Source organism: Triturus cristatus, chromosome 6 (genome assembly GCF_964204655.1).
Source record: "Triturus cristatus chromosome 6, aTriCri1.1, whole genome shotgun sequence".
Taxonomy (NCBI): Eukaryota; Metazoa; Chordata; class Amphibia; order Caudata; family Salamandridae; genus Triturus; species Triturus cristatus.
The window spans coordinates 1,102,871,946-1,103,016,124 of NC_140589.1; positions in this window are offsets into that span (position 1 = coordinate 1,102,871,946).

A 144,179-nucleotide genomic window follows, 5' to 3' on the forward strand; every position below is an offset into this window, starting at 1 on the left:
TAAGGTCTTAACTCTTACTCTGGCCTAATAGCTAAGGTCTTAGACTCGTACTCTGGCCTAATAGCTAAGGTCTTAACTCTTACTCTGGCCTAATAGCTAAGGTCTTAACTCTTACTCTAGCCTAATAGCTAAGGTCTTAGACTCGTACTCTGGCCTAATAGCTAAGGTCTTAGACTCGTACTCTGGCCTAATAGCTAAGGTCTTAACTCTTACTCTGGCCTAATAGCTAAGGTCTTAACTCTTACTCTGGCCTAATAGCTAAGGTCTTAGACTCGTACTCTGGCCTAATAGCTAAGGTCTTAGACTCGTACTCTGGCCTAATGGTTAAGGTCTCTACTCTTACACTGGCCTACTGGTTAAGGTCTTAACTCTTACTCTGGCCTAATAGCTAAGGTCTTAGACTCGTACTCTGGCCTAATAGCTAAGGTCTTAGACTCGTACTCTGGCCTAATGGTTAAGGTCTTAACTCTTACACTGGCCTACTGGTTAAGGTCTTAACTCTTACTCTGGCCTAATAGCTAAGGTCTTAGACTCGTACTCTGGCCTAATAGCTAAGGTCTTAACTCTTACTCTGGCCTAATAGCTAAGGTCCTAACTCTTACTCTAGCCTAATAGCTAAGGTCTTAGACTCGTACTCTGGCCTAATAGCTAAGGTCTTAGACTCGTACTCTGGCCTAATAGCTAAGGTCTTAACTCTTACTCTGGCCTAATAGCTAAGGTCTTAGACTCGTACTCTGGCCTAATAGCTAAGGTCTTAGACTCGTACTCTGGCCTAATGGTTAAGGTCTTAACACTTACACTGGCCTACTGGTTAAGGTCTTAACTCTTACTCTGGCCTAATAGCTAAGGTCTTAGACTCGTACTCTGGCCTAATAGCTAAGGTCTTAACTCTTACTCTTGCCTAATAGCTAAGGTCTTAACTCTTACTCTGGCCTAATAGCTAAGGTCTTAACTCTTACTCTGGCCTAATAGCTAAGGTCTTAGACTCGTACTCTGGCCTAATAGCTAAGGTCTTAGACTCGTACTCTGGCCTTATGGTTAAGGTCTTACCTCTTACACTGGCCTACTGGTTAAGGTCTTAACTCTTACTCTGGCCTAATAGCTAAGGTCTTAGACTCGTACTCTGGCCTAATGGTTAAGGTCTTAACTCTTACACTGGCCTACTGGTTAAGGTCTTAACTCTTACTCTGGCCTAATAGCTAAGGTCTTAGACTCGTACTCTGGCCTAATGGTTAAGGTCTTAACTCTTACTCTGGCCTACTGGTTAAGGTCTTAACTTTTACTATGGCCTAATAGCTAAGGTCTTAACTCTTACGCTGGCCTAATAGCTAAGGTCTTAGACTCGTACTTTGGCCTAATGGTTAAGGTCTTAACTCTTACTCTGGCCTAATAGCTAAGGTCTTAACTCTCACTCTGGCCTAATAGCTAAGGTCTTAGACTCGTACTATAGCCTACAGGTTAAGTTCTTAACTCTTACTCTGGCCTACTGGTTAAGGTCTTAACTCTTACTCTGGCCTAATAGCTAAGGTCTTAGACTCGTACTCTGGCCTAATGGTGAAGGTCTTAACTCTTTCTCTGGCCTACTGGTTAAGGTCTTAACTCTTACTCTGGCCTAATAGCTAAGGTCTTAACTCTTACTCTGGCCTAATAGCTAAGGTCTTAGACTCGTACTCTTGCCTAATGGTTAAGGTCTTAACTCTTACTCTGGCCTAATGGTTAAGGTCTTAACTCTTACTCTGGCCTAATAGCTAAGGTCTTAGACTCATATTCTGGCCTAATGGTTAAGGTCTTAACTCTTACTCTGGCCTAATAGCTAAGGTCTTAACTCTTACTCTGGCCTGATAGCTAAGGTCTTAGACTCGTACTCTGGCCTGATAGCTAAGGTCTTAGACTCGTACTCTGGCCTAATAGCTAAGGTCTTAACTCTTACTCTGGCCTAATAGCTAAGGTCTTAACTCTTACTCTGGCCTAATAGCTAAGGTTTCAGACTCGTACTCTGGCCTAATAGCTAAGGTCTTAGACTCGTACTCTGGCCTAATGGTTAAGGTCTTAACTCTTACACTGGCCTACTGGTTAAGGTCTTAACTCTTACTCTGGCCTAATAGCTAAGGTCTTAGACTCGTACTCTGGCCTAATGGTTAAGGTCTTAACTCTTACTCTGGCCTACTGGTTAAAGTCTTAACTTTTACTCTGGCCTAATAGCTAAGGTCCTAACTCTTAATCTGGCCTAATAGCTAAGGTCTTAGACTCGTACTTTGGCCTAATGGTTAAGGTCTTAACTCTTACTCTGGTCTAATTGCTAAGGTCTTAACTCTTACTCTGGCCTAATAGCTAAGGTCTTAGACTCGTACTATGGCCTAAAGGTTAAGTTCTTAACTCTTACTCTGGCCTACTGGTTAAGGTCTTAACTCTTACTCTGGCCTAATAGCTAAGGTCTTAGACTCGTACTATGGCCTACTGGTTAAGGTCTTAACTCTTACTCTGCCCTAATAACTAAGGTCTTAACTCTTACTCTGGCCTAATAGCTAAGGTCTTAGACTCGTACTCTGGCCTAATGGTTAAGGTCTTAACTCTTACTCTGGCCTAATGGTTAAGGTCTTAACTCTTACTCTGGCCTAATAGCTAAGGTCTTAGACTTGTACTCTGGCCTAATGGTTAAGGTCTTAACTCTTACTCAGGCCTAATAGCTAAGGTCTTAACTCTTACTCTGGCCTAATAGCTAAGGTCTTAGACTCGTACTATTGCCTACAGGTTAAGGTCTTAACTCTTACTCTGGCTTACTGGTTAAGGTCTTAACTCTTACTCTGGCCTAATAGCTAAGGTCTTAGACTCATACTCTGGCCTAATGGTTAAGGTCTTAACTCTTACTCTGGCCTAATAGCTAAGGTAATAGACTCGTACTCTGGCCTAATGGTTAAGGTCTTAACTCTTACTCTGGCCTAATAGCTAAGGTCTTAGACTCGTACTCTGGCCTGATGGTTAAGGTCTTAACTCTTAGTCTGGCCTAATAGCTAAGGTCTTAGACTCTTACTCTGACATAATGGTTAAGGTCTTAGACTCTTACTCTGGCCTAATGGTTAAGGTCTTAACTCTTACTCTGGCCAAATGGTTAAGGTCTTAGGGCCTCATGTAGGTAGCCAAATACCGGTAGGTAACGGCCGAAATTCGGTAGAAAACCCGTTACCGACCGGTATTTAGATAGTTGAGATGTAGGAGGCCAAAAACCCATATTCGGTAAATATGAATCGGTAAATACCGATTCAAATTTACCGACTGCAAAAATACCGCTTCAAATTTACCGAATACATATTTTCCGAATCGGTAAATATGAAGTGGTAAATATGAAGTGGTAATACGGAAAAATGATATGTATGTAAATTCGGTAATTAAGAAATCCTTCAAAATCGGTAAATAAGAGTCGGTAATTAACACTGATAGAAAGCAGGTGGTAATTTTCAACAGTGCATTTAAGCAATCCCAAAATGCAACAGCATGGACAACATGGCCGCTCTGTATGTCATTGCAAGGCGGCTACGTCTACAGGCTGCAGGACTGAGGATATGGAGACGGGAGGAACGCATCTACAGACAGCGCATCACACTCTTCCAACTGACTGACACAGAGATACATGAAAGGTACAGGCTACACCCCCAAACCATCATGGACCTGATAAGGGACCTGCACCCACTCCTGGACCAGCCAACAAGAAGGGCGCATGCCATACCCCACCACATGTGCAGGTGCTCTGCAGCCTACACCTACTTGCATCTGGCAGTTACCAGGGGGTGATAGCTGCGGTGGGCGGTGTATCCCAGAGTTGCCTGTCCCGTTTCTTCAGGAAGTTCCTGGATGCCATGATGCAGAGAATGCACCACTACATCAGCTTTCCAAACACACAGGCTGAACTGCAGAAAACTAAAACTGACTTTTATCACATGGCACAGTTCCCCCATGTCATTGGCTGTATAGATGGCACACACATCCCAATCTGCCCACCAGCTGCCACTGAGCACATCTACAGAAACAGAAAGTCCACCCACTCCATCAATGTGCAGGTAATCTGCGATGCAGGGAACATCATCACTGATATCGTTGCCAAATTCCCTGGGAGCACCCATGACTCCTACATCTTCCAGAACAGTGGGATCTACACACGACTACTTGTGGGAGAATTTGGAGAAGGATATCTGTTAGGTAAGTAACAGTGACGCTACATAGTACTCAGTGCAAATCATAGTGTATTGAGGCATGTGACTGATGTCTCCCTTTTACTCACCTAGGGGACAGTGCATATGCCGTGCGGTCATTCATCCTCACTCCCTACCTACACCCATCAACCCAGAGTGAGAGACGATATAATGTGGCACACAAATCTACTCGCAATGTGGTGGAGCGCACGTTTGGACTACTGAAGAGCAGGTTTCGCTGCCTCCATAAGAGTGGAGGTGCACGCCAGTACACACCCATCCTCTGCTGCAAGATTATTGCCACTTGTGCAATGCTGCACAACCTTGCCACAAAGAGAGGCACAGAGGTCGAAATTACATATACTGAGGACACTGATGATGAGTCTGCACATGCAGAGGCCAACGCAGCAGGAGTACAAACAGCAACAGATGGAAGAGTGAGACGGGCAGAGATCACATGCAACTATTTCTGAATGAGTAAGGGGACAAAGCCTGTAGTTGGATGCCATAACGTAGTTTAATCAGGCAGCACTACGCCACAACACAAAGGAAATTGTATTCCAACAACAATGAAAAAGTAAAATTTTTTGAGTTAAGGGTTACTTCACCCAAATGTGTCATTGTTTCTCATGACGCATTAATGTTTGCGCCCACGCGCAGCAGTGCGGGATGGAATTGAGGGGGCGTCCTCACTGGCTGGGGTACCAGTGGCACCACGTTGATGCCTTTTGCTCCGACGAGTGTCTGGGACAGGGGGGGTTATGCTGCTCCTGCTGGTCGTGTCTTCTGTGTCGCCAGCATCCAAAGCGCCAGCTGCTGCAGACTGGCTGGTGAGCAGCACTTCTAGTGCACTTGTGACCCTAACCATCCCCCTGGACACATCTGTGCTGCACTGTGCAAGGCCCTCCTGCATCGCCACAGAGCGCCTGCAGATCAGCGATGTGGCAGTCGCCAGCCGGTTCACTGCCCTCGAGGTCTGATCCTTCCTCTGATGTCCCCTGCGCCGTGTGGCCCTGTCCTCATCGAACTTCGAGCACAGCTGCATGATGGATTGGGACATGTCCCGCATGCCCGCTGCCATATCAGCAATGCCCCCTGCCATGGTGGTGATGCCCTTTTCAATGTTACCAAAGGTGTTGTTGAGGCCACGCATCTGTCGCTGTACGGACACCATTGCCCTTGCCTGGACGCGTTGTATCTTCACCATGGTGCCCTCAAGACCTGAGAACACTCCATGGCCCTGCCCAAGGGGAGGTGGACTCTGCGGCCGAGCCCTGCGGCGCCGTCTGCCAACTGTGTGTTCTCCCTCAGACTCGGAAGGCACACTGGCATGGGTTACATTCTGGGGTACAGTGGACGTTTCCGGGCCCCTCGACTCCTCAGATGATGAGTCGGTCACATCCAACCTGGCTGCAGGACGCCTCCTCAACCTGTGTAATGCAGGAGGTGAAGATGGTGGTGAAACCTGCAGGACTGGGGATGCTGGCAGGAGCGGCGATGCTGGCTGGGGTGGTGTAACTGCCTGTGGTGCCGTTCCCTGGGCGGAACTGGTGGTGGCCTTCTCTGTGCTGGGTGTGTGGTGTGCCCTCTCTCCCTTCTCATGGCCAGTTCTGTGCGCAGTAGTGCCTGTGGACAGAAAAGCGACAGCAGCTAAATGTACCTGAAGCTTTTTCTAGAATGACATGACAATACAATTTCTAGACAGTATCTCAATGTCCTCGTCTCATGTTTGGCCTTTCAGGGACTACATCTCCCATGATGCATTGCAGGCATGCACTAATACCTGTACTGGAGTGGGATTCTCATGGCACATTTTGGGAGTTGGGGTAGGGGGGGCACATTGCTGTGCAAGCGTCTTACCTTGTTTGGAGGTGCCTCTGGCGGAGCTGTCAGCGTCCCCAATCCCCACGATGCTTTCTGGCTCAATCGTTGTCTCCACTAGCTCCTCCAGTTCTGTCAGGGCTGGTGCTCTGTTGCGCCCACCTCCTGTCTGGCTGGCCTCTTTTTTTAAATCTGCCACCTTCCTCTTTGTGATGATGCGGATGTCATACCACCGCTTCTTCAGGACATCGATGTCCCGGGGGGTCACTCCCACGGCATTCACCTGTGCCTGGATTCCAAGCCAGATCTTTCTTTTTTCTGACTCAGGCACTTGCTGTGACAGTTTTCCAAATAGTTTCTGGTGCTGCTTCACGACCTCCTCCACCAGAACTTGCAGCTCCTTTGGGCTGAATTTGAGCTTTCGCTTCCTCTCCCCTCCTTCCCTCTCTGTGTCCTGGCTGGCCATTCTTGCAGTCTCCAGGTCTGAATCTGGCAGTTGCTCTCTTCCTCTCCTCAGCACTCCCAGCCTCTCCAGAGTCTGCTAATTGTGTGCACCTGCCTGGGTGTGGCCACTCCCTGGTTGGGTGGGGTTGAGGTTGCACAGGATTGGCTGCTTGCAGTCATGTGTTTTTGAACTGCCGATTCGGTATTTACCGAATCGGTATTTACCGAATCGGAATATACCACGTTGGTATTTACCGAATCGGAAAATACCACTTCGGTATTTACCGAATCGGTAAATTCCGATTCATGTTTACCGAATTTTACCGATTCGGTAATGTTTACCGATTGTTGACCTACATATAACTTACCGATTCTTAAATACCGATTCGGTAAAATTCGGTATTTAAGAATCGGTAAAAATAATTTACCTACATATGGCCCATAGACTCTTAATCTGGCCTAATGGTAAAGGTCTTAACTCTTACTCTGGCCAGACTCTTACTCTGGCCTGATGGTTAAGGTCTTAACTCTTACTCTGGCCTAATGGTTAAGGTCTTAGACTCTTACTCTGGCCTAATGGTTAAGGTCTTAGCTCTTACTCCGGCCTAATGGTTAAGGTCTTAGACTCTTTCTCTGGCCTAATGTTTAAGGTCTTTATTCTTACTCTGGCTTAATGGTTAAAGTCTTAACTCTTACTCTGGCCTAATAGCTAAGGTCTTAACTCTTACTCTGGCCTAATAGCTAAGGTCTTAGACTCGTACTCTGGCCTAATGGTTAAGGTCTTAGCTCTTACTCTGGCCTAATAGCTAAGCTCTTAGACTCATACTCTGGCCTAATAGCTATGATCTTAACTCTTACTCTGGCCTAATAGCTAAGGTCTTAGACTTGTACTCTGGCCTACTGGTTAAGGTCTTAACTCTTACTCTGGCCTACTGGTTAAGGTCTTAACTCTTACTCTGGCCTAATAGCTAAGGTCTTAGACTCGTACTCTGGCCTAATGGTTAAGGTCTTAACTCTTACTCTGGCCTAATAGCTAAGGTCTTAGACTCGTACCCTGGCCTAATAGCTAAGGTCTTAACTCTTACTCTGGCCTAATAGCTAAGGTCTTAACTCTTACTCTGGCCTAATAGCTAAGGTCTTAGACTCGTACTCTGGCCTAATAGCTAAGGTCTTAGACTCGTACTCTGGCCTAATGGTTAAGGTCTTAACTCATACTCTGGCCTATTGGTTAAGGTCTTAACTCTTACTCTGGCCTAATAGCTAAGGTCTTAGAATTGTACTATGGCCTACAGGTTAAGGTCTTAACTCTTACTCTGGCCTACTGGTTAAGGTCTTAATTCTTACTCTGGCCTAATAGCTAAGGTCTTAACTCTTACTCTGGCCTAATAGCTAAGGTCTAAGACTCGTACTATGGCCTACAGGTTAAGGTCTTAACTCTTACTCTAGCCTACAGGTTAAGGTCTTAACTCTTACTCTGGCCTACTGGTTAAGGTCTTAATTCTTACTCTGGCCTAATAGCTAAGGTCTTAACTCTTACTCTGGCCTAATAGCTAAGGTCATACAGGTTAGGTCTTAACTCTTACTCTGGCCTACTGTTTAAGGTCTTAACTCTTACTCTGGCCTAATAGCTAAGGTCTTAGACTCATACTCTGGCCTAATAGCTAAGGTCTTAACTCTTAGTCTGGCCTAATAGCTAAGGTCTTAGACTCGTACTCTGGCCTAATGTTTAAGGTCTTAACTCTTACTCTGGCCTAATAGCTAAGGTGTTAGACTCGTACTCTGGCCTAATGGTTAAGGTGTTAACTCTTACTCTGGCCTAATAGCTAAGGTCTTAACTCTTACTCTGGCCTAATAGCTAAGGTCTTAGACTGGTACTCTGGCCTAATGGTTAAGGTCTTAACACTTACTCTGGCCTAATAGCTAAGGTCTTAGACTCGTACTCTGGCCTAATAGCTAAGGTCTTAGACTCGTACTCTGGCCTAATGGTTAAGGTCTTAACTCTTACACTGGCCTACGGGTTAAGGTCTTAACTCTTACTCTGGCCTAATAGCTAAGGTCTTAGACTCGTACTCTGGCCTAATAGCTAAGGTCTTAACTCTTACTCTGGCCTAATAGCTAAGGTCTTAACTCTTACTCTAGCCTAATAGCTAAGGTCTTAGACTCGTACTCTGGCCTAATAGCTAAGGTCTTAGACTCGTACTCTGGCCTAATAGCTAAGGTCTTAACTCTTACTCTGGCCTAATAGCTAAGGTCTTAACTCTTACTCTGGCCTAATAGCTAAGGTCTTAGACTCGTACTCTGGCCTAATAGCTAAGGTCTTAGACTCGTACTCTGGCCTAATGGTTAAGGTCTTAACTCTTACACTGGCCTACTGGTTAAGGTCTTAACTCTTACTCTGGCCTAATAGCTAAGGTCTTAGACTCGTACTCTGGCCTAATAGCTAAGGTCTTAGACTCGTACTCTGGCCTAATGGTTAAGGTCTTAACTCTTACACTGGCCTACTGGTTAAGGTCTTAACTCTTACTCTGGCCTAATAGCTAAGGTCTTAGACTCGTACTCTGGCCTAATAGCTAAGGTCTTAACTCTTACTCTGGCCTAATAGCTAAGGTCTTAACTCTTACTCTGGCCTAATAGCTAAGGTCTTAGACTCGTACTCTGGCCTAATAGCTAAGGTCTTAGACTCGTACTCTGGCCTAATGGTTAAGGTCTTAACACTTACACTGGCCTACTGGTTAAGGTCTTAACTCTTACTCTGGCCTAAAAGCTAAGGTCTTAGACTTACTCTGGCCTAATAGCTAAGGTCTTAACTCTTACTCTGGCCTAATAGCTAAGGTCTTAGACTCGTACTCTGGCCTAATAGCTAAGGTCTTAGACTCGTACTCTGGCCTTATGGTTAAGGTCTTACCTCTTACACTGGCCTACTGGTTAAGGTCTTAACTCTTACTCTGGCCTAATAGCTAAGGTCTTAGACTCGTACTCTGGCCTAATGGTTAAGGTCTTAACTCTTACACTGGCCTACTGGTTAAGGTCTTAACTCTTACTCTGGCCTAATAGCTAAGGTCTTAGACTCGTACTCTGGCCTAATGGTTAAGGTCTTAACTCTTAATCTGGCCTACTGGTTAAGGTCTTAACTTTTACTATGGCCTAATAGCTAAGGTCTTAACTCTTACGCTGGCCTAATAGCTAAGGTATTAGACTCGTACTTTGGCCTAATGGTTAAGGTCTTAACTCTTACTCTGGCCTAATAGCTAAGGTCTTAACTCTTACTCTGGCCTAATAGCTAAGGTCTTAGACTCGTACTATGGCCTACAGGTTAAGTTCTTAACTCTTACTCTGGCCTACTGGTTAAGGTCTTAACTCTTACTCTGGCCTAATAGCTAAGGTCTTAGACTCGTACTCTGGCCTAATGGTTAAGGTCTTAACTCTTACTCTGGCCTAATAGCTAAGGTCTTAGACTCATATTCTGGCCTAATGGTTAAGGTCTTAACTCTTACTCTGGCCTAATAGCTAAGGTCTTAACTCTTACTCTGGCCTAATAGCTAAGGTCTTAGACTCGTACTCTGGCCTGATAGCTAAGGTCTTAGACTCGTACTCTGGCCTAATAGCTAAGGTCTTAACTCTTACTCTGGCCTAATAGCTAAGGTCTTAACTCTTTCTCTGGCCTAATAGCTAAGGTTTCAGACTCGTACTCTGGCCTAATGGTTAAGGTCTTAACTCTTATACTGGCCTACTGGTTAAGGTCTTAACTCTTACTCTGGCCTAATAGCTAAGGTCTTAGACTCGTACTCTGGCCTAATGGTTAAGGTCTTAACTTTTACTCTGGCCTAATAGCTAAGGTCCTAACTCTTACTCTGGCCTAATAGCTAAGGTCTTAGACTCGTACTTTGGCCTAATGGTTAAGGTCTTAACTCTTACTCTGGCCTAATAGCTAAGGTCTTAACTCTTACTCTGGCCTAATAGCTAAGGTCTTAGACTCGTACTATGGCCTAAAGGTTAAGTTCTTAACTCTTACTCTGGCCTACTGGTTAAGGTCTTAACTCTTACTCTGGCCTAATAGCTAATGTCTTAGACTCGTACTATGGCCTACTGGTTAAGGTCTTAACTCTTACTCTGGCCTAATAGCTAAAGTCTTAACTCTTACTCTGGCCTAATAGCTAAGGTCTTAGACTCGTACTCTGGCCTAATGGTTAAGGTCTTAACTCTTACTCTGGCCTAATGGTTAAGGTCTTAACTCTTACTCTGGCCTAATAGCTAAGGTCTTAGACTCGTACTCTGGCCTAATGGTTAAGGTCTTAACTCTTACTCAGGCCTAATAGCTAAGGTCTTAACTCTTACTCTGGCCTAATAGCTAAGGTCTTAGACTCGTACTATGGCCTACAGGTTAAGGTCTTAACTCTTACTCTGGCCTACTGGTTAAGGTCTTAACTCTTACTCTGGCCTAATAGCTAAGGTCTTAGACTCATACTCTGGCCTAATGGTTAAGGTCTTAACTCTTACTCTGGCCTAATAGCTAAGGTGTTAGACTCGTACTCTGGCCTAATGGTTAAGGTCTTAACTCTTACTCTGGCCTAATAGCTAAGGTCTTAGACTCGTACTCTGGCCTGATGGTTAAGGTCTTAACTCTTAGTCTGGCCTAATAGCTAAGGTCTTAGACTCTTACTCTGACATAATGGTTAAGGTCTTAGACTCTTACTCTGGCCTAATGGTTAAGGTCTTAACTCTTACTCTGGCCTAATGGTTAAGGTCTTAACTCTTACTCTGGCCTAATAGCTAAGGTCTTAGACTCGTACTCTGGCCTGATGGTTAAGGTCTTAACTCTTAGTCTGGTCTAATAGCTAAGGTCTTAGACTCTTACTCTGACATAATGGTTAAGGTCTTAGACTCTTACTCTGGCCTAATGGTTAAGGTCTTAACTCTTACTCTGGCCTAATGGTTAAGGTCTTAGGGCCTCATGTAGGTAGCCAAATACCGGTCGGTAACGGCCGAAATTCGGTAAAAAACCCGTTACCGACCGGTATTTAGATAGTTGAGATGTAGGAGGCCAAAAACCCATATTCGGTAAATATGAATCGGTAAATACCGATTCAAATTTACCGACTGCAAAAATACCGCTTCAAATTTACCGAATACATATTTTCCGAATCGGTAAATATGAAGTGGTAAATATGAAGTGGTAATATGGAAAAATGATATGTATGTAAATTCGGTAATTAAGAAATCCTTCAAAATCGGTAAATAAGAGTCGGTAATTAACACTGATAGAAAGCAGGTGGTCATTTTCAACAGTGCATAAGCAATCCCAATATGCAACAGCATGGACAACATGGCCGCTCTGTATGTCATTGCAAGGCAGCTACGTCTACAGGCTGCAGGACTGAGGATATGGAGACAGGAGGAACGCATCTACAGACAGCGCATCACACTCTTCCAACTGACTGACGCAGAGATACCTGAAAGGTACAGGCTACACCCCCAAACCATCATGGACCTGATAAGGGACCTGCACCCACTCCTGGACCAGCCAACAAGAAGGGCGCATGCCATACCACCACATGTGCAGGTGCTCTGCAGCCTACACCTACTTGCATCTGGCAGTTACCAGGGGGTGATAGCTGCGGTGGGCGGTGTATCCCAGAGTTGCCTGTCCCGTTTCTTCAGGAAGTTCCTGGATGCCATGATGCAGAGAATGCACCACTACATCAGCTTTCCAAACACACAGGCTGAACTGCAGAAAACTAAAACTGACTTTTATCACATGGCACAGTTCCCCCATGTCATTGGCTGTATAGATGGCACACACATCCCAATCTGCCCACCAGCTGCCACTGAGCACATCTACAGAAACAGAAAGTCCACCCACTCCATCAATGTGCAGGTAATCTGCGATGCAGGGAACATCATCACTGATATCGTTGCCAAATTCCCTGGGAGCACCCATGACTCCTACATCTTCCAGAACAGTGGGATCTACACACGACTGCTTGCGGGAGAATTTGGAGAAGGATATCTGTTAGGTAAGTAACAGTGACGCTACATAGTACTCAGTGCAAATCATAGTGTATTGAGGCATGTGACTGATGTCTCCCTTTTACTCACCTAGGGGACAGTGCATATGCCGTGCGGTCATTCATCCTCACTCCCTACCTACACCCATCAACCCAGAGTGAGAGACGATATAATGTGGCACACAAATCTACTCGCAATGTGGTGGAGCGCACGTTTGGACTACTGAAGAGCAGGTTTCGCTGCCTCCATAAGAGTGGAGGTGCACGCCAGTACACACCCATCCTCTGCTGCAAGATTATTGCCACTTGTGCAATGCTGCACAACCTTGCCACAAAGAGAGGCACAGATTTCGAAATTACATATACTGAGGACACTGATGATGAGTCTGCACATGCAGAGGCCAACGCAGCAGGAGTACAAACAGCAACAGATGGAAGAGTGAGACGGGCAGAGATCACATGCAACTATTTCTGAATGAGTAAGGGGACACAGCCTGTAGTTGGATGCCATAAAGTAGTTTAATCAGGCAGCACTACGCCACAACACAAAGGAAATTGTATTCCAACAACAATGAAAAAGTAAAATTTTTTGAGTTAAGGGTTACTTCACCCAAATGTGTCATTGTTTCTCATGACGCATTAATGTTTGCGCCCACGCGCAGCAGTGCGGGATGGAATTGAGGGGGCGTCCTCACTGGCTGGGGTACCAGTGGCACCACGGGAAAAGTGGGTAGTAGTGTCCCTGAGAACAGGGAAAGACGGCACACCAAAATGCAAAGTAATATAATCAATGAGTTTCAGGCGTCAACAATATGTAGATACAAGTAAAAGGCTGTAGGGTGCTTAAAGCTTCAATTGATGTCCACTACCTACGGACACCATCCAAAGCGCCAGCTGCTGCAGACTGGCTGGTGAGCAGCACTTCTAGTGCACTTGTGACCCTAACCATCCCCCTGGACACATCTGTGCTGCACTGTGCAAGGCCCTCCTGCATCGCCACAGAGCGCCTGCAGATCAGCGATGTGTCAGTCGCCAGCCGGTTAACTGCCCTCGAGGTCTGATCCTTCCTCTGATGTCCCCTGCGCCGTGTGGCCCTGTCCTCATCGAACTTCCAGCACAGCAGCATGATGGATTGGGACATGTCCCGCATGCCCGCTGCCATATCAGCAATGCCCCCTGCCATGGTGGTGATGCCCTTTTCAATGTTACCAAAGGTGTTGTTGAGGCCACGCATCTGTTGCTGTACGGACACCATTGCCCTTGCCTGGACGCGTTGTATCTTCACCATGGTGCCCTCAAGACCTGAGAACACTCCATGGCCCTGCCCAAGGGGAGGTGGACTCTGCGGCCGAGCCCTGCGGCGCCGTCTGCCAACTGTGTGTTCTCCCTCAGACTCGGAAGGCACACTGGCATGGGTTACATTCTGGGGTACAGTGGACGTTTCTGGGCCCCTCGACTCCTCGGATGATGAGTCGGTCACACCCAACCTGGCTGCAGGACGCCTCCTCAACCTGTGTAATGCAGGAGGTGAAGATGGTGGTGAAACCTGCAGGACTGGGGATGCTGGCAGGAGCGGCGATGCTGGCTGGGGTGGTGTAACTGCCTGTGGTGCCGTTCCCTGGTCGGAACTGGTGGTGGCCTTCTCTGTGCTGGGTGTGTGGTGTGCCCTCTCTCCCTTCTCATGGCCAGTTCTGGGCGCAGTAGTGCCTGTGGACAGAAAAGCGACAGCAGCTAAATGTACCTGAAGCTGTTTCTAGAATGACATGACAATAAAATTTCTAGACAGTATCTCAATGTCCTCGTCTCATGTTTGGCCTTTCAGGGACTACATCTCCCATGATGCATTGCAGGCATGCACTAATACCTGTACTGGAGTGGGATTCTCATGGCACATTTTGGGAGTTGGGATAGGGGTAGGGGGGGGCACATTGCTGTGCAAGCGTCTTACCTTGTTTGGAGGTGCCTCTGGCGGAGCTGTCAGCGTCCCCAATCCCCACGATGCTTTCTGGCTCAATCGTTGTCTCCACTAGCTCCTCCAGTTCTGTCAGGGCTGGTGCTCTGTTGCGTCCACCTCCTGTCTGGCTGGCCTCTTTTTTTAAATCTGCCACCTTCCTCTTTGTGATGATGCGGATGTCATACCACCGCTTCTTCAGGACATCGATGTCCCGGGGGGTCACTCCCACGGCATTCACCTGTGCCTGGATTCCAAGCCAGATCTTTCTTTTTTCTGACTCAGGCACTTGCTGTGACAGTTTTCCAAATAGTTTCTGGTGCTGCTACACGACCTCCTCCACCAGAACTTGCAGCTCCTTTGGGCTGAATTTGAGCTTTCGCTTCCTCTCCCCTCCTTCCCTCTCTGTGTCCTGGCTGGCCATTCTTGCAGTCTCCAGGTCTGAATCTGGCAGTTGCTCTCTTCCTCTCCTCAGCACTCCCAGCCTCTCCAGAGTCTGCTAATTGTGTGCACCTGCCTGGGTGTGGCCACTCCCTGGTTGGGTGGGGTTGAGGTTGCACAGGATTGGCTGCTTGCAGTCATGTGTTTTTGAACTGCCGATTCGGTATTTACCGAATCGGTATTTACCGAATCGGAATATACCACGTCGGTATTTACCGAATCGGAAAATACCGCTTCGGTATTTACCGATTCGGAAAATACCGCTTCGGTATTTACCGAATCGGTAAATTCCGATTCATGTTTACCGAATTTTACCGATTCTGTAATGTTTACCGATTGTTGACCTACATATAACTTACCGATTCTTAAATACCGATTCGGTAAAATTCGGTATTTAAGAATCGGTAAAAATAATTTACCTACGTATGGCCCATAGACTCTTAATCTGGCCTAATGGTAAAGGTCTTAACTCTTACTCTGGCCAGACTCTTACTCTGGCCTAATGGCTAAGGTCTTAACTCTTACTCTGGCCTAATGGTTAAGGTCTTAGACTCTTACTCTGGCCTAATGGTTAAGGTCTTAGCTCTTACTCCGGCCTAATGGTTAAGGTCTTAGACTCTTTCTCTGGCCTAATGTTTAAGGTCTTTATTCTTACTCTGGCTTAATGGTTAAAGTCTTAACTCTTACTCTGGCCTAATAGCTAAGGTCTTAACTCTTACTCTGGCCTAATAGCTAAGGTCTTAGACTCGTACTCTGGCCTAATGGTTAAGGTCTTAGCTCTTACTCTGGCCTAATAGCTAAGCTCTTAGACTCATACTCTGGCCTAATAGCTATGGTCTTAACTCTTAGTCTGGCCTAATAGCTAAGGTCTTAGACTCGTACTCTGGTCTAATGGTTAGGATCTTAACTCTTACTCTGGCCTAATAGCTAAGGTCTTAGACTTGTACTCTGGCCTACTGGTTGAGGTCTTAACTCTTACTCTGGCCTACTGGTTAATGTCTTAACTCTTACTCTGGCCTAATAGCTAAGGTCTTAGACTCGTACTCTGGCCTAATGGTTAAGGTCTTAACTCTTACTCTGGCCTAATAGCTAAGGTCTTCGACTCGTACTCTGGCCTAATGGTTAAGGTCTTAACTCTTACTCTGGCCTAATAGCTAAGGTCTTAGACTTGTACTCTGGCCTACTGGTTAAGGTCTTAACTCTTACTCTGGCCTACTGGTTAAGGTCTTAACTCTTACTCTGGCCTAATAGCTAAGGTCTTAGACTCGTACTCTGGCCTAATGGTTAACGTCTTAACTCTTACTCTGGCCTAATAGCTAAGGTCTTAGACTCGTACTCTGGCCTAATGGTTAAGGTCTTAACTCTTACTCAGGCCTAATAGCTAAGGTCTTAACTCTTACTCTGGCCTAATAGCTAAGATCTTAGACTCGTACTATGGCCTACAGGTTAAGGTCTTAACTCTTACTCTGGCCTACTGGTTAAGGTCTTAACTCTTACTCTGGCCTAATAGCTAAGGTCTTAGATTCATACTCTGGCCTAATGGTTAAGGTCTTAACTCCTACTCTGGCCTAATAGCTAAGGTGTTAGACTCGTACTCTGGCCTAATGGTTAAGGTCTTAACTCTTACTCTGGCCTAATAGCTAAGGTCTTAGACTCGTACTCTGGCCTGATGGTTAAGGTCTTAACTCTTAGTCTGGCCTAATAGCTAAGGTCTTAGACTCTTACTCTGACATAATGGTTAAGGTCTTAGACTCTTACTCTGGCCTAATGGTTAAGGTCTTAACTCTTACTCTGGCCTAATGGTTAAGGTCTTAGACTCTTAATCTGGCCTAATGGTAAAGGTCTTAACTCTTACTCTGGCCAGACTCTTACTCTGGCCTAATGGTTAAGGTCTTAACTCTTACTCTGGCCTAATGGTTAAGGTCTTAGACTCTTACTCTGGCCTAATGGTTAAGGTCTTAGCTCTTACTTCGGCCTAATGGTTAAGGTCTTAGACTCTTTCTCTGGCCTAATGTTTAAGGTCTTTATTCTTACTCTGGCTTAATGGTTAAAGTCTTAACTCTTACTCTGGCCTAATAGCTAAGGTCTTAACTCTTACTCTGGCCTAATAGCAAAGGTCTTAGACTCCTACTCTGGCCTAATGGTTAAGGTCTTAGCTCTTACTCTGGCCTAATAGCTAAGTTCTTAGACTCATACTCTGGCCTAATAGCTATGATCTTAACTCTTACTCTGGCCTAATAGCTAAGGTCTTAGACTTGTACTCTGGCCTACTGGTTAAGGTCTTAACTCTTACTCTGGCCTACTGGTTAAGGTCTTAACTCTTACTCTGGCCTAATAGCTAAGGTCTTAGACTCGTACTCTGGCCTAATGGTTAAGGTCTTAACTCTTACTCTGGCCTAATAGCTAAGGTCTTAGACTCGTACTCTGGCCTAATAGCTAAGGTCTTAACTCTTACTCTGGCCTAATAGCTATGGTCTTAACTCTTACTCTGGCCTAATAGCTAAGGTCTTAGACTCGTACTCTGGCCTAATAGCTAAGGTCTTAGACTCGTACTCTGGCCTAATGGTTAAGGTCTTAACTCATACTCTGGCCTATTGGTTAAGGTCTTAACTCTTACTCTGGCCTAATAGCTAAGGTCTTAGACTCGTACTATGGCCTACAGGTTAAGGTCTTAACTCTTACTCTGGCCTACTGGTTAAGGTCTTAATTCTTACTCTGGCCTAATAGCTAAGGTCTTAACTCTTACTCTGGCCTAATAGCTAGGGTCTAAGACTCGTACTATGGCCTACAGGTTAAGGTCTTTACTCTTACTCTAGCCTACAGGTTAAGGTCTTAACTCTTACTCTGGCCTAATAGCTAAGGTCTTAGACTCGTATTCTGGCCTAATGGTTAAGTTCTTAACTCTTACTCTGGCCTAATAGCTATGGTGTAAGACTCGTACTATGGCCTGATAGCTAAGGTCTTTGACTCATACTCTGGCCTAATAGCTAAGGTCTTAACTCTTACTCTGGCCTAATAGCTAAGGTCTTAACTCTTACTCTGGCCTAATAGCTAAGGTCTTAGACTCGTACTCTGGCCTAATGGTTAAGGTCTTAACTCATACTCTGGCCTATTGGTTAAGGTCTTAACTCTTACTCTGGCCTAATAGCTAAGGTCTTAGACTCGTACAATGGCATACAGGTTAGGTCTTAACTCTTACTCTGGCCTACTGGTTAAGGTCTTAACTCTTACTCTGGCCTAAAAGCTAAGGTCTTAGACTCGTACTCTGGCCTAATAGCTAAGGTCTTAACTCTTAGTCTGGCCTAATAGCTAAGGTCTTAGACTCGTACTCTGGCCTAATGGTTAAGGTCTTAACTCTTACTCTGGCCTAATAGCTAAGGTCTTAGACTCGTACTATGGCCTACAGGTTAAGGTCCTAACTCTTACTCTGGCCTACTGGTTAAGGTCTTAACTCTTACTCTGGCCTAATAGCTAAGGTCTTAGACTCGTACTCTGGCCTACTGGTTAAGGTCTTAACTCTTACTCTGGCCTAATAGCTAAAGTCTTAGACTCGTACTCTGGCCTAATGGTTAAGGTCTTAACTCTTACTCTGGCCTAATAGCTAAGGTCTTAGACTCGTATTCTGGCCTAATATCTAAGGTCTTAGACTCGTACTATGGCCTTCAGGTTAAGGTCTTAACTCTTACTCTGGCCTACTGGTTAAGGTCTTAACTCTTACTCTGGCCTAATAGCTAAGGTCTTAACTCTTACTCTGGCCTAATGGTTAAGGTCTTAACTCTTACTCTGGCCTGGTAGCTAAGTTCTTAACTCTTACTCTGGCCTAATAGCTAAGGTCTTATACTCGTACTATGGCCTACAGGTTAAGGTCTTAACTCTTACTCTGGCCTAATAGCTAAGGTCTTAGACTCGTACTCTGGCCTAATGGTTAAGGTCTTAACTCTTACTCTGGCCCAATAGCTAAGGTCTTAACACTTACTCTGGCCTAATAGCTAAGGTCTTAGACTCGTACTCTGGACTAATGGTTAAGGTCTTAACTCTTACTCTGGCCTACTGGTTAAGGTCTTAACTCTTACTCTGGCCTAATAGCTAACGTCTTAGACTCGTACTCTGGCCTAATGGTTAAGGTCTTAACTCTTACTCTGGCCTAATAGCTAAGGTCTTAACTCTTACTCTGGCTAAATAGCTAAGGTCTTAGACGCGTACTCTGGCTTAATGGTTAAGGTCTTAACTCGTACTCTGGCCTAATAGCTAAGGTCTTAACTCTTACTCTGGCCTAATAGCTAAGGTCTTAGACTCGTACTATGGCTTACAGGTTAAGGTCTTAACTCTTACTCTGGCCTACAGGTTAAGTTCTTAACTCTTACTCTGGCCTACTGGTTAAGGTCTTAACTTTTACTCTGGCCTAATAGCTAAGGTCTTAGACTCGTACTATGGCCTACAGGTTAAGGTCTTAACTCTTACTCTGGCCTACTGCTTAAGGTCTTAGACTCGTACTCTGGCCTAATAGCTAAGGTCTTAACTCTTACTCTGGCCTAATAGCTAAGGTTTTAACTCTTACTCTGGCCTACTGGATAAGGTCTTAACTCTTACCCTGGCCTAATAGTTAAGGTCTTAGACTCGTACTCTGGCCTACAGGTTAAGGTCTTAACTCTTACTCTGGCCTACTGGTTAAGGTCTTAACTCTTACTCTGGCCTAATAGCTAAGGTCTTAGACTTGTACTATGGCCTACAGTTTAAGGTCTTAACTCTTACTCTGGCCTACTGGTTAAGGTCTTAACTCTTACTCTGGCCTAACAGCTAAGGTCTTAGACTCGTACTCTGGCCTATAGGTTAAGGTCTTAACTCTTACTCTGGCCTAATAGCTAAGGTCTTAGACTCATACTCTGGCCTTATGGTTAAGGTCTTAACTCTTACTCTGGCCTAATGGTTAAGGTATTAACTCTTACTCTGGCCTAATGGTTAAGGTCTTAACTCTTACTCTGGCCTAATAGCCAAGGTCTTAACTCTTACTCTGGCCTAATAGCTAAGGTCTTAGACTCATACTATGGCCTACAGGTTAATGTCTTAACTCTCACTCTCGCCTACTGGTTAAGGTCTTAACTCTTACTCTGGCCTAATAGCTAAGGTCTTAACTCTTACTCTGGCCTAATAGCTTCGGTCTTAGACTCGTATTCTGGCCTAATGGTTAAGGTCTTAACTCTTACTCTGGCCTAATAGCTAAGGTCTTAACTCTTAGTCTGGCCTAATAGCTAAGGTCTTAGACTCGTACTCTGGCCTACAGGTTAAGGTTTTAACTCTTACTCTGGCCTACTGGTTAAGGACTTAACTCTTACTCTGGCCTAATAGCTAAGGTTTTAGACTCGTACTATGGCCTACAGGTTAAGGTCTTAACTCTTACTCTGGCCTACTGGTTAAGGTCTTAGCTCTTACTCTGGCCTAATAGCTAAGGTCTTAACTCTTACTCTGGCCTAGTAGCTAAGGTCTTAGACTCATAGTATGGCCCACAGGTTTAGGTCTTAACTCCTACTCTGGCCTACAGGTTAAGGTCTTAACTCTTACTCTGGCCTACTGGTTAAGGTCTTAACTCATACTCTGGCCTAATAGCTAAGGTCTTAACTCTTACTCAGGCCTAATAGCTAAGGTCTTAATTCTTACTCTGGCCTAATAGCTAAGGTCTTAGACTCGTACTCTGGCCTAATGGTTAAGGTCTTAACTCTTACTCTGGCCTAATAGCTAAGGTCTTAGACTCATACTCTGGCCTAATGGTTAAGGTCTTCACTCTTACTCTGGCCCAATAGCTAAGGTCTTAACTCTTTCTCTTGCCTAATAGCTAAGGTCTTAGACTCGTACTCTGGACTAATGGTTAAGGTCTTAACTCTTACTCTGGCCTACTGGTTAAGGTCTTAACTCTTACCCTGGCCTAATAGCTAAGGTCTTAGACTCATACTCTGGCCTAATGGTTAAGGTCTTAACTCGTACTCTGGCCTACTGGTTAAGGTCTTAACTCTTACTCTGGCCTAATGGTTAAGGTATTAACTCTTACTCTGGCCTACTGGTTAAGGTCTTAACTCTTACTCTGGCCTAATAGCCAAGGTCTTAACTCTTAATCTGGCCTAATAGCTAAGGTTTTAGACTCGTACTATGGCCTACAGGTTAAGGTCTTAACTCTTACTCTGGCCTACTGGTTAAGGTCTTAGCTCTTACTCTGGCCTAATAGCTAAGGTCTTAACTCTTACTCTGGCCTAGTAGCTAAGGTCTTAGACTCATAGTATGGCCTACAGGTTTAGGTCTTAACTCCTACTCTGGCCTACAGGTTAAGGTCTTAACTCTTACTCTGGCCTACTGGTTAAGGTCTTAACTCGTACTCTGGCCTAATAGCTAAGGTCTTAACTCTTACTCAGGCCTAATAGCTAAGGTCTTAATTCTTACTCTGGCCTAATAGCTAAGGTCTTAGACTCGTACTCTGGCCTAATGGTTAAGGTCTTAACTCTTACTCTGGCCTAATAGCTAAGGTCTTAGACTCGTACTCTGGCCTAATGGTTAATGTCTTCACTCTTACTCTGGCCCAATAGCTAAGGTCTTAACTCTTACTCTGGCCTAATGGTTAAGGTCTTAACTCTTACTCTGGCCTAATGGTTAAGGTCTTAGCTCTTACTCCGGCCTAATGGTTAAGGTCTTAGACTCTTTCTCTGGCCTAATGTTTTAGGTCTTTATTCTTACTCTGGCTTAATGGTTAACATCTTAACTCTTACTCATGGCCTAATAGCTAAGGTCTTAACTCTTACTCTGGCCTAATAGGTAAGGTCTTAGACTCGTACTCTGGACTAATGGTTAAGGTCTTAACTCTTACTCTGGCCTACTGGTTAAGGTCTTAACTCTTACTCTGGCCTAATAGCTAAGGTCTTAGACTCGTACTATGGCCTACAGGTTAAGGTCTTAACTCTTACTCTGGCCTACTGGTTAAGGTCTTAATTCTTACTCTGGCCTAATAGCTAAGGTCTTAACTCTTACTCTGGCCTAATAGCTAGGGTCTAAGACTCGTACTATGGCCTACAGGTTAAGGTCTTAACTCTTACTCTAGCCTACAGGTTAAGGTCTTAACTCTTACTCTGGCCTAATAGCTAAGGTCTTAGACTCGTATTCTGGCCTAATGGTTAAGTTCTTAACTCTTACTCTGGCCTAATAGCTAAGGTCTTAGACTCGTACTCTGGCCTAATGGTTAAGGTCTTAACTCATACTCTGGCCTAATAGCTAAGGTCTTAGACTCGTACAATGGCATACAGGTTAGGTCTTAACTCTTACTCTGGCCTACTGGTTAAGGTCTTAACTCTTACTCTGGCCTAATATCTAAGGTCTTAGACTCGTACTCTGGCCTAATAGCTAAGGTCTTAACTCTTAGTCTGGCCTAATAGCTAAGGTCTTAGACTCGTACTCTGGCCTAATGGTTAAGGTCTTAACTCTTACTCTGGCCTAATAGCTAAGGTCTTAGACTCGTACTATGGCCTACAGGTTAAGGTCTTAACTCTTACTCTGGCCTACTGGTTAAGGTCTTAACTCTTACTCTGGCCTATTAGCTAAGGTCTTAGACTCGTACTCTGGCCTAATAGCTAAGGTCTTAACTCATACTCTGGCCTATTGGTTAAGGTCTTAACTCTTACTCTGGCCTAATAGCTAAGGTCTTAGACTCGTACTATGGCCTACAGGTTAAGGTCTTAACTCTTACTCTGGCCTACTGGTTAAGGTCTAAATTCTTACTCTGGCCTAATAGCTAAGGTCTTAACTCTTACTCTGGCCTAATAGCTAGGGTCTAAGACTCGTACTATGGCCTACAGGTTAAGGTCTTAACTCTTACTCTGGCCTAATAGCTAAGGTCTTAACTCTTAGTCTGGCCTAATAGCTAAGGTCTTAGACTCGTACTCTGGCCTACAGGTTAAGGTTTTAACTCTTACTCTGACCTACTGGTTAAGGACTTAACTCTTACTCTGGCCTAATAGCTAAGGTTTTAGACTCTTACTCTGGCCTAATGGTTAAGGTCTTAGCTCTTACTTCGGCCTAATGGTTAAGGTCTTAGACTCTTTCTCTGGCCTAATGTTTAAGGTCTTTATTCTTACTCTGGCTTAATGGTTAAAGTCTTAACTCTTACTCTGGCCTAATAGCTAAGGTCTTAACTCTTACTCTGGCCTAATAGCAAAGGTCTTAGACTCCTACTCTGGCCTAATGGTTAAGGTCTTAGCTCTTACTCTGGCCTAATAGCTAAGTTCTTAGACTCATACTCTGGCCTAATAGCTATGATCTTAACTCTTACTCTGGCCTAATAGCTAAGGTCTTAGACTTGTACTCTGGCCTACTGGTTAAGGTCTTAACTCTTACTCTGGCCTACTGGTTAAGGTCTTAACTCTTACTCTGGCCTAATAGCTAAGGTCTTAGACTCGTACTCTGGCCTAATGGTTAAGGTCTTAACTCTTACTCTGGCCTAATAGCTAAGGTCTTAGACTCGTACTCTGGCCTAATAGCTAAGGTCTTAACTCTTACTCTGGCCTAATAGCTATGGTCTTAACTCTTACTCTGGCCTAATAGCTAAGGTCTTAGACTCGTACTCTGGCCTAATAGCTAAGGTCTTAGACTCGTACTCTGGCCTAATGGTTAAGGTCTTAACTCATACTCTGGCCTATTGGTTAAGGTCTTAACTCTTACTCTGGCCTAATAGCTAAGGTCTTAGACTCGTACTATGGCCTACAGGTTAAGGTCTTAACTCTTACTCTGGCCTACTGGTTAAGGTCTTAATTCTTACTCTGGCCTAATAGCTAAGGTCTTAACTCTTACTCTGGCCTAATAGCTAGGGTCTAAGACTCGTACTATGGCCTACAGGTTAAGGTCTTAACTCTTACTCTAGCCTACAGGTTAAGGTCTTAACTCTTACTCTGGCCTAATAGCTAAGGTCTTAGACTCGTATTCTGGCCTAATGGTTAAGTTCTTAACTCTTACTCTGGCCTAATAGCTATGGTGTAAGACTCGTACTATGGCCTGATAGCTAAGGTCTTTGACTCATACTCTGGCCTAATAGCTAAGGTCTTAACTCTTACTCTGGCCTAATAGCTAAGGTCTTAACTCTTACTCTGGCCTAATAGCTAAGGTCTTAGACTCGTACTCTGGCCTAATGGTTAAGGTCTTAACTCATACTCTGGCCTATTGGTTAAGGTCTTAACTCTTACTCTGGCCTAATAGCTAAGGTCTTAGACTCGTACAATGGCATACAGGTTAGGTCTTAACTCTTACTCTGGCCTACTGGTTAAGGTCTTAACTCTTACTCTGGCCTAAAAGCTAAGGTCTTAGACTCGTACTCTGGCCTAATAGCTAAGGTCTTAACTCTTAGTCTGGCCTAATAGCTAAGGTCTTAGACTCGTACTCTGGCCTAATGGTTAAGGTCTTAACTCTTACTCTGGCCTAATAGCTAAGGTCTTAGACTCGTACTATGGCCTACAGGTTAAGGTCCTAACTCTTACTCTGGCCTACTGGTTAAGGTCTTAACTCTTACTCTGGCCTAATAGCTAAGGTCTTAGACTCGTACTCTGGCCTACTGGTTAAGGTCTTAACTCTTACTCTGGCCTAATAGCTAAAGTCTTAGACTCGTACTCTGGCCTAATGGTTAAGGTCTTAACTCTTACTCTGGCCTAATAGCTAAGGTCTTAGACTCGTATTCTGGCCTAATATCTAAGGTCTTAGACTCGTACTATGGCCTTCAGGTTAAGGTCTTAACTCTTACTCTGGCCTACTGGTTAAGGTCTTAACTCTTACTCTGGCCTAATAGCTAAGGTCTTAACTCTTACTCTGGCCTAATGGTTAAGGTCTTAACTCTTACTCTGGCCTGGTAGCTAAGTTCTTAACTCTTACTCTGGCCTAATAGCTAAGGTCTTATACTCGTACTATGGCCTACAGGTTAAGGTCTTAACTCTTACTCTGGCCTAATAGCTAAGGTCTTAGACTCGTACTCTGGCCTAATGGTTAAGGTCTTAACTCTTACTCTGGCCCAATAGCTAAGGTCTTAACACTTACTCTGGCCTAATAGCTAAGGTCTTAGACTCGTACTCTGGACTAATGGTTAAGGTCTTAACTCTTACTCTGGCCTACTGGTTAAGGTCTTAACTCTTACTCTGGCCTAATAGCTAACGTCTTAGACTCGTACTCTGGCCTAATGGTTAAGGTCTTAACTCTTACTCTGGCCTAATAGCTAAGGTCTTAACTCTTACTCTGGCTAAATAGCTAAGGTCTTAGACGCGTACTCTGGCTTAATGGTTAAGGTCTTAACTCGTACTCTGGCCTAATAGCTAAGGTCTTAACTCTTACTCTGGCCTAATAGCTAAGGTCTTAGACTCGTACTATGGCTTACAGGTTAAGGTCTTAACTCTTACTCTGGCCTACAGGTTAAGTTCTTAACTCTTACTCTGGCCTACTGGTTAAGGTCTTAACTTTTACTCTGGCCTAATAGCTAAGGTCTTAGACTCGTACTATGGCCTACAGGTTAAGGTCTTAACTCTTACTCTGGCCTACTGCTTAAGGTCTTAGACTCGTACTCTGGCCTAATAGCTAAGGTCTTAACTCTTACTCTGGCCTAATAGCTAAGGTCTTAACTCTTACTCTGGCCTACTGGATAAGGTCTTAACTCTTACCCTGGCCTAATAGTTAAGGTCTTAGACTCGTACTCTGGCCTACAGGTTAAGGTCTTAACTCTTACTCTGGCCTACTGGTTAAGGTCTTAACTCTTACTCTGGCCTAATAGCTAAGGTCTTAGACTTGTACTATGGCCTACAGTTTAAGGTCTTAACTCTTACTCTGGCCTACTGGTTAAGGTCTTAACTCTTACTCTGGCCTAACAGCTAAGGTCTTAGACTCGTACTCTGGCCTATAGGTTAAGGTCTTAACTCTTACTCTGGCCTAATAGCTAAGGTCTTAGACTCATACTCTGGCCTTATGGTTAAGGTCTTAACTCTTACTCTGGCCTAATGGTTAAGGTATTAACTCTTACTCTGGCCTAATGGTTAAGGTCTTAACTCTTACTCTGGCCTAATAGCCAAGGTCTTAACTCTTACTCTGGCCTAATAGCTAAGGTCTTAGACTCATACTATGGCCTACAGGTTAATGTCTTAACTCTCACTCTCGCCTACTGGTTAAGGTCTTAACTCTTACTCTGGCCTAATAGCTAAGGTCTTAACTCTTACTCTGGCCTAATGGTTAAGGTATTAACTCTTACTCTGGCCTAATGGTTAAGGTCTTAACTCTTACTCTGGCCTAATAGCCAAGGTCTTAACTCTTACTCTGGCCTAATAGCTAAGGTCTTAGACTCATACTATGGCCTACAGGTTAATGTCTTAACTCTCACTCTCGCCTACTGGTTAAGGTCTTAACTCTTACTCTGGCCTAATAGCTAAGGTCTTAACTCTTACTCTGGCCTAATAGCTTCGGTCTTAGACTCGTATTCTGGCCTAATGGTTAAGGTCTTAACTCTTACTCTGGCCTAATAGCTAAGGTCTTAACTCTTAGTCTGGCCTAATAGCTAAGGTCTTAGACTCGTACTCTGGCCTACAGGTTAAGGTTTTAACTCTTACTCTGGCCTACTGGTTAAGGACTTAACTCTTACTCTGGCCTAATAGCTAAGGTTTTCGACTCGTACTATGGCCTACAGGTTAAGGTCTTAACTCTTACTCTGGCCTACTGGTTAAGGTCTTAGCTCTTACTCTGGCCTAATAGCTAAGGTCTTAACTCTTACTCTGGCCTAGTAGCTAAGGTCTTAGACTCATAGTATGGCCCACAGGTTTAGGTCTTAACTCCTACTCTGGCCTACAGGTTAAGGTCTTAACTCTTACTCTGGCCTACTGGTTAAGGTCTTAACTCATACTCTGGCCTAATAGCTAAGGTCTTAACTCTTACTCAGGCCTAATAGCTAAGGTCTTAATTCTTACTCTGGCCTAATAGCTAAGGTCTTAGACTCGTACTCTGGCCTAATGGTTAAGGTCTTAACTCTTACTCTGGCCTAATAGCTAAGGTCTTAGACTCATACTCTGGCCTAATGGTTAAGGTCTTCACTCTTACTCTGGCCCAATAGCTAAGGTCTTAACTCTTTCTCTTGCCTAATAGCTAAGGTCTTAGACTCGTACTCTGGACTAATGGTTAAGGTCTTAACTCTTACTCTGGCCTACTGGTTAAGGTCTTAACTCTTACCCTGGCCTAATAGCTAAGGTCTTAGACTCATACTCTGGCCTAATGGTTAAGGTCTTAACTCGTACTCTGGCCTACTGGTTAAGGTCTTAACTCTTACTCTGGCCTAATGGTTAAGGTATTAACTCTTACTCTGGCCTACTGGTTAAGGTCTTAACTCTTACTCTGGCCTAATAGCCAAGGTCTTAACTCTTAATCTGGCCTAATAGCTAAGGTTTTAGACTCGTACTATGGCCTACAGGTTAAGGTCTTAACTCTTACTCTGGCCTACTGGTTAAGGTCTTAGCTCTTACTCTGGCCTAATAGCTAAGGTCTTAACTCTTACTCTGGCCTAGTAGCTAAGGTCTTAGACTCATAGTATGGCCTACAGGTTTAGGTCTTAACTCCTACTCTGGCCTACAGGTTAAGGTCTTAACTCTTACTCTGGCCTACTGGTTAAGGTCTTAACTCGTACTCTGGCCTAATAGCTAAGGTCTTAACTCTTACTCAGGCCTAATAGCTAAGGTCTTAATTCTTACTCTGGCCTAATAGCTAAGGTCTTAGACTCGTACTCTGGCCTAATGGTTAAGGTCTTAACTCTTACTCTGGCCTAATAGCTAAGGTCTTAGACTCGTACTCTGGCCTAATGGTTAATGTCTTCACTCTTACTCTGGCCCAATAGCTAAGGTCTTAACTCTTACTCTGGCCTAATGGTTAAGGTCTTAACTCTTACTCTGGCCTAATGGTTAAGGTCTTAGCTCTTACTCCGGCCTAATGGTTAAGGTCTTAGACTCTTTCTCTGGCCTAATGTTTTAGGTCTTTATTCTTACTCTGGCTTAATGGTTAACATCTTAACTCTTACTCATGGCCTAATAGCTAAGGTCTTAACTCTTACTCTGGCCTAATAGGTAAGGTCTTAGACTCGTACTCTGGACTAATGGTTAAGGTCTTAACTCTTACTCTGGCCTACTGGTTAAGGTCTTAACTCTTACTCTGGCCTAATAGCTAAGGTCTTAGACTCGTACTATGGCCTACAGGTTAAGGTCTTAACTCTTACTCTGGCCTACTGGTTAAGGTCTTAATTCTTACTCTGGCCTAATAGCTAAGGTCTTAACTCTTACTCTGGCCTAATAGCTAGGGTCTAAGACTCGTACTATGGCCTACAGGTTAAGGTCTTAACTCTTACTCTAGCCTACAGGTTAAGGTCTTAACTCTTACTCTGGCCTAATAGCTAAGGTCTTAGACTCGTATTCTGGCCAAATGGTTAAGTTCTTAACTCTTACTCTGGCCTAATAGCTAAGGTCTTAGACTCGTACTCTGGCCTAATGGTTAAGGTCTTAACTCATACTCTGGCCTAATAGCTAAGGTCTTAGACTCGTACAATGGCATACAGGTTAGGTCTTAACTCTTACTCTGGCCTACTGGTTAAGGTCTTAACTCTTACTCTGGCCTAATATCTAAGGTCTTAGACTCGTACTCTGGCCTAATAGCTAAGGTCTTAACTCTTAGTCTGGCCTAATAGCTAAGGTCTTAGACTCGTACTCTGGCCTAATGGTTAAGGTCTTAACTCTTACTCTGGCCTAATAGCTAAGGTCTTAGACTCGTACTATGGCCTACAGGTTAAGGTCTTAACTCTTACTCTGGCCTACTGGTTAAGGTCTTAACTCTTACTCTGGCCTATTAGCTAAGGTCTTAGACTCGTACTCTGGCCTAATAGCTAAGGTCTTAACTCATACTCTGGCCTATTGGTTAAGGTCTTAACTCTTACTCTGGCCTAATAGCTAAGGTCTTAGACTCGTACTATGGCCTACAGGTTAAGGTCTTAACTCTTACTCTGGCCTACTGGTTAAGGTCTAAATTCTTACTCTGGCCTAATAGCTAAGGTCTTAACTCTTACTCTGGCCTAATAGCTAGGGTCTAAGACTCGTACTATGGCCTACAGGTTAAGGTCTTAACTCTTACTCTGGCCTAATAGCTAAGGTCTTAACTCTTAGTCTGGCCTAATAGCTAAGGTCTTAGACTCGTACTCTGGCCTACAGGTTAAGGTTTTAACTCTTACTCTGACCTACTGGTTAAGGACTTAACTCTTACTCTGGCCTAATAGCTAAGGTTTTAGACTCTTACTCTGGCCTAATGGTTAAGGTCTTAGCTCTTACTTCGGCCTAATGGTTAAGGTCTTAGACTCTTTCTCTGGCCTAATGTTTAAGGTCTTTATTCTTACTCTGGCTTAATGGTTAAAGTCTTAACTCTTACTCTGGCCTAATAGCTAAGGTCTTAACTCTTACTCTGGCCTAATAGCAAAGGTCTTAGACTCCTACTCTGGCCTAATGGTTAAGGTCTTAGCTCTTACTCTGGCCTAATAGCTAAGTTCTTAGACTCATACTCTGGCCTAATAGCTATGATCTTAACTCTTACTCTGGCCTAATAGCTAAGGTCTTAGACTTGTACTCTGGCCTACTGGTTAAGGTCTTAACTCTTACTCTGGCCTACTGGTTAAGGTCTTAACTCTTACTCTGGCCTAATAGCTAAGGTCTTAGACTCGTACTCTGGCCTAATGGTTAAGGTCTTAACTCTTACTCTGGCCTAATAGCTAAGGTCTTAGACTCGTACTCTGGCCTAATAGCTAAGGTCTTAACTCTTACTCTGGCCTAATAGCTATGGTCTTAACTCTTACTCTGGCCTAATAGCTAAGGTCTTAGACTCGTACTCTGGCCTAATAGCTAAGGTCTTAGACTCGTACTCTGGCCTAATGGTTAAGGTCTTAACTCATACTCTGGCCTATTGGTTAAGGTCTTAACTCTTACTCTGGCCTAATAGCTAAGGTCTTAGACTCGTACTATGGCCTACAGGTTAAGGTCTTAACTCTTACTCTGGCCTACTGGTTAAGGTCTTAATTCTTACTCTGGCCTAATAGCTAAGGTCTTAACTCTTACTCTGGCCTAATAGCTAGGGTCTAAGACTCGTACTATGGCCTACAGGTTAAGGTCTTAACTCTTACTCTAGCCTACAGGTTAAGGTCTTAACTCTTACTCTGGCCTAATAGCTAAGGTCTTAGACTCGTATTCTGGCCTAATGGTTAAGTTCTTAACTCTTACTCTGGCCTAATAGCTATGGTGTAAGACTCGTACTATGGCCTGATAGCTAAGGTCTTTGACTCATACTCTGGCCTAATAGCTAAGGTCTTAACTCTTACTCTGGCCTAATAGCTAAGGTCTTAACTCTTACTCTGGCCTAATAGCTAAGGTCTTAGACTCGTACTCTGGCCTAATGGTTAAGGTCTTAACTCATACTCTGGCCTATTGGTTAAGGTCTTAACTCTTACTCTGGCCTAATAGCTAAGGTCTTAGACTCGTACAATGGCATACAGGTTAGGTCTTAACTCTTACTCTGGCCTACTGGTTAAGGTCTTAACTCTTACTCTGGCCTAAAAGCTAAGGTCTTAGACTCGTACTCTGGCCTAATAGCTAAGGTCTTAACTCTTAGTCTGGCCTAATAGCTAAGGTCTTAGACTCGTACTCTGGCCTAATGGTTAAGGTCTTAACTCTTACTCTGGCCTAATAGCTAAGGTCTTAGACTCGTACTATGGCCTACAGGTTAAGGTCCTAACTCTTACTCTGGCCTACTGGTTAAGGTCTTAACTCTTACTCTGGCCTAATAGCTAAGGTCTTAGACTCGTACTCTGGCCTACTGGTTAAGGTCTTAACTCTTACTCTGGCCTAATAGCTAAAGTCTTAGACTCGTACTCTGGCCTAATGGTTAAGGTCTTAACTCTTACTCTGGCCTAATAGCTAAGGTCTTAGACTCGTATTCTGGCCTAATATCTAAGGTCTTAGACTCGTACTATGGCCTTCAGGTTAAGGTCTTAACTCTTACTCTGGCCTACTGGTTAAGGTCTTAACTCTTACTCTGGCCTAATAGCTAAGGTCTTAACTCTTACTCTGGCCTAATGGTTAAGGTCTTAACTCTTACTCTGGCCTGGTAGCTAAGTTCTTAACTCTTACTCTGGCCTAATAGCTAAGGTCTTATACTCGTACTATGGCCTACAGGTTAAGGTCTTAACTCTTACTCTGGCCTAATAGCTAAGGTCTTAGACTCGTACTCTGGCCTAATGGTTAAGGTCTTAACTCTTACTCTGGCCCAATAGCTAAGGTCTTAACACTTACTCTGGCCTAATAGCTAAGGTCTTAGACTCGTACTCTGGACTAATGGTTAAGGTCTTAACTCTTACTCTGGCCTACTGGTTAAGGTCTTAACTCTTACTCTGGCCTAATAGCTAACGTCTTAGACTCGTACTCTGGCCTAATGGTTAAGGTCTTAACTCTTACTCTGGCCTAATAGCTAAGGTCTTAACTCTTACTCTGGCTAAATAGCTAAGGTCTTAGACGCGTACTCTGGCTTAATGGTTAAGGTCTTAACTCGTACTCTGGCCTAATAGCTAAGGTCTTAACTCTTACTCTGGCCTAATAGCTAAGGTCTTAGACTCGTACTATGGCTTACAGGTTAAGGTCTTAACTCTTACTCTGGCCTACAGGTTAAGTTCTTAACTCTTACTCTGGCCTACTGGTTAAGGTCTTAACTTTTACTCTGGCCTAATAGCTAAGGTCTTAGACTCGTACTATGGCCTACAGGTTAAGGTCTTAACTCTTACTCTGGCCTACTGCTTAAGGTCTTAGACTCGTACTCTGGCCTAATAGCTAAGGTCTTAACTCTTACTCTGGCCTAATAGCTAAGGTCTTAACTCTTACTCTGGCCTACTGGATAAGGTCTTAACTCTTACCCTGGCCTAATAGTTAAGGTCTTAGACTCGTACTCTGGCCTACAGGTTAAGGTCTTAACTCTTACTCTGGCCTACTGGTTAAGGTCTTAACTCTTACTCTGGCCTAATAGCTAAGGTCTTAGACTTGTACTATGGCCTACAGTTTAAGGTCTTAACTCTTACTCTGGCCTACTGGTTAAGGTCTTAACTCTTACTCTGGCCTAACAGCTAAGGTCTTAGACTCGTACTCTGGCCTATAGGTTAAGGTCTTAACTCTTACTCTGGCCTAATAGCTAAGGTCTTAGACTCATACTCTGGCCTTATGGTTAAGGTCTTAACTCTTACTCTGGCCTAATGGTTAAGGTATTAACTCTTACTCTGGCCTAATGGTTAAGGTCTTAACTCTTACTCTGGCCTAATAGCCAAGGTCTTAACTCTTACTCTGGCCTAATAGCTAAGGTCTTAGACTCATACTATGGCCTACAGGTTAATGTCTTAACTCTCACTCTCGCCTACTGGTTAAGGTCTTAACTCTTACTCTGGCCTAATAGCTAAGGTCTTAACTCTTACTCTGGCCTAATAGCTTCGGTCTTAGACTCGTATTCTGGCCTAATGGTTAAGGTCTTAACTCTTACTCTGGCCTAATAGCTAAGGTCTTAACTCTTAGTCTGGCCTAATAGCTAAGGTCTTAGACTCGTACTCTGGCCTACAGGTTAAGGTTTTAACTCTTACTCTGGCCTACTGGTTAAGGTCTTAACTCTTACTCTGGCCTAATAGCTAAGGTCTTAGACTCGTACTATGGCCTACAGGTTAAGGTCTTAACTCTTACTCTGGCCTACTGGTTAAGGTCTTAATTCTTACTCTGGCCTAATAGCTAAGGTCTTAACTCTTACTCTGGCCTAATAGCTAGGGTCTAAGACTCGTACTATGGCCTACAGGTTAAGGTCTTAACTCTTACTCTAGCCTACAGGTTAAGGTCTTAACTCTTACTCTGGCCTAATAGCTAAGGTCTTAGACTCGTATTCTGGCCTAATGGTTAAGTTCTTAACTCTTACTCTGGCCTAATAGCTAAGGTCTTAGACTCGTACTCTGGCCTAATGGTTAAGGTCTTAACTCATACTCTGGCCTATTGGTTAAGGTCTTAACTCTTACTCTGGCCTAATAGCTAAGGTCTTAGACTCGTACAATGGCATACAGGTTAGGTCTTAACTCTTACTCTGGCCTACTGGTTAAGGTCTTAACTCTTACTCTGGCCTAATAGCTAAGGTCTTAGACTCGTACTCTGGCCTAATAGCTAAGGTCTTAACTCTTAGTCTGGCCTAATAGCTAAGGTCTTAGACTCGTACTCTGGCCTAATGGTTAAGGTCTTAACTCTTACTCTGGCCTAATAGCTAAGGTCTTAGACTCGTACTATGGCCTACAGGTTAAGGTCTTAACTCTTACTCTGGCCTACTGGTTAAGGTCTTAACTCTTACTCTGGCCTATTAGCTAAGGTCTTAGACTCGTACTCTGGCCTAATAGCTAAGGTCTTAACTCATACTCTGGCCTATTGGTTAAGGTCTTAACTCTTACTCTGGCCTAATAGCTAAGGTCTTAGACTCGTACTATGGCCTACAGGTTAAGGTCTTAACTCTTACTCTGGCCTACTGGTTAAGGTCTAAATTCTTACTCTGGCCTAATAGCTAAGGTCTTAACTCTTACTCTGGCCTAATAGCTAGGGTCTAAGACTCGTACTATGGCCTACAGGTTAAGGTCTTAACTCTTACTCTGGCCTAATAGCTAAGGTCTTAACTCTTAGTCTGGCCTAATAGCTAAGGTCTTAGACTCGTACTCTGGCCTACAGGTTAAGGTTTTAACTCTTACTCTGGCCTACTGGTTAAGGACTTAACTCTTACTCTGGCCTAATAGCTAAGGTTTTAGACTCGTACTATGGCCTACAGGTTAAGGTCTTAACTCTTACTCTGACCTACTGGTTAAGGTCTTAGCTCTTACTCTGGCCTAATAGCTAAGGTCTTAACTCTTACTCTGGCCTAGTAGCTAAGGTCTTAGACTCATAGTATGGCCTACAGGTTTAGGTCTTAACTCCTACTCTGGCCTACAGGTTAAGGTCTTAACTCTTACTCTGGCCTACTGGTTAAGGTCTTAACTCATACTCTGGCCTAATAGCTAAGGTCTTAACTCTTACTCAGGCCTAATAGCTAAGGTCTTAATTCTTACTCTGGCCTAATAGCTAAGGTCTTAGACTCGTACTCTGGCCTAATGGTTAAGGTCTTAACTCTTACTCTGGCCTAATAGCTAAGGTCTTAGACTCATACTCTGGCCTAATGGTTAAGGTCTTCACTCTTACTCTGGCCCAATAGGTAAGGTCTTAACTCTTTCTCTTGCCTAATAGCTTAGGTCTTAGACTCGTACTCTGGACTAATGGTTAAGGTCTTAACTCTTACTCTGGCCTACTGGTTAAGGTCTTAACTCTTACTCTGGCCTAATAGCTAAGGTCTTAGACTCATACTCTGGCCTAATGGTTAAGGTCTTAACTCTTACTCTGGCCTAATAGCTATGGTCTTAACTCTTACTCTGGCCTAATGGTTAAGGTCTTAACTCTTACTCTGGCCTAATGGTAAAGGTCTTAGATCTTACTCCGGCCTAATGGTTAAGGTCTTAGACTCTTTCTCTGGCCTAATGTTTAAGGTCTTTATTCTTACTCTGGCTTAATGGTTAACGTCTTAACACTTACTCATGGCCTAATAGCTAAGGTCTTAACTCTTACTCTGGCCTAATAGCTAACATCTTAGACTCGTACTCTGGCCTACTGGTTAAGGTCTTAACTCTTACTCTGGCCTACTGGTTAAGGTCTTAACTCTTACTCTGGCCTAATAGCTAAGGTCTTAGACTCATACTCTGGCCTTATGGTTAAGGTCTTAACTCTTACTCTGGTCTAATGGTTAAGGTATTAACTCTTACTCTGGCCTACTGGTTAAGGTCTTAACTCTTACACTGGCCTACTGGTTAAGGTCTTAACTCTTACTCTGGCCTAATAGCTAAGGTCTTAGACTCGTACTATGGCCTACAGGTTAAGGTCCTAACTCTTACTCTGGCCTACTGGTTAAGGTCTTAACTCTTACTCTGGCCTAATAGCTAAGGTCTTAGACTCGTACTCTGGCCTACTGGTTAAGGTCTTAACTCTTACTCTGGCCTAATAGCTAAAGTCTTAGACTCGTACTCTGGCCTAATGGTTAAGGTCCTAACTCTTACTCTGGCCTAATAGCTAAGGTCTTAGACCCGTATTCTGGCCTAATATCTAAGGTCTTAGACTCGTACTATGGCCTTCAGGTTAAGGTCTTAACTCTTACTCTGGCCTACTGGTTAAGGTCTTAACTCTTACTCTGGCCTAATAGCTAAGGTCTTAACTCTTACTCTGGCCTAATGGTTAAGGTCTTAACTCTTACTCTGGCCTGGTAGCTAAGTTCTTAACTCTTACTCTGGCCTAATAGCTAAGGTCTTATACTCGTACTATGGCCTACAGGTTAAGGTCTTAACTCTTACTCTGGCCTAATAGCTAAGGTCTTAGACTCGTACTCTGGCCTAATGGTTAAGGTCTTAACTCTTACTCTGGCCCAATAGCTAAGGTCTTAACTCTTACTCTGGCCTAATAGCTAAGGTCTTAGACTCGTACTCTGGACTAATGGTTAAGGTCTTAACTCTTACTCTGGCCTACTGGTTAAGGTCTTAACTCTTACTCTGGCCTAATAGCTAACGTCTTAGACTCGTACTCTGGCCTAATGGTTAAGGTCTTAACTCTTACTCTGGCCTAATAGCTAAGGTCTTAACTCTTACTCTGGCTAAATAGCTAAGGTCTTAGACGCGTACTCTGGCTTAATGGTTAAGGTCTTAACTCGTACTCTGGCCTAATAGCTAAGGTCTTAACTCTTACTCTGGCCTAATAGCTAAGGTCTTAGACTCGTACTATGGCTTACAGGTTAAGGTCTTAACTCTTACTCTGGCCTACTGGTTAAGTTCTTAACTCTTACTCTGGCCTACTGGTTAAGGTCTTAACTTTTACTCTGGCCTAATAGCTAAGGTCTTAGACTCGTACTATGGCCTACAGGTTAAGGTCTTAACTCTTACTCTGGCCTACTGCTTAAGGTCTTAGACTCGTACTCTGGCCTAATAGCTAAGGTCTTAACTCTTACTCTGGCCTAATAGCTAAGGTCTTAACTCTTACTCTGGCCTACTGGATAAGGTCTTAACTCTTACCCTGGCCTAATAGTTAAGGTCTTAGACTCGTACTCTGGCCTATAGGTTAAGGTCTTAACTCTTACTCTGGCCTACAGGTTAAGGTCTTAACTCTTACTCTGGCCTACTGGTTAAGGTCTTAACTCTTACTCTGGCATAATAGCTAAGGTCTTAGACTCGTACTATGGCCTACAGTTTAAGGTCTTAACTCTTACTCTGGCCTACTGGTTAAGGTCTTAACTCTTACTCTGGCCTAACAGCTAAGGTCTTAGACTCGTACTCTGGCCTATAGGTTAAGGTCTTAACTCTTACTCTGGCCTAATGGTTAAGGTATTAACTCTTACTCTGGCCTAATGGTTAAGGTCTTAACTCTTACTCTGGCCTAATAGCCAAGGTCTTAACTCTTACTTTGGCCTAATAGCTAAGGTCTTAGACTCATACTATGGCCTACAGGTTAATGTCTTAACTCTCACTCTCGCCTACTGGTTAAGGTCTTAACTCTTACTCTGGCCTAATAGCTAAGGTCTTAACTCTTACTCTGGCCTAATAGCTTAGGTCTTAGACTCGTACTCTGGCCTAATGGTTAAGGTCTTAACTCTTACTCTGGCCTAATAGCTAAGGTCTTAACTCTTAGTCTGGCCTAATAGCTAAGGTCTTAGACTCGTACTCTGGCCTACAGGTTAAGGTTTTAACTCTTACTCTGGCCTACTGGTTAAGGACTTAACTCTTACTCTGGCCTAATAGCTAAGGTTTTAGACTCGTACTATGGCCTACAGGTTAAGGTCTTAACTCTTACTCTGGCCTACTGGTTAAGGTCTTAGCTCTTACTCTGGCCTAATAGCTAAGGTCTTAACTCTTACTCTGGCCTAGTAGCTAAGGTCTTAGACTCATAGTATGGCCCACAGGTTTAGGTCTTAACTCCTACTCTGGCCTACAGGTTAAGGTCTTAACTCTTACTCTGGCCTACTGGTTAAGGTCTTAACTCATACTCTGGCCTAATAGCTAAGGTCTTAACTCTTACTCAGGCCTAATAGCTAAGGTCTTAATTCTTACTCTGGCCTAATAGCTAAGGTCTTAGACTCGTACTCTGGCCTAATGGTTAAGGTCTTAACTCTTACTCTGGCCTAATAGCTAAGGTCTTAGACTCATACTCTGGCCTAATGGTTAAGGTCTTCACTCTTACTCTGGCCCAATAGCTAAGGTCTTAACTCTTTCTCTTGCCTAATAGCTAAGGTCTTAGACTCGTACTCTGGACTAATGGTTAAGGTCTTAACTCTTACTCTGGCCTACTGGTTAAGGTCTTAACTCTTACCCTGGCCTAATAGCTAAGGTCTTAGACTCATACTCTGGCCTAATGGTTAAGGTCTTAACTCTTACTCTGGCCTACTGGTTAAGGTCTTAACTCTTACTCTGGCCTAATGGTTAAGGTATTAACTCTTACTCTGGCCTACTGGTTAAGGTCTTAACTCTTACTCTGGCCTAATAGCCAATGTCTTAACTCTTAATCTGGCCTAATAGCTAAGGTTTTAGACTCGTACTATGGCCTACAGGTTAAGGTCTTAACTCTTACTCTGGCCTACTGGTTAAGGTCTTAGCTCTTACTCTGGCCTAATAGCTAAGGTCTTAACTCTTACTCTGGCCTAGTAGCTAAGGTCTTAGACTCATAGTATGGCCTACAGGTTTAGGTCTTAACTCCTACTCTGGCCTACAGGTTAAGGTCTTAACTCTTACTCTGGCCTACTGGTTAAGGTCTTAACTCGTACTCTGGCCTAATAGCTAAGGTCTTAACTCTTACTCAGGCCTAATAGCTAAGGTCTTAATTCTTACTCTGGCCTAATAGCTAAGGTCTTAGACTCGTACTCTGGCCTAATGGTTAAGGTCTTAACTCTTACTCTGGCCTAATAGCTAAGGTCTTAGACTCGTACTCTGGCCTAATGGTTAATGTCTTCACTCTTACTTTGGCCCAATAGCTAAGGTCTTAACTCTTACTCTGGCCTAATGGTTAAGGTCTTAACTCTTACTCTGGCCTAATGGTTAAGGTCTTAGCTCTTACTCCGGCCTAATGGTTAAGGTCTTAGACTCTTTCTCTGGCCTAATGTTTTAGGTCTTTATTCTTACTCTGGCTTAATGGTTAACATCTTAACTCTTACTCATGGCCTAATAGCTAAGGTCTTAACTCTTACTCTGGCCTAATGGTTAAGGTCTTAACTCTTACTCTGGCCCAATAGCTAAGGTCTTAACTCTTACTCTGGCCTAATAGCTAAGGTCTTAGACTCGTACTCTGGACTAATGGTTAAGGTCTTAACTCTTACTCTGGCCTACTGGTTAAGGTCTTAACTCTTACTCTGGCCTAATAGCTAACGTCTTAGACTCGTACTCTGGCCTAATGGTTAAGGTCTTAACTCTTACTCTGGCCTAATAGCTAAGGTCTTAACTCTTACTCTGGCTAAATAGCTAAGGTCTTAGACGCGTACTCTGGCTTAATGGTTAAGGTCTTAACTCGTACTCTGGCCTAATAGCTAAGGTCTTAACTCTTACTCTGGCCTAATAGCTAAGGTCTTAGACTCGTACTATGGCTTACAGGTTAAGGTCTTAACTCTTACTCTGGCCTACTGGTTAAGTTCTTAACTCTTACTCTGGCCTACTGGTTAAGGTCTTAACTTTTACTCTGGCCTAATAGCTAAGGTCTTAGACTCGTACTATGGCCTACAGGTTAAGGTCTTAACTCTTACTCTGGCCTACTGCTTAAGGTCTTAGACTCGTACTCTGGCCTAATAGCTAAGGTCTTAACTCTTACTCTGGCCTAATAGCTAAGGTCTTAACTCTTACTCTGGCCTACTGGATAAGGTCTTAACTCTTACCCTGGCCTAATAGTTAAGGTCTTAGACTCGTACTATGGCCTACAGGTTAAGGTCTTAACTCTTACTCTGGCCTAATAGCTAAGGTCTTAGACTCGTACTCTGGCCTAATGGTTAAGGTCTTAACTCTTACTCTGGCCCAATAGCTAAGGTCTTAACTCTTACTCTGGCCTAATAGCTAAGGTCTTAGACTCGTACTCTGGACTAATGGTTAAGGTCTTAACTCTTACTCTGGCCTACTGGTTAAGGTCTTAACTCTTACTCTGGCCTAATAGCTAACGTCTTAGACTCGTACTCTGGCCTAATGGTTAAGGTCTTAACTCTTACTCTGGCCTAATAGCTAAGGTCTTAACTCTTACTCTGGCTAAATAGCTAAGGTCTTAGACGCGTACTCTGGCTTAATGGTTAAGGTCTTAACTCGTACTCTGGCCTAATAGCTAAGGTCTTAACTCTTACTCTGGCCTAATAGCTAAGGTCTTAGACTCGTACTATGGCTTACAGGTTAAGGTCTTAACTCTTACTCTGGCCTACTGGTTAAGTTCTTAACTCTTACTCTGGCCTACTGGTTAAGGTCTTAACTTTTACTCTGGCCTAATAGCTAAGGTCTTAGACTCGTACTATGGCCTACAGGTTAAGGTCTTAACTCTTACTCTGGCCTACTGCTTAAGGTCTTAGACTCGTACTCTGGCCTAATAGCTAAGGTCTTAACTCTTACTCTGGCCTAATAGCTAAGGTCTTAACTCTTACTCTGGCCTACTGGATAAGGTCTTAACTCTTACCCTGGCCTAATAGTTAAGGTCTTAGACTCGTACTCTGGCCTACAGGTTAAGGTCTTAACTCTTACTCTGGCCTACAGGTTAAGGTCTTAACTCTTACTCTGGCCTACTGGTTAAGGTCTTAACTCTTACTCTGGCCTAATAGCTAAGGTCTTAGACTCGTACTATGGCCTACAGTTTAAGGTCTTAACTCTTACTCTGGCCTACTGGTTAAGGTCTTAACTCTTACTCTGGCCTAACAGCTAAGGTCTTAGACTCGTACTCTGGCCTATAGGTTAAGGTCTTAACTCTTACTCTGGCCTAATGGTTAAGGTATTAACTCTTACTCTGGCCTAATGGTTAAGGTCTTAACTCTTACTCTGGCCTAATAGCCAAGATCTTAACTCTTACTCTGGCCTAATAGCTAAGGTCTTAGACTCATACTATGGCCTACAGGTTAATGTCTTAACTCTCACTCTCGCCTACTGGTTAAGGTCTTAACTCTTACTCTGGCCTAATAGCTAAGGTCTTAACTCTTACTCTGGCCTAATAGCTTAGGTCTTAGACTCGTACTCTGGCCTAATGGTTAAGGTCTTAACTCTTACTCTGGCCCAATAGCTAAGGTCTTAACTCTTTCTCTTGCCTAATAGCTTAGGTCTTAGACTCGTACTCTGGACTAATGGTTAAGGTCTTAACTCTTACTCTGGCCTACTGGTTAAGGTCTTAACTCTTACTCTGGCCTAATAGCTAAGGTCTTAGACTCATACTCTGGCCTAATGGTTAAGGTCTTAACTCTTACTCTGGCCTAATAGCTAAGGTCTTAACTCTTACTCTGGCCTAATGGTTAAGGTCTTAACTCTTACTCTGGCCTAATGGTAAAGGTCTTAGATCTTACTCTGGCCTAATGGTTAAGGTCTTAGACTCTTTCTCTGGCCTAATGTTTAAGGTCTTTATTCTTACTCTGGCTTAATGGTTAACGTCTTAACACTTACTCATGGCCTAATAGCTAAGGTCTTAACTCTTACTCTGGCCTAATAGCTAACATCTTAGACTCGTACTCTGGCCTACTGGTTAAGGTCTTAACTCTTACTCTGGCCTACTGGTTAAGGTCTTAACTCTTACTCTGGCCTAATAGCTAAGGTCTTAGACTCATACTCTGGCCTTATGGTTAAGGTCTTAACTCTTACTCTGGTCTAATGGTTAAGGTATTAACTCTTACTCTGGCCTACTGGTTAAGGTCTTAACTCTTACACTGGCCTACTGGTTAAGGTCTTAACTCTTACTCTGGCCTAATAGCTAAGGTCTTAGACTCGTACTATGGCCTACAGGTTAAGGTCCTAACTCTTACTCTGGCCTACTGGTTAAGGTCTTAACTCTTACTCTGGCCTAATAGCTAAGGTCTTAGACTCGTACTCTGGCCTACTGGTTAAGGTCTTAACTCTTACTCTGGCCTAATAGCTAAAGTCTTAGACTCGTACTCTGGCCTAATGGTTAAGGTCTTAACTCTTACTCTGGCCTAATAGCTAAGGTCTTAGACTCGTATTCTGGCCTAATATCTAAGGTCTTAGACTCGTACTATGGCCTTCAGGTTAAGGTCTTAACTCTTACTCTGGCCTACTGGTTAAGGTCTTAACTCTTACTCTGGCCTAATAGCTAAGGTCTTAACTCTTACTCTGGCCTAATGGTTAAGGTCTTAACTCTTACTCTGGCCTGGTAGCTAAGTTCTTAACTCTTACTCTGGCCTAATAGCTAAGGTCTTATACTCGTACTATGGCCTACAGGTTAAGGTCTTAACTCTTACTCTGGCCTAATAGCTAAGGTCTTAGACTCGTACTCTGGCCTAATGGTTAAGGTCTTAACTCGTACTCTGGCCTAATAGCTAAGGTCTTAACTCTTACTCTGGCCTAATAGCTAAGGTCTTAGACTCGTACTATGGCTTACAGGTTAAGGTCTTAACTCTTACTCTGGCCTACTGGTTAAGTTCTTAACTCTTACTCTGGCCTACTGGTTAAGGTCTTAACTTTTACTCTGGCCTAATAGCTAAGGTCTTAGACTCGTACTATGGCCTACAGGTTAAGGTCTTAACTCTTACTCTGGCCTACTGCTTAAGGTCTTAGACTCGTACTCTGGCCTAATAGCTAAGGTCTTAACTCTTACTCTGGCCTACTGGATAAGGTCTTAACTCTTACCCTGGCCTAATAGTTAAGGTCTTAGACTCGTACTCTGGCCTACAGGTTAAGGTCTTAACTCTTACTCTGGCCTACAGGTTAAGGTCTTAACTTTTACTCTGGCCTAATAGCTAAGGTCTTAGACTCGTACTATGGCCTACAGGTTAAGGTCTTAACTCTTACTCTGGCCTACTGCTTAAGGTCTTAGACTCGTACTCTGGCCTAATAGCTAAGGTCTTAACTCTTACTCTGGCCTACTGGATAAGGTCTTAACTCTTACCCTGGCCTAATAGTTAAGGTCGTAGACTCGTACTCTGGCCTACAGGTTAAGGTCTTAACTCTTACTCTGGCCTACAGGTTAAGGTCTTAACTCTTACTCTGGCCTACTGGTTAAGGTCTTAACTCTTACTCTGGCCTAATAGCTAAGGTCTTAGACTCGTACTATGGCCTACAGTTTAAGGTCTTAACTCTTACTCTGGCCTACTGGTTAAGGTCTTAACTCTTACTCTGGCCTAACAGCTAAGGTCTTAGACTCGTACTCTGGCCTATAGGTTAAGGTCTTAACTCTTACTCTGGCCTAATGGTTAAGGTATTAACTCTTACTCTGGCCTAATGGTTAAGGTCTTAACTCTTACTCTGGCCTAATAGCCAAGATCTTAACTCTTACTCTGGCCTAATAGCTAAGGTCTTAGACTCATACTATGGCCTACAGGTTAATGTCTTAACTCTCACTCTCGCCTACTGGTTAAGGTCTTAACTCTTACTCTGGCCTAATAGCTAAGGTCTTAACTCTTACTCTGGCCTAATAGCTTAGGTCTTAGACTCGTACTCTGGCCTAATGGTTAAGGTCTTAACTCTTACTCTGGCCTAATAGCTAAGGTCTTAACTCTTAGTCTGGCCTAATAGCTAAGGTCTTAGACTCGTACTCTGGCCTACAGGTTAAGGTTTTAACTCTTACTCTGGCCTACTGGTTAAGGACTTAACTCTTACTCTGGCCTAATAGCTAAGGTTTTAGACTCGTACTATGGCCTACAGGTTAAGGTCTTAACTCTTACTCTGGCCTACTGGTTAAGGTCTTAGCTCTTACTCTGGCCTAATAGCTAAGGTCTTAACTCTTACTCTGGCCTAGTAGCTAAGGTCTTAGACTCATAGTATGGCCCACAGGTTTAGGTCTTAACTCCTACTCTGGCCTACAGGTTAAGGTCTTAACTCTTACTCTGGCCTACTGGTTAAGGTCTTAACTCATACTCTGGCCTAATAGCTAAGGTCTTAACTCTTACTCAGGCCTAATAGCTAAGGTCTTAATTCTTACTCTGGCCTAATAGCTAAGGTCTTAGACTCGTACTCTGGCCTAATGGTTAAGGTCTTAACTCTTACTCTGGCCTAATAGCTAAGGTCTTAGACTAATACTCTGGCCTAATGGTTAAGGTCTTCACTCTTACTCTGGCCCAATAGCTAAGGTCTTAACTCTTTCTCTTGCCTAATAGCTAAGGTCTTAGACTCGTACTCTGGACTAATGGTTAAGGTCTTAACTCTTACTCTGGCCTACTGGTAAAGGTCTTAACTCTTACTCTGGCCTAATAGCTAAGGTCTTAGACTCATACTCTGGCCTAATGGTTAAGGTCTTAACTCTTACTCTGGCCTACTGGTTAAGGTCTTAACTCTTACTCTGGCCTAATGGTTAAGGTATTAACTCTTACTCTGGCCTACTGGTTAAGGTCTTAACTCTTACTCTGGCCTAATAGCCAAGGTCTTAACTCTTAATCTGGCCTAATAGCTAAGGTTTTAGACTCGTACTATGGCCTACAGGTTAAGGTCTTAACTCTTACTCTGGCCTACTGGTTAAGGTCTTAACTCGTACTCTGGCCTAATAGCTAAGGTCTTAACTCTTACTCAGGCCTAATAGCTAAGGTCTTAATTCTTACTCTGGCCTAATAGCTAAGGTCTTAGACTCGTACTCTGGCCTAATGGTTAAGGTCTTAACTCTTACTCTGGCCTAATAGCTAAGGTCTTAGACTCGTACTCTGGCCTAATGGTTAATGTCTTCACTCTTACTCTGGCCCAATAGCTAAGGTCTTAACTCTTACTCTGGCCTAATGGTTAAGGTCTTAACTCTTACTCTGGCCTAATGGTTAAGGTCTTAGCTCTTACTCCGGCCTAATGGTTAAGGTCTTAGACTCTTTCTCTGGCCTAATGTTTTAGGTCTTTATTCTTACTCTGGCTTAATGGTTAACATCTTAGCTCTTACTCATGGCCTAATAGCTAAGGTCTTAACTCTTACTCTGGCCTAATAGGTAAGGTCTTAGACTCGTACTCTGGACTAATGGTTAAGGTCTTAACTATTACTCTGGCCTACTGGTTAAGGTCTTAACTCTTACTCTGGCCTAATAGCTAAGGTCTTAGACACGTACTATGGCCTACAGGTTAAGGTCTTAACTCTTACTCTGGCCTACTGGTTAAGGTCTTAATTCTTACTCTGGCCTAATAGCTAAGGTCTTAACTCTTACTCTGGCCTAATAGCTAGGGTCTAAGACTCGTACTATGGCCTACAGGTTAAGGTCTTAACTCTTACTCTAGCCTACAGGTTAAGGTCTTAACTCTTAGTCTGGCCTAATAGCTGAAGGTCTTAGACTCGTATTCTGGCCTAATGGTTAAGTTCTTAACTCTTACTCTGGCCTAATAGCTATGGTGTAAGACTCGTACTATGGCCTGATAGCTAAGGTCTTAGACTCATACTCTGGCCTAATAGCTAAGGTCTTAACTCTTACTCTGGCCTAATAGCTAAGGTCTTAACTCTTACTCTGGCCTAATAGCTAAGGTCTTAGACTCGTACTCTGGCCTAATGGTTAAGGTCTTAACTCATACTCTGGCCTATTGGTTAAGGTCTTAACTCTTACTCTGGCCTAATAGCTAAGGTCTTAGACTCGTACAATGGCATACAGGTTAGGTCTTAACTCTTACTCTGGCCTACTGGTTAAGGTCTTAACTCTTACTCTGGCCTAATAGCTAAGGTCTTAGACTCGTACTCTGGCCTAATAGCTAAGGTCTTAACTCTTAGTCTGGCCTAATAGCTAAGGTCTTAGACTCGTACTCTGGCCTAATGGTTAAGGTCTTAACTCTTACTCTGGCCTAATAGCTAAGGTCTTAGACTCGTACTATGGCCTACAGGTTAAGGTCTTAACTCTTACTCTGGCCTACTGGTTAAGGTCTTAACTCTTACTCTGGCCTATTAGCTAAGGTCTTAGACTCGTACTCTGGCCTAATAGCTAAGGTCTTAGACTCGTACTCTGGCCTAATGGTTAAGGTCTTAACTCATACTCTGGCCTATTGGTTAAGGTCTTAACTCTTACTCTGGCCTAATAGCTAAGGTCTTAGACTCGTACTATGGCCTACAGGTTAAGGTCTTAACTCTTACTCTGGCCTACTGGTTAAGGTCTTAATTCTTACTCTGGCCTAATAGCTAAGGTCTTAACTCTTACTCTGGCCTAATAGCTAGGGTCTAAGACTCGTACTATGGCCTACAGGTTAAGGTCTTAACTCTTACTCTGGCCTAATAGCTAAGGTCTTAACTCTTAGTCTGGCCTAATAGCTAAGGTCTTAGACTCGTACTCTGGCCTACAGGTTAAGGTTTTAACTCTTACTCTGGCCTACTGGTTAAGGACTTAACTCTTACTCTGGCCTAATAGCTAAGGTTTTAGACTCGTACTATGGCCTACAGGTTAAGGTCTTAACTCTTACTCTGGCCTACTGGTTAAGGTCTTAGCTCTTACTCTGGCCTAATAGCTAATGTCTTAACTCTTACTCTGGCCTAGTAGCTAAGGTCTTAGACTCATAGTATGGCCTACAGGTTTAGGTCTTAACCCCTACTCTGGCCTACAGGTTAAGGTCTTAACTCTTACTCTGGCCTACTGGTTAAGGTCTTAACTCATACTCTGGCCTAATAGCTAAGGTCTTAACTCTTACTCAGGCCTAATAGCTAAGGTCTTAATTCTTACTCTGGCCTAATAGCTAAGGTCTTAGACTCGTACTCTGGCCTAATGGTTAAGGTCTTAACTCTTACTCTGGCCTAATAGCTAAGGTCTTAGACTCATACTCTGGCCTAATGGTTAAGGTCTTCACTCTTACTCTGGCCAAATAGCTAAGGTCTTAACTCTTTCTATTGCCTAATAGCTAAGGTCTTAGACTCGTACTCTGGACTAATGGTTAAGGTCTTAACTCTTACTCTGGCCTACTGGTTAAGGTCTTAACTCTTACTCTGGCCTAATAGCTAAGGTCTTAGACTCATACTCTGGCCTAATGGTTAAGGTCTTAACTCTTACTCTGGCCTAATAGCTAAGGTCTTAACTCTTACTCTGGCCTAATGGTTAAGGTCTTAACTCTTACTCTGGCCTAATGGTAAAGGTCTTAGATCTTACTCCGGCCTAATGGTTAAGGTCTTAGACTCTTTCTCTGGCCTAATGTTTAAGGTCTTTATTCTTACTCTGGCTTAATGGTTAACGTCTTAACTCTTACTCATGGCCTAATAGCTAAGGTCTTAACTCTTACTCTGGCCTAATAGCTAACATCTTAGACTCGTACTCTGGCCTACTGGTTAAGGTCTTAACTCTTACTCTGGCCTACTGGTTAAGGTCTTAACTCTTACTCTGGCCTAATAGCTAAGGTCTTAGACTCATACTCTGGCCTTATGGTTAAGGTCTTAGACTCATACTCTGGCCTTATGGTTAAGGTCTTAACTCTTACTCTGGTCTAATGGTTAAGGTATTAACTCTTACTCTGGCCTAATAGCCAAGGTCTTAACTCTTACTCTGGCCTAATAGCTAAGGTCTTAGACTCATACTATGGCCTACAGGTTAATGTCTTAACTCTCACTCTCGCCTACTGGTTAAGGTCTTAACTCTTACTCTGGCCTAATAGCTAAGGTCTTAACTCTTACTCTGGCCTAATAGCTTAGGTCTTAGACTCGTACTCTGGCCTAATGGTTAAGGTCTTAACTCTTACTCTGGCCTAATAGCTAAGGTCTTAACTCTTACTCTGGCCTAATATCTAAGGTCTTAGACTCATACTCTGGCCTACAGGTTAAGGTTTTAACTCTTACTCTGGCCTACTGGTTAAGGTCTTAACTCTTACTCTGGCCTAATAGCTAAGGTTTTAGACTCGTACTATGGCCTACAGGTTAAGGTCTTAACTCTTACTCTGGCCTACTGGTTAAGGTCTTAGCTCTTACTCTGGCCTAATAGCTAAGGTCTTAACTCTTACTCTGGCCTAGTAGCTAAGGTCTTAGACTCATAGTATGGCTTACAGGTTTAGGTCTTAACTCCTACTCTGGCCTACAGGTTAAGGTCTTAACTCTTACTCTGGCCTACTGGTTAAGGTCTTAACTCGTACTCTGGCCTAATAGCTAAGGTCTTAACTCTTACTCAGGCCTAATAGCTAAGGTCTTAATTCTTACTCTGGCCTAATAGCTAAGGTCTTAGACTCGTACTCTGGCCTAATGGTTAAGGTCTTAACTCTTACTCTGGCCTAATAGCTAAGGTCTTAGACTCGTACTCTGGCCTAATGGTTAATGTCTTCACTCTTACTCTGGCCCAATAGCTAAGGTCTTAACTCTTACTCTGGCCTAATGGTTAAGGTCTTAACTCTTACTCTGGCCTAATGGTTAAGGTCTTAGCTCTTACTCCGGCCTAATGGTTCAGGTCTTAGACTCTTTCTCTGGCCTAATGTTTTAGGTCTTTATTCTTACTCTGGCTTAATGGTTAACGTCTTAACTCTTACTCATGGCCTAATAGCTAAGGTCTTAACTCTTACTCTGGCCTAATAGGTAAGGTCTTAGACTCGTACTCTGGACTAATGGTTAAGGTCTTAACTCTTACTCTGGCCTACTGGTTAAGGTCTTAACTCTTACTCTGGCCTAATAGCTAAGGTCTTAGACTCATACTCTGGCCTAATGGTTAAGGTCTTAACTCTTACTCTGGCCTAATAGCTAAGGTCTTAACTCTTACTCTGGCTTAATGGTTAAGGTCTTAACTCTTACTCTGGCCTAATGGTTAAGGTCTTAGCTCTTACTCCGGCCTAATGGTTAAGGTCTTAGACTCTTTCTCTGGCCTAATGTTTTAGGTCTTTATTCTTACTCTGGCTTAATGGTTAACGTCTTAACTCTTACTCATGGCCTAATAGCTAAGGTCTTAACTCTTACTCTGGCCTAATAGCTAAGGTCTTAGACTCGTACTCTGGCCTACTGGTTAAGGTCTTAACTCTTACTCTGGCCTACTTGTTAAGGTCTTAACTCTTACTCTGGCCTAATAGCTAAGGTCTTAGACTCGTACTCTGGTCTAATGGTTAAGGTCTTAACTCTTTCTCTGGCCTACTGGTTAAGGTCTTAACTCTTACTCTGGCCTAATAGCTAAGGTGTTAGACTCGTACTCTGGCCTACTGGTTAAGGTCTTAACTCTTACTCTGGCCGACTGGTTAAGGTCTTAACTCTTACTCTGGCCTAATAGCTAAGGTCTTAGACTCGTACTATGGCCTACAGGTTAAGGTCTTAACTCTTACTCTGGCCTACTGGTTAAGGTCTTAACTCTTACTCTGGCCTAATAGCTAAGGTCTTAGACTCATACTCTGGCCTAATGGTTAAGGTCCTAACTCTTACTCTGGCCTACTGGTTAAAGTCTTAACTCTTACTCTGGCCTACTGATTAAGGTCTTAACTCACAGTCTGGCATAATAGCTCAGGTCTTAACACTTACTCTGGCCTAATAGCTAAGGTCTTAGAATCGTACTCTGGCGTAATGGTTAAGGTCTTAACTCTTACTCTGGCCTAATAGCTAAGGTCTTAACTCTTACTCTGGCTAAATAGCTAAGGTCTTAGACTCGTACTCTGGCTTAATGGTTACGGCCTTAACTCTTACTCTGGCCTAATAGCTAAGGTCTTAACTCTTATTCTGGCCTAATAGCTAAGGTCTTAGACTTGTACTCTGGCCTAATAGCTAAGGTCTTAACTCTTACTCTGGCCTAATAGCTAAGGTCTTAACTCTTATTCTGGCCTAATAGCTAAGGTCTTAGACTCGTACTCTGGGCTAATAGCTAAGGTCTTAGACTCGTACTCTGGCCTAATAGCTAAGGTCTTAACTCTTACTCTGGCCTAACAGCTAAGGTCTTAACTCTTACTCTGGCATAATAGCTAAGGTCTTAGACTCGTACTCTGGCCTAATAGCTAAGGTCTTAGACTCGTACTCTGGCCTAATGGTTAAGGTCTTAACTCTTACACTGGCCTACTGGTTAAGGTCTTAACTCTTACTCTGGCCTAATAGCTAAGGTCTTAGACTCGTACTCTGGCCTAATAGCTAAGGTCTTAACTCTTACTCTGGCCTAATAGCTAAGGTCTTAACTCTTACTCTGGCCTAATAGCTAAGGTCTTAGACTCGTACTCTGGCCTAATAGCTAAGGTCTTAGACTCGTACTCTGGCCTAATAGCTAAGGTCTTAACTCTTAATCTGGCCTAATAGCTAAGGTCTTAGACTCGTACTCTGGCCTAATAGCTAAGGTCTTAACTCTTACTCTGGCCTAATAGCTAAGGTCTTAACTCTTACTCTGGCCTAATAGCTAAGGTCTTAGACTCGTACTATGGCCTAATAGCTAAGGTCTTAGACTCGTACTCTGGCCTAATGGTTAAGGTCTTAACTCTTACACTGGCCTACTGGTTAAGGTCTTAACTCTTACTCTGGCCTAATAGCTAAGGTCTTAACTCTTACTCTGGCCTAATAGCTAAGGTCTTAACTCTTACTCTGGCCTAATAGCTAAGGTCTTAGACTCGTACTCTGGCCTAATAGCTAAGGTCTTAGACTCGTACTCTGGCCTAATGGTTAAGGTCTTAACTCTTACACTGGCCTACTGGTTAAGGTCTTAACTCTTACTCTGGCCTAATAGCTAAGGTCTTAGACTCATACTCTGGCCTAATGGTTAAGGTCTTAACTCTTACACTGGCCTACTGGTTAAGGTCTTAACTCTTACTCTGGCCTAATAGCTAAGGTCTTAGACTCGTACTCTGGCCTAATGGTTAAGGTCTTAACTCTTACTCTGGCCTACTGGTTAAGGTCTTAACTCTTACTCTGGCCTAATAGCTAAGGTCTTAGACTCGTACTCTGGCCTAATGGTTAAGGTCTTAACTCTTACTCTTGCCTACTGGTTAAGGCCTTAACTTTTACTCTGGCCTAATAGCTAAGGTCTTAACTCTTACTCTGGCCTAATAGCTAAGGTCTTAGACTCATACTCTGGCCTAATGGTTAAGGTCTTAACTCTTACACTGGCCTACTGGTTAAGGTCTTAACTCTTACTCTGGCCTAATAGCTAAGGTCTTAGACTCGTACTCTGGCCTAATGGTTAAGGTCTTAACTCTTACTCTGGCCTACTGGTTAAGGTCTTAACTCTTACTCTGGCCTAATAGCTAAGGTCTTAGACTCGTACTCTGGCCTAATGGTTAAGGTCTTAACTCTTACTCTTGCCTACTGGTTAAGGCCTTAACTTTTACTCTGGCCTAATAGCTAAGGTCTTAACTCTTACTCTGGCCTAATAGCTAAGGTCTTAGACTCGTACTTTGGCCTAATGGTTAAGGTCTTAACTCTTACTCTGGCCTAATAGCTAAGGTCTTAACTCTTACTCTGGCCTAATAGCTAAGGTCTTAGACTCGTACTATGGCCTACAGGTTAAGTTCTTAACTCTTACTCTGGCCTACTGGTTAATGTCTTAACTCTTACTCTGGCCTAACAGCTAAGGTCTTAACTCTTACTCTGGCATAATAGCTAAGGTCTTAGACTCGTACTCTGGCCTAATAGCTAAGGTCTTAGACTCGTACTCTGGCCTAATGGTTAAGGTCTTAACTCTTACACTGGCCTACTGGTTAAGGTCTTAACTCTTACTCTGGCCTAATAGCTAAGGTCTTAGACTCGTACTCTGGCCTAATAGCTAAGGTCTTAACTGTTACTCTGGCCTAATAGCTAAGGTCTTAGACTCGTACTCTGGCCTAATAGCTAAGGTCTTAGACTCGTACTCTGGCCTAATAGCTAAGGTCTTAATTCTTAATCTGGCCTAATAGCTAAGGTCTTAGACTCGTACTCTGGCCTAATAGCTAAGGTCTTAACTCTTACTCTGGCCTAATAGCTAAGGTCTTAACTCTTACTCTGGCCTAATAGCTAAGGTCTTAGACTCGTACTATGGCCTAATAGCTAAGGTCTTAGACTCGTACTCTGGCCTAATGGTTAAGGTCTTAACTCTTACACTGGCCTACTGGATAAGGTCTTAACTCTTACTCTGGCCTAATAGCTAAGGTCTTAGACTCGTACTCTGGCCTAATAGCTAAGGTCTTAACTCTTACTCTGGCCTAATAGCTAAGGTCTTAACTCTTACTCTGGCCTAATAGCTAAGGTCTTAGACTCGTACTCTGGCCTAATAGCTAAGGTCTTAGACTCGTACTTTGGCCTAATGGTTAAGGTCTTAACTCTTACACTGGCCTACTGGTTAAGGTCTTAACTCTTACTCTGGCCTAATAGCTAAGGTCTTAGACTCATACTCTGGCCTAATGGTTAAGGTCTTAACTCTTACACTGGCCTACTGGTTAAGGTCTTAACTCTTACTCTGGCCTAATAGCTAAGGTCTTAGACTCGTACTCTGGCCTAATGGTTAAGGTCTTAACTCTTACTCTGGCCTACTGGTTAAGGTCTTAACTCTTACTCTGGCATAATAGCTAAGGTCTTAGACTCGTACTCTGGCCTAATGGTTAAGGTCTTAACTCTTACACTGGCCTACTGGTTAAGGTCTTAACTCTTACTCTGGCCTAATAGCTAAGGTCTTAGACTCGTACTCTGGCCTAATGGTTAAGGTCTTAACTCTTACTCTTTCCTACTGGTTAAGGCCTTAACTTTTACTCTGGTCTAATAGCTAAGGTCTTAACTCTTACTCTGGCCTAATAGCTAAGGTCTTAGACTCGTACTTTGGCCTAATGGTTAAGGTCTTAACTCTTACTCTGGCCTAATAGCTAAGGTCTTAACTCTTACTCTGGCCTAATAGCTAAGGTCTTAGACTCGTACTATGGCCTACAGGTTAAGTTCTTAACTCTTACTCTGGCCTACTGGTTAATGTCTTAACTCTTACTCTGGCCTAATAGCTAAGGTCTTAGACTCGTACTCTGGCCTAATGGTTAAGGTCTTAACTCTTACTCTGGCCTAATAGCTAAGGTCTTAACTCTTACTCTGGCCTAATAGCTAAGGTCTTAGACTGGTACTCTGGCCTAATGGTTAAGGTCTTAACTCTTACTCTGGCCTACTGGTTAAGGTCTTAACTCTTACTCTGGCCTAATAGCTAAGGTCTTAGACTCATACTCTGGCCTAATGGTTAAGGTCTTAACTCTTACACTGGCCTACTGGTTAAGGTCTTAACTCTTACTCTGGCCTAATAGCTAAGGTCTTAGACTCGTACTCTGGCCTAATGGTTAAGGTCTTAACTCTTACTCTTGCCTACTGGTTAAGGTCTTAACTTTTACTCTGGCCTAATAGCTAAGGTCTTAATTCTTACTCTGGCCTAATAGCTAAGGTCTTAGACACGTACTCTGGCCTAATGGTGAAGGTCTTAACTCTTACTCTGGCCTATTGGTTAAGGTCTTAACTCTTACTCTGGCCTAATAGCTAAGGTCTTAACTCTTACTCTGGCCTAATAGCTAAGGTCTTAGACTCGTACTCTTGCCTAATGGTTAAGGTCTTAACTCTTACTCTGGCCTAATGGTTAAGGTCTTAACTCTTACTTTGGCCTAATAGCTAAGGTCTTAGACTTGTATTCTGGCCTAATGGTTAAGGTCTTAACTCTTACTCTGGCCTAATAGCTATAGTGTAAGACTCGTACTATGGCCTGATAGCTAAGGTCTTAGACTCGTACTCTGACCTAATAGCTAAGGTCTTAACTCTTACTCTGACCTAATAGCTAAGGTCTTAGACTCGTACTCTGGCTTAATAGCTAAGGTCTTAGAACCGTACGCTGGCCTAATAGCTAAGGTCTTAACTCTTACTCTGGCCTAATAGCTAAGGTCTTAACTCTTACTCTGGCCTAATAGCTAAGGTCTTAGACTCGTACTCTGGCCTAATAGCTAAGGTCTTAGACTCGTATTCTGGCCTAATGGTTAAGGTCTTAACTCTTACACTGGGCTACTGGTTAAGGTCTTAACTCTTACTCTGGCCTAATAGCTAAGGTCTTAGACTCGTACTCTGGCCTAATGGTTAAGGTCTTAACTCTCACTCTGGCCTACTGGTTAAGGTCTTAACTTTTACTCTGGCCTAATAGCTAAGGTCTTAACTCTTACTCTGGCCTAATAGCTAAGGTCTTAGACTCGTACTTTGGCCTAATGGTTAAGGTCTTAACTCTTACTCTGGCCTAATAGCTAAGGTCCTAACTCTTACTCTGGCCTAATAGCTAAGGTCTTAGACTCGTACTATGGCCTACAGGTTAAGTTCTTAACTCTTACTCTGGCCTACTGGTTAAGGTCTTAACTCTTACTCTGGCCTAATAGCTAAGGTCTTAGACTCGTACTCTGGCCTAATGGTTAAGGTCTTAACTCTTACTCTGGCCTAATAGCTAAGGTCTTAACTCTTACTCTGGCCTAATAGCTAAGGTCTTAGACTGGTACTCTGGCCTAATGGTTAAGGTCCTAACTCTTACTCTGGCCTACTGGTTAAGGTCTTAACTCTTACTCTGGCCTAATAGCTAAGGTCTTAGACTCGTACTCTGGCCTAATGGTGAAGGGCTTAACTCTTACTCTGGCCAACTGGTTAAGGTCTTAACTCTTACTCTGGCCTAATAGCTAAGGTCTTAACTCCTACTCTGGCCTAATAGCTAAGGTCTTAGACTCGTACTCTGGCCTAATGGTTAAGGTCTTAACTCTTACTCTGGCCTAATGGTTAAGGTCTTAACTCTTACTCTGGCCTAATAGCTAAGGTCTTAGACTCGTACTCTGGCCTAATGGTTAAGGTCTTAACTCTTACTCAGGCCTAATAGCTAAGGTCTTAACTCTAACTCTGGCCTAATAGCTAAGGTCTTAACTCTTAGTCTGGCCTAATAGCTAAGGTCTTAGACTCGTACTCTGGCCTAATAGCTAAGGTCTTAACTCTTAGTCTGGCCTAATAGCTAAGGTCTTAGACTCGTACTCTGGCCTAATGTTTAAGGTCTTAACTCTTACTCTGGCCTAATAGCTAAGGTCTTAGACTCGTACTATGGCCTACAGGTTAAGGTCTTAACTCTTACTCTGGCCTACTGGTTAAGGTCTTAACTCTTACTCTGGCCTAATAGCTAAGGTCTTAACTCTTACTCTGGCTTATTAGCTAAGGTCTTAGACTCATAATATGGCCTACAGGTTTAGGTCTCAACTCCTACTCTGGCCTACAGGTTAAGGTCTTAACTCTTACTCTGGCCTACTGGTTAAGGTCTTAACTCTTACTCTGGCCTGATAGCTAAGTTCTTAACTCTTACTCTGGCCTAATAGCTAAGGTCTTATACTCGTACTATGGCCTACAGGTTAAGGTCTTAACTCTTACTCTGGCCTAATAGCTAAGGTCTTAGACTCGTACTCTGGCCTAATGGTTAAGGTCTTAACTCTTACTCTGGCCCAATAGCTAAGGTCTTAACTCTTACTCTGGCCTAATAGCTAAGGTCTTAGACTCGTACTCTGGACTAATGGTTAAGGTCTTAACTCTTACTCTGGCCTACTGGTTAAGGTCTTAACTCTTACTCTGGCCTAATAGCTAACGTCTTAGACTCGTACTCTGGCCTAATGGTTAAGGTCTTAACTCTTACTCTGGCCTAATAGCTAAGGTCTTAGACTCGTACTCTTGCCTAATGGTTAAGGTCCTAACTCTTACTCTGGCCTAATAGCTAAGGTCTTAGACTCGTACTATGGCCTAATAGCTAAGGTCTTAGACTCGTACTCTGGCCTACAGGTTATGGTCTTAACTCTTACTCTGGCCTACTGCTTAAGGTCTTAACTCTTACTCTGGCCTACTGGTTAAGGTCTTAACTCGTACTCTGGCCTAATAGCTAAGGTCTTAACTCTTACTCAGGCCTAATAGCTAAGGTCTTAATTCTTACTCTGGCCTAATAGCTAAGGTCTTAAAATCGTACTCTGGCCTAATGGTTAAGGTCTTAACTCTTACTCTGGCCTAATAGCTAAGGTCTTAGACTCGTACTCTGGCCTAATGGTTAAGGTCTTCACTCTTACTCTGGCCCAATAGCTAAGGTCTTAACTCTTTCTCTGGCCTAATAGCTAAGGTCTTATACTCGTACTCTGGACTAATGGTTAAGGTCTTAACTCTTACTCTGGCCTACTGGTTAAGGTCTTAGACTCATACTCTGGCCTAATGGTTAAGGTCTTAACTCTTACTCTGGCCTAATAGCTAAGGTCTTAACTTTTACTCTGGCCTAATAGCTAAGGTCTTAACTCTTACTCTGGCCTAATAGCTAAGGTCTTAGACTCGTACTTTGGCCTAATGGTTAAGGTCTTAACTCTTACTCTGGCCTAATAGCTAAGGTCTTAACTCTTACTCTGGCCTAATAGCTAAGGTCTTAGACTCGTACTTTGGCCTAATGGTTAAGGTCTTAACTCTTACTCTGGCCTAATAGCTAAGGTCTTAACTCTTACTCTGGCCTAATAGCTAAGGTCTTAAACTTGTACTATGGCATACAGGTTAAGTTCTTAACTCTTACTCTGGCCTACTGGTTAATGTCTTAACTCTTACTCTGGCCTAATAGCTAAGGTCTTAGACTCGTACTGTGGCCTAATGGTTAACGTCTTAACTCTTACTCTGGCCTAATAGCTAAGGTCTTAACTCTTACACTGGCCTAATAGCTAAGGTCTTAGACTCGTACTATGGCCTACAGGTTAAGTTCTTAACTCTTACTCTGGCCTACTGGTTAAGGTCTTAACTCTTACTCTGGCCTAATAGCTAAGGTCTTAGACTCGTACTCTGGCCTAATGGTTAAGGTCTTAACTCTTACTCTGGCCTAATATCTAAGGTCTTAACTCTTACTCTGGCCTAATAGCTAAGGTCTTAGACTCGTACTGTGGCCTAATGGTGAAGGTCTTAACTCTTACTCTGGCCTATTGGTTAAGGTCTTAACTCTTACTCTGGCCTAATAGCTAAGGTCTTAACTCTTACTCTGGCCTAATAGCTAAGGTCTTAGACTCGTACTCTTGCCTAATGGTTAAGGTCTTAACTCTTACTCTGGCCTAATAGCTAAGGTCTTAACTCTTACTCTGGCCTAATAGCTAAGGTCTTAACTCTTACTCTGGCCTACTGGATAAGGTCTTAACTCTTACCCTGGCCTAATAGCTAAGGTCTTAGACTCGTACTCTGGCCTACAGGTTAAGGTCTTAACTCTCACTCTGGCCTACAGGTTAAGGTCTTAACTCTTACTCTGGCCTAATAGCTAAGGTCTTAACTCTTACTCTGGCCTAATAGCTAAGGTCTTAGACTGGTACTCTGGCCTAATGGTTAAGGTCTTAACTCTTACTCTGGCCTACTGGTTAAGGTCTTAACTCTTACTCTGGCCTAATAGCTAAGGTCTTAGACTCGTACTCTGGCCTAATGGTGAAGGTCTTAACTCTTACTCTGGCCTATTGGTTAAGGTCTTAACTCTTACTCTGGCCTAATAGCTAAGGTCTTAACTCTTACTCTGGCCTAATAGCTAAGGTCTTAGACTCGTACTCTTGCCTAATGGTTACGGTCTTAACTCTTACTCTGGCCTAATGGTTAAGGTCTTAACTCTTACTCTGGCCTAATAGCTATAGTGTAAGACTCGTACTATGGCCTGATAGCTAAGGTCTTAGACTCGTACTCTGGCCTAATAGCTAAGGTCTTAACTCTTACTCTGGCCTAATAGCTAAGGTCTTCGACTCGTACTATGGCCTAATAGCTAAGGTCTTAGACTCGTACTCTGGCCTAATAGCTAAGGTCTTAACTCTTACTCTGGCCTAATAGCTAAGGTCTTAACTCTTACTCTGGCCTAATAGCTAAGGTCGTAGACTCGTACTCTGGCCTAATAGCTAAGGTCTTAGACTCGTATTCTGGCCTAATGGTTAAGGTCTTAACTCTTACACTGGGCTACTGGTTAAGGTCTTAACTCTTACTCTGGCCTAATAGCTAAGGTTTTAGACTCGTACTCTGGCCTAATGGTTAAGGTCTTAACTCTCACTCTGGCCTACTGGTTAAGGTCTTAACTTTTACTCTGGCCTAATAGCTAAGGTCTTAGACTCGTACTATGGCCTACAGATTAAGTTCTTAACTCTTACTCTGGCCTACTGGTTAAGGTCTTAACTCTTACTCTGGCCTAATAGCTAAGGTCTTAGACTCGTACTCTGGCCTACTGGTTAAGGACTTAACTCTTACTCTGGCCTACTGGTTAAGGTCTTAACTCTTACTCTGGCCTAATAGCTAAGGTCTTAACTCTTACTCTGGCCTAGTAGCTAAGGTCTTAGACTCATAGTATGGCCTACAGGTTTAGGTCTTAACTCCTACTCTGGCCTACAGGTTAAGGTCTTAACTCTTACTCTGGCCTACTGGTTAAGGTCTTAACTCGTACTCTGGCCTAATAGCTAAGGTCTTAACTCTTACTCAGGCCTAATAGCTAAGGTCTTAATTCTTACTCTGGCCTAATAGCTAAGGTCTTAGACTCGTACTCTGGCCTAATGGTTAAGGTCTTCACTCTTACTCTGGCCTAATAGCTAAGGTCTAAGACTCGTACTCTGGCCTAATAGCTAAGGTCTTAGACTCGTACTCTGGCCTAATGGTTAAGGTCTTAACTCTTACACTGGCCTACTGGTTAAGGTCTTAACTCTTACTCTGGCCTAATAGCTAAGGTCTTAGACTCGTACTCTGGCCTAATAGCTAAGGTCTTAACTCTTACTCTGGCCTAATAGCTAAGGTCTTAACTCTTACTCTAGCCTAATAGCTTAGGTCTTAGACTCGTACTCTGGCCTAATAGCTAAGGTCTTAGACTCGTACTCTGGCCTAATAGCTAAGGTCTTAACTCTTACTCTGGCCTAATAGCTAAGGTCTTAACTCTTACTCTGGCCTAATAGCTAAGGTCTTAGACTCGTACTCTGGCCTAATAGCTAAGGTCTTAGACTCGTACTCTGGCCTAATGGTTAAGGTCTCTACTCTTACACTGGCCCACTGGTTAAGGTCTTAACTCTTACTCTGGCCTAATAGCTAAGGTCTTAGACTCGTACTCTGGCCTAATAGCTAAGGTCTTAGACTCGTACTCTGGCCTAATGGTTAAGGTCTTAACTCTTACACTGGCCTACTGGTTAAGGTCTTAACTCTTACTCTGGCCTAATAGCTAAGGTCTTAGACTCGTACTCTGGCCTAATAGCTAAGGTCTTAACTCTTACTCTGGCCTAATAGCTAAGGTCCTAACTCTTACTCTAGCCTAATAGCTAAGGTCTTAGACTCGTACTCTGGCCTAATAGCTAAGGTCTTAGACTCGTACTCTGGCCTAATAGCTAAGGTCTTAACTCTTACTCTGGCCTAATAGCTAAGGTCTTAGACTCGTACTCTGGCCTAATAGCTAAGGTCTTAGACTCGTACTCTGGCCTAATGGTTAAGGTCTTAACACTTACACTGGCCTACTGGTTAAGGTCTTAACTCTTACTCTGGCCTAATAGCTAAGGTCTTAGACTCGTACTCTGGCCTAATAGCTAAGGTCTTAACTCTTACTCTGGCCTAATAGCTAAGGTCTTAACTCTTACTCTGGCCTAATAGCTAAGGTCTTAACTCTTACTCTGGCCTAATAGCTAAGGTCTTAGACTCGTACTCTGGCCTAATAGCTAAGGTCTTAGACTCGTACTCTGGCCTTATGGTTAAGGTCTTACCTCTTACACTGGCCTACTGGTTAAGGTCTTAACTCTTACTCTGGCCTAATAGCTAAGGTCTTAGACTCGTACTCTGGCCTAATGGTTAAGGTCTTAACTCTTACACTGGCCTACTGGTTAAGGTCTTAACTCTTACTCTGGCCTAATAGCTAAGGTCTTAGACTCGTACTCTGGCCTAATGGTTAAGGTCTTAACTCTTACTCTGGCCTACTGGTTAAGGTCTTAACTTTTACTATGGCCTAATAGCTAAGGTCTTAACTCTTACGCTGGCCTAATAGCTAAGGTCTTAGACTCGTACTTTGGCCTAATGGTTAAGGTCTTAACTCTTACTCTGGCCTAATAGCTAAGGTCTTAACTCTCACTCTGGCCTAATAGCTAAGGTCTTAGACTCGTACTATAGCCTACAGGTTAAGTTCTTAACTCTTACTCTGGCCTACTGGTTAAGGTCTTAACTCTTACTCTGGCCTAATAGCTAAGGTCTTAGACTCGTACTCTGGCCTAATGGTGAAGGTCTTAACTCTTTCTCTGGCCTACTGGTTAAGGTCTTAACTCTTACTCTGGCCTAATAGCTAAGGTCTTAACTCTTACTCTGGCCTAATAGCTAAGGTCTTAGACTCGTACTCTTGCCTAATGGTTAAGGTCTTAACTCTTACTCTGGCCTAATGGTTAAGGTCTTAACTCTTACTCTGGCCTAATAGCTAAGGTCTTAGACTCATATTCTGGCCTAATGGTTAAGGTCTTAACTCTTACTCTGGCCTAATAGCTAAGGTCTTAACTCTTACTCTGGCCTGATAGCTAAGGTCTTAGACTCGTACTCTGGCCTGATAGCTAAGGTCTTAGACTCGTACTCTGGCCTAATAGCTAAGGTCTTAACTCTTACTCTGGCCTAATAGCTAAGGTCTTAACTCTTACTCTGGCCTAATAGCTAAGGTTTCAGACTCGTACTCTGGCCTAATAGCTAAGGTCTTAGACTCGTACTCTGGCCTAATGGTTAAGGTCTTAACTCTTACACTGGCCTACTAGTTAAGGTCTTAACTCTTACTCTGGCCTAATAGCTAAGGTCTTAGACTCGTACTCTGGCCTAATGGTTAAGGTCTTAACTCTTACTCTGGCCTACTGGTTAAAGTCTTAACTTTTACTCTGGCCTAATAGCTAAGGTCCTAACTCTTAATCTGGCCTAATAGCTAAGGTCTTAGACTCGTACTTTGGCCTAATGGTTAAGGTCTTAACTCTTACTCTGGTCTAATTGCTAAGGTCTTAACTCTTACTCTGGCCTAATAGCTAAGGTCTTAGACTCGTACTATGGCCTAAAGGTTAAGTTCTTAACTCTTACTCTGGCCTACTGGTTAAGGTCTTAACTCTTACTCTGGCCTAATAGCTAAGGTCTTAGACTCGTACTATGGCCTACTGGTTAAGGTCTTAACTCTTACTCTGCCCTAATAACTAAGGTCTTAACTCTTACTCTGGCCTAATAGCTAAGGTCTTAGACTCGTACTCTGGCCTAATGGTTAAGGTCTTAACTCTTACTCTGGCCTAATGGTTAAGGTCTTAACTCTTACTCTGGCCTAATAGCTAAGGTCTTAGACTTGTACTCTGGCCTAATGGTTAAGGTCTTAACTCTTACTCAGGCCTAATAGCTAAGGTCTTAACTCTTACTCTGGCCTAATAGCTAAGGTCTTAGACTCGTACTATGGCCTACAGGTTAAGGTCTTAACTCTTACTCTGGCTTACTGGTTAAGGTCTTAACTCTTACTCTGGCCTAATAGCTAAGGTCTTAGACTCATACTCTGGCCTAATGGTTAAGGTCTTAACTCTTACTCTGGCCTAATAGCTAAGGTAATAGACTCGTACTCTGGCCTAATGGTTAAGGTCTTAACTCTTACTCTGGCCTAATAGCTAAGGTCTTAGACTCGTACTCTGGCCTGATGGTTAAGGTCTTAACTCTTAGTCTGGCCTAATAGCTAAGGTCTTAGACTCTTACTCTGACATAATGGTTAAGGTCTTAGACTCTTACTCTGGCCTAATGGTTAAGGTCTTAACTCTTACTCTGGCCTAATGGTTAAGGTCTTAGGGCCTCATGTAGGTAGCCAAATACCGGTAGGTAACGGCCGAAATTCGGTAGAAAACCCGTTACCGACCGGTATTTAGATAGTTGAGATGTAGGAGGCCAAAAACCCATATTCGGTAAATATGAATCGGTAAATACCGATTCAAATTTACCGACTGCAAAAATACCGCTTCAAATTTACCGAATACATATTTTCCGAATCGGTAAATATGAAGTGGTAAATATGAAGTGGTAATACGGAAAAATGATATGTATGTAAATTCGGTAATTAAGAAATCCTTCAAAATCGGTAAATAAGAGTCGGTAATTAACACTGATAGAAAGCAGGTGGTAATTTTCAACAGTGCATTTAAGCAATCCCAAAATGCAACAGCATGGACAACATGGCCGCTCTGTATGTCATTGCAAGGCGGCTACGTCTACAGGCTGCAGGACTGAGGATATGGAGACGGGAGGAACGCATCTACAGACAGCGCATCACACTCTTCCAACTGACTGACACAGAGATACATGAAAGGTACAGGCTACACCCCCAAACCATCATGGACCTGATAAGGGACCTGCACCCACTCCTGGACCAGCCAACAAGAAGGGCGCATGCCATACCCCACCACATGTGCAGGTGCTCTGCAGCCTACACCTACTTGCATCTGGCAGTTACCAGGGGGTGATAGCTGCGGTGGGCGGTGTATCCCAGAGTTGCCTGTCCCGTTTCTTCAGGAAGTTCCTGGATGCCATGATGCAGAGAATGCACCACTACATCAGCTTTCCAAACACACAGGCTGAACTGCAGAAAACTAAAACTGACTTTTATCACATGGCACAGTTCCCCCATGTCATTGGCTGTATAGATGGCACACACATCCCAATCTGCCCACCAGCTGCCACTGAGCACATCTACAGAAACAGAAAGTCCACCCACTCCATCAATGTGCAGGTAATCTGCGATGCAGGGAACATCATCACTGATATCGTTGCCAAATTCCCTGGGAGCACCCATGACTCCTACATCTTCCAGAACAGTGGGATCTACACACGACTACTTGTGGGAGAATTTGGAGAAGGATATCTGTTAGGTAAGTAACAGTGACGCTACATAGTACTCAGTGCAAATCATAGTGTATTGAGGCATGTGACTGATGTCTCCCTTTTACTCACCTAGGGGACAGTGCATATGCCGTGCGGTCATTCATCCTCACTCCCTACCTACACCCATCAACCCAGAGTGAGAGACGATATAATGTGGCACACAAATCTACTCGCAATGTGGTGGAGCGCACGTTTGGACTACTGAAGAGCAGGTTTCGCTGCCTCCATAAGAGTGGAGGTGCACGCCAGTACACACCCATCCTCTGCTGCAAGATTATTGCCACTTGTGCAATGCTGCACAACCTTGCCACAAAGAGAGGCACAGAGGTCGAAATTACATATACTGAGGACACTGATGATGAGTCTGCACATGCAGAGGCCAACGCAGCAGGAGTACAAACAGCAACAGATGGAAGAGTGAGACGGGCAGAGATCACATGCAACTATTTCTGAATGAGTAAGGGGACAAAGCCTGTAGTTGGATGCCATAACGTAGTTTAATCAGGCAGCACTACGCCACAACACAAAGGAAATTGTATTCCAACAACAATGAAAAAGTAAAATTTTTTGAGTTAAGGGTTACTTCACCCAAATGTGTCATTGTTTCTCATGACGCATTAATGTTTGCGCCCACGCGCAGCAGTGCGGGATGGAATTGAGGGGGCGTCCTCACTGGCTGGGGTACCAGTGGCACCACGTTGATGCCTGTTGCTCCGACGAGTGTCTGGGACAGGGGGGGTTATGCTGCTCCTGCTGGTCGTGTCTTCTGTGTCGCCAGCATCCAAAGCGCCAGCTGCTGCAGACTGGCTGGTGAGCAGCACTTCTAGTGCACTTGTGACCCTAACCATCCCCCTGGACACATCTGTGCTGCACTGTGCAAGGCCCTCCTGCATCGCCACAGAGCGCCTGCAGATCAGCGATGTGGCAGTCGCCAGCCGGTTCACTGCCCTCGAGGTCTGATCCTTCCTCTGATGTCCCCTGCGCCGTGTGGCCCTGTCCTCATCGAACTTCGAGCACAGCTGCATGATGGATTGGGACATGTCCCGCATGCCCGCTGCCATATCAGCAATGCCCCCTGCCATGGTGGTGATGCCCTTTTCAATGTTACCAAAGGTGTTGTTGAGGCCACGCATCTGTCGCTGTACGGACACCATTGCCCTTGCCTGGACGCGTTGTATCTTCACCATGGTACCCTCAAGACCTGAGAACACTCCATGGCCCTGCCCAAGGGGAGGTGGACTCTGCGGCCGAGCCCTGCGGCGCCGTCTGCCAACTGTGTGTTCTCCCTCAGACTCGGAAGGCACACTGGCATGGGTTACATTCTGGGGTACAGTGGACGTTTCCGGGCCCCTCGACTCCTCGGATGATGAGTCGGTCACATCCAACCTGGCTGCAGGACGCCTCCTCAACCTGTGTAATGCAGGAGGTGAAGATGGTGGTGAAACCTGCAGGACTGGGGATGCTGGCAGGAGCGGCGATGCTGGCTGGGGTGGTGTAACTGCCTGTGGTGCCGTTCCCTGGGCGGAACTGGTGGTGGCCTTCTCTGTGCTGGGTGTGTGGTGTGCCCTCTCTCCCTTCTCATGGCCAGTTCTGTGCGCAGTAGTGCCTGTGGACAGAAAAGCGACAGCAGCTAAATGTACCTGAAGCTTTTTCTAGAATGACATGACAATACAATTTCTAGACAGTATCTCAATGTCCTCGTCTCATGTTTGGCCTTTCAGGGACTACATCTACCATGATGCATTGCAGGCATGCACTAATACCTGTACTGGAGTGGGATTCTCATGGCACATTTTGGGAGTTGGGGTAGGGGGGGCACATTGCTGTGCAAGCGTCTTACCTTGTTTGGAGGTGCCTCTGGCGGAGCTGTCAGCGTCCCCAATCCCCACGATGCTTTCTGGCTCAATCGTTGTCTCCACTAGCTCCTCCAGTTCTGTCAGGGCTGGTGCTCTGTTGCGTCCACCTCCTGTCTGGCTGGCCTCTTTTTTTAAATCTGCCACCTTCCTCTTTGTGATGATGCGGATGTCATACCACCGCTTCTTCAGGACATCGATGTCCCGGGGGGTCACTCCCACGGCATTCACCTGTGCCTGGATTCCAAGCCAGATCTTTCTTTTTTCTGACTCAGGCACTTGCTGTGACAGTTTTCCAAATAGTTTCTGGTGCTGCTTCACGACCTCCTCCACCAGAACTTGCAGCTCCTTTGGGCTGAATTTGAGCTTTCGCTTCCTCTCCCCTCCTTCCCTCTCTGTGTCCTGGCTGGCCATTCTTGCAGTCTCCAGGTCTGAATCTGGCAGTTGCTCTCTTCCTCTCCTCAGCACTCCCAGCCTCTCCAGAGTCTGCTAATTGTGTGCACCTGCCTGGGTGTGGCCACTCCCTGGTTGGGTGGGGTTGAGGTTGCACAGGATTGGCTGCTTGCAGTCATGTGTTTTTGAACTGCCGATTCGGTATTTACCGAATCGGTATTTACCGAATCGGAATATACCACGTTGGTATTTACCGAATCGGAAAATACCACTTCGGTATTTACCGAATCGGTAAATTCCGATTCATGTTTACCGAATTTTACCGATTCGGTAATGTTTACCGATTGTTGACCTACATATAACTTACCGATTCTTAAATACCGATTCGGTAAAATTCGGTATTTAAGAATCGGTAAAAATAATTTACCTACATATGGCCCATAGACTCTTAATCTGGCCTAATGGTAAAGGTCTTAACTCTTACTCTGGCCAGACTCTTACTCTGGCCTGATGGTTAAGGTCTTAACTCTTACTCTGGCCTAATGGTTAAGGTCTTAGACTCTTACTCTGGCCTAATGGTTAAGGTCTTAGCTCTTACTCCGGCCTAATGGTTAAGGTCTTAGACTCTTTCTCTGGCCTAATGTTTAAGGTCTTTATTCTTACTCTGGCTTAATGGTTAAAGTCTTAACTCTTAATCTGGCCTAATAGCTAAGGTCTTAACTCTTACTCTGGCCTAATAGCTAAGGTCTTAGACTCGTACTCTGGCCTAATGGTTAAGGTCTTAGCTCTTACTCTGGCCTAATAGCTAAGCTCTTAGACTCATACTCTGGCCTAATAGCTATGATCTTAACTCTTACTCTGGCCTAATAGCTAAGGTCTTAGACTTGTACTCTGGCCTACTGGTTAAGGTCTTAACTCTTACTCTGGCCTACTGGTTAAGGTCTTAACTCTTACTCTGGCCTAATAGCTAAGGTCTTAGACTCGTACTCTGGCCTAATGGTTAAGGTCTTAACTCTTACTCTGGCCTAATAGCTAAGGTCTTAGACTCGTACCCTGGCCTAATAGCTAAGGTCTTAACTCTTACTCTGGCCTAATAGCTAAGGTCTTAACTCTTACTCTGGCCTAATAGCTAAGGTCTTAGACTCGTACTCTGGCCTAATAGCTAAGGTCTTAGACTCGTACTCTGGCCTAATGGTTAAGGTCTTAACTCATACTCTGGCCTATTGGTTAAGGTCTTAACTCTTACTCTGGCCTAATAGCTAAGGTCTTAGAATCGTACTATGGCCTACAGGTTAAGGTCTTAACTCTTACTCTGGCCTACTGGTTAAGGTCTTAATTCTTACTCTGGCCTAATAGCTAAGGTCTTAACTCTTACTCTGGCCTAATAGCTAAGGTCTAAGACTCGTACTATGGCCTACAGGTTAAGGTCTTAACTCTTACTCTAGCCTACAGGTTAAGGTCTTAACTCTTACTCTGGCCTACTGGTTAAGGTCTTAATTCTTACTCTGGCCTAATAGCTAAGGTCTTAACTCTTACTCTGGCCTAATAGCTAAGGTCATACAGGTTAGGTCTTAACTCTTACTCTGGCCTACTGTTTAAGGTCTTAACTCTTACTCTGGCCTAATAGCTAAGGTCTTAGACTCGTACTCTGGCCTAATAGCTAAGGTCTTAACTCTTAGTCTGGCCTAATAGCTAAGGTCTTAGACTCGTACTCTGGCCTAATGTTTAAGGTCTTAACTCTTACTCTGGCCTAATAGCTAAGGTGTTAGACTCGTACTCTGGCCTAATGGTTAAGGTCTTAACTCTTACTCTGGCCTAATAGCTAAGGTCTTAACTCTTACTCTGGCCTAATAGCTAAGGTCTTAGACTGGTACTCTGGCCTAATGGTTAAGGTCTTAACACTTACTCTGGCCTAATAGCTAAGGTCTTAGACTCGTACTCTGGCCTAATAGCTAAGGTCTTAGACTCGTACTCTGGCCTAATGGTTAAGGTCTTAACTCTTACACTGGCCTACGGGTTAAGGTCTTAACTCTTACTCTGGCCTAATAGCTAAGGTCTTAGACTCGTACTCTGGCCTAATAGCTAAGGTCTTAACTCTTACTCTGGCCTAATAGCTAAGGTCTTAACTCTTACTCTAGCCTAATAGCTAAGGTCTTAGACTCGTACTCTGGCCTAATAGCTAAGGTCTTAGACTCGTACTCTGGCCTAATAGCTAAGGTCTTAACTCTTACTCTGGCCTAATAGCTAAGGTCTTAACTCTTACTCTGGCCTAATAGCTAAGGTCTTAGACTCGTACTCTGGCCTAATAGCTAAGGTCTTAGACTCGTACTCTGGCCTAATGGTTAAGGTCTTAACTCTTACACTGGCCTACTGGTTAAGGTCTTAACTCTTACTCTGGCCTAATAGCTAAGGTCTTAGACTCGTACTCTGGCCTAATAGCTAAGGTCTTAGACTCGTACTCTGGCCTAATGGTTAAGGTCTTAACTCTTACACTGGCCTACTGGTTAAGGTCTTAACTCTTACTCTGGCCTAATAGCTAAGGTCTTAGACTCGTACTCTGGCCTAATAGCTAAGGTCTTAACTCTTACTCTGGCCTAATAGCTAAGGTCTTAACTCTTACTCTGGCCTAATAGCTAAGGTCTTAGACTCGTACTCTGGCCTAATAGCTAAGGTCTTAGACTCGTACTCTGGCCTAATGGTTAAGGTCTTAACACTTACACTGGCCTACTGGTTAAGGTCTTAACTCTTACTCTGGCCTAATAGCTAAGGTCTTAGACTTACTCTGGCCTAATAGCTAAGGTCTTAACTCTTACTCTGGCCTAATAGCTAAGGTCTTAGACTCGTACTCTGGCCTAATAGCTAAGGTCTTAGACTCGTACTCTGGCCTTATGGTTAAGGTCTTACCTCTTACACTGGCCTACTGGTTAAGGTCTTAACTCTTACTCTGGCCTAATAGCTAAGGTCTTAGACTCGTACTCTGGCCTAATGGTTAAGGTCTTAACTCTTACACTGGCCTACTGGTTAAGGTCTTAACTCTTACTCTGGCCTAATAGCTAAGGTCTTAGACTCGTACTCTGGCCTAATGGTTAAGGTCTTAACTCTTAATCTGGCCTACTGGTTAAGGTCTTAACTTTTACTATGGCCTAATAGCTAAGGTCTTAACTCTTACGCTGGCCTAATAGCTAAGGTATTAGACTCGTACTTTGGCCTAATGGTTAAGGTCTTAACTCTTACTCTGGCCTAATAGCTAAGGTCTTAACTCTTACTCTGGCCTAATAGCTAAGGTCTTAGACTCGTACTATGGCCTACAGGTTAAGTTCTTAACTCTTACTCTGGCCTACTGGTTAAGGTCTTAACTCTTACTCTGGCCTAATAGCTAAGGTCTTAGACTCGTACTCTGGCCTAATGGTTAAGGTCTTAACTCTTACTCTGGCCTAATAGCTAAGGTCTTAGACTCATATTCTGGCCTAATGGTTAAGGTCTTAACTCTTACTCTGGCCTAATAGCTAAGGTCTTAACTCTTACTCTGGCCTAATAGCTAAGGTCTTAGACTCGTACTCTGGCCTGATAGCTAAGGTCTTAGACTCGTACTCTGGCCTAATAGCTAAGGTCTTAACTCTTACTCTGGCCTAATAGCTAAGGTCTTAACTCTTTCTCTGGCCTAATAGCTAAGGTTTCAGACTCGTACTCTGGCCTAATGGTTAAGGTCTTAACTCTTATACTGGCCTACTGGTTAAGGTCTTAACTCTTACTCTGGCCTAATAGCTAAGGTCTTAGACTCGTACTCTGGCCTAATGGTTAAGGTCTTAACTTTTACTCTGGCCTAATAGCTAAGGTCCTAACTCTTACTCTGGCCTAATAGCTAAGGTCTTAGACTCGTACTTTGGCCTAATGGTTAAGGTCTTAACTCTTACTCTGGCCTAATAGCTAAGGTCTTAACTCTTACTCTGGCCTAATAGCTAAGGTCTTAGACTCGTACTATGGCCTAAAGGTTAAGTTCTTAACTCTTACTCTGGCCTACTGGTTAAGGTCTTAACTCTTACTCTGGCCTAATAGCTAATGTCTTAGACTCGTACTATGGCCTACTGGTTAAGGTCTTAACTCTTACTCTGGCCTAATAGCTAAGGTCTTAACTCTTACTCTGGCCTAATAGCTAAGGTCTTAGACTCGTACTCTGGCCTAATGGTTAAGGTCTTAACTCTTACTCTGGCCTAATGGTTAAGGTCTTAACTCTTACTCTGGCCTAATAGCTAAGGTCTTAGACTCGTACTCTGGCCTAATGGTTAAGGTCTTAACTCTTACTCAGGCCTAATAGCTAAGGTCTTAACTCTTACTCTGGCCTAATAGCTAAGGTCTTAGACTCGTACTATGGCCTACAGGTTAAGGTCTTAACTCTTACTCTGGCCTACTGGTTAAGGTCTTAACTCTTACTCTGGCCTAATAGCTAAGGTCTTAGACTCATACTCTGGCCTAATGGTTAAGGTCTTAACTCTTACTCTGGCCTAATAGCTAAGGTGTTAGACTCGTACTCTGGCCTAATGGTTAAGGTCTTAACTCTTACTCTGGCCTAATAGCTAAGGTCTTAGACTCGTACTCTGGCCTGATGGTTAAGGTCTTAACTCTTAGTCTGGCCTAATAGCTAAGGTCTTAGACTCTTACTCTGACATAATGGTTAAGGTCTTAGACTCTTACTCTGGCCTAATGGTTAAGGTCTTAACTCTTACTCTGGCCTAATGGTTAAGGTCTTAACTCTTACTCTGGCCTAATAGCTAAGGTCTTAGACTCGTACTCTGGCCTGATGGTTAAGGTCTTAACTCTTAGTCTGGTCTAATAGCTAAGGTCTTAGACTCTTACTCTGACATAATGGTTAAGGTCTTAGACTCTTACTCTGGCCTAATGGTTAAGGTCTTAACTCTTACTCTGGCCTAATGGTTAAGGTCTTAGGGCCTCATGTAGGTAGCCAAATACCAGTCGGTAACGGCCGAAATTCGGTAAAAAACCCGTTACCGACCGGTATTTAGATAGTTGAGATGTAGGAGGCCAAAAACCCATATTCGGTAAATATGAATCGGTAAATACCGATTCAAATTTACCGACTGCAAAAATACCGCTTCAAATTTACCGAATACATATTTTCCGAATCGGTAAATATGAAGTGGTAAATATGAAGTGGTAATATGGAACAATGATATGTATGTAAATTCGGTAATTAAGAAATCCTTCAAAATCGGTAAATAAGAGTCGGTAATTAACACTGATAGAAAGCAGGTGGTCATTTTCAACAGTGCATTTAAGCAATCCCAATATGCAACAGCATGGACAACATGGCCGCTCTGTATGTCATTGCAAGGCAGCTACGTCTACAGGCTGCAGGACTGAGGATATGGAGACAGGAGGAACGCATCTACAGACAGCGCATCACACTCTTCCAACTGACTGACGCAGAGATACCTGAAAGGTACAGGCTACACCCCCAAACCATCATGGACCTGATAAGGGACCTGCACCCACTCCTGGACCAGCCAACAAGAAGGGCGCATGCCATACCACCACATGTGCAGGTGCTCTGCAGCCTACACCTACTTGCATCTGGCAGTTACCAGGGGGTGATAGCTGCGGTGGGCGGTGTATCCCAGAGTTGCCTGTCCCGTTTCTTCAGGAAGTTCCTGGATGCCATGATGCAGAGAATGCACCACTACATCAGCTTTCCAAACACACAGGCTGAACTGCAGAAAACTAAAACTGACTTTTATCACATGGCACAGTTCCCCCATGTCATTGGCTGTATAGATGGCACACACATCCCAATCTGCCCACCAGCTGCCACTGAGCACATCTACAGAAACAGAAAGTCCACCCACTCCATCAATGTGCAGGTAATCTGCGATGCAGGGAACATCATCACTGATATCGTTGCCAAATTCCCTGGGAGCACCCATGACTCCTACATCTTCCAGAACAGTGGGATCTACACACGACTGCTTGCGGGAGAATTTGGAGAAGGATATCTGTTAGGTAAGTAACAGTGACGCTACATAGTACTCAGTGCAAATCATAGTGTATTGAGGCATGTGACTGATGTCTCCCTTTTACTCACCTAGGGGACAGTGCATATGCCGTGCGGTCATTCATCCTCACTCCCTACCTACACCCATCAACCCAGAGTGAGAGACGATATAATGTGGCACACAAATCTACTCGCAATGTGGTGGAGCGCACGTTTGGACTACTGAAGAGCAGGTTTCGCTGCCTCCATAAGAGTGGAGGTGCACGCCAGTACACACCCATCCTCTGCTGCAAGATTATTGCCACTTGTGCAATGCTGCACAACCTTGCCACAAAGAGAGGCACAGATTTCGAAATTACATATACTGAGGACACTGATGATGAGTCTGCACATGCAGAGGCCAACGCAGCAGGAGTACAAACAGCAACAGATGGAAGAGTGAGACGGGCAGAGATCACATGCAACTATTTCTGAATGAGTAAGGGGACACAGCCTGTAGTTGGATGCCATAAAGTAGTTTAATCAGGCAGCACTACGCCACAACACAAAGGAAATTGTATTCCAACAACAATGAAAAAGTAAAATTTTTTGAGTTAAGGGTTACTTCACCCAAATGTGTCATTGTTTCTCATGACGCATTAATGTTTGCGCCCACGCGCAGCAGTGCGGGATGGAATTGAGGGGGCGTCCTCACTGGCTGGGGTACCAGTGGCACCACGGGAAAAGTGGGTAGTAGTGTCCCTGAGAACAGGGAAAGACGGCACACCAAAATGCAAAGTAATATAATCAATGAGTTTCAGGCGTCAACAATATGTAGATACAAGTAAAAGGCTGTAGGGTGCTTAAAGCTTCAATTGATGTCCACTACCTACGGACACCATCCAAAGCGCCAGCTGCTGCAGACTGGCTGGTGAGCAGCACTTCTAGTGCACTTGTGACCCTAACCATCCCCCTGGACACATCTGTGCTGCACTGTGCAAGGCCCTCCTGCATCGCCACAGAGCGCCTGCAGATCAGCGATGTGGCAGTCGCCAGCCGGTTCACTGCCCTCGAGGTCTGATCCTTCCTCTGATGTCCCCTGCGCCGTGTGGCCCTGTCCTCATCGAACTTCGAGCACAGCAGCATGATGGATTGGGACATGTCCCGCATGCCCGCTGCCATATCAGCAATGCCCCCTGCCATGGTGGTGATGCCCTTTTCAATGTTACCAAAGGTGTTGTTGAGGCCACGCATCTGTTGCTGTACGGACACCATTGCCCTTGCCTGGACGCGTTGTATCTTCACCATGGTGCCCTCAAGACCTGAGAACACTCCATGGCCCTGCCCAAGGGGAGGTGGACTCTGCGGCCGAGCCCTGCGGCGCCGTCTGCCAACTGTGTGTTCTCCCTCAGACTCGTAAGGCACACTGGCATGGGTTACATTCTGGGGTACAGTGGACGTTTCCGGGCCCCTCGACTCCTCGGATGATGAGTCGGTCACATCCAACCTGGCTGCAGGACGCCTCCTCAACCTGTGTAATGCAGGAGGTGAAGATGGTGGTGAAACCTGCAGGACTGGGGATGCTGGCAGGAGCGGCGATGCTGGCTGGGGTGGTGTAACTGCCTGTGGTGCCGTTCCCTGGTCGGAACTGGTGGTGGCCTTCTCTGTGCTGGGTGTGTGGTGTGCCCTCTCTCCCTTCTCATGGCCAGTTCTGGGCGCAGTAGTGCCTGTGGACAGAAAAGCGACAGCAGCTAAATGTACCTGAAGCTTTTTCTAGAATGACATGACAATACAATTTCTAGACAGTATCTCAATGTCCTCGTCTCATGTTTGGCCTTTCAGGGACTACATCTACCATGATGCATTGCAGGCATGCACTAATACCTGTACTGGAGTGGGATTCTCATGGCACATTTTGGGAGTTGGGATAGGGGTAGGGGGGGGCACATTGCTGTGCAAGCGTCTTACCTTGTTTGGAGGTGCCTCTGGCGGAGCTGTCAGCGTCCCCAATCCCCACGATGCTTTCTGGCTCAATCGTTGTCTCCACTAGCTCCTCCAGTTCTGTCAGGGCTGGTGCTCTGTTGCGTCCACCTCCTGTCTGGCTGGCCTCTTTTTTTAAATCTGCCACCTTCCTCTTTGTGATGATGCGGATGTCATACCACCGCTTCTTCAGGACATCGATGTCCCGGGGGGTCACTCCCACGGCATTCACCTGTGCCTGGATTCCAAGCCAGATCTTTCTTTTTTCTGACTCAGGCACTTGCTGTGACAGTTTTCCAAATAGTTTCTGGTGCTGCTACACGACCTCCTCCACCAGAACTTGCAGCTCCTTTGGGCTGAATTTGAGCTTTCGCTTCCTCTCCCCTCCTTCCCTCTCTGTGTCCTGGCTGGCCATTCTTGCAGTCTCCAGGTCTGAATCTGGCAGTTGCTCTCTTCCTCTCCTCAGCACTCCCAGCCTCTCCAGAGTCTGCTAATTGTGTGCACCTGCCTGGGTTTGGCCACTCCCTGGTTGGGTGGGGTTGAGGTTGCACAGGATTGGCTGCTTGCAGTCATGTGTTTTTGAACTGCCGATTCGGTATTTACCGAATCGGTATTTACCGAATCGGAATATACCACGTCGGTATTTACCGAATCGGAAAATACCGCTTCGGTATTTACCGATTCGGAAAATACCGCTTCGGTATTTACCGAATCGGTAAATTCCGATTCATGTTTACCGAATTTTACCGATTCTGTAATGTTTACCGATTGTTGACCTACATATAACTTACCGATTCTTAAATACCGATTCGGTAAAATTCGGTATTTAAGAATCGGTAAAAATAATTTACCTACATATGGCCCATAGACTCTTAATCTGGCCTAATGGTAAAGGTCTTAACTCTTACTCTGGCCAGACTCTTACTCTGGCCTAATGGCTAAGGTCTTAACTCTTACTCTGGCCTAATGGTTAAGGTCTTAGACTCTTACTCTGGCCTAATGGTTAAGGTCTTAGCTCTTACTCCGGCCTAATGGTTAAGGTCTTAGACTCTTTCTCTGGCCTAATGTTTAAGGTCTTTATTCTTACTCTGGCTTAATGGTTAAAGTCTTAACTCTTACTCTGGCCTAATAGCTAAGGTCTTAACTCTTACTCTGGCCTAATAGCTAAGGTCTTAGACTCGTACTCTGGCCTAATGGTTAAGGTCTTAGCTCTTACTCTGGCCTAATAGCTAAGCTCTTAGACTCATACTCTGGCCTAATAGCTATGGTCTTAACTCTTAGTCTGGCCTAATAGCTAAGGTCTTAGACTCGTACTCTGGTCTAATGGTTAGGATCTTAACTCTTACTCTGGCCTAATAGCTAAGGTCTTAGACTCGTACTCTGGCCTAATGGTTAAGGTCTTAACTCTTACTCTGGCCTAATAGCTAAGGTGTTAGACTCGTACTCTGGCCTAATGGTTAAGGTCTTAACTCTTACTCTGGCCTAATAGCTAAGGTCTTAGACTTGTACTCTGGCCTACTGCTTAAGGTCTTAACTCTTACTCTGGCCTACTGGTTAAGGTCTTAACTCTTACTCTGGCCTAATAGCTAAGGTCTTAGACTCGTACTCTGGCCTAATGGTTAACGTCTTAACTCTTACTCTGGCCTAATAGCTAAGGTCTTAGACTCGTACTCTGGCCTAATGGTTAAGGTCTTAACTCTTACTCAGGCCTAATAGCTAAGGTCTTAACTCTTACTCTGGCCTAATAGCTAAGATCTTAGACTCGTACTATGGCCTACAGGTTAAGGTCTTAACTCTTACTCTGGCCTACTGGTTAAGGTCTTAACTCTTACTCTGGCCTAATAGCTAAGGTCTTAGATTCATACTCTGGCCTAATGGTTAAGGTCTTAACTCCTACTCTGGCCTAATAGCTAAGGTGTTAGACTCGTACTCTGGCCTAATGGTTAAGGTCTTAACTCTTACTCTGGCCTAATAGCTAAGGTCTTAGACTCGTACTCTGGCCTGATGGTTAAGGTCTTAACTCTTAGTCTGGCCTAATAGCTAAGGTCTTAGACTCTTACTCTGACATAATGGTTAAGGTCTTAGACTCTTACTCTGGCCTAATGGTTAAGGTCTTAACTCTTACTCTGGCCTAATGGTTAAGGTCTTAGACTCTTAATCTGGCCTAATGGTAAAGGTCTTAACTCTTACTCTGGCCAGACTCTTACTCTGGCCTAATGGTTAAGGTCTTAACTCTTACTCTGGCCTAATGGTTAAGGTCTTAGACTATTACTCTGGCCTAATGGTTAAGGTCTTAGCTCTTACTTCGGCCTAATGGTTAAGGTCTTAGACTCTTTCTCTGGCCTAATGTTTAAGGTCTTTATTCTTACTCTGGCTTAATGGTTAAAGTCTTAACTCTTACTCTGGCCTAATAGCTAAGGTCTTAACTCTTACTCTGGCCTAATAGCAAAGGTCTTAGACTCCTACTCTGGCCTAATGGTTAAGGTCTTAGCTCTTACTCTGGCCTAATAGCTAAGCTCTTAGACTCATACTCTGGCCTAATAGCTATGATCTTAACTCTTACTCTGGCCTAATAGCTAAGGTCTTAGACTTGTACTCTGGCCTACTGGTTAAGGTCTTAACTCTTACTCTGGCCTACTGGTTAAGGTCTTAACTCTTACTCTGGCCTAATAGCTAAGGTCTTAGACTCGTACTCTGGCCTAATGGTTAAGGTCTTAACTCTTACTCTGGCCTAATAGCTAAGGTCTTAGACTCGTACTCTGGCCTAATAGCTAAGGTCTTAACTCTTACTCTGGCCTAATAGCTATGGTCTTAACTCTTACTCTGGCCTAATAGCTAAGGTCTTAGACTCGTACTCTGGCCTAATAGCTAAGGTCTTAGACTCGTACTCTGGCCTAATGGTTAAGGTCTTAACTCATACTCTGGCCTATTGGTTAAGGTCTTAACTCTTACTCTGGCCTAATAGCTAAGGTCTTAGACTCGTACTATGGCCTACAGGTTAAGGTCTTAACTCTTACTCTGGCCTACTGGTTAAGGTCTTAATTCTTACTCTGGCCTAATAGCTAAGGTCTTAACTCTTACTCTGGCCTAATAGCTAGGGTCTAAGACTCGTACTATGGCCTACAGGTTAAGGTCTTAACTCTTACTCTAGCCTACAGGTTAAGGTCTTAACTCTTACTCTGGCCTAATAGCTAAGGTCTTAGACTCGTATTCTGGCCTAATGGTTAAGTTCTTAACTCTTACTCTGGCCTAATAGCTATGGTGTAAGACTCGTACTATGGCCTGATAGCTAAGGTCTTTGACTCATACTCTGGCCTAATAGCTAAGGTCTTAACTCTTACTCTGGCCTAATAGCTAAGGTCTTAACTCTTACTCTGGCCTAATAGCTAAGGTCTTAGACTCGTACTCTGGCCTAATGGTTAAGGTCTTAACTCATACTCTGGCCTATTGGTTAAGGTCTTAACTCTTACTCTGGCCTAATAGCTAAGGTCTTAGACTCGTACAATGGCATACAGGTTAGGTCTTAACTCTTACTCTGGCCTACTGGTTAAGGTCTTAACTCTTACTCTGGCCTAAAAGCTAAGGTCTTAGACTCGTACTCTGGCCTAATAGCTAAGGTCTTAACTCTTAGTCTGGCCTAATAGCTAAGGTCTTAGACTCGTACTCTGGCCTAATGGTTAAGGTCTTAACTCTTACTCTGGCCTAATAGCTAAGGTCTTAGACTCGTACTATGGCCTACAGGTTAAGGTCCTAACTCTTACTCTGGCCTACTGGTTAAGGTCTTAACTCTTACTCTGGCCTAATAGCTAAGGTCTTAGACTCGTACTCTGGCCTACTGGTTAAGGTCTTAACTCTTACTCTGGCCTAATAGCTAAAGTCTTAGACTCGTACTCTGGCCTAATGGTTAAGGTCTTAACTCTTACTCTGGCCTAATAGCTAAGGTCTTAGACTCGTATTCTGGCCTAATATCTAAGGTCTTAGACTCGTACTATGGCCTTCAGGTTAAGGTCTTAACTCTTACTCTGGCCTACTGGTTAAGGTCTTAACTCTTACTCTGGCCTAATAGCTAAGGTCTTAACTCTTACTCTGGCCTAATGGTTAAGGTCTTAACTCTTACTCTGGCCTGGTAGCTAAGTTCTTAACTCTTACTCTGGCCTAATAGCTAAGGTCTTATACTCGTACTATGGCCTACAGGTTAAGGTCTTAACTCTTACTCTGGCCTAATAGCTAAGGTCTTAGACTCGTACTCTGGCCTAATGGTTAAGGTCTTAACTCTTACTCTGGCCCAATAGCTAAGGTCTTAACACTTACTCTGGCCTAATAGCTAAGGTCTTAGACTCATACTCTGGACTAATGGTTAAGGTCTTAACTCTTACTCTGGCCTACTGGTTAAGGTCTTAACTCTTACTCTGGCCTAATAGCTAACGTCTTAGACTCGTACTCTAGCCTAATGGTTAAGGTCTTAACTCTTACTCTGGCCTAATAGCTAAGGTCTTAACTCTTACTCTGGCTAAATAGCTAAGGTCTTAGACGCGTACTCTGGCTTAATGGTTAAGGTCTTAACTCGTACTCTGGCCTAATAGCTAAGGTCTTAACTCTTACTCTGGCCTAATAGCTAAGGTCTTAGACTCGTACTATGGCTTACAGGTTAAGGTCTTAACTCTTACTCTGGCCTACAGGTTAAGTTCTTAACTCTTACTCTGGCCTACTGGTTAAGGTCTTAACTTTTACTCTGGCCTAATAGCTAAGGTCTTAGACTCGTACTATGGCCTACAGGTTAAGGTCTTAACTCTTACTCTGGCCTACTGCTTAAGGTCTTAGACTCGTACACTGGCCTAATAGCTAAGGTCTTAACTCTTACTCTGGCCTAATAGCTAAGGTCTTAACTCTTACTCTGGCCTACTGGATAAGGTCTTAACTCTTACCCTGGCCTAATAGTTAAGGTCTTAGACTCGTACTCTGGCCTACAGGTTAAGGTCTTAACTCTTACTCTGGCCTACAGGTTAAGGTCTTAACTCTTACTCTGGCCTACTGGTTAAGGTCTTAACTCTTACTCTGGCCTAATAGCTAAGGTCTTAGACTTGTACTATGGCCTACAGTTTAAGGTCTTAACTCTTACTCTGGCCTACTGGTTAAGGTCTTAACTCTTACTCTGGCCTAACAGCTAAGGTCTTAGACTCGTACTCTGGCCTATAGGTTAAGGTCTTAACTCTTACTCTGGCCTAATAGCTAAGGTCTTAGACTCATACTCTGGCCTTATGGTTAAGGTCTTAACTCTTACTCTGGCCTAATGGTTAAGGTATTAACTCTTACTCTGGCCTAATGGTTAAGGTCTTAACTCTTACTCTGGCCTAATAGCCAAGGTCTTAACTCTTACTCTGGCCTAATAGCTAAGGTCTTAGACTCATACTATTGCCTACAGGTTAATGTCTTAACTCTCACTCTCGCCTACTGGTTAAGGTCTTAACTCTTACTCTGGCCTAATAGCTAAGGTCTTAACTCTTACTCTGGCCTAATAGCTTCGGTCTTAGACTCGTACTCTGGCCTAATGGTTAAGGTCTTAACTCTTACTCTGGCCTAATAGCTAAGGTCTTAACTCTTAGTCTGGCCTAATAGCTAAGGTCTTAGACTCGTACTCTGGCCTACAGGTTAAGGTTTTAACTCTTACTCTGGCCTACTGGTTAAGGACTTAACTCTTACTCTGGCCTAATAGCTAAGGTTTTAGACTCGTACTATGGCCTACAGGTTAAGGTCTTAACTCTTACTCTGGCCTACTGGTTAAGGTCTTAGCTCTTACTCTGGCCTAATAGCTAAGGTCTTAACTCTTACTCTGGCCTAGTAGCTAAGGTCTTAGACTCATAGTATGGCCCACAGGTTTAGGTCTTAACTCCTACTCTGGCCTACAGGTTAAGGTCTTAACTCTTACTCTGGCCTACTGGTTAAGGTCTTAACTCATACTCTGGCCTAATAGCTAAGGTCTTAACTCTTACTCAGGCCTAATAGCTAAGGTCTTAATTCTTACTCTGGCCTAATAGCTAAGGAATTAGACTCGTACTCTGGCCTAATGGTTAAGGTCTTAACTCTTACTCTGGCCTAATAGCTAAGGTCTTAGACTCATACTCTGGCCTAATGGTTAAGGTCTTCACTCTTACTCTGGCCCAATAGCTAAGGTCTTAACTCTTTCTCTTGCCTAATAGCTAAGGTCTTAGACTCGTACTCTGGACTAATGGTTAAGGTCTTAACTCTTACTCTGGCCTACTGGTTAAGGTCTTAACTCTTACTCTGGCCTAATAGCTAAGGTCTTAGACTCATACTCTGGCCTAATGGTTAAGGTCTTAACTCTTACTCTGGCCTACTGGTTAAGGTCTTAACTCTTACTCTGGCCTAATGGTTAAGGTATTAACTCTTACTCTGGCCTACTGGTTAAGGTCTTAACTCTTACTCTGGCCTAATAGCCAAGGTCTTAACTCTTAATCTGGCCTAATAGCTAAGGTTTTAGACTCGTACTATGGCCTACAGGTTAAGGTCTTAACTCTTACTCTGGCCTACTGGTTAAGGTCTTAGCTCTTACTCTGGCCTAATAGCTAAGGTCTTAACTCTTACTCTGGCCTAGTAGCTAAGGTCTTAGACTCATAGTATGGCCTACAGGTTTAGGTCTTAACTCCTACTCTGGCCTACAGGTTAAGGTCTTAACTCTTACTCTGGCCTACTGGTTAAGGTCTTAACTCGTACTCTGGCCTAATAGCTAAGGTCTTAACTCTTACTCAGGCCTAATAGCTAAGGTCTTAATTCTTACTCTGGCCTAATAGCTAAGGTCTTAGACTCGTACTCTGGCCTAATGGTTAAGGTCTTAACTCTTACTCTGGCCTAATAGCTAAGGTCTTAGACTCGTACTCTGGCCTAATGGTTAATGTCTTCACTCTTACTCTGGCCCAATAGCTAAGGTCTTAACTCTTACTCTGGCCTAATGGTTAAGGTCTTAACTCTTACTCTGGCCTAATGGTTAAGGTCTTAGCTCTTACTCCGGCCTAATGGTTAAGGTCTTAGACTCTTTCTCTGGCCTAATGTTTTAGGTCTTTATTCTTACTCTGGCTTAATGGTTAACATCTTAACTCTTACTCATGGCCTAATAGCTAAGGTCTTAACTCTTACTCTGGCCTAATAGGTAAGGTCTTAGACTCGTACTCTGGACTAATGGTTAAGGTCTTAACTCTTACTCTGGCCTACTGGTTAAGGTCTTAACTCTTACTCTGGCCTAATAGCTAAGGTCTTAGACTCGTACTATGGCCTACAGGTTAAGGTCTTAACTCTTACTCTGGCCTACTGGTTAAGGTCTTAATTCTTACTCTGGCCTAATAGCTAAGGTCTTAACTCTTACTCTGGCCTAATAGCTAGGGTCTAAGACTCGTACTATGGCCTACAGGTTAAGGTCTTAACTCTTACTCTAGCCTACAGGTTAAGGTCTTAACTCTTACTCTGGCCTAATAGCTAAGGTCTTAGACTCGTATTCTGGCCTAATGGTTAAGTTCTTAACTCTTACTCTGGCCTAATAGCTATGGTGTAAGACTCGTACTATGGCCTGATAGCTAAGGTCTTAGACTCATACTCTGGCCTAATAGCTAAGGTCTTAACTCTTACTCTGGCCTAATAGCTAAGGTCTTAACTCTTACTCTGGCCTAATAGCTAAGGTCTTAACTCTTACTCTGGCCTAATAGCTAAGGTCTTAGACTCGTACTCTGGCCTAATGGTTAAGGTCTTAACTCATACTCTGGCCTATTGGTTAAGGTCTTAACTCTTACTCTGGCCTAATAGCTAAGGTCTTAGACTCGTACAATGGCATACAGGTTAGGTCTTAACTCTTACTCTGGCCTACTGGTTAAGGTCTTAACTCTTACTCTGGCCTAATAGCTAAGGTCTTAGACTCGTACTCTGGCCTAATAGCTAAGGTCTTAACTCTTAGTCTGGCCTAATAGCTAAGTTCTTAGACTCGTACTCTGGCCTAATGGTTAAGGTCTTAACTCTTACTCTGGCCTAATAGCTAAGGTCTTAGACTCGTACTATGGCCTACAGGTTAAGGTCTTAACTCTTACTCTGGCCTACTGGTTAAGGTCTTAACTCTTACTCTGGCCTATTAGCTAAGGTCTTAGACTCGTACTCTGGCCTAATAGCTAAGGTCTTAACTCATACTCTGGCCTATTGGTTAAGGTCTTAACTCTTACTCTGGCCTAATAGCTAAGGTCTTAGACTCGTACTATGGCCTACAGGTTAAGGTCTTAACTCTTACTCTGGCCTACTGGTTAAGGTCTTAATTCTTACTCTGGCCTAATGGCTAAGGTCTTAACTCTTACTCTGGCCTAATAGCTAGGGTCTAAGACTCGTACTATGGCCTACAGGTTAAGGTCTTAACTCTTACTCTGGCCTAATAGCTAAGGTCTTAACTCTTAGTCTGGCCTAATAGCTAAGGTCTTAGACTCGTACTCTGGCCTACAGGTTAAGGTTTTAACTCTTACTCTGGCCTACTGGTTAAGGACTTAACTCTTACTCTGGCCTAATAGCTAAGGTTTTAGACTCGTACTATGGCCTACAGGTTAAGGTCTTAACTCTTACTCTGACCTACTGGTTAAGGTCTTAGCTCTTACTCTGGCCTAATAGCTAAGGTCTTAACTCTTACTCTGGCCTAGTAGCTAAGGTCTTAGACTCATAGTATGGCCTACAGGTTTAGGTCTTAACTCCTACTCTGGCCTACAGGTTAAGGTCTTAACTCTTACTCTGGCCTACTGGTTAAGGTCTTAACTCATACTCTGGCCTAATAGCTAAGGTCTTAACTCTTACTCAGGCCTAATAGCTAAGGTCTTAATTCTTACTCTGGCCTAATAGCTAAGGTCTTAGACTCGTACTCTGGCCTAATGGTTAAGGTCTTAACTCTTACTCTGGCCTAATAGCTAAGGTCTTAGACTCATACTCTGGCCTAATGGTTAAGGTCTTCACTCTTACTCTGGCCCAATAGCTAAGGTCTTAACTCTTTCTCTTGCCTAATAGCTTAGGTCTTAGACTCGTACTCTGGACTAATGGTTAAGGTCTTAACTCTTACTCTGGCCTACTGGTTAAGGTCTTAACTCTTACTCTGGCCTAATAGCTAAGGTCTTAGACTCATACTCTGGCCTAATGGTTAAGGTCTTAACTCTTACTCTGGCCTAATAGCTAAGGTCTTAACTCTTACTCTGGCCTAATGGTTAAGGTCTTAACTCTTACTCTGGCCTAATGGTAAAGGTCTTAGATCTTACTCCGGCCTAATGGTTAAGGTCTTAGACTCTTTCTCTGGCCTAATGTTTAAGGTCTTTATTCTTACTCTGGCTTAATGGTTAACGTCTTAACACTTACTCATGGCCTAATAGCTAAGGTATTAACTCTTACTCTGGCCTCATAGCTAACATCTTAGACTCGTACTCTGGCCTACTGGTTAAGGTCTTAACTCTTACTCTGGCCTACTGGTTAAGGTCTTAACTCTTACTCTGGCCTAATAGCTAAGGTCTTAGACTCATACTCTGGCCTTATGGTTAAGGTCTTAACTCTTACTCTGGTCTAATGGTTAAGGTATTAACTCTTATTCTGGCCTACTGGTTAAGGTCTTAACTCTTACACTGGCCTACTGGTTAAGGTCTTAACTCTTACTCTGGCCTAATAGCTAAGGTCTTAGACTCGTACTATGGCCTACAGGTTAAGGTCCTAACTCTTACTCTGGCCTACTGGTTAAGGTCTTAACTCTTACTCTGGCCTAATAGCTAAGGTCTTAGACTCGTACTCTGGCCTACTGGTTAAGGTCTTAACTCTTACTCTGGCCTAATAGCTAAAGTCTTAGACTCGTACTCTGGCCTAATGGTTAAGGTCTTAACTCTTACTCTGGCCTAATAGCTAAGGTCTTAGACTCGTATTCTGGCCTAATATCTAAGGTCTTAGACTCGTACTATGGCCTTCAGGTTAAGGTCTTAACTCTTACTCTGGCCTACTGGTTAAGGTCTTAACTCTTACTCTGGCCTAATAGCTAAGGTCTTAACTCTTACTCTGGCCTAATGGTTAAGGTCTTAACTCTTACTCTGGCCTGGTAGCTAAGTTCTTAACTCTTACTCTGGCCTAATAGCTAAGGTCTTATACTCGTACTATGGCCTACAGGTTAAGGTCTTAACTCTTACTCTGGCCTAATAGCTAAGGTCTTAGACTCGTACTCTGGCCTAATGGTTAAGGTCTTAACTCTTACTCTGGCCCAATAGCTAAGGTCTTAACTCTTACTCTGGCCTAATAGCTAAGGTCTTAGACTCGTACTCTGGACTAATGGTTAAGGTCTTAACTCTTACTCTGGCCTACTGGTTAAGGTCTTAACTCTTACTCTGGCCTAATAGCTAACGTCTTAGACTCGTACTCTGGCCTAATGGTTAAGGTCTTAACTCTTACTCTGGCCTAATAGCTAAGGTCTTAACTCTTACTCTGGCTAAATAGCTAAGGTCTTAGACGCGTACTCTGGCTTAATGGTTAAGGTCTTAACTCGTACTCTGGCCTAATAGCTAAGGTCTTAACTCTTACTCTGGCCTAATAGCTAAGGTCTTAGACTCGTACTATGGCTTACAGGTTAAGGTCTTAACTCTTACTCTGGCCTACTGGTTAAGTTCTTAACTCTTACTCTGGCCTACTGGTTAAGGTCTTAACTTTTACTCTGGCCTAATAGCTAAGGTCTTAGACTCGTACTATGGCCTACAGGTTAAGGTCTTAACTCTTACTCTGGCCTACTGCTTAAGGTCTTAGACTCGTACTCTGGCCTAATAGCTAAGGTCTTAACTCTTACTCTGGCCTAATAGCTAAGGTCTTAACTCTTACTCTGGCCTACTGGATAAGGTCTTAACTCTTACCCTGGCCTAATAGTTAAGGTCTTAGACTCGTACTCTGGCCTACAGGTTAAGGTCTTAACTCTTACTCTGGCCTACAGGTTAAGGTCTTAACTCTTACTCTGGCCTACTGGTTAAGGTCTTAACTCTTACTCTGGCCTAATAGCTAAGGTCTTAGACTCGTACTATGGCCTACAGTTTAAGGTCTTAACTCTTACTCTGGCCTACTGGTTAAGGTCTTAACTCTTACTCTGGCCTAACAGCTAAGGTCTTAGACTCGTACTCTGGCCTATAGGTTAAGGTCTTAACTCTTACTCTGGCCTAATGGTTAAGGTATTAACTCTTACTCTGGCCTAATGGTTAAGGTCTTAACTCTTACTCTGGCCTAATAGCCAAGGTCTTAACTCTTACTCTGGCCTAATAGCTAAGGTCTTAGACTCATACTATGGCCTACAGGTTAATGTCTTAACTCTCACTCTCGCCTACTGGTTAAGGTCTTAACTCTTACTCTGGCCTAATAGCTAAGGTCTTAACTCTTACTCTGGCCTAATAGCTTAGGTCTTAGACTCGTACTCTGGCCTAATGGTTAAGGTCTTAACTCTTACTCTGGCCTAATAGCTAAGGTCTTAACTCTTAGTCTGGCCTAATAGCTAAGGTCTTAGACTCGTACTCTGGCCTACAGGTTAAGGTTTTAACTCTTACTCTGGCCTACTGGTTAAGGACTTAACTCTTACTCTGGCCTAATAGCTAAGGTTTTAGACTCGTACTATGGCCTACAGGTTAAGGTCTTAACTCTTACTCTGGCCTACTGGTTAAGGTCTTAGCTCTTACTCTGGCCTAATAGCTAAGGTCTTAACTCTTACTCTGGCCTAGTAGCTAAGGTCTTAGACTCATAGTATGGCCCACAGGTTTAGGTCTTAACTCCTACTCTGGCCTACAGGTTAAGGTCTTAACTCTTACTCTGGCCTACTGGTTAAGGTCTTAACTCATACTCTGGCCTAATAGCTAAGGTCTTAACTCTTACTCAGGCCTAATAGCTAAGGTCTTAATTCTTACTCTGGCCTAATAGCTAAGGTCTTAGACTCGTACTCTGGCCTAATGGTTAAGGTCTTAACTCTTACTCTGGCCTAATAGCTAAGGTCTTAGACTCATACTCTGGCCTAATGGTTAAGGTCTTCACTCTTACTCTGGCCCAATAGCTAAGTGTGAGAAGTTGGCCTGGCATATGCTGTTCCTAGTTATAGGGACACCTTGCACCAGTCCAATTCGACTCGTATTGATGATAGGTTTAAGACAACCTTTAAAGAAAGCTATCCTAGTGGTAGCTGTGGAGAGCAGCCTTCAGGCTAAGTCTTGAAGGACTGTTAAGCTTATTGTTTTACCATAATAACCTCTTGAATAACCAAATGAAAGAGTAGCCCACACAGGTATATATATAAAATATATGTATTTATTCTAGACAGAATCCCACAGTCACTTTATGTGGCTAGTGGCAAAGTTACGTTTCAAACAAGCATTTCTAAACACAATAAATAGCACAGAAATCAATGGGCCCCAGGGGGGGACCAAACCATATACTAAAATAGTGGTATAAGAACCACGACAATTCTACAGGCAATGCCTAGGGCATTCAGGATCGCTTGCCCCTTCAGAATCCACCCACAGTTAAGAGGAAGGGGACCCACGGGAGACGCGTGCAGTGCAAAGAGCTGCTATCGGGATCGCTGTGTTAGCCTATGGAGAATGTCGCGGTTGAATATTCACAGTTAAAGGACACTTCTAGCAACAGTACAAAGTTAAGACTTGAGACTTAAGGCTTTGGGGAGCCCACCACCACTGGAGTACCGAAGTACCACTGTTACCTGCCCCAGTGAAGCCGGGTGCATAGGTCGATTCTGGTGTCGGGTCGCGGGCTGATTTCCTATGGGAAAGTAGTCCAAACTGCTGCTAGCTGCGAGTGTCGCTGAAGTCGTGAAGATTGAAGTTGAAGAGAAGATAAAGATGAACCTGAAAGCAGAGGGGACAGAGTCTGGGTCACAGCAAGTGACCAGGGAGCTCACAGCAAGGAGCTCGTGGAAGTCGGGTGCTTCAGGTGTAGGAAGTACAGCTGGGCTCTGCAGTCACGGGCTCCGGGAGGCTTCAAGGAAGGCCAGCTTCTGGAGGGCGACTGTCCCACGTCGGCTGAGGGTCGCTGCGGTGTTAGTGTCCCGATTGGATCCACTAAGCCTTGGCAACCGCAACCCACGCAAAATAAACAAAGCAGCTGCTGGTGCAGACCCACGAGGTCTGAGGGTGCTCTCCTTTGCAGGGAGCGTAGAGCAGGCCTGGAGCAACCAGGGGAACTCTTAGAAGCAAAGATTGTCCTCCGTCAGGGCCCACAAGTCGAGGGACAAGGGACCGCAGAAGGCAGCAAAATGGAGTGCGTAAAAGGGCTCCCACGGGCCACCGGAGCGGGCCAGGGAGCTGAGGGTCGGCACAAATGCTGCTGGATGGTTGGCTCAGAAATGGGCCAAAGCACAACTTCCCCACTGGTCGGGGTCGTGTGCTGGACAAGAAGTGGCCGGTGTCTCGGGGTATGCGGGGATCTCGACACCCACGTGGTCCAGGGTGCTCAGACTTGCTGGGCACACTCACAGGACGCTTGGATGCACTGGAGACCCACCTCGAGGTTGCTGGAAGGCGTCGAAGGTCGTGAGAGCAACGAAGTTCCAACCGGGTATCTTGTAGTCTTTTAGGTGCCTGCCAAGCAGGGGGATAACTCCTTTATCCCAAGGGAGATTTCTTCGGTCAGCTGGGCAGCAGCTCGTTGAAGGTCAGTTCTGTGAAGTTCTGGACGAATCTAAGGCTCTAGGGCAAAGTTATTCCCATATATCCCCAAGATTAGGGGATGGTCCCAAAGCGAGCCTACCAATCAGAGTAGAGGCGGGAAAGGGTGGCTACACCCACTCCCCTTTGTGTGTTTCCCGCCTGGGCGAGGGGCAGGATGCCCCTGAACCGGTTCCAGGCGGTGTATGCAGAGTTGGGGCTCTGCAGCTGCCTACGTGCAACTCTGAATGGACATTTGGTGCACCCACCCTGTTCCAATCCACATCATCCTGTCTGGGGAGGTGCTGGCACCTCCCTGCCACAGGAGCCCTATTGTCCAGCTGGAGAGGCTGGGATTTTCCCCAGCAACAGCCAGCCAGAGTCGTGTAGGTGGTGAACAGTAGCCATTTTGTGGTACACGTGCACCTTTAAATTGGTGTCTAAAATATACCGCTTTTCCCATATCACCCTCCTAGCAAGGGGGAATCGTGCCCCCATGCCCATGGCTGGACTGGGGGTATGATTCCTTCATGTTTGACACCAAACACGATATGGTTCGGTGTAGCCAGTCCCAAGTTACACCGATGACGCAATAACTTATAATGCGTTAGAGTATATGGTATGGCTACACTACAAACAACCCAGTAACGGTGTTACGAAGGTTGCAGAGAGGTCCTACTCATGTAGGGGTCCCCCCTCACACATACCTCAGCACCCAGCCCTGTAGGATTACCAGGGCCTGCCATAGGGGTGACCTATGAGAGTATATGTGTTGTAATGGTATGGGACATAGGGTACCTACGTCCCTGTAAGGGGTGCTAGCACCACCTTACCCAGGCTACAGTAGTGGCCTGGTGGTGTCAGTTTGGGTGGCTGTCCCAGGGTGGCACAATAAGTGCTGCAGCCCTGGTAGGCCTACTGGGGGACCCATGCCCTGGGTACCTAGGGTACCATCTACAAGGGACTGGAAGGGCATGCCCAGCATCCAATTATGTTTGTACCTAGAGTACTCACAACAGTTTTAGGGAGAAAGCAGATAGGCTGGGGTCCTGGATAGCAGGATCCCAGCCAGACTAGTCAAAAACCACTTAAATACCAGGCAAAAAGTTGGGGGCAACCATTAGTCAGATTCCACTCTCCTACATAACCCCCCCCCCAAACGAAAGAAGATAAGGCTAACCTTGTCCAGATAAGCCTTTATTTCCTGAGTGGCCATATAAGGAAGAACCTGTACTAACATGGTTGCTCCCTGTGTCATGGTCCACTTGGGAAATCCTACCCCAAGGGGTTCTAGAGTTTCTCCAAAGTCTAGGGAAATTACCTGTATTGGTTTTTGGGTCAGAGGTGGGCTGGTGGGGTGTCTGAGTCTGGAAGTGAGACCCTACTTGGGTTGGTCTCAACCTCCTCAGATCACTGGCCACTATGGAAGCCTTTCTGCCCATGACGGTGTCATATCTGGCCCTAAGGGTCAACCTCTGGCTGCCTACAGCTGGGGGTTGGATCCCTTTGGCTGGAATAGTGGAGGGCACTGGAAGGTTTGGGGCAGCTAGGCCCCAGGTTTCCCTGTGCTCAACAACATCCATTTGAGGGGTGCCTATACCTAGGGGTAAGGGGGATCCCTCAGTTTGTAGAGGAATATTCACCTGGCTGAAACTACTCTGCTGGGTGTCCCTAATCTTTTGATGAGGGGGTTCCTCTGGGCAGGGGCCCAATACGGGTCCCCTGACCTCCCTGACCTCTGCAGCCCTGGGCTGACTGAGGCAGGGTAGAGAGGGGCAGGATACCTGCTCCAGACTGGGTACCACCTTGGAAGGATCCCCTGCCATCAGAGAGGTGGGCAGGCCAAGCCTGTCCACTTCTGGGGCAGTTACTTCACAAGGGGCAGGGTCAGTTCCCTGAGAAACTTGCCCTTTACCTGTAGTCTGGTGGGGGGAAGACTGCTCTTCCTCCCCTATGCTCTCTGTTTGTGTAGAGTGATCCATAGTTTCAGGCTTCACTCTTTCTATTTTTTCCTGGGGTGGAGGTGAGGCCCTCAGGGTCTCATCCACTCTCTCAGGAATTCCTACCATTTTCAAATGGGCCTTGTGGTCAACCTCAGCCCAGGCTGAGATTTCTAGATCATTCCCCAGTAAACAATCTACAGGCAAGTTTGGGGACACTGCCACCCTCTTGGGGCCAGTGACTCCTCCCCAGCTGAGATTTATCACTGCCATGGGATGATCTTTCCTGACTCCATCAATGTTGGTCACCTGATAGCTAAACCCAGGTAAAAGCTGATCTAGGGGCACTAGCCTCTTGGTCACCATGGTGACAGTGGCCCCTGTGTCCTTATAGGCCACAGCCTTCTGACCATTGATTATTGGTTCTTGTCTGTACCTGCCCAGAATACTGGGGCTCATGGTGAAGTTGGCAAACCCCATGCCACCATCACAGACCATAGTTGCTAATGCAGGGGACCTGGCTAGGCCAGAGTCCACTGGTGTCCCCAAAGAGAACCCAACTAAGTTTTTGGGTGCACTCCCACCACCTGGGGGATTACTACTAGTAGTAACAGGAGGTGTTGGAGCTGGTTTTGGAGGAACATTTTCTTTATTGCCAATTTTAGGACAGCTGGAGTCAGTTTTCCAGTGGCCAGGTTTCTTACAGACATGGCAATAGGGTTTCTTGTTATTAGAGGAAGGATTTTGGGACCCACCCCCAGCACTGGTTTGTTGGGGCCCTTCAGATGACTTTTCTTGTTTATCATCCCCACCTTTCTCTTTGGGCTTAGTGGAATCCTTCTTCTGGTCACCAACTTGGTTCTTAGGCCTGATCCTGGTTCTGACCCATTTGTCTGCCTTCTTTCCCAATTCTTGGGGAGAGGTCAGATCAGAGTCCACCAGGTGCTGGTGTAAAAGTTGGTTCTGACAATTATTAAAAATCTGCTCCCTCATAATGAGATTATACAATCCTTGATAATCATTAACTTTACTGCCATTTAACCAACCTTCCAGTGCCTTGGTTGCACAATCCACAAAGTCTACCCAATCCTGATTTTGTGCTTTCTGGGTGTCTCTGAACTTAAGTCTGTATTGATCAGTGGTTAAGCCAAACCCATCTATTAAAGCATCTTTCAGGATATAATAATCATCAGCATCCTCTTCTCTTACAGAGAGGAGCTTGTCTCTCCCTTTATCTGAAAAGGAGAGCCACAGGATTGCTGCCCACTGCTCTACAGGGACCCTCTGTACTCTACAGGCCCTTTCAAGAGCAGATATCCATTTGTGAATATCATCCCCATTCTGATAGGGGGGCACAATCTTGTGGAGGTTCCTATTGTCAGGGACTCTCTCTCTAACTCTAAGGGTTTCATCACTGCCACCAGGGATCTCTAGACCCCATTTCTTTGAAGCTTTCTGAAGCTCCAGGGTTTCCCTGTCTAATGCTAACTGTTCTCTTTTAAGCTGAAGCTTAGCCTGCTCAAATTTGATCAGTCTGCATTTCCTCTCATGAGAGGATTCTCTTCTCTGAGAAGAGGCAGAGGACCCTTTGGATCCCTTAGAATGGTTGGATCCCACTGAGGGGGATCTGTTCCTTCTTGGACCCACCACTCTCCTTTTAAGGGTGGAAGGAGTGCCTCTTGGGCCATCACTTCCATGCTGTGAGTGGTTTGTGTCTTCCAGGTCAGGATTTTCATCCTCTTCCTGATCCTCTTCAGATTCCACTCTGGGAGTGTCCTCTTCTGAGGGGTGCCCACCCACGTTGTCCGTCCCTCTGGATCCTATGGACTCCATAAAGTCTGCTATGAGCAGGATCTCTTTGAGACGTTTTGTGTTGGCACCTCTTTCTGTCTTCAGTTTCCTAAGGGTGCACATTTCCCTGAGCTCAGCAAAGGTGAAATTATCATACTTATCTACTGGGACCCTCTGGGGTCCTTCCATAGCCTTAGTGCCACTTGAAGACATGTTTAGTGTAGTGATGTATCTACCTACACTAAGTGTGGCCTACTGAACCCTCTCTTGAGTTGTAGTCAAGGTGTGCTAAACCCTCTACACACAACTCTAAGTTCAGTAGAACTTATTGTATTCTAGCTTGAATTTATATGTACCTTTGGTACCTAGTGGCTTTCACTTTAGAAATTCACTTTGTTATCTGGTAAAACAATGGCAAGCTTGAATCCAACCGCTGCACACCAATGTGAGAAGTTGGCCTGGCATATGCTGTTCCTAGTTATAGGGACACCTTGCACCAGTCCAATTCGACTCGTATTGATGATAGGTTTAAGACAACCTTTAAAGAAAGCTATCCTAGTGGTAGCTGTGGAGAGCAGCCTTCAGGCTAAGTCTTGAAGGACTGTTAAGCTTATTGTTTTACCATAATAACCTCTTGAATAACCAAATGAAAGAGTAGCCCACACAGGTATATATATAAAATATATGTATTTATTCTAGACAGAATCCCACAGTCACTTTATGTGGCTAGTGGCAAAGTTACGTTTCAAACAAGCATTTCTAAACACAATAAATAGCACAGAAATCAATGGGCCCCAGGGGGGGACCAAACCATATACTAAAATAGTGGTATAAGAACCACGACAATTCTACAGGCAATGCCTAGGGCATTCAGGATCGCTTGCCCCTTCAGAATCCACCCACAGTTAAGAGGAAGGGGACCCACGGGAGACGCGTGCAGTGCAAAGAGCTGCTATCGGGATCGCTGTGTTAGCCTATGGAGAATGTCGCGGTTGAATATTCACAGTTAAAGGACACTTCTAGCAACAGTACAAAGTTAAGACTTGAGACTTAAGGCTTTGGGGAGCCCACCACCACTGGAGTACCGAAGTACCACTGTTACCTGCCCCAGGGAAGCCGGGTGCATAGGTCGATTCTGGTGTCGGGTCGCGGGCTGATTTCCTATGGGAAAGTAGTCCAAACTGCTGCTAGCTGCGAGTGTCGCTGAAGTCGTGAAGATTGAAGTTGAAGAGAAGATAAAGATGAACCTGAAAGCAGAGGGGACAGAGTCTGGGTCACAGCAAGTGACCAGGGAGCTCACAGCAAGGAGCTCGTGGAAGTCGGGTGCTTCAGGTGTAGGAAGTACAGCTGGGCTCTGCAGTCACGGGCTCCGGGAGGCTTCAAGGAAGGCCAGCTTCTGGAGGGCGACTGTCCCACGTCGGCTGAGGGTCGCTGCGGTGTTAGTGTCCCGATTGGATCCACTAAGCATTGGCAACCGCAACCCACGCAAGATGAACAAAGCAGCTGCTGGTGCAGACCCACGAGGTCTGAGAGTGCTCTCCTTTGCAGGGAGCGTAGAGCAGGCCTGGAGCAACCAGGAGAACTCTTAGAAGCAAAGATTGTCCTCCGTCAGGGCCCACAAGTCGAGGGACAAGGGACCGCGGAAGGCAGCAAAATGGAGTGCGTAAAAGGGCTCCCACGGGCCACCGGAGCGGGCCAGGGAGCTGAGGGTCAGCACAAATGCTGCTGGATGGTTGGCTCAGAAATGGGCCAAAGCACAACTTCCCCACTGGTCGGGGTCGTGTGCTGGACAAGAAGTGGCCGGTGTCTCGGGGTATGCAGGGATCTTGACACCCACGTGGTCCAGGGTGCTCAGACTTGCTGGGCACACTCACAGGACGCTGGGATGTACTGGAGACCCACCTCGAGGTTGCTGGAAGGCGTCGAAGGTCGTGAGAGCAACGAAGTTCCAACCGGGTATCTTGTAGTCTTTTAGGTGCCTGCCAAGCAGGGGGATAACTCCTTTATCCCAAGGGAGATTTCTTCGGTCAGCTGGGCAGCAGCTCGTTGAAGGTCAGTTCTGTGAAGTTCTGGACGAATCTAAGGCTCTAGGGCAAAGTTATTCCCATATATCCCCAAGATTAGGGGATGGTCCCAAAGCGAGCCTACCAATCAGAGTAGAGGCGGGAAAGGGTGGCTACACCCACTCCCCTTTGTGTGTTTCCCGCCTGGGCGAGGGGCAGGATGCCCCTGAACCGGTTCCAGGCGGTGTATGCAGAGTTGGGGCTCTGCAGCTGCCTACGTGCAACTCTGAATGGACATTTGGTGCACCCACCCTGTTCCAATCCACATCATCCTGTCTGGGGAGGTGCTGGCACCTCCCTGCCACAGGAGCCCTATTGTCCAGCTGGAGAGGCTGGGATTTTCCCCAGCAACAGCCAGCCAGAGTCGTGTAGGTGGTGAACAGTAGCCATTTTGTGGTACACGTGCACCTTTAAATTGGTGTCTAAAATATACCGCTTTTCCCATATCACCCTCCTAGCAAGGGGGAATCGTGCCCCCATGCCCATGGCTGGACTGGGGGTATGATTCCTTCATGTTTGACACCAAACACGATATGGTTCGGTGTAGCCAGTCCCAAGTTACACCGATGACGCAATAACTTATAATGCGGTAGAGTATATGGTATGGCTACACTACAAACAACCCAGTAACGGTGTTACGAAGGTTGCAGAGAGGTCCTACTCATGTAGGGGTCCCCCCTCACACATACCTCAGCACCCAGCCCTGTAGGATTACCAGGGCCTGCCATAGGGGTGACCTATGAGAGTATATGTGTTGTAATGGTATGGGACATAGGGTACCTACGTCCCTGTAAGGGGTGCTAGCACCACCTTACCCAGGCTACAGTAGTGGCCTGGTGGTGTCAGTTTGGGTGGCTGTCCCAGGGTGGCACAATAAGTGCTGCAGCCCTGGTAGGCCTACTGGGGGACCCATGCCCTGGGTACCTAGGGTACCATCTACAAGGGACTGGAAGGGCATGCCCAGCATCCAATTATGTTTGTACCTAGAGTACTCACAACAGTTTTAGGGAGAAAGCAGATAGGCTGGGGTCCTGGATAGCAGGATCCCAGCCAGACTAGTCAAAAACCACTTAAATACCAGGCAAAAAGTTGGGGGCAACCATTAGTCAGATTCCACTCTCCTACACTAAGGTCTTAACTCTTTCTCTTGCCTAATAGCTAAGGTCTTAGACTCGTACTCTGGACTAATGGTTAAGGTCTTAACTCTTACTCTGGCCTACTGGTAAAGGTCTTAACTCTTACTCTGGCCTAATAGCTAAGGTCTTAGACTCATACTCTGGCCTAATGGTTAAGGTCTTAACTCTTACTCTGGCCTACTGGTTAAGGTCTTAACTCTTACTCTGGCCTAATGGTTAAGGTATTAACTCTTACTCTGGCCTACTGGTTAAGGTCTTAACTCTTACTCTGGCCTAATAGCCAAGGTCTTAACTCTTAATCTGGCCTAATAGCTAAGGTTTTAGACTCGTACTATGGCCTACAGGTTAAGGTCTTAACTCTTACTCTGGCCTACTGGTTAAGGTCTTAACTCGTACTCTGGCCTAATAGCTAAGGTCTTAACTCTTACTCAGGCCTAATAGCTAAGGTCTTAATTCTTACTCTGGCCTAATAGCTAAGGTCTTAGACTCGTACTCTGGCCTAATAGCTAAGGTCTTAACTCTTACTCTGGCCTAATAGCTAAGGTCTTAGACTCGTACTATGGCCTACAGGTTAAGTTCTTAACTCTTACTCTGGCCTACTGGTTAAGGTCTTAACTCTTACTCTGGCCCAATAGCTAAGGTCTTAACTCTTACTCTGGCCTAATGGTTAAGGTCTTAACTCTTACTCTGGCCTAATGGTTAAGGTCTTAGCTCTTACTCCGGCCTAATGGTTAAGGTCTTAGACTCTTTCTCTGGCCTAATGTTTTAGGTCTTTATTCTTACTCTGGCTTAATGGTTAACATCTTAACTCTTACTCATGGCCTAATAGCTATGGTCTTAACTCTTACTCTGGCCTAATAGGTAAGGTCTTAGACTCGTACTCTGGACTAATGGTTAAGGTCTTAACTATTACTCTGGCCTACTGGTTAAGGTCTTAACTCTTACTCTGGCCTAATAGCTAAGGTCTTAGACACGTACTATGGCCTACAGGTTAAGGTCTTAACTCTTACTCTGGCCTACTGGTTAAGGTCTTAATTCTTACTCTGGCCTAATAGCTAAGGTCTTAACTCTTACTCTGGCCTAATAGCTAGGGTCTAAGACTCGTACTATGGCCTACAGGTTAAGGTCTTAACTCTTACTCTAGCCTACAGGTTAAGGTCTTAACTCTTAGTCTGGCCTAATAGCTGAAGGTCTTAGACTCGTATTCTGGCCTAATGGTTAAGTTCTTAACTCTTACTCTGGCCTAATAGCTATGGTGTAAGACTCGTACTATGGCCTGATAGCTAAGGTCTTAGACTCATACTCTGGCCTAATAGCTAAGGTCTTAACTCTTACTCTGGCCTAATAGCTAAGGTCTTAACTCTTACTCTGGCCTAATAGCTAAGGTCTTAGACTCGTACTCTGGCCTAATGGTTAAGGTCTTAACTCATACTCTGGCCTATTGGTTAAGGTCTTAACTCTTACTCTGGCCTAATAGCTAAGGTCTTAGACTCGTACAATGGCATACAGGTTAGGTCTTAACTCTTACTCTGGCCTACTGGTTAAGGTCTTAACTCTTACTCTGGCCTAATAGCTAAGGTCTTAGACTCGTACTCTGGCCTAATAGCTAAGGTCTTAACTCTTAGTCTGGCCTAATAGCTAAGGTCTTAGACTCGTACTCTGACCTAATGGTTAAGGTCTTAACTCTTACTCTGGCCTAATAGCTAAGGTCTTAGACTCGTACTATGGCCTACAGGTTAAGGTCTTAACTCTTACTCTGGCCTACTGGTTAAGGTCTTAACTCTTACTCTGGCCTATTAGCTAAGGTCTTAGACTCGTACTCTGGCCTAATAGCTAAGGTCTTAGACTCGTACTCTGGCCTAATGGTTAAGGTCTTAACTCATACTCTGGCCTATTGGTTAAGGTCTTAACTCTTACTCTGGCCTAATAGCTAAGGTCTTAGACTCGTACTATGGCCTACAGGTTAAGGTCTTAACTCTTACTCTGGCCTACTGGTTAAGGTCTTAATTCTTACTCTGGCCTAATAGCTAAGGTCTTAACTCTTACTCTGGCCTAATAGCTAGGGTCTAAGACTCGTACTATGGCCTACAGGTTAAGGTCTTAACTCTTACTCTGGCCTAATAGCTAAGGTCTTAACTCTTAGTCTGGCCTAATAGCTAAGGTCTTAGACTCGTACTCTGGCCTACAGGTTAAGGTTTTAACTCTTACTCTGGCCTACTGGTTAAGGACTTAACTCTTACTCTGGCCTAATAGCTAAGGTTTTAGACTCGTACTATGGCCTACAGGTTAAGGTCTTAACTCTTACTCTGGCCTACTGGTTAAGGTCTTAGCTCTTACTCTGGCCTAATAGCTAATGTCTTAACTCTTACTCTGGCCTAGTAGCTAAGGTCTTAGACTCATAGTATGGCCTACAGGTTTAGGTCTTAACCCCTACTCTGGCCTACAGGTTAAGGTCTTAACTCTTACTCTGGCCTACTGGTTAAGGTCTTAACTCATACTCTGGCCTAATAGCTAAGGTCTTAACTCTTACTCAGGGCTAATAGCTAAGGTCTTAATTCTTACTCTGGCCTAATAGCTAAGGTCTTAGACTCGTACTCTGGCCTAATGGTTAAGGTCTTAACTCTTACTCTGGCCTAATAGCTAAGGTCTTAGACTCATACTCTGGCCTAATGGTTAAGGTCTTCACTCTTACTCTGGCCCAATAGCTAAGGTCTTAACTCTTTCTATTGCCTAATAGCTAAGGTCTTAGACTCGTACTCTGGACTAATGGTTAAGGTCTTAACTCTTACTCTGGCCTACTGGTTAAGGTCTTAACTCTTACTCTGGCCTAATAGCTAAGGTCTTAGACTCATACTCTGGCCTAATGGTTAAGGTCTTAACTCTTACTCTGGCCTAATAGCTAAGGTCTTAACTCTTACTCTGGCCTAATGGTTAAGGTCTTAACTCTTACTCTGGCCTAATGGTAAAGGTCTTAGATCTTACTCCGGCCTAATGGTTAAGGTCTTAGACTCTTTCTCTGGCCTAATGTTTAAGGTCTTTAATCTTACTCTGGCTTAATGGTTAACGTCTTAACTCTTACTCATGGCCTAATAGCTAAGGTCTTAACTCTTACTCTGGCCTAATAGCTAACATCTTAGACTCGTACTCTGGCCTACTGGTTAAGGTCTTAACTCTTACTCTGGCCTACTGGTTAAGGTCTTAACTCTTACTCTGGCCTAATAGCTAAGGTCTTAGACTCATACTCTGGCCTTATGGTTAAGGTCTTAGACTCATACTCTGGCCTTATGGTTAAGGTCTTAACTCTTACTCTGGTCTAATGGTTAAGGTATTAACTCTTACTCTGGCCTAATAGCCAAGGTCTTAACTCTTACTCTGGCCTAATAGCTAAGGTCTTAGACTCATACTATGGCCTACAGGTTAATGTCTTAACTCTCACTCTCGCCTACTGGTTAAGGTCTTAACTCTTACTCTGGCCTAATAGCTAAGGTCTTAACTCTTACTCTGGCCTAATAGCTTAGGTCTTAGACTCGTACTCTGGCCTAATGGTTAAGGTCTTAACTCTTACTCTGGCCTAATAGCTAAGGTCTTAACTCTTACTCTGGCCTAATATCTAAGGTCTTAGACTCATACTCTGGCCTACAGGTTAAGGTTTTAACTCTTACTCTGGCCTACTGGTTAAGGTCTTAACTCTTACTCTGGCCTAATAGCTAAGGTTTTAGACTCGTACTATGGCCTACAGGTTAAGGTCTTAACTCTTACTCTGGCCTACTGGTTAAGGTCTTAGCTCTTACTCTGGCCTAATAGCTAAGGTCTTAACTCTTACTCTGGCCTAGTAGCTAAGGTCTTAGACTCATAGTATGGCTTACAGGTTTAGGTCTTAACTCCTACTCTGGCCTACAGGTTAAGGTCTTAACTCTTACTCTGGCCTACTGGTTAAGGTCTTAACTCGTACTCTGGCCTAATAGCTAAGGTCTTAACTCTTACTCAGGCCTAATAGCTAAGGTCTTAATTCTTACTCTGGCCTAATAGCTAAGGTCTTAGACTCGTACTCTGGCCTAATGGTTAAGGTCTTAACTCTTACTCTGGCCTAATAGCTAAGGTCTTAGACTCGTACTCTGGCCTAATGGTTAATGTCTTCACTCTTACTCTGGCCCAATAGCTAAGGTCTTAACTCTTACTCTGGCCTAATGGTTAAGGTCTTAACTCTTACTCTGGCCTAATGGTTAAGGTCTTAGCTCTTACTCCGGCCTAATGGTTAAGGTCTTAGACTCTTTCTCTGGCCTAATGTTTTAGGTCTTTATTCTTACTCTGGCTTAATGGTTAACGTCTTAACTCTTACTCATGGCCTAATAGCTAAGGTCTTAACTCTTACTCTGGCCTAATAGGTAAGGTCTTAGACTCGTACTCTGGACTAATGGTTAAGGTCTTAACTCTTACTCTGGCCTACTGGTTAAGGTCTTAACTCTTACTCTGGCCTAATAGCTAAGGTCTTAGACTCATACTCTGGCCTAATGGTTAAGGTCTTAACTCTTACTCTGGCCTAATAGCTAAGGTCTTAACTCTTACTCTGGCCTAATGGTTAAGGTCTTAACTCTTACTCTGGCCTAATGGTTAAGGTCTTAGCTCTTACTCCGGCCTAATGGTTAAGGTCTTAGACTCTTTCTCTGGCCTAATGTTTTAGGTCTTTATTCTTACTCTGGCTTAATGGTTAACGTCTTAACTCTTACTCATGGCCTAATAGCTAAGGTCTTAACTCTTACTCTGGCCTAATAGCTAAGGTCTTAGACTCGTACTCTGGCCTACTGGTTAAGGTCTTAACTCTTACTCTGGCCTACTTGTTAAGGTCTTAACTCTTACTCTGGCCTAATAGCTAAGGTCTTAGACTCGTACTCTGGTCTAATGGTTAAGGTCTTAACTCTTTCTCTGGCCTACTGGTTAAGGTCTTAACTCTTACTCTGGCCTAATAGCTAAGGTGTTAGACTCGTACTCTGGCCTACTGGTTAAGGTCTTAACTCTTACTCTGGCCGACTGGTTAAGGTCTTAACTCTTACTCTGGCCTAATAGCTAAGGTCTTAGACTCGTACTATGGCCTACAGGTTAAGGTCTTAACTCTTACTCTGGCCTACTGGTTAAGGTCTTAACTCTTACTCTGGCCTAATAGCTAAGGTCTTAGACTCATACTCTGGCCTAATGGTTAAGGTCCTAACTCTTACTCTGGCCTACTGGTTAAAGTCTTAACTCTTACTCTGGCCTACTGATTAAGGTCTTAACTCACAGTCTGGCATAATAGCTCAGGTCTTAACACTTACTCTGGCCTAATAGCTAAGGTCTTAGAATCGTACTCTGGCGTAATGGTTAAGGTCTTAACTCTTACTCTGGCCTAATAGCTAAGGTCTTAACTCTTACTCTGGCTAAATAGCTAAGGTCTTAGACTCGTACTCTGGCTTAATGGTTACGGCCTTAACTCTTCGTCTGGCCTAATAGCTAAGGTCTTAACTCTTATTCTGGCCTAATAGCTAAGGTCTTAGACTTGTACTCTGGCCTAATAGCTAAGGTCTTAACTCTTACTCTGGCCTAATAGCTAAGGTCTTAACTCTTATTCTGGCCTAATAGCTAAGGTCTTAGACTCGTACTCTGGGCTAATATCTAAGGTCTTAGACTCGTACTCTGGCCTAATAGCTAAGGTCTTAACTCTTACTCTGGCCTAACAGCTAAGGTCTTAACTCTTACTCTGGCATAATAGCTAAGGTCTTAGACTCGTACTCTGGCCTAATAGCTAAGGTCTTAGACTCGTACTCTGGCCTAATGGTTAAGGTCTTAACTCTTACACTGGCCTACTGGTTAAGGTCTTAACTCTTACTCTGGCCTAATAGCTAAGGTCTTAACTCTTACTCTGGCCTAATAGCTAAGGTCTTAACTCTTACTCTGGCCTAATAGCTAAGGTCTTAGACTCGTACTCTGGCCTAATAGCTAAGGTCTTAGACTCGTACTCTGGCCTAATAGCTAAGGTCTTAACTCTTAATCTGGCCTAATAGCTAAGGTCTTAGACTCGTACTCTGGCCTAATAGCTAAGGTCTTAACTCTTACTCTGGCCTAATAGCTAAGGTCTTAACTCTTACTCTGGCCTAATAGCTAAGGTCTTAGACTCGTACTATGGCCTAATAGCTAAGGTCTTAGACTCGTACTCTGGCCTAATGGTTAAGGTCTTAACTCTTACACTGGCCTACTGGTTAAGGTCTTAACTCTTACTCTGGCCTAATAGCTAAGGTCTTAACTCTTACTCTGGCCTAATAGCTAAGGTCTTAACTCTTACTCTGGCCTAATAGCTAAGGTCTTAGACTCGTACTCTGGCCTAATAGCTAAGGTCTTAGACTCGTACTCTGGCCTAATGGTTAAGGTCTTAACTCTTACACTGGCCTACTGGTTAAGGTCTTAACTCTTACTCTGGCCTAATAGCTAAGGTCTTAGACTCATACTCTGGCCTAATGGTTAAGGTCTTAACTCTTACACTGGCCTACTGGTTAAGGTCTTAACTCTTACTCTGGCCTAATAGCTAAGGTCTTAGACTCGTACTCTGGCCTAATGGTTAAGGTCTTAACTCTTACTCTGGCCTACTGGTTAAGGTCTTAACTCTTACTCTGGCCTAATAGCTAAGGTCTTAGACTCGTACTCTGGCCTAATGGTTAAGGTCTTAACTCTTACTCTTGCCTACTGGTTAAGGCCTTAACTTTTACTCTGGCCTAATAGCTAAGGTCTTAACTCTTACTCTGGCCTAATAGCTAAGGTCTTAGACTCATACTCTGGCCTAATGGTTAAGGTCTTAACTCTTACACTGGCCTACTGGTTAAGGTCTTAACTCTTACTCTGGCCTAATAGCTAAGGTCTTAGACTCGTACTCTGGCCTAATGGTTAAGGTCTTAACTCTTACTCTGGCCTACTGGTTAAGGTCTTAACTCTTACTCTGGCCTAATAGCTAAGGTCTTAGACTCGTACTCTGGCCTAATGGTTAAGGTCTTAACTCTTACTCTTGCCTACTGGTTAAGGCCTTAACTTTTACTCTGGCCTAATAGCTAAGGTCTTAACTCTTACTCTGGCCTAATAGCTAAGGTCTTAGACTCGTACTTTGGCCTAATGGTTAAGGTCTTAACTCTTACTCTGGCCTAATAGCTAAGGTCTTAACTCTTACTCTGGCCTAATAGCTAAGGTCTTAGACTCGTACTATGGCCTACAGGTTAAGTTCTTAACTCTTACTCTGGCCTACTGGTTAATGTCTTAACTCTTACTCTGGCCTAACAGCTAAGGTCTTAACTCTTACTCTGGCATAATAGCTAAGGTCTTAGACTCGTACTCTGGCCTAATAGCTAAGGTCTTAGACTCGTACTCTGGCCTAATGGTTAAGGTCTTAACTCTTACACTGGCCTACTGGTTAAGGTCTTAACTCTTACTCTGGCCTAATAGCTAAGGTCTTAGACTCGTACTCTGGCCTAATAGCTAAGGTCTTAACTGTTACTCTGGCCTAATAGCTAAGGTCTTAGACTCGTACTCTGGCCTAATAGCTAAGGTCTTAGACTCGTACTCTGGCCTAATAGCTAAGGTCTTAATTCTTAATCTGGCCTAATAGCTAAGGTCTTAGACTCGTACTCTGGCCTAATAGCTAAGGTCTTAACTCTTACTCTGGCCTAATAGCTAAGGTCTTAACTCTTACTCTGGCCTAATAGCTAAGGTCTTAGACTCGTACTATGGCCTAATAGCTAAGGTCTTAGACTCGTACTCTGGCCTAATGGTTAAGGTCTTAACTCTTACACTGGCCTACTGGTTAAGGTCTTAACTCTTACTCTGGCCTAATAGCTAAGGTCTTAGACTCGTACTCTGGCCTAATAGCTAAGGTCTTAACTCTTACTCTGGCCTAATAGCTAAGGTCTTAACTCTTACTCTGGCCTAATAGCTAAGGTCTTAGACTCGTACTCTGGCCTAATAGCTAAGGTCTTAGACTCGTACTTTGGCCTAATGGTTAAGGTCTTAACTCTTACACTGGCCTACTGGTTAAGGTCTTAACTCTTACTCTGGCCTAATAGCTAAGGTCTTAGACTCATACTCTGGCCTAATGGTTAAGGTCTTAACTCTTACACTGGCCTACTGGTTAAGGTCTTAACTCTTACTCTGGCCTAATAGCTAAGGTCTTAGACTCGTACTCTGGCCTAATGGTTAAGGTCTTAACTCTTACTCTGGCCTACTGGTTAAGGTCTTAACTCTTACTCTGGCATAATAGCTAAGGTCTTAGACTCGTACTCTGGCCTAATGGTTAAGGTCTTAACTCTTACACTGGCCTACTGGTTAAGGTCTTAACTCTTACTCTGGCCTAATAGCTAAGGTCTTAGACTCGTACTCTGGCCTAATGGTTAAGGTCTTAACTCTTACTCTTTCCTACTGGTTAAGGCCTTAACTTTTACTCTGGCCTAATAGCTAAGGTCTTAACTCTTACTCTGGCCTAATAGCTAAGGTCTTAGACTCGTACTTTGGCCTAATGGTTAAGGTCTTAACTCTTACTCTGGCCTAATAGCTAAGGTCTTAACTCTTACTCTGGCCTAATAGCTAAGGTCTTAGACTCGTACTATGGCCTACAGGTTAAGTTCTTAACTCTTACTCTGGCCTACTGGTTAATGTCTTAACTCTTACTCTGGCCTAATAGCTAAGGTCTTAGACTCGTACTCTGGCCTAATGGTTAAGGTCTTAACTCTTACTCTGGCCTAATAGCTAAGGTCTTAACTCTTACTCTGGCCTAATAGCTAAGGTCTTAGACTGGTACTCTGGCCTAATGGTTAAGGTCTTAACTCTTACTCTGGCCTACTGGTTAAGGTCTTAACTCTTACTCTGGCCTAATAGCTAAGGTCTTAGACTCATACTCTGGCCTAATGGTTAAGGTCTTGACTCTTACACTGGCCTACTGGTTAAGGTCTTAACTCTTACTCTGGCCTAATAGCTAAGGTCTTAGACTCGTACTCTGGCCTAATGGTTAAGGTCTTAACTCTTACTCTTGCCTACTGGTTAAGGTCTTAACTTTTACTCTGGCCTAATAGCTAAGGTCTTAATTCTTACTCTGGCCTAATAGCTAAGGTCTTAGACACGTACTCTGGCCTAATGGTGAAGGTCTTAACTCTTACTCTGGCCTATTGGTTAAGGTCTTAACTCTTACTCTGGCCTAATAGCTAAGGTCTTAACTCTTACTCTGGCCTAATAGCTAAGGTCTTAGACTCGTACTCTTGCCTAATGGTTAAGGTCTTAACTCTTACTCTGGCCTAATGGTTAAGGTCTTAACTCTTACTTTGGCCTAATAGCTAAGGTCTTAGACTTGTATTCTGGCCTAATGGTTAAGGTCTTAACTCTTACTCTGGCCTAATAGCTATAGTGTAAGACTCGTACTATGGCCTGATAGCTAAGGTCTTAGACTCGTACTCTGACCTAATAGCTAAGGTCTTAACTCTTACTCTGGCCTAATAGCTAAGGTCTTAGACTCGTACTCTGGCTTAATAGCTAAGGTCTTAGAACCGTACGCTGGCCTAATAGCTAAGGTCTTAACTCTTACTCTGGCCTAATAGCTAAGGTCTTAACTCTTACTCTGGCCTAATAGCTAAGGTCTTAGACTCGTACTCTGGCCTAATAGCTAAGGTCTTAGACTCGTATTCTGGCCTAATGGTTAAGGTCTTAACTCTTACACTGGGCTACTGGTTAAGGTCTTAACTCTTACTCTGGCCTAATAGCTAAGGTCTTAGACTCGTACTCTGGCCTAATGGTTAAGGTCTTAACTCTCACTCTGGCCTACTGGTTAAGGTCTTAACTTTTACTCTGGCCTAATAGCTAAGGTCTTAACTCTTACTCTGGCCTAATAGCTAAGGTCTTAGACTCGTACTTTGGCCTAATGGTTAAGGTCTTAACTCTTACTCTGGCCTAATAGCTAAGGTCCTAACTCTTACTCTGGCCTAATAGCTAAGGTCTTAGACTCGTACTATGGCCTACAGGTTAAGTTCTTAACTCTTACTCTGGCCTACTGGTTAAGGTCTTAACTCTTACTCTGGCCTAATAGCTAAGGTCTTAGACTCGTACTCTGGCCTAATGGTTAAGGTCTTAACTCTTACTCTGGCCTAATAGCTAAGGTCTTAACTCTTACTCTGGCCTAATAGCTAAGGTCTTAGACTGGTACTCTGGCCTAATGGTTAAGGTCCTAACTCTTACTCTGGCCTACTGGTTAAGGTCTTAACTCTTACTCTGGCCTAATAGCTAAGGTCTTAGACTCGTACTCTGGCCTAATGGTGAAGGGCTTAACTCTTACTCTGGCCAACTGGTTAAGGTCTTAACTCTTACTCTGGCCTAATAGCTAAGGTCTTAACTCCTACTCTGGCCTAATAGCTAAGGTCTTAGACTCGTACTCTGGCCTAATGGTTAAGGTCTTAACTCTTACTCTGGCCTAATGGTTAAGGTCTTAACTCTTACTCTGGCCTAATAGCTAAGGTCTTAGACTCGTACTCTGGCCTAATGGTTAAGGTCTTAACTCTTACTCAGGCCTAATAGCTAAGGTCTTAACTCTAACTCTGGCCTAATAGCTAAGGTCTTAACTCTTAGTCTGGCCTAATAGCTAAGGTCTTAGACTCGTACTCTGGCCTAATAGCTAAGGTCTTAACTCTTAGTCTGGCCTAATAGCTAAGGTCTTAGACTCGTACTCTGGCCTAATGTTTAAGGTCTTAACTCTTACTCTGGCCTAATAGCTAAGGTCTTAGACTCGTACTATGGCCTACAGGTTAAGGTCTTAACTCTTACTCTGGCCTACTGGTTAAGGTCTTAACTCTTACTCTGGCCTAATAGCTAAGGTCTTAACTCTTACTCTGGCTTATTAGCTAAGGTCTTAGACTCATATTATGGCCTACAGGTTTAGGTCTCAACTCCTACTCTGGCCTACAGGTTAAGGTCTTAACTCTTACTCTGGCCTACTGGTTAAGGTCTTAACTCTTACTCTGGCCTGATAGCTAAGTTCTTAACTCTTACTCTGGCCTAATAGCTAAGGTCTTATACTCGTACTATGGCCTACAGGTTAAGGTCTTAACTCTTACTCTGGCCTAATAGCTAAGGTCTTAGACTCGTACTCTGGCCTAATGGTTAAGGTCTTAACTCTTACTCTGGCCCAATAGCTAAGGTCTTAACTCTTACTCTGGCCTAATAGCTAAGGTCTTAGACTCGTACTCTGGACTAATGGTTAAGGTCTTAACTCTTACTCTGGCCTACTGGTTAAGGTCTTAACTCTTACTCTGGCCTAATAGCTAACGTCTTAGACTCGTACTCTGGCCTAATGGTTAAGGTCTTAACTCTTACTCTGGCCTAATAGCTAAGGTCTTAGACTCGTACTCTTGCCTAATGGTTAAGGTCCTAACTCTTACTCTGGCCTAATGGTTAAGGTCTTAACTCTTACTCTGGCCTAATAGCTAAGGTCTTAGACTCGTATTCTGGCCTAATGGTTAAGGTCTTAACTCTTACTCTGGCCTAATAGCTATGGTGTAAGACTAGTACTATGGCCTGATAGCTAAGGTCTTAGACTCGTACTCTGGCCTAATAGCTAAGGTCTTAACTCTTACTCTGGCCTAATAGCTAAGGTCTTAACTCTTACTCTGGCCTAATAGCTAAGGTCTTAACTCTTACTCTGGCCTAATAGCTAAGGTCTTAGACTCGTACTCTGGCCTAATAGCTAAGGTCTTAGACTCAGACTCTGGCCTAATGGTTAAGGTCTTAACTCTTACGCTGGCCTACTGGTTAAGGTCTTAACTCTTCCTCTGGCCTAATAGCTAAGGTCTTAGACTCGTACTCTGGCCTAACGGTTAAGGTCTTATCTCTTACTCTGGCCTACTGGTTAAGGTCTTAACTTTTACTCTGGCCTAATAGCTAAGGTCTTAACTCTTACTCTGGCCTAATAGCTAAGGTCTTAGACTCGTACTTTGGCCTAATGATTAAGGTCTTAACTCTTACTCTGGCCTAATAGCTAAGGTCTTAACTCTTACTCTGGCCTAATAGCTAAGGTCTTAGACTCGTACTATGGCCTACAGGTTAAGGTCTTAACTCTTACTCTGGCCTACTGGTTAAGGTCTTAACTCTTTCTCTGGCCTACTAGCTAAGGTCTTAGACTCGTACTATGGCCTACTGGTTAAGGTCTTAACTCTTACTCTGGCCTTATAGCTAAGGTCTTAACTCTTACTCTGGCCTAATAGCTAAGGTCTTAGACTCGTACTCTGGACTAATGGTTAAGGTCTTAACTCTTACTCTGGCCTACTGGTTAAGGTCTTAACTCTTACTCTGGCCTAATAGCTAAGGTCTTAGACTCGTACTCTGGACTAATGGTTAAGGTCTTAACTCTTACTCTGGCCTACTGGTTAAGGTCTTAACTCTTACTCTGGCCTAATAGCTAAGGTCTTAGACTCGTACTCTGGCCTAATGGTTAAGGTCTTAACTCTTACTCTGGCCCAATAGCTAAGGTCTTAACTCTTAGTCTGGCCTAATAGCTAAGGTCTTAGACTCGTACTCTGGCCTAATGTTTAAGGTCTTAACTCTTACTCTGGCCTAATAGCTAAGGTGTTAGACTCGTACTCTGGCCTAATGGTTAAGGTCTTAACTCTTACTCTGGCCTAATAGCTAAGGTCTTAGACTCGTACTATGGCCTACAGGTTAAGGTCTTAACTCTTACTCTGGCCTACTGGTTAAGGTCTTAACTCTTACCCTGGCCTAATAGCTAAGGTCTTAACTCTTACTCTGGCCTATTAGCTAAGGTCTTAGACTCATAGTATGGCCTACAGGTTTAGGTCTCAACTCTTACTCTGGCCTTCAGGTTAAGGTCTTAACTCTTACTCTGGCCTACTGGTTAAGGTCTTAACTCTTACTCTGGCCTAATAGCTAAGGTCTTAGACTCGTACTCTGGCCTAATAGCTAAGGTCTTAGACTCGTATTCTGGCCTAATGGTTAAGGTCTTAACTCTTACACTGGGCTACTGGTTAAGGTCTTAACTCTTACTCTGGCCTAATAGCTAAGGTCTTAGACTCGTACTCTGGCCTAATGGTTAAGGTCTTAACTCTCACTCTGGCCTACTGGTTAAGGTCTTAACTTTTACTCTGGCCTAATAGCTAAGGTCTTAACTCTTACTCTGGCCTAATAGCTAAGGTCTTAGACTCGTACTTTGGCCTAATGGTTAAGGTCTTAACTCTTACTCTGGCCTAATAGCTAAGGTCTTAGACTCGTACTATGGCCTACAGGTTAAGTTCTTAACTCTTACTCTGGCCTACTGGTTAAGGTCTTAACTCTTACTCTGGCCTAATAGCTAAGGTCTTAGACTCGTACTCTGGCCTAATGGTTAAGGTCTTAACTCTTACTCTGGCCTAATAGCTAAGGTCTTAACTCTTTCTCTGGCCTAATAGCTAAGGTCTTAGACTGGTACTCTGGCCTAATGGTTAAGGTCTTAACTCTTACTCTGGCCTACTGGTTAAGGTCTTAACTCTTACTCTGGCCTAATAGCTAAGGTCTTAGACTCGTACTCTGGCCTAATGGTGAAGGGCTTAACTCTTACTCTGGCCAACTGGTTAAGGTCTTAACTCTTACTCTGGCCTAATAGCTAAGGTCTTAACTCCTACTCTGGCCTAATAGCTAAGGTCTTAGACTCGTACTCTGGCCTAATGGTTAAGGTCTTAACTCTTACTCTGGCCTAATGGTTAAGGTCTTAACTCTTACTCTGGCCTAATAGCTAAGGTCTTAGACTCGTACTCTGGCCTAATGGTTAAGGTCTTAACTCTTACTCAGGCCTAATAGCTAAGGTCTTAACTCTAACTCTGGCCTAATAGCTAAGGTCTTAACTCTTAGTCTGGCCTAATAGCTAAGGTCTAAGACTCGTACTCTGGCCTAATAGCTAAGGTCTTAACTCTTAGTCTGGCCTAATAGCTAAGGTCTTAGACTCGTACTCTGGCCTAATGTTTAAGGTCTTAACTCTTACTCTGGCCTAATAGCTAAGGTGTTAGACTCGTACTCTGGCCTAATGGTTAAGGTCTTAACTCTTACTCTGGCCTAATAGCTAAGGTCTTAGACTCGTACTATGGCCTACAGGTTAAGGTCTTAACTCTTACTCTGGCCTACTGGTTAAGGTCTTAACTCTTACTCTGGCCTAATAGCTAAGGTCTTAACTCTTACTCTGGCTTATTAGCTAAGGTCTTAGACTCATAGTATGGCCTACAGGTTTAGGTCTCAACTCCTACTCTGGCCTACAGGTTAAGGTCTTAACTCTTACTCTGGCCTACTGGTTAAGGTCTTAACTCTTACTCTGGCCTGATAGCTAAGTTCTTAACTCTTACTCTGGCCTAATAGCTAAGGTCTTATACTCGTACTATGGCCTACAGGTTAAGGTCTTAACTCTTACTCTGGCCTAATAGCTAAGGTCTTAGACTCATACTCTGGCCTAATGGTTAAGGTCTTAACTCTTACTCTGGCCCAATAGCTAAGGTCTTAACTCTTACTCTGGCCTAATAGCTAAGGTCTTAGACTCGTACTCTGGACTAATGGTTAAGGTCTTAACTCTTACTCTGGCCTACTGGTTAAGGTCTTAACTCTTACTCTGGCCTAATAGCTAACGTCTTAGACTCGTACTCTTGCCTAATGGTTAAGGTCCTAACTCTTACTCTGGCCTAATGGTTAAGGTCTTAACTCTTACTCTGACCTAATAGCTAAGGTCTTAGACTCGTATTCTGGCCTAATGGTTAAGGTCTTAACTCTTACTCTGGCCTAATAGCTATGGTGTAAGACTAGTACTATTGCCTGATAGCTAAGGTCTTAGACTCGTACTCTGGCCTAATAGCTAAGGTCTTAACTCTTACTCTGGCCTAATAGCTAAGGTCTTAACTCTTACTCTGGCCTAATAGCTAAGGTCTTAGACTCATACTCTGGCCTAATAGCTAAGGTCTTAGACTCGTACTCTGGCCTAATAGCTAAGGTCTTAACTCTTACTCTGGCCTAATAGCTAAGGTCTTAGACTCGTACTCTGGCCTAATAGCTAAGGTCTTAGACTCAGACTCTGGCCTAATGGTTAAGGTCTTAACTCTTACACTGGCCTACTGGTTAAGGTCTTAACTCTTACTCTGGCCTAATAGCTAAGGTCTTAGACTCGTACTCTGGCCTAACGGTTAAGGTCTTAACTCTTACTCTGGCCTACTGGTTAAGGTCTTAACTTTTACTCTGGCCTAATAGCTAAGGTCTTAACTCTTACTCTGGCCTAATAGCTAAGGTCTTAGACTCGTACTTTGGCCTAATGATTAAGGTCTTAACTCTTAATCTGGCCTAATAGCTAAGGTCTTAACTCTTACTCTGGCCTAATAGCTAAGGTCTTAGACTCGTACTATGGCCTACAGGTTAAGTTCTTAACTCTTACTCTGGCCTACTGGTTAAGGTCTTAACTCTTTCTCTGGCCTACTAGCTAAGGTCTTAGACTCGTACTATGGCCTACTGGTTAAGGTCTTAACTCTTACTCTGGCCTAATAGCTAAGGTCTTAACTCTTACTCTGGCCTAATAGCTAAGGTCTTAGACTCGTACTCTGGACTAATGGTTAAGGTCTTAACTCTTACTCTGGCCTACTGGTTAAGGTCTTAACTCTTACTCTGGCCTAATAGCTAAGGTCTTAGACTCGTACTCTGGCCTAATGGTTAAGGTCTTAACTCTTACTCTGGCCCAATAGCTAAGGTCTTAACTCTTAGTCTGGCCTAATAGCTAAGGTCTTAGACTCGTACTCTGGCCTAATGTTTAAGGTCTTAACTCTTACTCTGGCCTAATAGCTAAGGTGTTAGACTCGTACTCTGGCCTAATGGTTAAGGTCTTAACTCTTACTCTGGCCTAATAGCTAAGGTCTTAGACTCGTACTATGGCCTACAGGTTAAGGTCTTAACTCTTACTCTGGCCTACTGGTTAAGGTCTTAACTCTTACCCTGGCCTAATAGCTAAGGTCTTAACTCTTACTCTGGCCTATTAGCTAAGGTCTTAGACTCATAGTATGGCCTACAGGTTTAGGTCTCAACTCTTACTCTGGCCTTCAGGTTAAGGTCTTAACTCTTACTCTGGCCTACTGGTTAAGGTCTTAACTCTTACTCTGGCCTGATAGCTAAGTTCTTAACTCTTACTCTGGCCTAATAGCTAAGGTCTTATACTCGTACTATGGCCTACAGGTTAAGGTCTTAACTCTTACTCTGGCCTAATAGCTAAGGTCTTAGACTCGTACTCTGGCCTAATAGCTAAGGTCTTAGACTCGTACTCTGGCCTAATGGTTAAGGTCTTAACTCTTACTCTGGCCTAATGGTTAAGGTCTTAACTCTTACTCTGGCCTAATAGCTAATGTCTTAGACTCGTACTCTGGCCTAATGGTTAAGGTCTTAACTCTTACTCAGGCCTAATAGCTAAGGTCTTAACTCTTACACTGGCCTAATAGCTAAGGTCTTAGACTCGTACTATAGCCTACAGGTTATGGTCTTGACTCTTACTCTGGCCTACTGGTTAAGGTCTTAACTCTTACTCTGGCCTAATAGCTAAGGTCTTAGACTCATACTCTGGCCTAATGGTTAAGGTCTTAACTCTTACTCTGGCCTAATAGCTAAGGTGTTAGACTCGTACTCTGGCCTAATGGTTAAGGTCTTAACTCTTACTCTGGCCTAATAGCTAAGGTCTTAACTCTTACTCTGGCCTAATAGCTAAGGTCTTAGACTCGTACTCTGGCCTAATAGCTAAGGTCTTAGACTCGTATTCTGGCCTAATGGTTAAGGTCTTAACTCTTACACTGGGCTACTGGTTAAGGTCTTAACTCTTACTCTGGCCTAATAGCTAAGGTCTTAGACTCGTACTCTGGCCTAATGGTTAAGGTCTTAACTCTCACTCTGGCCTACTGGTTAAGGTCTTAACTTTTACTCTGGCCTAATAGCTAAGGTCTTAACTCTTACTCTGGCCTAATAGCTAAGGTCTTAGACTCGTACTTTGGCCTAATGGTTAAGGTCTTAACTCTTACTCTGGCCTAATAGCTAAGGTCCTAACTCTTACTCTGGCCTAATAGCTAAGGTCTTAGACTCGTACTATGGCCTACAGGTTAAGTTCTTAACTCTTACTCTGGCCTACTGGTTAAGGTCTTAACTCTTACTCTGGCCTAATAGCTAAGGTCTTAGACTCGTACTCTGGCCTAATGGTTAAGGTCTTAACTCTTACTCTGGCCTAATAGCTAAGGTCTTAACTCTTACTCTGGCCTAATAGCTAAGGTCTTAGACTGGTACTCTGGCCTAATGGTTAAGGTCCTAACTCTTACTCTGGCCTACTGGTTAAGGTCTTAACTCTTACTCTGGCCTAATAGCTAAGGTCTTAGACTCGTACTCTGGCCTAATGGTGAAGGGCTTAACTCTTACTCTGGCCAACTGGTTAAGGTCTTAACTCTTACTCTGGCCTAATAGCTAAGGTCTTAACTCCTACTCTGGCCTAATAGCTAAGGTCTTAGACTCGTACTCTGGCCTAATGGTTAAGGTCTTAACTCTTACTCTGGCCTAATGGTTAAGGTCTTAACTCTTACTCTGGCCTAATAGCTAAGGTCTTAGACTCGTACTCTGGCCTAATGGTTAAGGTCTTAACTCTTACTCAGGCCTAATAGCTAAGGTCTTAACTCTAACTCTGGCCTAATAGCTAAGGTCTTAACTCTTAGTCTGGCCTAATAGCTAAGGTCTTAGACTCGTACTCTGGCCTAATAGCTAAGGTCTTAACTCTTAGTCTGGCCTAATAGCTAAGGTCTTAGACTCGTACTCTGGCCTAATGTTTAAGGTCTTAACTCTTACTCTGGCCTAATAGCTAAGGTCTTAGACTCGTACTATGGCCTACAGGTTAAGGTCTTAACTCTTACTCTGGCCTACTGGTTAAGGTCTTAACTCTTACTCTGGCCTAATAGCTAAGGTCTTAACTCTTACTCTGGCTTATTAGCTAAGGTCTTAGACTCATATTATGGCCTACAGGTTTAGGTCTCAACTCCTACTCTGGCCTACAGGTTAAGGTCTTAACTCTTACTCTGGCCTACTGGTTAAGGTCTTAACTCTTACTCTGGCCTGATAGCTAAGTTCTTAACTCTTACTCTGGCCTAATAGCTAAGGTCTTATACTCGTACTATGGCCTACAGGTTAAGGTCTTAACTCTTACTCTGGCCTAATAGCTAAGGTCTTAGACTCGTACTCTGGCCTAATGGTTAAGGTCTTAACTCTTACTCTGGCCCAATAGCTAAGGTCTTAACTCTTACTCTGGCCTAATAGCTAAGGTCTTAGACTCGTACTCTGGACTAATGGTTAAGGTCTTAACTCTTACTCTGGCCTACTGGTTAAGGTCTTAACTCTTACTCTGGCCTAATAGCTAACGTCTTAGACTCGTACTCTGGCCTAATGGTTAAGGTCTTAACTCTTACTCTGGCCTAATAGCTAAGGTCTTAGACTCGTACTCTTGCCTAATGGTTAAGGTCCTAACTCTTACTCTGGCCTAATGGTTAAGGTCTTAACTCTTACTCTGGCCTAATAGCTAAGGTCTTAGACTCGTATTCTGGCCTAATGGTTAAGGTCTTAACTCTTACTCTGGCCTAATAGCTATGGTGTAAGACTAGTACTATGGCCTGATAGCTAAGGTCTTAGACTCGTACTCTGGCCTAATAGCTAAGGTCTTAACTCTTACTTTGGCCTAATAGCTAAGGTCTTAACTCTTACTCTGGCCTAATAGCTAAGGTCTTAACTCTTACTCTGGCCTAATAGCTAAGGTCTTAGACTCGTACTCTGGCCTAATAGCTAATGTCTTAGACTCAGACTCTGGCCTAATGGTTAAGGTCTTAACTCTTACGCTGGCCTACTGGTTAAGGTCTTAACTCTTCCTCTGGCCTAATAGCTAAGGTCTTAGACTCGTACTCTGGCCTAACGGTTAAGGTCTTATCTCTTACTCTGGCCTACTGGTTAAGGTCTTAACTTTTACTCTGGCCTAATAGCTAAGGTCTTAACTCTTACTCTGGCCTAATAGCTAAGGTCTTAGACTCGTACTTTGGCCTAATGATTAAGGTCTTAACTCTTACTCTGGCCTAATAGCTAAGGTCTTAACTCTTACTCTGGCCTAATAGCTAAGGTCTTAGACTCGTACTATGGCCTACAGGTTAAGGTCTTAACTCTTACTCTGGCCTACTGGTTAAGGTCTTAACTCTTTCTCTGGCCTACTAGCTAAGGTCTTAGACTCGTACTATGGCCTACTGGTTAAGGTCTTAACTCTTACTCTGGCCTTATAGCTAAGGTCTTAACTCTTACTCTGGCCTAATAGCTAAGGTCTTAGACTCGTACTCTGGACTAATGGTTAAGGTCTTAACTCTTACTCTGGCCTACTGGTTAAGGTCTTAACTCTTACTCTGGCCTAATAGCTAAGGTCTTAGACTCGTACTCTGGACTAATGGTTAAGGTCTTAACTCTTACTCTGGCCTACTGGTTAAGGTCTTAACTCTTACTCTGGCCTAATAGCTAAGGTCTTAGACTCGTACTCTGGCCTAATGGTTAAGGTCTTAACTCTTACTCTGGCCCAATAGCTAAGGTCTTAACTCTTAGTCTGGCCTAATAGCTAAGGTCTTAGACTCGTACTCTGGCCTAATGTTTAAGGTCTTAACTCTTACTCTGGCCTAATAGCTAAGGTGTTAGACTCGTACTCTGGCCTAATGGTTAAGGTCTTAACTCTTACTCTGGCCTAATAGCTAAGGTCTTAGACTCGTACTATGGCCTACAGGTTAAGGTCTTAACTCTTACTCTGGCCTACTGGTTAAGGTCTTAACTCTTACCCTGGCCTAATAGCTAAGGTCTTAACTCTTACTCTGGCCTATTAGCTAAGGTCTTAGACTCATAGTATGGCCTACAGGTTTAGGTCTCAACTCTTACTCTGGCCTTCAGGTTAAGGTCTTAACTCTTACTCTGGCCTACTGGTTAAGGTCTTAACTCTTACTCTGGCCTAATAGCTAAGGTCTTAGACTCGTACTCTGGCCTAATAGCTAAGGTCTTAGACTCGTATTCTGGCCTAATGGTTAAGATCTTAACTCTTACACTGGGCTACTGGTTAAGGTCTTAACTCTTACTCTGGCCTAATAGCTAAGGTCTTAGACTCGTACTCTGGCCTAATGGTTAAGGTCTTAACTCTCACTCTGGCCTACTGGTTAAGGTCTTAACTTTTACTCTGGCCTAATAGCTAAGGTCTTAACTCTTACTCTGGCCTAATAGCTAAGGTCTTAGACTCGTACTTTGGCCTAATGGTTAAGGTCTTAACTCTTACTCTGGCCTAATAGCTAAGGTCTTAGACTCGTACTATGGCCTACAGGTTAAGTTCTTAACTCTTACTCTGGCCTACTGGTTAAGGTCTTAACTCTTACTCTGGCCTAATAGCTAAGGTCTTAGACTCGTACTCTGGCCTAATGGTTAAGGTCTTAACTCTTACTCTGGCCTAATAGCTAAGGTCTTAACTCTTTCTCTGGCCTAATAGCTAAGGTCTTAGACTGGTACTCTGGCCTAATGGTTAAGGTCTTAACTCTTACTCTGGCCTACTGGTTAAGGTCTTAACTCTTACTCTGGCCTAATAGCTAAGGTCTTAGACTCGTACTCTGGCCTAATGGTGAAGGGCTTAACTCTTACTCTGGCCAACTGGTTAAGGTCTTAACTCTTACTCTGGCCTAATAGCTAAGGTCTTAACTCCTACTCTGGCCTAATAGCTAAGGTCTTAGACTCGTACTCTGGCCTAATGGTTAAGGTCTTAACTCTTACTCTGGCCTAATGGTTAAGGTCTTAACTCTTACTCTGGCCTAATAGCTAAGGTCTTAGACTCGTACTCTGGCCTAATGGTTAAGGTCTTAACTCTTACTCAGGCCTAATAGCTAAGGTCTTAACTCTAACTCTGGCCTAATAGCTAAGGTCTTAACTCTTAGTCTGGCCTAATAGCTAAGGTCTAAGACTCGTACTCTGGCCTAATAGCTAAGGTCTTAACTCTTAGTCTGGCCTAATAGCTAAGGTCTTAGACTCGTACTCTGGCCTAATGTTTAAGGTCTTAACTCTTACTCTGGCCTAATAGCTAAGGTGTTAGACTCGTACTCTGGCCTAATAGCTAAGTTCTTAACTCTTACTCTGGCCTAATAGCTAAGGTCTTATACTCGTACTATGGCCTACAGGTTAAGGTCTTAACTCTTACTCTGGCCTAATAGCTAAGGTCTTAGACTCGTACTCTGGCCTAATAGCTAAGGTCTTAGACTCGTACTCTGGCCTAATGGTTAAGGTCTTAACTCTTACTCTGGCCTAATGGTTAAGGTCTTAACTCTTACTCTGGCCTAATAGCTAATGTCTTAGACTCGTACTCTGGCCTAATGGTTAAGGTCTTAACTCTTACTCAGGCCTAATAGCTAAGGTCTTAACTCTTACACTGGCCTAATAGCTAAGGTCTTAGACTCGTACTATAGCCTACAGGTTATGGTCTTGACTCTTACTCTGGCCTACTGGTTAAGGTCTTAACTCTTATTCTGGCCTAATAGCTAAGGTCTTAGACTCATACTCTGGCCTAATGGTTAAGGTCTTAACTCTTACTCTGGCCTAATAGCTAAGGTGTTAGACTCGTACTCTGGCCTAATGGTTAAGGTCTTAACTCTTACTCTGGCCTAATAGCTAAGGTCTTAACTCTTACTCTGGCCTAATAGCTAAGGTCTTAGACTCGTACTCTGGCCTAATAGCTAAGGTCTTAGACTCGTATTCTGGCCTAATGGTTAAGGTCTTAACTCTTACACTGGGCTACTGGTTAAGGTCTTAACTCTTACTCTGGCCTAATAGCTAAGGTCTTAGACTCGTACTCTGGCCTAATGGTTAAGGTCTTAACTCTCACTCTGGCCTACTGGTTAAGGTCTTAACTTTTACTCTGGCCTAATAGCTAAGGTCTTAACTCTTACTCTGGCCTAATAGCTAAGGTCTTAGACTCGTACTTTGGCCTAATGGTTAAGGTCTTAACTCTTACTCTGGCCTAATAGCTAAGGTCCTAACTCTTACTCTGGCCTAATAGCTAAGGTCTTAGACTCGTACTATGGCCTACAGGTTAAGTTCTTAACTCTTACTCTGGCCTACTGGTTAAGGTCTTAACTCTTACTCTGGCCTAATAGCTAAGGTCTTAGACTCGTACTCTGGCCTAATGGTTAAGGTCTTAACTCTTACTCTGGCCTAATAGCTAAGGTCTTAACTCTTACTCTGGCCTAATAGCTAAGGTCTTAGACTGGTACTCTGGCCTAATGGTTAAGGTCCTAACTCTTACTCTGGCCTACTGGTTAAGGTCTTAACTCTTACTCTGGCCTAATAGCTAAGGTCTTAGACTCGTACTCTGGCCTAATGGTGAAGGGCTTAACTCTTACTCTGGCCAACTGGTTAAGGTCTTAACTCTTACTCTGGCCTAATAGCTAAGGTCTTAACTCCTACTCTGGCCTAATAGCTAAGGTCTTAGACTCGTACTCTGGCCTAATGGTTAAGGTCTTAACTCTTACTCTGGCCTAATGGTTAAGGTCTTAACTCTTACTCTGGCCTAATAGCTAAGGTCTTAGACTCGTACTCTGGCCTAATGGTTAAGGTCTTAACTCTTACTCAGGCCTAATAGCTAAGGTCTTAACTCTAACTCTGGCCTAATAGCTAAGGTCTTAACTCTTAGTCTGGCCTAATAGCTAAGGTCTTAGACTCGTACTCTGGCCTAATAGCTAAGGTCTTAACTCTTAGTCTGGCCTAATAGCTAAGGTCTTAGACTCGTACTCTGGCCTAATGTTTAAGGTCTTAACTCTTACTCTGGCCTAATAGCTAAGGTCTTAGACTCGTACTATGGCCTACAGGTTAAGGTCTTAACTCTTACTCTGGCCTACTGGTTAAGGTCTTAACTCTTACTCTGGCCTAATAGCTAAGGTCTTAACTCTTACTCTGGCTTATTAGCTAAGGTCTTAGACTCATATTATGGCCTACAGGTTTAGGTCTCAACTCCTACTCTGGCCTACAGGTTAAGGTCTTAACTCTTACTCTGGCCTACTGGTTAAGGTCTTAACTCTTACTCTGGCCTGATAGCTAAGTTCTTAACTCTTACTCTGGCCTAATAGCTAAGGTCTTATACTCGTACTATGGCCTACAGGTTAAGGTCTTAACTCTTACTCTGGCCTAATAGCTAAGGTCTTAGACTCGTACTCTGGCCTAATGGTTAAGGTCTTAACTCTTACTCTGGCCCAATAGCTAAGGTCTTAACTCTTACTCTGGCCTAATAGCTAAGGTCTTAGACTCGTACTCTGGACTAATGGTTAAGGTCTTAACTCTTACTCTGGCCTACTGGTTAAGGTCTTAACTCTTACTCTGGCCTAATAGCTAACGTCTTAGACTCGTACTCTGGCCTAATGGTTAAGGTCTTAACTCTTACTCTGGCCTAATAGCTAAGGTCTTAGACTCGTACTCTTGCCTAATGGTTAAGGTCCTAACTCTTACTCTGGCCTAATGGTTAAGGTCTTAACTCTTACTCTGGCCTAATAGCTAAGGTCTTAGACTCGTATTCTGGCCTAATGGTTAAGGTCTTAACTCTTACTCTGGCCTAATAGCTATGGTGTAAGACTAGTACTATGGCCTGATAGCTAAGGTCTTAGACTCGTACTCTGGCCTAATAGCTAAGGTCTTAACTCTTACTTTGGCCTAATAGCTAAGGTCTTAACTCTTACTCTGGCCTAATAGCTAAGGTCTTAACTCTTACTCTGGCCTAATAGCTAAGGTCTTAGACTCGTACTCTGGCCTAATAGCTAATGTCTTAGACTCAGACTCTGGCCTAATGGTTAAGGTCTTAACTCTTACGCTGGCCTACTGGTTAAGGTCTTAACTCTTCCTCTGGCCTAATAGCTAAGGTCTTAGACTCGTACTCTGGCCTAACGGTTAAGGTCTTATCTCTTACTCTGGCCTACTGGTTAAGGTCTTAACTTTTACTCTGGCCTAATAGCTAAGGTCTTAACTCTTACTCTGGCCTAATAGCTAAGGTCTTAGACTCGTACTTTGGCCTAATGATTAAGGTCTTAACTCTTACTCTGGCCTAATAGCTAAGGTCTTAACTCTTACTCTGGCCTAATAGCTAAGGTCTTAGACTCGTACTATGGCCTACAGGTTAAGGTCTTAACTCTTACTCTGGCCTACTGGTTAAGGTCTTAACTCTTTCTCTGGCCTACTAGCTAAGGTCTTAGACTCGTACTATGGCCTACTGGTTAAGGTCTTAACTCTTACTCTGGCCTTATAGCTAAGGTCTTAACTCTTACTCTGGCCTAATAGCTAAGGTCTTAGACTCGTACTCTGGACTAATGGTTAAGGTCTTAACTCTTACTCTGGCCTACTGGTTAAGGTCTTAACTCTTACTCTGGCCTAATAGCTAAGGTCTTAGACTCGTACTCTGGACTAATGGTTAAGGTCTTAACTCTTACTCTGGCCTACTGGTTAAGGTCTTAACTCTTACTCTGGCCTAATAGCTAAGGTCTTAGACTCGTACTCTGGCCTAATGGTTAAGGTCTTAACTCTTACTCTGGCCCAATAGCTAAGGTCTTAACTCTTAGTCTGGCCTAATAGCTAAGGTCTTAGACTCGTACTCTGGCCTAATGTTTAAGGTCTTAACTCTTACTCTGGCCTAATAGCTAAGGTGTTAGACTCGTACTCTGGCCTAATGGTTAAGGTCTTAACTCTTACTCTGGCCTAATAGCTAAGGTCTTAGACTCGTACTATGGCCTACAGGTTAAGGTCTTAACTCTTACTCTGGCCTACTGGTTAAGGTCTTAACTCTTACCCTGGCCTAATAGCTAAGGTCTTAACTCTTACTCTGGCCTATTAGCTAAGGTCTTAGACTCATAGTATGGCCTACAGGTTTAGGTCTCAACTCTTACTCTGGCCTTCAGGTTAAGGTCTTAACTCTTACTCTGGCCTACTGGTTAAGGTCTTAACTCTTACTCTGGCCTAATAGCTAAGGTCTTAGACTCGTACTCTGGCCTAATAGCTAAGGTCTTAGACTCGTATTCTGGCCTAATGGTTAAGATCTTAACTCTTACACTGGGCTACTGGTTAAGGTCTTAACTCTTACTCTGGCCTAATAGCTAAGGTCTTAGACTCGTACTCTGGCCTAATGGTTAAGGTCTTAACTCTCACTCTGGCCTACTGGTTAAGGTCTTAACTTTTACTCTGGCCTAATAGCTAAGGTCTTAACTCTTACTCTGGCCTAATAGCTAAGGTCTTAGACTCGTACTTTGGCCTAATGGTTAAGGTCTTAACTCTTACTCTGGCCTAATAGCTAAGGTCTTAGACTCGTACTATGGCCTACAGGTTAAGTTCTTAACTCTTACTCTGGCCTACTGGTTAAGGTCTTAACTCTTACTCTGGCCTAATAGCTAAGGTCTTAGACTCGTACTCTGGCCTAATGGTTAAGGTCTTAACTCTTACTCTGGCCTAATAGCTAAGGTCTTAACTCTTTCTCTGGCCTAATAGCTAAGGTCTTAGACTGGTACTCTGGCCTAATGGTTAAGGTCTTAACTCTTACTCTGGCCTACTGGTTAAGGTCTTAACTCTTACTCTGGCCTAATAGCTAAGGTCTTAGACTCGTACTCTGGCCTAATGGTGAAGGGCTTAACTCTTACTCTGGCCAACTGGTTAAGGTCTTAACTCTTACTCTGGCCTAATAGCTAAGGTCTTAACTCCTACTCTGGCCTAATAGCTAAGGTCTTAGACTCGTACTCTGGCCTAATGGTTAAGGTCTTAACTCTTACTCTGGCCTAATGGTTAAGGTCTTAACTCTTACTCTGGCCTAATAGCTAAGGTCTTAGACTCGTACTCTGGCCTAATGGTTAAGGTCTTAACTCTTACTCAGGCCTAATAGCTAAGGTCTTAACTCTAACTCTGGCCTAATAGCTAAGGTCTTAACTCTTAGTCTGGCCTAATAGCTAAGGTCTAAGACTCGTACTCTGGCCTAATAGCTAAGGTCTTAACTCTTAGTCTGGCCTAATAGCTAAGGTCTTAGACTCGTACTCTGGCCTAATGTTTAAGGTCTTAACTCTTACTCTGGCCTAATAGCTAAGGTGTTAGACTCGTACTCTGGCCTAATGGTTAAGGTCTTAACTCTTACTCTGGCCTAATAGCTAAGGTCTTAGACTCGTACTATGGCCTTCAGGTTAAGGTCTTAACTCTTACTCTGGCCTACTGGTTAAGGTCTTAACTCTTACTCTGGCCTAATAGCTAAGGTCTTAACTCTTACTCTGGCTTATTAGCTAAGGTCTTAGACTCATAGTATGGCCTACAGGTTTAGGTCTCAACTCCTACTCTGGCCTACAGGTTAAGGTCTTAACTCTTACTCTGGCCTACTGGTTAAGGTCTTAACTCTTACTCTGGCCTGATAGCTAAGTTCTTAACTCTTACTCTGGCCTAATAGCTAAGGTCTTATACTCGTACTATGGCCTACAGGTTAAGGTCTTAACTCTTACTCTGGCCTAATAGCTAAGGTCTTAGACTCGTACTCTGGCCTAATGGTTAAGGTCTTAACTCTTACTCTGGCCCAATAGCTAAGGTCTTAACTCTTACTCTGGCCTAATAGCTAAGGTCTTAGACTCGTACTCTGGACTAATGGTTAAGGTCTTAACTCTTACTCTGGCCTACTGGTTAAGGTCTTAACTCTTACTCTGGCCTAATAGCTAACGTCTTAGACTCGTACTCTTGCCTAATGGTTAAGGTCCTAACTCTTACTCTGGCCTAATGGTTAAGGTCTTAACTCTTACTCTGACCTAATAGCTAAGGTCTTAGACTCGTATTCTGGCCTAATGGTTAAGGTCTTAACTCTTACTCTGGCCTAATAGCTATGGTGTAAGACTAGTACTATTGCCTGATAGCTAAGGTCTTAGACTCGTACTCTGGCCTAATAGCTAAGGTCTTAACTCTTACTCTGGCCTAATAGCTAAGGTCTTAACTCTTACTCTGGCCTAATAGCTAAGGTCTTAGACTCATACTCTGGCCTAATAGCTAAGGTCTTAGACTCGTACTCTGGCCTAATAGCTAAGGTCTTAACTCTTACTCTGGCCTAATAGCTAAGGTCTTAACTCTTACTCTGGCCTAATAGCTAAGGTCTTAGACTCGTACTCTGGCCTAATAGCTAAGGTCTTAGACTCAGACTCTGGCCTAATGGTTAAGGTCTTAACTCTTACACTGGCCTACTGGTTAAGGTCTTAACTCTTACTCTGGCCTAATAGCTAAGGTCTTAGACTCGTACTCTGGCCTAACGGTTAAGGTCTTAACTCTTACTCTGGCCTACTGGTTAAGGTCTTAACTTTTACTCTGGCCTAATAGCTAAGGTCTTAACTCTTACTCTGGCCTAATAGCTAAGGTCTTAGACTCGTACTTTGGCCTAATGATTAAGGTCTTAACTCTTAATCTGGCCTAATAGCTAAGGTCTTAACTCTTACTCTGGCCTAATAGCTAAGGTCTTAGACTCGTACTATGGCCTACAGGTTAAGTTCTTAACTCTTACTCTGGCCTACTGGTTAAGGTCTTAACTCTTTCTCTGGCCTACTAGCTAAGGTCTTAGACTCGTACTATGGCCTACTGGTTAAGGTCTTAACTCTTACTCTGGCCTAATAGCTAAGGTCTTAACTCTTACTCTGGCCTAATAGCTAAGGTCTTAGACTCGTACTCTGGACTAATGGTTAAGGTCTTAACTCTTACTCTGGCCTACTGGTTAAGGTCTTAACTCTTACTCTGGCCTAATAGCTAAGGTCTTAGACTCGTACTCTGGCCTAATGGTTAAGGTCTTAACTCTTACTCTGGCCCAATAGCTAAGGTCTTAACTCTTAGTCTGGCCTAATAGCTAAGGTCTTAGACTCGTACTCTGGCCTAATGTTTAAGGTCTTAACTCTTACTCTGGCCTAATAGCTAAGGTGTTAGACTCGTACTCTGGCCTAATGGTTAAGGTCTTAACTCTTACTCTGGCCTAATAGCTAAGGTCTTAGACTCGTACTATGGCCTACAGGTTAAGGTCTTAACTCTTACTCTGGCCTACTGGTTAAGGTCTTAACTCTTACCCTGGCCTTATAGCTAAGGTCTTAACTCTTACTCTGGCCTATTAGCTAAGGTCTTAGACTCATAGTATGGCCTACAGGTTTAGGTCTCAACTCTTACTCTGGCCTTCAGGTTAAGGTCTTAACTCTTACGCTGGCCTACTGGTTAAGGTCTTAACTCTTCCTCTGGCCTAATAGCTAAGGTCTTAGACTCGTACTCTGGCCTAACGGTTAAGGTCTTATCTCTTACTCTGGCCTACTGGTTAAGGTCTTAACTTTTACTCTGGCCTAATAGCTAAGGTCTTAACTCTTACTCTGGCCTAATAGCTAAGGTCTTAGACTCGTACTTTGGCCTAATGATTAAGGTCTTAACTCTTACTCTGGCCTAATAGCTAAGGTCTTAACTCTTACTCTGGCCTAATAGCTAAGGTCTTAGACTCGTACTATGGCCTACAGGTTAAGGTCTTAACTCTTACTCTGGCCTACTGGTTAAGGTCTTAACTCTTTCTCTGGCCTACTAGCTAAGGTCTTAGACTCGTACTATGGCCTACTGGTTAAGGTCTTAACTCTTACTCTGGCCTTATAGCTAAGGTCTTAACTCTTTCTCTGGCCTAATAGCTAAGGTCTTAGACTCGTACTCTGGACTAATGGTTAAGGTCTTAACTCTTACTCTGGCCTACTGGTTAAGGTCTTAACTCTTACTCTGGCCTAATAGCTAAGGTCTTAGACTCGTACTCTGGACTAATGGTTAAGGTCTTAACTCTTACTCTGGCCTACTGGTTAAGGTCTTAACTCTTACTCTGGCCTAATAGCTAAGGTCTTAGACTCGTACTCTGGCCTAATGGTTAAGGTCTTAACTCTTACTCTGGCCCAATAGCTAAGGTCTTAACTCTTAGTCTGGCCTAATAGCTAAGGTCTTAGACTCGTACTCTGGCCTAATGTTTAAGGTCTTAACTCTTACTCTGGCCTAATAGCTAAGGTGTTAGACTCGTACTCTGGCCTAATGGTTAAGGTCTTAACTCTTACTCTGGCCTAATAGCTAAGGTCTTAGACTCGTACTATGGCCTACAGGTTAAGGTCTTAACTCTTACTCTGGCCTACTGGTTAAGGTCTTAACTCTTACCCTGGCCTAATAGCTAAGGTCTTAACTCTTACTCTGGCCTATTAGCTAAGGTCTTAGACTCATAGTATGGCCTACAGGTTTAGGTCTCAACTCTTACTCTGGCCTTCAGGTTAAGGTCTTAACTCTTACTCTGGCCTACTGGTTAAGGTCTTAACTCTTACTCTGGCCTAATAGCTAAGGTCTTAGACTCGTACTCTGGCCTAATAGCTAAGGTCTTAGACTCGTATTCTGGCCTAATGGTTAAGGTCTTAACTCTTACACTGGGCTACTGGTTAAGGTCTTAACTCTTACTCTGGCCTAATAGCTAAGGTCTTAGACTCGTACTCTGGCCTAATGGTTAAGGTCTTAACTCTCACTCTGGCCTACTGGTTAAGGTCTTAACTTTTACTCTGGCCTAATAGCTAAGGTCTTAACTCTTACTCTGGCCTAATAGCTAAGGTCTTAGACTCGTACTTTGGCCTAATGGTTAAGGTCTTAACTCTTACTCTGGCCTAATAGCTAAGGTCTTAGACTCGTACTATGGCCTACAGGTTAAGTTCTTAACTCTTACTCTGGCCTACTGGTTAAGGTCTTAACTCTTACTCTGGCCTAATAGCTAAGGTCTTAGACTCGTACTCTGGCCTAATGGTTAAGGTCTTAACTCTTACTCTGGCCTAATAGCTAAGGTCTTAACTCTTTCTCTGGCCTAATAGCTAAGGTCTTAGACTGGTACTCTGGCCTAATGGTTAAGGTCTTAACTCTTACTCTGGCCTACTGGTTAAGGTCTTAACTCTTACTCTGGCCTAATAGCTAAGGTCTTAGACTCGTACTCTGGCCTAATGGTGAAGGGCTTAACTCTTACTCTGGCCAACTGGTTAAGGTCTTAACTCTTACTCTGGCCTAATAGCTAAGGTCTTAACTCCTACTCTGGCCTAATAGCTAAGGTCTTAGACTCGTACTCTGGCCTAATGGTTAAGGTCTTAACTCTTACTCTGGCCTAATGGTTAAGGTCTTAACTCTTACTCTGGCCTAATAGCTAAGGTCTTAGACTCGTACTCTGGCCTAATGGTTAAGGTCTTAACTCTTACTCAGGCCTAATAGCTAAGGTCTTAACTCTAACTCTGGCCTAATAGCTAAGGTCTTAACTCTTAGTCTGGCCTAATAGCTAAGGTCTAAGACTCGTACTCTGGCCTAATAGCTAAGGTCTTAACTCTTAGTCTGGCCTAATAGCTAAGGTCTTAGACTCGTACTCTGGCCTAATGTTTAAGGTCTTAACTCTTACTCTGGCCTAATAGCTAAGGTGTTAGACTCGTACTCTGGCCTAATGGTTAAGGTCTTAACTCTTACTCTGGCCTAATAGCTAAGGTCTTAGACTCGTACTATGGCCTACAGGTTAAGGTCTTAACTCTTACTCTGGCCTACTGGTTAAGGTCTTAACTCTTACTCTGGCCTAATAGCTAAGGTCTTAACTCTTACTCTGGCTTATTAGCTAAGGTCTTAGACTCATAGTATGGCCTACAGGTTTAGGTCTCAACTCCTACTCTGGCCTACAGGTTAAGGTCTTAACTCTTACTCTGGCCTACTGGTTAAGGTCTTAACTCTTACTCTGGCCTGATAGCTAAGTTCTTAACTCTTACTCTGGCCTAATAGCTAAGGTCTTATACTCGTACTATGGCCTACAGGTTAAGGTCTTAACTCTTACTCTGGCCTAATAGCTAAGGTCTTAGACTCGTACTCTGGCCTAATGGTTAAGGTCTTAACTCTTACTCTGGCCCAATAGCTAAGGTCTTAACTCTTACTCTGGCCTAATAGCTAAGGTCTTAGACTCGTACTCTGGACTAATGGTTAAGGTCTTAACTCTTACTCTGGCCTACTGGTTAAGGTCTTAACTCTTACTCTGGCCTAATAGCTAACGTCTTAGACTCGTACTCTTGCCTAATGGTTAAGGTCCTAACTCTTACTCTGGCCTAATGGTTAAGGTCTTAACTCTTACTCTGACCTAATAGCTAAGGTCTTAGACTCGTATTCTGGCCTAATGGTTAAGGTCTTAACTCTTACTCTGGCCTAATAGCTATGGTGTAAGACTAGTACTATTGCCTGATAGCTAAGGTCTTAGACTCGTACTCTGGCCTAATAGCTAAGGTCTTAACTCTTACTCTGGCCTAATAGCTAAGGTCTTAACTCTTACTCTGGCCTAATAGCTAAGGTCTTAGACTCATACTCTGGCCTAATAGCTAAGGTCTTAGACTCGTACTCTGGCCTAATAGCTAAGGTCTTAACTCTTACTCTGGCCTAATAGCTAAGGTCTTAACTCTTACTCTGGCCTAATAGCTAAGGTCTTAGACTCGTACTCTGGCCTAATAGCTAAGGTCTTAGACTCAGACTCTGGCCTAATGGTTAAGGTCTTAACTCTTACACTGGCCTACTGGTTAAGGTCTTAACTCTTACTCTGGCCTAATAGCTAAGGTCTTAGACTCGTACTCTGGCCTAACGGTTAAGGTCTTAACTCTTACTCTGGCCTACTGGTTAAGGTCTTAACTTTTACTCTGGCCTAATAGCTAAGGTCTTAACTCTTACTCTGGCCTAATAGCTAAGGTCTTAGACTCGTACTTTGGCCTAATGATTAAGGTCTTAACTCTTAATCTGGCCTAATAGCTAAGGTCTTAACTCTTACTCTGGCCTAATAGCTAAGGTCTTAGACTCGTACTATGGCCTACAGGTTAAGTTCTTAACTCTTACTCTGGCCTACTGGTTAAGGTCTTAACTCTTTCTCTGGCCTACTAGCTAAGGTCTTAGACTCGTACTATGGCCTACTGGTTAAGGTCTTAACTCTTACTCTGGCCTAATAGCTAAGGTCTTAACTCTTACTCTGGCCTAATAGCTAAGGTCTTAGACTCGTACTCTGGACTAATGGTTAAGGTCTTAACTCTTACTCTGGCCTACTGGTTAAGGTCTTAACTCTTACTCTGGCCTAATAGCTAAGGTCTTAGACTCGTACTCTGGCCTAATGGTTAAGGTCTTAACTCTTACTCTGGCCCAATAGCTAAGGTCTTAACTCTTAGTCTGGCCTAATAGCTAAGGTCTTAGACTCGTACTCTGGCCTAATGTTTAAGGTCTTAACTCTTACTCTGGCCTAATAGCTAAGGTGTTAGACTCGTACTCTGGCCTAATGGTTAAGGTCTTAACTCTTACTCTGGCCTAATAGCTAAGGTCTTAGACTCGTACTATGGCCTACAGGTTAAGGTCTTAACTCTTACTCTGGCCTACTGGTTAAGGTCTTAACTCTTACCCTGGCCTAATAGCTAAGGTCTTAACTCTTACTCTGGCCTATTAGCTAAGGTCTTAGACTCATAGTATGGCCTACAGGTTTAGGTCTCAACTCTTACTCTGGCCTTCAGGTTAAGGTCTTAACTCTTACTCTGGCCTACTGGTTAAGGTCTTAACTCTTACTCTGGCCTGATAGCTAAGTTCTTAACTCTTACTCTGGCCTAATAGCTAAGGTCTTATACTCGTACTATGGCCTACAGGTTAAGGTCTTAACTCTTACTCTGGCCTAATAGCTAAGGTCTTAGACTCGTACTCTGGCCTAATAGCTAAGGTCTTAGACTCGTACTCTGGCCTAATGGTTAAGGTCTTAACTCTTACTCTGGCCTAATGGTTAAGGTCTTAACTCTTACTCTGGCCTAATAGCTAATGTCTTAGACTCGTACTCTGGCCTAATGGTTAAGGTCTTAACTCTTACTCAGGCCTAATAGCTAAGGTCTTAACTCTTACACTGGCCTAATAGCTAAGGTCTTAGACTCGTACTATAGCCTACAGGTTATGGTCTTGACTCTTACTCTGGCCTACTGGTTAAGGTCTTAACTCTTACTCTGGCCTAATAGCTAAGGTCTTAGACTCATACTCTGGCCTAATGGTTAAGGTCTTAACTCTTACTCTGGCCTAATAGCTAAGGTGTTAGACTCGTACTCTGGCCTAATGGTTAAGGTCTTAACTCTTACTCTGGCCTAATAGCTAAGGTCTTAGACTCGTACTCTGGCCTGATGGTTAAGGTCTTAACTCTTAGTCTGGCCTAATAGCTAAGGTTTAGACTCTTACTCTGACATAATGGTTAAGGTCTTAGACTCTTACTCTGGCCTAATGGTTAAGGTCTTAACTCTTACTCTGGCCTAATGGTTAAGGTCTTAGACTCTTAATCTGGCCTAATGGTAAAGGTCTTAACTCTTACTCTGGCCAGACTCTTACTCTGGCCTAATGGTTAAGGTCTTAACTCTTACTCTGGCCTAATGGTTAAGGTCTTAGACTCTTACTCTGGCCTAATGAATAAGGTCTTAGCTCTTACTCCGGCCTAATGGTTAAGGTCTTAGACTCTTTCTGTGGCCTAATGTTTAAGGTCTTTATTCTTACTCTGGCTTAATGGTTAAAGTCTTAACTCTTACTCTGGCCTAATAGCTAAGGTCTTAACTCTTACTCTTGCCTAATAGCTAAGGTCTTAGACTCGTACTCTGGCCTAATGGTTAAGGTCTTAGCTCTTACTCTGGCCTAATAGTTAAGCTCTTAGACTCATACTCTGGCCTAATAGCTATGGTCTTAACTCTTAGTCTTTCCTAATAGCTAAGGTCTTAGACTCGTACTCTGGTCTAATGGTTAGGATCTTAACTCTTACTCTGGCCTAATAGCTAAGGTCTTAGACTCGTACTCTGGTCTACTGGTTAAGGTCTTAACTCTTACTCTGGCCTACTGGTTAAGGTCTTAACTCTTACTCTGGCCTAATAGCTAATGTCTTAGACTCGTACTCTGGCCTAATGGTTAAGGTCTTAACTCTTACTCTGGCCTAATAGCTAAGGTCTTAGACTCGTACTCTGGCCTAATAGCTAAGGTCTTAACTCTTACTCTGGCCTAATAGCTAAGGTCTTAACTCTTACTCTGGCCTAATAGCTAAGGTCTTAGACTCGTACTCTGGCCTAATAGCTAAGGTCTTAGACTCATACTCTGGCCTAATAGTTAAGGTCTTAACTCATACTCTGGCCTACTGGTTAAGGTCTTAACTCTTACTCTGGCCTAATAACTAAGGTCTTAGACTCGTACTATGGCCTACAGGTTAAGGTCTTAACTCTTACTCTGGCCTACTGGTTAAGGTCTTAACTCTTACTCTGGCCTAATAGCTAAGGTCTAAGACTCGTACTATGGCCTACAGGTTAAGGTCTTAACTCTTACTCTAGCCTACAGGTTAAGGTCTTAACTCTTACTCTGGCCTACTGGTGAAGGTCTTAATTCTTACTCTGGCCTAATAGCTAAGGTCTTAACTCTTACTCTGGCCTAATAGCTAAGGTCTTAGACTCGTACTATGGCATACAGGTTAGGTCTTAACTCTTACTCTGGCCTACTGGTTAAGGTCTTAACTCTTACTCTGGCCTAATAGCTAAGGTCTTAGACTCGTACTCTGGCCTAATAGCTAAGGTCTTAACTCTTAGTCTGGCCTAATAGCTAAGGTCTTAGACTAGTACTCTGGCCTAATGTTTAAGGTCTTAACTCTTACTCTGGCCTAATAGCTAAGGTGTTAGACTCGTACTCTGGCCTAATGGTTAAGGTCTTAACTTTTACTCTGGCCTAATAGCTAAGGTCTTAGACTCGTACTATGGCCTACAGGTTAAGGTCTTAACTCTTACTCTGGCCTACTGGTTAAGGTCTTAACTCTAACTCTGGCCTAATAGCCAAGGTCTTAACTCTTACTCTGGCCTATTCGCTAAGGTCTTAGACTCATAGTATGGCCTACAGGTTTAGGTCTCAACTCCTACTCTGGCCTACAGGTTAAGGTCTTAACTCTTACTCTGGCCTACTGGTTAAGGTCTTAACTCTTACTCTGGCCTGATAGCTAAGTTCTTAACTCTTACTCTGGCCTAATAGCTAAGGTCTTATACTCGTACTATGGCCTACAGGTTAAGGTCTTAACTCTTACTCTGGCCTAATAGCTAAGGTCTTAGACTCGTACTCTGGCCTAATGGTTAAGGTCTTACCTCTTACTCTGGCCCAATAGCTAAGGTCTTAACTCTTACTCTGGCCTAATAGCTAAGGTCTTAGACTCATACTCTGGACTAATGGTTAAGGTCTTAACTCTTACTCTGGCCTACTGGTTAAGGTCTTAACTCTTACTCTGGCCTAATAGCTAACGTCTTAGACTCGTACTCTGGCCTAATGGTTAAGGTCTTAACTCTTACTCTGGCCTAATAGCTAAGGTCTTAACTCTTACTCTGGCTAAATAGCTAAGGTCTTAGACTCGTACTCTAACTTAATGGTTAAGGTCTTAACTCGTACTCTGGCCTAATAGCTAAGGTCTTAACTCTTACTCTGGCCTAATAGCTAAGGTCTTAGACTCGTACTATGGCCTACAGGTTAAGGTCTTAACTCTTACTCTGGCCTACAGGTTAAGTTCTTAACTCTTACTCTGGCCTACTGGTTAAGGTCTTAACTTTTACTCTGGCCTAATAGCTAATGTCTTAGACTCGTACTATGGCCTACAGGTTAAGGTCTTAACTCTTACTCTGGCCTACTGCTTAAGGTCTTAACTCTTACTCTGGCCTAATAGCTAAGGTCTTAACTCTTACTCTGGCCTAATAGCTAAGGTCTTAACTCTTACTCTGGCCTACTGGATAAGGTCTTAACTCTTACCCTGGCCTAATAGCTAAGGTCTTAGACTCGTACTCTGGCCTACAGGTTAAGGTCTTAACTCTTACTCTGGCCTACAGGTTAAGGTCTTAACTCTTACTCTGGCCTACTGGTTAAGGTCTTAACTCTTACTCTGGCCTAATAGCTAAGGTCTTAGACTCGTACTATGGCCTACAGGTTAAGGTCTTAACTCTTACTCTGGACTACTGGTTAAGGTCTTAACTCTTACTCTGGCCTAACAGCTAAGGTCTTAGACTCGTACTCTGGCCTACAGGTTAAGGTCTTAACTCTTACTCTGGCCTAATAGCTAAGGTCTTAGACTCATACTCTGGCCTTATGGTTAAGGTCTTAACTCTTACTCTGGCCTAATGGTTAAGGTATTAACTCTTACTCTGGCCTACTGGTTAAGGTCTTAACTCTTACTCTGGCCTAATAGCCAAGGTCTTAACTCTTACTCTGGCCTAATAGCTAAGGTCTTAGACTCATACTATGGCCTACAGGTTAAGGTCTTAACTCTCACTCTCGCCTACTGGTTAAGGTCTTAACTCTTACTCTGGCCTAATAGCTAAGGTCTTAACTCTTACTCTGGCCTAATAGCTTAGGTCTTAGACTCGTACTCTTGCCTAATGGTTAAGGTCTTAACTCTTACTCTGGCCTAATAGCTAAGGTCTTAACTCTTACTCTGGCCTAATAGCTAAGGTCTTAGACTCGTACTCTGGCCTACAGGTTAAGGTTTTAACTCTTACTCTGGCCTACTGGTTAAGGTCTTAACTCTTACTCTGGCCTAATAGCTAAGGTCTTAGACTCGTACTATGGCCTACAGGTTAAGGTCTTAACTCTTACTCTGGCCTACTGGTTAAGGTCTTAACTCTTACTCTGGCCTAATAGCTAAGGTCTTAACTCTTACTCTGGCCTAGTAGCTAAGGTCTTAGACTCATAGTATGGCCTACAGGTTTAGGTCTTAACTCCTACTCTGGCCTACAGGTTAAGGTCTTAACTCTTACTCTGGCCTACTGGTTAAGGTCTTAACTCGTACTCTGGCCTAATAGCTAAGGTCTTAACTCTTACTCAGGCCTAATAGCTAAGGTCTTAATTCTTACTCTGGCCTAATAGCTAAGGTCTTAGACTCGTACTCTGGCCTAATGGTTAAGGTCTTCACTCTTACTCTGGCCTAATAGCTAAGGTCTTAGACTCGTACTCTGGCCTAATGGTTAAGGTCTACACTCTTACTCTGGCCCAATAGCTAAGGTCTTAACTCTTTCTCTGGCCTAATAGCTAAGGTCTTAGACTTGTACTCTGGACTAATGGTTAAGGTCTTAACGCTTACTCTGGCCTACTGATTAAGGTCTTAACTCTTACTCTGGCCTAATAGCTAAGGTCTTAGACTCATACTCTGGCCTAATGGTTAAGGTCTTAACTCTTACTCTGGCCTAATAGCTAAGGTCTTAGACTCGTACTCTGGCCTACTGGTTAAGGTCTTAACTCTTACTCTGGCCTACTGGTTAAGGTCTTAACTCTTACTCTGGCCTAATAGCTAAGGTCCTAGACTCGTACTCTGGTCTAATGGTTAAGGTCTTAACTCTTTCTCTGGCCTACTGGTTAAGGTCTTAACTCTTACTCTGGCCTAATAGCTAAGGTGTTAGACTCGTACTCTGGCCTACTGGTTAAGGTCTTAACTCTTACTCTGGCCGACTGGTTAAGGTCTTAACTCTTACTCTGGCCTAATAGCTAAGGTCTTAGACTCGTACTATGGCCTACAGGTTAAGGTCTTAACTCTTACTCTGGCCTACTGGTTAAGGTCTTAACTCTCACTCTGGCCAAATAGCTAAGGTCTTAGACTCGTACTCTGGCCTAACGGTTAAGGTCTTTACTCTTACTCTGGCCTACTGGTTAAGGTCTTAACTCTTACTCTGGCCTACTGATTAAGGTCTTAACTCTCAGTCTGGCATAATAGCTCAGGTCTTAACACTTACTCTGGCCTAATAGCTAAGGTCTTAGACTCGTACTCTGGCGTAATGGTTAAGGTCTTAACTCTTACTCTGGCCTAATAGCTAAGGTCTTAACTCTTACTCTGGCTAAATAGCTAAGGTCTTAGACTCGTACTCTGGCTTAATGGTTACGGTGTTAACTCTTACTCTGGCTTAATGGTTACGGTCTTAACTCTTACTCTGGCCTAATAGCTAAGGTCTTAGACTCGTACTCTGGCCTAATAGCTAAGGTCTTAGACTCGTACTCTGGCCTAATGGTTAAGGTCTTAACTCTTACTCTGGCCTACTGGTTAAGGTCTTAACTCTTACTCTGGCCTAATAGCTAAGGTCTAAGACTCCTACTATGGCCTACAGGTTAAGGTCTTAACTCTTACTCTGGCCTACAGGTTAAGGTCTTAACTCTTACACTGGTGTACTGGTCAAGGTCTTAACTCTTACTCTGGCCTAATAGCTAAGGTGTAAGACTCGTACTATGGCCTGCTAGCTAAGGTCTTAGACTCGTACTCTGGCCTAATAGCTAAGGTCTTAACTCTTACTCTGGCCTAATAGCTAAGGTCTTAACTCTTACTCTGGCTAAATAGCTAAGGTCTTAGACTCGTACTCTAACTTAATGGTTAAGGTCTTAACTCGTACTCTGGCCTAATAGCTAAGGTCTTAACTCTTACTCTGGCCTAATAGCTAAGGTCTTAGACTCGTACTATGGCCTACAGGTTAAGGTCTTAACTCTTACTCTGGCCTACAGGTTAAGTTCTTAACTCTTACTCTGGCCTACTGGTTAAGGTCTTAACCTTTACTCTGGCCTAATAGCTAATGTCTTAGACTCGTACTATGGCCTACAGGTTAAGGTCTTAACTCTTACTCTGGCCTACTGCTTAAGGTCTTAACTCTTACTCTGGCCTAATAGCTAAGGTCTTAACTCTTACTCTGGCCTAATAGCTAAGGTCTTAACTCTTACTCTGGCCTACTGGATAAGGTCTTAACTCTTACCCTGGCCTAATAGCTAAGGTCTTAGACTCGTACTCTGGCCTACAGGTTAAGGTCTTAACTCTTACTCTGGCCTACAGGTTAAGGTCTTAACTCTTACTCTGGCCTACTGGTTAAGGTCTTAACTCTTACTCTGGCCTAATAGCTAAGGTCTTAGACTCGTACTATGGCCTACAGGTTAAGGTCTTAACTCTTACTCTGGACTACTGGTTAAGGTCTTAACTCTTACTCTGGCCTAACAGCTAAGGTCTTAGACTCGTACTCTGGCCTACAGGTTAAGGTCTTAACTCTTACTCTGGCCTAATAGCTAAGGTCTTAGACTCATACTCTGGCCTTATGGTTAAGGTCTTAACTCTTACTCTGGCCTAATGGTTAAGGTATTAACTCTTACTCTGGCCTACTGGTTAAGGTCTTAACTCTTACTCTGGCCTAATAGCCAAGGTCTTAACTCTTACTCTGGCCTAATAGCTAAGGTCTTAGACTCATACTATGGCCTACAGGTTAAGGTCTTAACTCTCACTCTCGCCTACTGGTTAAGGTCTTAACTCTTACTCTGGCCTAATAGCTAAGGTCTTAACTCTTACTCTGGCCTAATAGCTTAGGTCTTAGACTCGTACTCTTGCCTAATGGTTAAGGTCTTAACTCTTACTCTGGCCTAATAGCTAAGGTCTTAACTCTTACTCTGGCCTAATAACTAAGGTCTTAGACTCGTACTCTGGCCTACAGGTTAAGGTTTTAACTCTTACTCTGGCCTACTGGTTAAGGTCTTAACTCTTACTCTGGCCTAATAGCTAAGGTCTTAGACTCGTACTATGGCCTACAGGTTAAGGTCTTAACTCTTACTCTGGCCTACTGGTTAAGGTCTTAACTCTTACTCTGGCCTAATAGCTAAGGTCTTAACTCTTACTCTGGCCTAGTAGCTAAGGTCTTAGACTCATAGTATGGCCTACAGGTTTAGGTCTTAACTCCTACTCTGGCCTACAGGTTAAGGTCTTAACTCTTACTCTGGCCTACTGGTTAAGGTCTTAACTCGTACTCTGGCCTAATAGCTAAGGTCTTAACTCTTACTCAGGCCTAATAGCTAAGGTCTTAATTCTTACTCTGGCCTAATAGCTAAGGTCTTAGACTCGTACTCTGGCCTAATGGTTAAGGTCTTCACTCTTACTCTGGCCTAATAGCTAAGGTCTTAGACTCGTACTCTGGCCTAATGGTTAAGGTCTACACTCTTACTCTGGCCCAATAGCTAAGGTCTTAACTCTTTCTCTGGCCTAATAGCTAAGGTCTTAGACTTGTACTCTGGACTAATGGTTAAGGTCTTAACGCTTACTCTGGCCTACTGATTAAGGTCTTAACTCTTACTCTGGCCTAATAGCTAAGGTCTTAGACTCATACTCTGGCCTAATGGTTAAGGTCTTAACTCTTACTCTGGCCTAATAGCTAAGGTCTTAGACTCGTACTCTGGCCTACTGGTTAAGGTCTTAACTCTCACTCTCGCCTACTGGTTAAGGTCTTAACTCTTACTCTGGCCTAATAGCTAAGGTCCTAGACTCGTACTCTGGTCTAATGGTTAAGGTCTTAACTCTTTCTCTGGCCTACTGGTTAAGGTCTTAACTCTTACTCTGGCCTAATAGTTAAGGTGTTAGACTCGTACTCTGGCCTACTGGTTAAGGTCTTAACTCTTACTCTGGCCGACTGGTTAAGGTCTTAACTCTTACTCTGGCCTAATAGCTAAGGTCTTAGACTCGTACTATGGCCTACAGGTTAAGGTCTTAACTCTTACTCTGGCCTACTGGTTAAGGTCTTAACTCTCACTCTGGCCAAATAGCTAAGGTCTTAGACTCGTACTCTGGCCTAACGGTTAAGGTCTTTACTCTTACTCTGGCCTACTGGTTAAGGTCTTAACTCTTACTCTGGCCTACTGATTAAGGTCTTAACTCTCAGTCTGGCATAATAGCTCAGGTCTTAACACTTACTCTGGCCTAATAGCTAAGGTCTTAGACTCGTACTCTGGCGTAATGGTTAAGGTCTTAACTCTTACTCTGGCCTAATAGCTAAGGTCTTAACTCTTACTCTGGCTAAATAGCTAAGGTCTTAGACTCGTACTCTGGCTTAATGGTTACGGTGTTAACTCTTACTCTGGCTTAATGGTTACGGTCTTAACTCTTACTCTGGCCTAATAGCTAAGGTCTTAGACTCGTACTCTGGCCTAATAGCTAAGGTCTTAGACTCGTACTCTGGCCTAATGGTTAAGGTCTTAACTCTTACTCTGGCCTACTGGTTAAGGTCTTAACTCTTACTCTGGCCTAATAGCTAAGGTCTAAGACTCCTACTATGGCCTACAGGTTAAGGTCTTAACTCTTACTCTGGCCTACAGGTTAAGGTCTTAACTCTTACACTGGTGTACTGGTCAAGGTCTTAACTCTTACTCTGGCCTAATAGCTAAGGTGTAAGACTCGTACTATGGCCTGCTAGCTAAGGTCTTAGACTCGTACTCTGGCCTAATAGCTAAGGTCTTAACTCTTACTCTGGCCTGATAGCTAAGGTCTTAACTCTTATTCTGGCCTAATAGCTAAGGTCTTAGACTCGTACTCTGGCCTAATAGCTAAGGTCTTAGACTCGTACTCTGGCCTAATAGCTAAGGTCTTAACTCTTACTCTGGCCTAATAGTTAAGGTCTTAACTCTTACTCTGGCCTAATAGCTAAGGTCTTAGACTCGTACTCTGGCCTAATGGTTAAGGTCTTAACTCTTACACTGGCCTACTGGTTAAGGTCTTAACTCTTACTCTGGCCTAATAGCTAAGGTCTTAGACTCATACTCTGGCCTAATAGCTAAGGTCTTAACTCTTACTCTGGCCTAATAGCTAAGGTCTTAACTCTTACTCTGGCCTAATAGCTAAGGTCTTAGACTCGTACTCTGGCCTAATAGCTAAGGTCTTAGACTCGTACTCTGGCCTAATAGCCTAGGTCTTAACTCTTACTATGGCCTAATAGCTAAGGTCTTAGACTCGTACTATGGCCTAATAGCTAAGGTCTTAGACTCGTACTCTGGCCTAATGGTTAAGGTCTTAACTCTTACACTGGCCTACTGGTTAAGGTCTTAACTCTTACTCTGGCCTAATAGCTAAGGTCTTAGACTCGTACTCTGGCCTAATAGCTAAGGTCTTAACTCTTACTCTGGCCTAATAGCTAAGGTCTTAACTCTTACTCTGGCCTAATAGCTAAGGTCTTAGACTCGTACTCTGGCCTAATAGCTAAGGTCTTAGACTCGTACTCTGGACTAATGGTTAAGGTCTTAACTCTTACTCTGGCCTACTGGTTAAGGTCTTAACTTTTACTCTGGCCTAATAGCTAAGGTCTTAGACTCGTACTATGGCCTACAGGTGAAGGTCTTAACTCTTACTCTGGCCTACTGCTTAAGGTCTTAACTCTTACTCTGGCCTAATAGCTAAGGTCTTAACTCTTACTCTGGCCTAATAGCTAAGGTCTTAAACTCGTACTATGGCCTACAGGTTAAGTTCTTAACTCTTACTCTGGCCTACTGGTTAATGTCTTAACTCTTACTCTGGCCTAATAGCTAAGGTCTTAGACTCGTTCTGTGGCCTACTGGTTAAGTTCTTAACTCTTACTCTGGCCTACTGGTTAAGGTCTTAACTTTTACTCTGGCCTAATAGCTAAGGTCTTAGACTCGTACTATGGCCTACAGGTTAAGGTCTTAACTCTTACTCTGGCCTACTGCTTAAGGTCTTAACTCTTACTCTGGCCTAATAGCTAAGGTCTTAACTCTTACTCTGGCCTAATAGCTAAGGTCTTAACTCTTACTCTGGCCTACTGGATAAGGTCTTAACTCTTACCCTGGCCTAATAGCTAAGGTCTTAGACTCGTACTCTGGCCTACAGGTTAAGGTCTTAACTCTTACTCTGGCCTACAGGTTAAGGTCTTAACTCTTACTCTGGCCTAATAGCTAAGGTCTTAGACTCGTACTATGGCCTACAGGTTAAGGTCTTAACTCTTACTCTGGCCTACTGGTTAAGGTCTTAACTCTTACTCTGGCCTAACAGCTAAGGTCTTAGACTCGTACTCTGGCCTACAGGTAAAGGTCTTAACTCTTACTCTGGCCTAATAGCTAAGGTCTTAACTCTTACTCTGGCCTAATGGTTAAGGTATTAACTCTTACTCTGGCCTACTGGTTAAGGTCTTAACTCTTACTCTGGCCTAATAGCCAAGGTCTTAACTCTTACTCTGGCCTAATAGCTAAGGTCTTAGACTCATACTATGGCCTACAGGTTAAGGTCTTAACTCTCACTCTCGCCTACTGGTTAAGGTCTTAACTCTTACTCTGGCCTAATAGCTAAGGTCTTAACTCTTACTCTGGCCTAATAGCTTAGGTCTTAGACTCATACTCTGGCTTAATGGTTAAGGTCTTAACTCTTACTCTGGCCTAATAGCTAAGGTCTTAACTCTTACTCTGGCCTAATAGCTAAGGTCTTAGACTCGTACTCTGGCCTACTGGTTAAGGTCTTAACTCTTACTCTGGCCTAATAGCTAAGGTCTTAGACTCGTACTATGGCCTACAGGTTAAGGTCTTAACTCTTACTCTGGCCTACTGGTTAAGGTCTTAACTCTTACTCTGGCCTAATAGCTAAGGTCTTAACTCTTACTCTGGCCTAGTAGCTAAGGTCTTAGACTCATAGTATGGCCTACAGGTTTAGGTCTTAACTCCTACTCTGGCCTACAGGTTAAGGTCTTAACTCTTACTCTGGCCTACTGGTTAAGGTCTTAACTCGTACTCTGGCCTAATGGTTAAGGTCTTAACTCTTACTCTGGCCTAATAGCTAAGGTCTTAGACTCGTACTATGGCCTACAGGTTAAGGTCTTAACTCTTACTCTGGACTACTGGTTAAGGTCTTAACTCTTACTCTGGCCTAACAGCTAAGGTCTTAGACTCGTACTCTGGCCTACTGGTTAATGTCTTAACTCTTACTCTGGCCTAATAGCTAAGGTCTTAGACTCGTACTCTGGCCTAATGGTTGAGGTCTTAACTCTTACTCTGGCCTAATAGCTAAGGTCTTAACTCTTACTCTGGCCTACTGGTTAAGGTCTTAACTCTTACTCTGGCCTAATAGCTAAGGTCTTAGACTCATACTCTGGCCTAATAGCTAAGGTCTTAACTCTAACTCTGGCCTAATAGCTAAGGTATTAACTCTTACTCTGGCCTAATAGCTAAGGTCTTAGACTCGTACTCTGGCCTAATAGCTAAGGTCTTAGACTCGTACTCTGGCCTAATAGCTAAGGTCTTAACTCTTACTCTGGCCTAATAGCTAAGGTCTTAGACTCGTACTCTGGCCTAATAGCTAAGGTCTTAACTCTTACTCTGGCCTAATAGCCTAGGTCTTAACTCTTACTCTGGCCTAATAGCTAAGGTCTTAGACTCGTACTATGGCCTAATAGCTAAGGTCTTAGACTCGTACTCTGGCCTAATGGTTAAGGTCTTAACTCTTACACTGGCCTACTGGTTAAGGTCTTAACTCTTACTCTGGCCTAATAGCTAAGGTCTTAGACTCGTACTCTGGCCTAATAGCTAAGGTCTTAACTCTTACTCTGGCCTAATAGCTAAGGTCTTAACTCTTACTCTGGCCTAATAGCTAAGGTCTTAGACTCGTACTCTGGCCTAATAGCTAAGGTCTTAGACTCGTACTCTGGCCTAATGGTTAAGGTCTAAACTCTTACACTGGCCTACTGGTTAAGGTCTTAACTCTTACTCTGGCCTAATAGCTAAGGTCTTAGACTCTTACTCTGGCCTACTGGTTAAGGTCTTAACTCTTACTCTGGCCTAATAGCTAAGGTCTTAGACTCGTACTATGGCCTACAGGTTAAGGTCTTAACTCTTACTCTGGCCTACTGGTTAAGGTCTTAACTCTTACTCTGGCCTAATAGCTAAGGTCTTAGACTCATAGTATGGCCTACAGGTTTAGGTCTTAACTCCTACTCTGGCCTACAGGTTAAGGTCTTAACTCTTACTCTGGCCTACTGGTTAAGGTCTTAACTCGTACTCTGGCCTAATGGTTAAGGTCTTAACTCTTACTCTGGCCTAATAGCTAAGGTCTTAACTCTTACTCTGGCCTAATAGCTAAGGTCTTAAACTCGTACTATGGCCTACAGGTTAAGTTCTTAACTCTTACTCTGGCCTACTGGTTAATGTCTTAACTCTTACTCTGGCCTAATAGCTAAGGTCTTAGACTCGTACTCTGGCCTAATGGTTGAGGTCTTAACTCTTACTCTGGCCTAATAGCTAAGGTCTTAACTCTTACTCTGGCCTACTGGTTAAGGTCTTAACTCTTACTCTGGCCTAATAGCTATGGTCTTAGACTCATACTCTGGCCTAATAGCTAAGGTCTTAACTCTTACTCTGGCCTAATAGCTAAGGTCTTAACTCTTACTCTGGCCTAATAGCTAAGGTCTTAACTCTTACTCTGGCCTAATAGCTAAGGTCTTAGACTCGTACTCTGGCCTAATAGCTAAGGTCTTAACTCTTACTCTGGCCTAATGGTTAAGGTCTTAACTCTTACTTTGGCCTAATAGCTAAGGTCTTAGACTCGTATTCTGGCCTAATGGTTAAGGTCTTAACTCTTACTCTGGCCTAATAGCTATAGTGTAAGACTCGTACTATGGCCTGATAGCTAAGGTCTTAAACTCGTACTCTGGCCTAATAGCTAAGGTCTTAACTCTTACTCTGGCCTAATAGCTAAGGTCTTAGACTCGTACTATGGCCTAATAGCTAAGGTCTTAGACTCGTACTCTGGCCTAATAGCTAAGGTCTTAACTCTTACTATGGCCTAATAGCTAAGGTCTTAACTCTTACTCTGGCCTAATAGCTAAGGTCTTAGACTCGTACTCTGGCCTAATAGCTAAGGTCTTAACTCTTACTCTGGCCTACTGGATAAGGTCTTAACTCTTACCCTGGCCTAATAGCTAAGGTCTTAGACTCGTACTCTGGCCTACAGGTTAAGGTCTTAACTCTTACTCTGGCCTACAGGTTAAGGTCTTAACTCTTACTCTGGCCTACTGGTTAAGGTCTTAACTCTTACTCTGGCCTAATAGCTAAGGTCTTAGACTCGTACTATGGCCTACAGGTTAAGGTCTTAACTCTTACTCTGGACTACTGGTTAAGGTCTTAACTCTTACTCTGGCCTAACAGCTAAGGTCTTAGACTCGTACTCTGGCCTACAGGTTAAGGTCTTAACTCTTACTCTGGCCTAATAGCTAAGGTCTTAGACTCATACTCTGGCCTTATGGTTAAGGTCTTAACTCTTACTCTGGCCTAATGGTTAAGGTATTAACTCTTACTCTGGCCTACTGGTTAAGGTCTTAACTCTTACTCTGGCCTAATAGCCAAGGTCTTAACTCTTACTCTGGCCTAATAGCTAAGGTCTTAGACTCATACTATGGCTTACAGGTTAAGGTCTTAACTCTCACTCTCGCCTACTGGTTAAGGTCTTAACTTTTACTCTGGCCTAATAGCTAAGGTCTTAACTCTTACTCTGGCCTAATAGCTAAGGTCTTAGACTCGTACTTTGGCCTAATGGTTAAGGTCTTAACTCTTACTCTGGCCTAATAGCTAAGGTCTTAACTCTTACTCTGGCCTAATAGCTAAGGTCTTAAACTCGTACTATGGCCTACAGGTTAAGTTCTTAACTCTTACTCTGGCCTACTGGTTAATGTCTTAACTCTTACTCTGGCCTAATAGCTAAGGTCTTAGACTCGTACTCTGGCCTAATGGTTAAGGTCTTAACTCTTACACTGGCCTACTGGTTAAGGTCTTAACTCTTACTCTGGCCTAATAGCTAAGGTCTTAGACTCATACTCTGGCCTAATGGTTAAGGTCTTAACTCTTACTCTTGTCTACTGGTTAAGGTCTTAACTCTTACTCTGGCCTAATAGCTAAGGTCTTAGACTCGTACTCTGGCCTAATGGTTAAGGTCTTAACTCTTACACTGGCCTACTGGTTAAGGTCTTAACTTTTACTCTGGCCTAATAGCTAAGGTCTTAGACTCGTACTCTGGCCTAATGGTTAAGGTCTTAACTCTTACTCTGGCCTACCAGCTAAGGTCTTAGACTCGTACTTTGGCCTAATGGTTAAGGTCTTAACTCTTACTCTGGCCTAATAGCTAAGGTCTTAACTCTTACTCTGGCCTAATAGCTAAGGTCTTAAACTCGTACTATGGCCTACAGGTTAAGTTCTTAACTCTTACTCTGGCCTACTGGTTAATGTCTTAACTCTTACTCTGGCCTAATAGCTAAGGTCTTAGACTCGTTCTGTGGCCTAATGGTTAAGGTCTTAACTCTTACTCTGGCCTAATAGCTAAGGTCTTAACTCTTACTCTGGCCTAATAGCTAAGGTCTTAGACTCATACTATGGCCTACAGGTTAAGTTCTTAACTCTTACTCTGGCCTACTGGTTAAGTTCTTAACTCTTACTCTGGCCTACAGGTTAAGGTCTTAACTTTTACTCTGGCCTAATAGCTAAGGTCTTAGACTCGTACTATGGCCTACAGGTGAAGGTCTTAACTCTTACTCTGGCCTACTGCTTAAGGTCTTAACTCTTACTCTGGCCTAATAGCTAAGGTCTTAACTCTTACTCTGGCCTAATAGCTAAGGTCTTAACTCTTACTCTGGCCTACTGGATAAGGTCTTAACTCTTACCCTGGCCTAATAGCTAAGGTCTTAGACTCGTACTCTGGCCTACAGGTTAAGGTCTTAACTCTTACTCTGGCCTACAGGTTAAGGTCTTAACTCTTACTCTGGCCTAATAGCTAAGGTCTTAGACTCGTACTATGGCCTACAGGTTAAGGTCTTAACTCTTACTCTGGCCTACTGGTTAAGGTCTTAACTCTTACTCTGGCCTAACAGCTAAGGTCTTAGACTCGTACTCTGGCCTACAGGTTAAGGTCTTAACTCTTACCCTGGCCTAATGGTTAAGGTATTAAATCTTACTCTGGCCTACTGGTTAAGGTCTTAACTCTTACTCTGGCCTAATAGCCAAGGTCTTAACTCTTACTCTGGCCTAATAGCTAAGGTCTTAGACTCATACTATGGCCTACAGGTTAAGGTCTTAACTCTCACTCTCGCCTACTAGTTAAGGTCTTAACTCTTACTCTGGCCTAATAGCTAAGGTCTTAACTCTTACTCTGGCCTAATAGCTTAGGTCTTAGACTCGTACTCTGGCCTAATGGTTAAGGTCTTAACTCTTACTCTGGCCTACTGGTTAAGGTCTTAACTTTTACTCTGGCCTAATAGCTAAGGTGGTCTTAGACTCGTACTATGGCCTACAGGTTAAGGTCTTAACTCTTACTCTGGCCTACTGGTTAAGGTCTTAGCTCTTACTCTGGCCTAATAGCTAAGGTCTTAACTCTTACTCTGGCCTAGTAGCTAAGGTCTTAGACTCATAGTATGGCCTACAGGTTTAGGTCTTAACTCCTACTCTGGCCTACAGGTTAAGGTCTTAACTCTTACTCTGGCCCACTGGTTAAGGTCTTAACTCGTACTCTGGCCTAATAGCTAAGGTCTTAACTCTTACTCAGGCCTAATAGCTAAGGTCTTAATTCTTACTCTGGCCTAATAGCTAAGGTCTTAAACTCGTACTCTGGCCTAATGGTTAAGGTCTTAACTCTTACTCTGGCCTAATAGCTAAGGTCTTAGACTCGTACTCTGGCCTAATGGTTAAGGTCTTCACTCTTACTCTGGCCCAATAGCTAAGGTCTTAACTCTTTCTCTGGCCTAATAGCTAAGGTCTTAGACTCGTACTCTGGACTAATTGTTAAGGTCTTAACTCTTACTCTGGCCTACTGGTTAAGGTCTTAACTCTTACTCTGGCCTAATAGCTAAGGTCTTAGACTCATACTCTGGCCTAATGGTTAAGGTCTTAACTCTTACTCTGGCCTAATAGCTAAGGTCTTAACTTTTACTCTGGCCTAATAGCTAAGGTCTTAACTCTTACTCTGGCCTAATAGCTAAGGTCTTAGACTCGTACTTTGGCCTAATGGTTAAGGTCTTAACTCTTACTCTGGCCTAATAGCTAAGGTCTTAACTCTTACTCTGGCCTAATAGCTAAGGTCTTAAACTCGTACTATGGCATACAGGTTAAGTTCTTAACTCTTACTCTGGCCTACTGGTTAATGTCTTAACTCTTACTCTGGCCTAATAGCTAAGGTCTTAGACTCGTACTGTGGCCTAATGGTTAACGTCTTAACTCTTACTCTGGCCTAATAGCTAAGGTCTTAACTCTTACTCTGGCCTAATAGCTAATGTCTTAGACTCGTACTATGGCCTACAGGTTAAGTTCTTAACTCTTACTCTGGCCTACTGGTTAAGGTCTTAACTCTTACTCTGGCCTAATAGCTAAGGTCTTAGACTCGTACTCTGGCCTAATGGTTAAGGTCTTAACTCTTACTCTGGCCTAATAGCTAAGGTCTTAACTCTTACTCTGGCCTAATAGCTAAGGTCTTAGACTCGTACTCTGGCCTAATGGTGAAGGTCTTAACTCTTACTCTGGCCTATTGGTTAAGGTCTTAACTCTTACTCTGGCCTAATAGCTAAGGTCTTAACTCTTACTCTGGCCTAATAGCTAAGGTCTTAGACTCGTACTCTTGCCTAATGGTTAAGGTCTTAACTCTTACTCTGGCCTAATAGCTATAGTGTAAGACTCGTACTATGGCCTGATAGCTAAGGTCTTAGACTCGTACTCTGGCCTAATAGCTAAGGTCTTAACTCTTACTCTGGCCTAATAGCTAAGGTCTTAGACTCGTACTATGGCCTAATAGCTAAGGTCTTAGACTCGTACTCTGGCCTAATAGCTAAGGTCTTAACTCTTACTATGGCCTAATAGCTAAGGTCTTAACTCTTACTCTGGCCTAATAGCTAAGGTCTTAGACTCGTACTCTGGCCTAATAGCTAAGGTCTTAACTCTTACTCTGGCCTACTGGATAAGGTCTTAACTCTTACCCTGGCCTAATAGCTAAGGTCTTAGACTCGTACTCTGGCCTACAGGTTAAGGTCTTAACTCTTACTCTGGCCTACAGGTTAAGGTCTTAACTCTTACTCTGGCCTACTGGTTAAGGTCTTAACTCTTACTCTGGCCTAATAGCTAAGGTCTTAGACTCGTACTATGGCCTACAGGTTAAGGTCTTAACTCTTACTCTGGACTACTGGTTAAGGTCTTAACTCTTACTCTGGCCTAACAGCTAAGGTCTTAGACTCGTACTCTGGCCTACAGGTTAAGGTCTTAACTCTTACTCTGGCCTAATAGCTAAGGTCTTAGACTCATACTCTGGCCTTATGGTTAAGGTCTTAACTCTTACTCTGGCCTAATGGTTAAGGTATTAACTCTTACTCTGGCCTACTGGTTAAGGTCTTAACTCTTACTCTGGCCTAATAGCCAAGGTCTTAACTCTTACTCTGGCCTAATAGCTAAGGTCTTAGACTCATACTATGGCCTACAGGTTAAGGTCTTAACTCTCACTCTCGCCTACTGGTTAAGGTCTTAACTCTTACTCTGGCCTAATAGCTAAGGTCTTAACTCTTACTCTGGCCTAATAGCTTAGGTCTTAGACTCGTACTCTGGCCTAATGGTTAAGGTCTTAACTCTTACTCTGGCCTAATAGCTAAGGTCTTAACTCTTACTCTGGCCTAATAGCTAAGGTCTTAGACTCGTACTCTGGCCTACAGGTTAAGGTTTTAACTCTTACTCTGGCCTACTGGTTAAGGTCTCAACTCTTACTCTGGCCTAATAGCTAAGGTCTTAGACTCGTACTATGGCCTACAGGTTAAGGTCTTAACTCTTACTCTGGCCTACTGGTTAAGGTCTTAACTCTTACTCTGGCCTAATAGCTAAGGTCTTAACTCTTACTCTGGCCTAGTAGCTAAGGTCTTAGACTCATAGTATGGCCTACAGGTTTAGGTCTTAACTCCTACTCTGGCCTACAGGTTAAGGTCTTAACTCTTACTCTGGCCTACTGGTTAAGGTCTTAACTCGTACTCTGGCCAAATAGCTAAGGTCTTAACTCTTACTCAGGCCTAATAGCTAAGGTCTTAATTCTTACTCTGGCCTAATAGCTAAGGTCTTAGACTCGTACTCTGGCCTAATGGTTAAGGTCTTCACTCTTACTCTGGCCTAATAGCTAAGGTCTTAGACTCGTACTCTGGCCTAATGGTTAAGGTCTTCACTCTTACTCTGGCCCAATAGCTAAGGTCTTAACTCTTTCTCTGGCCTAATAGGTAAGGTCTTAGACTTGTACTCTGGACTAATGGTTAAGGTCTTAACTCTTACTCTGGCCTACTGGTTAAGGTCTTAACTCTTACTCTGGCCTAATAGCTAAGGTCTTAGACTCATACTCTGGCCTAATGGTTAAGGTCTTAACTCTTACTCTTGCCTAATAGCTAAGGTCTTAGACTCGTACTCTGGCCTACTGGTTAAGGTCTTAACTCTTACTCTGGCCTACTGGTTAAGGTCTTAACTCTTACTCTGGCCTAATAGCTAAGGTCCTAGACTCGTACTCTGGTCTAATGGTTAAGGTCTTAACTCTTTCTCTGGCCTACTGGTTAAGGTCTTAACTCTTACTCTGG